Consider the following 144,179-nt stretch of genomic DNA (forward strand, 5'->3'; position numbering starts at 1 on the left):
TGTGGGGCAAGAAATTGGCTTTAATTAAGGTAAAAGCAACCTTAGGGAAGGATCTGCAGTCTGCCACAACATATCCCGGGAGGAAACAGCCCAGATGTTCTGGACAGGGAGAGCTCACTTTGGTCCCCCCAGCTTTATTTTCCAGTTCTGAAGTTCTCTGGCATTTGGACTCTGGAGGTTTTTATGCCATTTTAGGCAAAAAATCAGCATCCACACATCTAAAAATCTACAGACAGATTCTGATTCTCTTCTCTGTGTATCCCACCCCAACGAGCACTTCACCAAATGTAAATAAAAACAGCTTTACCTCTTCTGACTCGTTCCATGCAGCTTTACTTGGGCCTCCATGTAATCCATGGGATTTCTGCAGCATTTAGTTTTAACTCAGTAATTTGTACGGCTGCCTGAGGTGCTTCCAAATGTGCTGGAGCTCAGTGTTGGTCTCTTCCCAGCCGCCTAATTCAAACCATGGAATAAAAGAGTTTGGCTGAGGTGACTTTTGATTCTTCTCTCCTCCTCCTTTTATTTTTTAATCAAAAGAAATCTTTGGAGTCAGGGGATTATTCCAAGCAGCCCTTTGGAAAGGGCACCTGCTGGAAATGCTACAGAGGAGTGTAGGAGAGTATTTTAGACTCAGACTGAGTGACAAAGGTTATGGCACACGCAGGAAAAAATCAAATTGCTTCTGATCCTCCTCTTATTGCAGAATGCCTTTCAGAATGGTGCCACGAGGAAAAGAAGATTTTCCCCCCCTTAATGAGGATTTTGGAGCCTCTGATGAGGGAACAAACCATGGGTTAGGGAGTCCTTTTTTATACAGATATGTCCACAGGCAGGACCTCAAACCATCCCTGATCTCTCCAGGTTTCCTCATTTCCACACAATTTTCCTTTTTTGTTGCCCATTTGTGTGGGTGACAAATGTGCTCAAGGGTGTCCTTTGGGGGATCAGCAAAACCTGGGAGCACCTTCCACATCCAGAGGAAACCTCCAGCCTGCTGCAGACTCCTTTATGGGGAAAAAAATCCAGTGACAAGAGGCAAAATCTTCCCCTCAACACACAGAGAGTGAATTTGGAAGCCTGTGAACAAGGAATGACTTTTCTCCTTGTCGTGTCCATGCAGCCAAGAATCAAAATCTGGGCCTTGTAATTGTTTGGTGCAAGAACTCCCAGCCTGGAGTGTGGGTTTCGTGGTATCTGGCTCAGCTTGTCCACCTCATGTGGATCAAAGCCTACATGGGAGAATTAAGCAAATACAATCAGTGTAATGTGATTCATTCTTGTCCTGCTCAGCAGATGTTGGAACAGATGTCAGGTAAAAAAAAAAAAAATCTGCTGGGGAGTGAATGTGTTATTTTGAATTAGTGCATTTTAGAGAAGGGAGTATCTTTATTATTCCCATTGAAGGTGAAAGAGAGTATTTATGGCTTTGGTTTCTGGGAAATTATCCTCCCTTTGCCTTGGATTGTGGTTCCCTATCAGGAACAGGGCATTGCTGGTGGGCTGGGATCCTTTCCTATCATCCTGCTCAGCCTAAATATCAGAAACAACATTTAAAACACTAAGCAATAATAGGGCTGAAAATTTGGAGTTATTTCTAACCTGCTCTCAATCAAAACATTTAATTTGGCTGGTGTTGTACAGCTGCCTCCATTATATTCTTGGTCTTTTCTCCTGTTTGATTAACACATTACCAAAAACCTTCATTTTTCTGGGATTTCCATGTCAGCACTAAAACCAAAGAGGTTCTGTTACACACCTGATTAACCACAGAATTATAGTAACTAATTAGTGAGGCAAACTCTCTAATTTTAGGCATTTATCTGCAGCTTTGGTGACCACCCAGAGATCCCATCTCCCAGTTTGGAGTCACAATTGGAGCATCCCCGCACTGCTCAGCCAGGAATGCTTCTGCAGAATTTAAAACCTCTGCCTCCTTTGCTAGCCAGAACTCCACAAACCCTAAAAACCCCCTCGTAGCTGATAAGGAGCTGCTTGGAAAAGTGCCTGGCTGTGAGTAACCCATCTCAAATTCCAGATATTCCTAGGAAAATCGCTTGATCTGCCAGAGCAGTAGTGCAGGACAGGTTGGTAGGGATGGGAAGGGAATTTCTTCCATGCTCAGTGAGATTCCTCTTGGATTATTGTGGATTTTAATCAGCTGATGGGAAAACCTCAGGATCCAGGTGGTTTTTCCTCATTAGTTCCATTGGCTGGAGAGCTCCAGCCACCACTCTTTTAAAATGAGGAGAAATCAAAGCAAACAAATGGGAAACTTCGGGGTGACTCTGCTCCTCCACTCAGCATTTTCATATCAGAAAATAACATCAAGCCCTTCATCTTCGAGGGTCATTAATTTCTTCAGGGATCCTGGATGGTTTCCCTCTGAATCTCTGTGGAGATGCTGCTTTTTATAACCAGCCCATGTCACTGGGGAAAGTTTCTGCAGCCAGCACATTCACTGAGCCACCAGTGCTGACATTTCCCCTGTGATGTGGCTTTGTTAGCTCTGTCTGGCCATCCACATAAGGTCATTCCAAGCAATTCCACGTCTGCACTGCAGCAAGCCAGCAAAATCCGGGCTTCAGCCACATTATTTCATTTATTACTCATTGCCCTTCATGATAATTTGAGTCTTTTTTTTCTGATTTTCTCCTTTTCTTTGCTCTGTCCACTGCACACAGAGAAGCTGCCATGTTTTGGAAACCTTTCAAGCGGTGAACATATTTAGATGTGTGCCTGAAACGCGAGCTTGTGTTGTTGCTATAAGGGTATGGATCTTACTTTAGCTACAAGGCTTGGGAATTCAATTAGGGGAAGAATGTGGAGCAGGAGGCAGCAGAAAGCTGCTGGTTCAAACTCTCCCTAATTCTGATTTTCTCTGGGACCCTCATCCCAGCACTTCACCTCCACACATGCCTGATCCTTTTCCATTCCTCATTGCCCCCTTTGCACAGTCTGCTCCCAAATTCAGCACACAGGCTGGATTTGGGATCCAGACCCCAAAGCTCCTACCTGGGCTCATTTCCAGCTGTGTATTTGTGAAAAGGCTTTTCCTGAAGAAGACTTTTCAAAAAGAAGAGATGCCCACACCTTGCTGTATTTTGGAGACAGCTGAAATGATCCCTGAAGCAAATCCCTCCTGTGATCCAGGGGCTGAATTCTGTCCTGTTTTTACACCACGATGCTGCTGCTTGGCCACCACAGGGATTTTATTTTCATTTTTTCCAAAACAGAGGAGACAGAGCAAAGAAACGCTTCAGGCAAAATTCCTGCACACAAAGTGCTCGAGCCCTAAAGGTGTGATGAAAGCATAATCCTGCACATAACCCTCAGTTCTGCTGCCTAAAATAATACTCCAGGATGCTGGCAGGGGAATACTACGCTTCCTGTGAGTGTTTCAGTTCACATTCTCCCAAAAATAACACAGCGACTGTTAACACCTGCACTTTTCTACATTTCCTTGCTAACAACAAGGAGATTAATGGGTTCCATTCAAAAAGACCTTTTTGACCTCATTTATGATGTTGAGAAAGTCAGGAAATTGCCTGCTAATCCAAAACTCGATAATCCCAGGTTTCTTCAGGAAAGATCCCAGCTCGAAGCGTTCAGTGGGAGAAAGGCTGGGACAGGATCCACAGGGAGCCACAGCAGGTGAATCCTCATCCCTGTGTGTTTAGGGGTGAAAGGAGAGGTGGGAATGCAGGAACAGAAGTTACTCAACCTTCCCAGTGCTGCAGATCACAGGGAAAACTTCATTTGGCCAAGATTTGCTCCCATTTTGGAAAAACATGGGAAGAGAGGAGCCTGGGGGGATTGCAGCATCTCCCAGGGTGAATCCTCTTCCCTCTGTGTTAAGGGACGAAGAGAAGAGGTGGGAATGCAGGAACAGAAGTTACCCAACCTTCCCAGTGCTGGAGACCGCAGGGAAATCTTCATTTGGCCAAAACTTCACTCCCATTTTGGGAAAACACAGGAATAGGAGAGCGTGGGGGAACTGCAGCAGCTCCCAGGGGCTCTGAGCAGGACCAGGCCAGGCTGAGCTCGCAGGCAGGACCTGGAGTGACCCTGGAGGGTGTCCTTTTATCTTTTCTTTTTTCTTTTCAGTGTATTTGTGTATTATAAACGTGGGCCAAACCTCCAAGAGTTTGTCAGAGAGATCCAGGCTTGAGAAAACAGCCTTGCCCAGAACTGTTCAAAGTACAAATATATCAGCACCTCTACCTGCTTCTGCTTCAGGAAACAGTCAGGCAGTTGATCAAATGCCATCTTAATGACAAGCTTTGCAAAGAGCCAGGAAAAATCAGAAATAAGGAGCTGTGCAGCTCCTTCCCAACAGGAGGGAAAACAAACATGAAACCAGTGCCTGGATTCAGCACAGAATGGGCAGGGACAAGTGAGGATGCTTCAGAGAAGGAGCAGCCTCAGAGAAGGAAGGTTTGTGCAGGACAGAGCCACTTCTGTCTGATCAATCACAGAATTCCAGTGACTGATGCAAATCTGGTAATTAGTGGGGTGAACTCTCTTTGAGCCACTTATCTGCAGCTTTAGTGACCATGCAGAAATCCCATCTCCCAATTTAATTCCATAGACACATCTGGAGCAGACCTTGAGCATCCCCACTCTGCTCAGCCAAGAATGTTCCTGCAGAGTTTTCCATTTCCCTGAAATCCCATTTAAAATATTTCTTTAGACTTTTCCATTTCCCTGAAATCCTATTTCTCCTTGTGAAGAAACTCAGCCCCTAATTAATTCAATTAAGAGCTGCCTTTCCTGGGGAAAGAACTGGGTGTTTCTGTGGTGTTTGTTTCTGGGTGTTTCTGTGATGTTTCTGGGTGTTTCTGTGATGTTTCTGGGTGTTTCTGTGGTGTTTCTGTGATGTTTCTGGGTGTTTCTGCGGTGTTTCTGGGCGTTTCTGTGGTGCTCTGCTCCTCATCCCCCTTTTCCCCGCTCAATCCCTGCACCTCTGGGGATTGGGAAGAGCAGATTCCCCCTGGAAATCCCTGCTGGGAGGAGGTGCTGGGATGGGGATGGAGCAGAGAGCTCAGGCTTTCTGTAGGAGTGAGGTTCCCAGGATCATGGGCACATCCAGAGGGTGATGCCAGCCCAAAGGTGGCACAGACAGACCCAGCCCCACATTCCCAGTGCTCCCTGCTCTGATCCCTTTGCTTTCATTCCCATCTCCTCCCTCCTGCTCCTTCACCATCCTTTCATGCCCATCCAGACCTCTCTTTCACCCCTTCCCATTAAACCACCCTAATAAACTCAATAGTATTTGATTCCCAGAGGCAGCCTGGGGTGCAAATCCACCAGGAAACAACAAGGTGCCCCCATTGGGGAGATATTTTTTTCCCCAAATTGTACTGATGGAGTTGTTTTGTAGGCCCAAAGCAGGTCAGGGGGAGGGAAACCACTGTGGGCATTTGAGTCCTTTTGGTTCCATAGGAAGTTTTCAGGCAGCTCCAAACAATTGGGGCTGAGAAGGTGCAGCTGACGTTGTGTTTGTGCACGGGGTTGGATTCCATTGTTCAGGAGCCTGGGTTCCCCACGGGGCTGCAGGAAGCTCAGGGCACAGCTGAGGAGACCCTGGCCAAAGTTCCTGCAGGGATTTTCCCAAGGCGTGCTTTGTGTGCTGCTGGAAAAACAGAAAAATCAGAAATATATCAATAAGCATATCAATGCTCATCTTTTGGGGTTGATCAGAGTAAAAATTCAAGGAAATCTGGTCAAAATGCTTAAAAATTTTGGTTTTCTCTTAGTGAAAAGTTAAAGCAATAAACACATCCTCAAGTGCCTTCTGATGCCTTTTTTCCAAGTTCCTCACTCATTCAATTTTTCCAGAGATTATTTTCCCTCTGGAAATGTAAAGAAAATTAAAGAACTAAAGGGAATTTTATTGACAGCTGTTTGATTTGCTTTGTAATTGAGGGAAATGTTGGATCTGCTGATTTCTCACTGTTCTTCATGACCATGCTCCAAAAAATGCCTCAATTCCCTTAAACTACAAATTAAATGCCTCTGTCACTGCAAATAACGCTAAAGATGCTCAGAAATCTTGAAATCTCTCTCAGCCTGAGAGCTCTTAGTGTTCTTCAGGTTCCCTCAATGAGAATATCACAAAAATTCCATGTACAGGTCCCTCAGTTGTGTTGTCACCAGCTCCACTCAGACCCAGGGATTAATAATTGCGACATAATAAATTTCTCAGCTAAAAGGTAAACTGGGTGATGGGAAGAATATAAAAAATATAGAGAAAGAATAAAGAGAAAGTGTAAAATGGTGCAGGAAGTTGTTATCTCTGAGGAGAAAAAGTAAATATTTTCATCCAAGAAGGATGTAAAATTGAGATATCTTCTGAGCTAGTGAGAGAGTGAAATGTCCTGTCCTTCAAGAGCAATGGATAAAATAAAGACAGGAAATTGAACGCTGATCAATGCATTGCTCCAACTTGACTTGAATTTTATGTGGATATAAACCATGGCAGGAGGTGGAAGGGGATGGAATTTAAGGTCCCTTCCCACCCAAACCATTCCATGATTCCATGAAATTTTCACATTGTCATGGTTCCAAACCTGCATTTTCCCTGGCTGACCTTCACTGGTGGCCTGAAGGCTCCTGGGTGTACAGGAGCCATTTCTGAAGGGTTGAAGAACAGCAAAAAAATTCTAAAATTGCTGCTGAAAGCCTTTCTCCAATGGTGAGAAAAATAAGGAGGGAAATTCCCACCCAAATCTGAATCCTGACAAATCACTGGAAAAGCCACTGAATTTTGGGATGGATTGCTGATTTCTCCCAAGATTAAACCAGGATTAGTCTCAAGTAGCAAAAATCTTTCTGAGAGGGGTGAAAGGCTGAGCACTAAAGGGTTTCAAACTCAGGAAGAGCCAGAGTGCAGCAATGGTTCCACCCAACCACAAGTAATTAAATATTTTTTTTTAATTTTTTCCTGAGAAATGAGAAAGTTGATTCAGAGATAATAACCAGGGTAAAGCAACTTTTCCTCTGCTCATCCAACCTTGTCTGCACTGCTTGGGTTCCAAGACAAACCCAGATATTCCGAGGAACAGGAGGGATTTCAAAAAAACCTGCAGAGCCACCAGCAAGCTGCTCCCACACGTGCACAGAGCATTTTGTGCTAATCAGGGAGCAAACTCCTCTGCAAAATATTATTCATGGGACTGAACATCAGCCAACTGCAAAAACATTTTCTTAACTTGTGGGTAAACAGTTTCCAGCTCTGGCCTCTGCCTCCCTGCATTATGGTAATTTCACACTTGAAAATTTCACAAATAAAACGTCCAGAGCCGCTCGCAGGAAAATTGCGGTGAATTAAAATAAGCAGCAATTCAGTTTTGTCTAAGCTGCTCTGGTCTTTGTTTCAATTTCTTTGCCTGATTTGAGCTGAGCTTCTGAATTAGGAACAGGGAATCTGGGATATATTTTTTAAATTTATTTTTTAAGATGCAGTTTTAGGGGGCAGTGTTTTATTCAGAGAGCAGCAGGCAGGGAAGGAGGCACGCTGAGGTCAAGGCAGAAAGGAAAGACCAAGTGGGAACTAAAGAGGGGTGGAGTGTGCCCAAAACCCACCAGATTAATCCTGCCTGCATCCATCCTCTGCCTCATTTGGTGCTGGGCTTTGGGACGCAGGGCCAGGGAGCTCAGAACAGGTTGCAAATGAGATTTTGAATGCCCATGCTCAGTATCAGGGTAATTAGGGAGGTTGGATGACATTTTGATCCAGGGCACGTTCACAGGGTCTTTTTGTGAAGCTCATTTATGGTTATCCAAAGGAATGAGGCCAAAACTCTGCCTGGGACATGCAGGATTTCCCTGAGCCAGGATCCCAGCACAGCTCACGGGCTGATCCAGTTCTGGCTCAGCACTTCCCTCCCCACAAAGCTGAGCTCAGCTCATCCTGCCCGGCCCAGCAGAGCCCAAAGTCCCTCCTGAGCCTCAACCCCAGCATCACCACGTTTTGGGGCTGTTGGAATGTGACCTTTCCTCCCTGGTCCCTCCTGGAGAGAGGGAACATCTCCATGCAGGTCTGTTGCCCACGTCCCAGCTCGTTTTTCACCCCACTTTTGACACTCAGGTGACTCAGACACCTCAAGCCCTGGAACATCGAATTGCAGCTCGTGCCGTCATTTACCTCGTCCACTAAGCCTTTGATTACATTAGGCAAGAAAGAAAATTTCATCTATGCTCTGCAGCTATTCCTCGGGCTGAAAATAAAACTGGAATTGGCCAGAAAGAGATGACATTTTTCTTCAAGACAGCTGAAGGAAGCATGAAAACTTCTGTCCAGGATATCCGGGACTTGGCTGGTTCTTTCTCCTCCCTGAGTTTTCTCACCAAATGATTTTTTGTTTATTTTATTTAAAAAGTCTGTTCCTCTTTGACAGGTGTCCTATAGGCAGAAAATGTGTCTTGGCTGAGGGCAGGGAGGGAATGAGTCCTGGGTTTCTTCTCAGAAGTAATGGAAGTTTCTCTGCTGAAGGTGCACGGCAGAAATATTCCTGTGTTTAACTCAGTGTGATGCATTCAGGCACAGAAATTCAGGGGGGATAAAATTATGGAGAATTGAAAGGCTCCGATAAAAATGGAAGTGAACTTGCGACGGCAGGTGGAATAGGAATTTTGGAATTGTAAATTGAATAGAACAGAGTATTGAACTTTGCAGAGGTTTGGCAATTGCGGAAAGGAGTTTTTTAAAAGTAAAAGTCTAAATAAAAAAAAAAAGCAACAACAACAACAACTAAAAAAACCAAAACAAACAAAAAACAAAAACCCAAAAAAACCAAAACCAAAACCAAACAAAAAACCCCCCCAAAATAAACCACAATAAAAAGGCAAACGGGCAGTTAGCCAGGATCCACTCACCCTTTAAAACACTCAGTTATCAGCAAACACATCAATTTAGTGCAAAGTTCAGTATTCTGCAAGCTTCTCTAGCAGGAACAGTTGGATGAATCTGCCCTAGCACTAAAACTGGTTACCAGGAGCCACCCTGCTCCCTCCCACCTCTGCCAAACCCACCCATGGCCCTGCCCTGTTGGGTCACCAGAGCTGGAAATCCCAATTAATTAGATATTTTTTAGAAAGGCACCATCCAGGAATAAGATTCACTGCAAAACCCTCTGTAGGTTTTAATTCAACACCTGAACCCCAGTAGTGACAGGGGGTGTGAGGATGCAGCTCCTTTTCACACATCCCTAGGCACAACTCACCCAGCTCCCTAATTAATTGATTAATTACCCCCTAATTAATTGAATCAGTGGGAAAACGAGCCCTACAAAACTCTCTCAGCTCAGCCAGGTCAGAGTCTCAGGGCCAGCAGAAGGGAAGGGATGGAAATAATGTGGCAAGAGGAGGGAAAAGGCAGGACTGCAGTGATGGAGATTAATCCACACTGTTGCAACCCCATGGGGTTACCAAATAATTCCTGATTTTGCTGTCTAGTGCTGCAAATCATCCCAAGGTTATGGAGAGACTCAAATCTTCCCTGAAGGATGAGCATCTGCAGGAGTTAACGGAGGAAAAATCCAAGTTTGGGGTTTTATTTTCCACAGATCAAGCTCGAGGAAGAAACAGCAAAGGAATGAATCAGTGAGGGCTGGGAAAGGACCTCAGATTGATAACCTGAGTCAGGGGAGGACAGAGAGTAGCTGAGAACATCATCAACACAAGCATCACCCACAAACCAAAGCACCCAGAGTCAGATTTAGCTTTAACCACGTGTCCTGCTCAGGCAGTTGTTTTATCACCCTAAAGAACACAAACAGCTCCCAGCATTTACACCCTCTATTAAATATCAGCACCTTAAACCAAAATTATGGTAATTTCACACAAAAACTGCCAGCAGAACAGACCCCCATGCTCCCACAGGCAGGGGTCAGTCAGTATGTCCAATAAATTTCAGAGCAGACAATTTGCACTTTGAGTAGAGGTACAAGGATGCTCCATGGTAATTATTTTTTTATCTTTTATTTCACCTTCACAGTCAAACTGCCCATTTGGAAACCTTGTTTTGAAAAGAAAGCAGAGGATGTACCCTTTTAAACAGATTTTGCAAGTAATGGATGGATTTATTGGTTTGGGGAATGGAAAAAAAAAAGGAATTTCCCCTCACACAAAGCTTTTTGTGAGTTCCCAGCACTACAGGATTTATTAGGAAGGCTCCTTGTGACTAATATGTGGATGTGCTTTATTTTTCCTAGAAATTTTCCCCACAGTGTTAAATTTGGAGGACCTGTGCCCAATTTCCATGGAAATCTGCTCCTTGAGACCCATCTGAGCACACGATGGTCACTTTTGGGCCCTGAGAAATCAGAGAGGACACTTTGACATGGTGAGGGGATGCCAACCACGGGTGAAACGAGTGCACCCCAGCTCAGGCAGAGATCTGAAGTGTTTTTAGGATATTTGAAGGGGAGATCTGAAGTTTTTAGGATATTTCAGGGGCATCTTCCATGCTCTCCAACGCGTTGATCCATCCAGGGATGGCTGTTCCCTTCCTCCCCTCCACAAGTGGAGAAGAGAGGAGTCAGAAAGTCGACATGGCAAATCTCCAACCCTCTCCAAATATAATTTATTAAACTCAGCAATTAGTATCAGGGAGCAGTGCCTGCTTCAGCAAAGACACTCCAATACGTGGGGAAGAAGGGAGAGCAGGAGTGATTTAGAAACTCCCATTTCTTGGACAGGGGCACGCTTAAAAAGGCTGCTCTCATAAATCTGTGGTTTTTGGGCCTTTTTGGGCTGTGTGTCTGAGCACTCCCACAGCAGATAGTGGGACGTGTAACATTCCCAAGTCCATGAACCCCAGTCACATGATGGTAATTACTGCAGACCTTGAAACACAAAGACCAATAAATTCAGCATTAAGAGCGCAGCTCCTGTTCGCTTACTCACAGCGCAGAATTTGGCCAGGATTTGCATGGGAAGGTCTTATCCCTTCAAGAATCTTGATTTCTCAACATGTTGTTGATCCTCTGGATACCTCTGGCCACATGTTACACAAAGAATATTCCACTCCAATGTCCTTAAAGGGTCCCGAAATTCCAACCCAGTGGGTGCTGGCTCCCGATTCCTTGGGCCTCTTCAGAAATTCAGCACCAGAAGCTTTTGAGAGGGGGGGGAATTATAATAAAGTATAAGTGAAGTTTTCCTTTCCAAATACAGAGATCCTTTAGAGCACAGAGCTGAGTATCTTGGACTGACAGGATAAATATGGGATCACCATCCCAGGGAAGATGGATCACATGTACCCTGGTTCTGAAATGCGGAAGCAGGCAAAAAATGGGGTGGGAAAAGAAGAATCCATCACAGACAAGCACCCACAACTCAGCATCTTCCCAGAGCAAACTCCTAGAGCTGAACTCTGCTTATTGTACAAAATTTTAGAGGTTATTAGAGGGAAAACCAGCATTATCCATCCCTCAGCTGCTCCATGGGTGTCTGAGCTGGGTCCTGGTGTGGTCTGTGCACGCTGGTGCTGTGACTCAGAGCTGAGCAAGCACAGCCTGCCCCAGTGCTGGACCCTGCTGCCACAGCTGAGCTGCCAGCTCTTTGAAGGAGATAAAAGGTCCCCAGCTCGGCCAGGACAAATTGGCACCTCTCCACCTCCTGGGAGATTTACATATGTATTTTCAAAATGAAGCAGTCATTAAAAGGCTGCTCCGCTGGGATAATTGCAATTATCCCATTCTTTCGGTGGCCCACTGTAAACAGAGAGTTCAGTGTCTTGTCTTGTGCTGGAGCAGGAGTCATCCCAATCCCAGCACTTCCTCTTTGGCAAGAGGCAATTCCATCTGAATCACCACCCGGCTCTTGCTCCATCCTCAGGCTCTGATGGTCTGATAACATTTACTCAGAACTCCAGGCAATTAAAACCAAGATGACACATTAAAACAATCCCAATTTAGAATCCCATCTTTAAATCATTATTTGGAGCTGATTGGGAAACGGAATTTCTGCTCTGCAGGGAAGTCGGACGTTTCAAAATTCCCTTTCATCACAGCCTGGAATGCAACCTGAACTTGGCTTAAATCCCATCTTAGTTGGACTTTCAGCACCTGGGACTTGCAAACTGCTTAATGTCAGCTGTCACTTCATCCCAGGGAAAAGTGCAGATGTTTCCACATGGGGCGACAGAGTGGCCTCCATTAAAATGCACTCAGCACTGTCCCGTTAATTAGCCTCAGGAGAGGCACAATTCCTGCTTTTCCCCCAAAGCCTTCACGTGGGCACAGCTGTGCCCAGATCCCACCCAACACATGAGGGACAAATCCATAGTCATGAGCACAAAATACAAGAACTTTTGCCCAGCAGAGTCAGAGTTCATAAAGAGGGAGTTGTGACCTCTCTGAACTGGACTGGGATGAAATTTCCACTTTTTCATGGGAGAATCCACCCAAGGACAAACAGGGAATGTCACAAGAGGATTTCTCCCATCCTTTTTTTTACATATAAGGGAAAGCAGCAGTCAGTGTGTGTGCAAGGAGCTGTCAGTGCCCATCAGGGAGATGGAGATGGAGATTCCCCCCGACAGAGGAGCTCTGTGGTCTCCCTTCTCACTCCTCACACACTGCAGGCCCTGAATTCCCTTCTGTAGTGATGGATTCATCCAATAAAACCAGATACAAAACTATGGAGAAACCACAGGGAAGGCATCACACAGGAGCATGACCTTTAATCCCTCTTAGTTTTGAGGGCTATTGAATTTACCTGCTGTAAATTCACCTGAAGGTGAATTTAACTTTTCAAAGAATTGGAGCTTTCTTTTTTGGCTGTTGTTGAAGTGTGGGTGCTACAAGGTCTTTTCTCCTTTATTTTAGGGATGGAGGAAGTGGGAGCAGACCCACTTCTTACCAGAAGGGAACAGAGGTTTTTATTGGAAGTAGCTGGGTTTGGTAAGAGTTTTGAACTGGTATTTCTGGCCAAAACCGTGCTCATCCACACTCTCTGCCCAAGTTCTCTGTCATTCTTGGCTACCTGTCTCAAGGGTGAAGGAGAATGGGTGGATGAGGTCCAGACACTGCTCCATCCAAGCAGGAAAATCTTTGCTCCCAGGTTTGTTTGAGTGGTTTTCTTGGTGCTCTCTGTCCATGGATCTGACAAGAGCTGCCCTTCCCTTGCTCCTGGAGCTGATGGGGCTGCAGTGCTGCAGCAGCCCATGATTTTACCACCAGTGTGGAAGATGGAAAGCCTGAAACCCCTCCCTGTGCTGCACAATCCATCTGCTCCAGCACTTGGACATGCCTGAAAATTTTTGTCCAAGCCAGGCCTGAGATGGTGGCAATTAAAGGCACCGTTCTTCACCCCCGAGTTGTAAAGGGCTCTCCTCTCACAACTGCCTGACTGATGGGTCATTACTCAGCTGCCTTCACAGAAAAAAACCACTATTTCCAGTGAGTTCCTTGGAAATCAAACGACTTTCTGGTTTATTGAAGTTGCGTTGGCTTGAGTGGCCTTGTCATCACCGAGTGCCTTTGACTCCTGCAGCAAAACAGCCCCAAGGAAATCCTAAATGAGCAGGTGGGGGAAGAGGGGGCAATGGCCTTTGGAGGATGGAAACACATTTCTGACTCTGAAGAGCTCCTGAGAAAGAAAATCAGAATATGGGCTCTGATTCAGCAAAGCAATTAAGTATGTGCTTTAAGTCGAAGCCTTGCTTAATTCCTTTGACTCCAATGGGATTTAAGCAGAGGCTTTAGACTGAGCTGAATTCAGGTCTAAAAATTCCTCTGACGTTTTTTCCCTCCTTGATTCCAGTGAAGGAAAGTGGTTACGGTGCATGCCTCGAGAAGCAGAGGGGTGATGAACTGTGATGCACATCCAGTCTAATGTAAAGCTTTAAAAATCACTTGGCAGGAGCTGAGTCATAAATTAAGTTGCTCAACTGGTCGCGCTGTGCAACCAAAGCCATTGTCTTCCAAGGGCTCGAGCTTTACAACTTCCCAGCTCTGCTGTGGCCCACCAGGAGAAACTTTACACTTGATAAGTCCTCTAATATGGCAGGGAGAGAATCTCCCTCCCTTCCCTCCTTCCTCTTTAATGAGCATCCCCATTAGCTCGGGAGTACAAAGGGAGTTCACTCTGCGAGCCTTTGTGTTCTTTGCATGTTAGGAGGGCTAAGGAGCAGTTCAAAAAGCAATCTGCCCAGAAACCACAGTTTATGAGTCCCAGAAGTTTCATTTGCTCAGGTCAGACTGAAAGCTTGGCTGAAGACACAGCAGAAATTTTTCTCTGTCAGGCAACAGAAAGCAGTACAAAGAACCCAGCTGTTAGGTCTCATAGCCCAGGCCTCTAATTAAAACAGTGGAAAATTAGATAACTTCACAAATTCATCACTGCCACCACTGGCTGTCAAAAAAAAAAAAGCTCGGGGGTTACCACCCACCTTTTGTTTATGTTGCTAACCAGTGTCTCCATCTTGTGTGTGTGTGTGTGCACAGAACTGAATTTTCCTCCCTTCCCCCTGCTCGCAGCCACTTTTTTGCACCTCATTCAAAAAAACTTCAGCTGAAACTGGAAAAGGGCTGTAAACCAGGTTTGCAAACGTGCCTCCCCACATAGATTTTTAAAGTGTTTTTTTTTCCTATGGGGGATAATGAAAAAGGCTCAATTTTTATTGTTCTTAATAAAAGGAGGAAGGGCAATGGTTCTTCCCAAAAATGCAAGACACAGTCGGTGTGGTGCTTCTGAATATCTGGCATGAGGTCAGCAAATGTCATTGCAGCTCATGATCAACTCTGTATTAAAAAAAACAAACCCAAGCAAACAATGCCTCTATCCCTAAAATAAAGGAGGAAAGACCTTGTAGTACCCGCGCTCCAACAACAGCCAAAAAAGAAATCTCCTATTCTTTGAAAATTTAAATTCACCTTTGGATTACAGTGGGTAAGTTCAATAGCCCTCAAAACTAAGAGGGATTAAAAGTGTCTCTTGCATTAAGCCTGGCTTTTAGAAAAAAAAAAAAATGTTCCTTCAAAGAACAAAGGGGAGAGATTCACACCTGAGCAAGCCACACCAGGTATGAACGAGCTTCTCCTGCAGAGGTCCTGGCACAGGGAACCAGGAGGGGATGGACCATGGAACCACACAGGATGAGAAGCAGCTTAAAGATACAAACATTTCATAAATACAGGAGGGGAAAACTAATTTAGGGTTGGGCCTGGGAATTGTTCTCAACTTAACTTTCATTTGAGACTGTGGGGCAGAGGAGGAACAGGGCAGATGCATCAATCCACTGGGTGACATCCAAATGAGGAGGCCAACTCCATGATTTGGTGTTTCTTTTAATTATAAACCCTGTGGTTTTTAATAAAACCCCTGTTTTGTTTTTGTTTTGTTTTGTTTTTTAATTATAAACACATGAATATTCAATTCTCAACTGAATGCCTGAATTTTCGGGCAGAGCCCCAGCAGCCAAGGCTGACCAGGAGGGGACAGACCATGGAACCACACAGGGCAAGAAGCAGATCAAAGATACAAACATTTCATAAATACAAGAGTGGAAAACTGGTTTAGGATTGGGCCTGGGAATTATTCTCAGCTTAACTTTCATTTGAGACTGTGGGGCAGAGGAGGAACAGGGCAGAGGCATCAATCCACTGGGTGACATCCAAATGAGGAGGCCAACTCCATGATTTGGTGTTTTTTTTAATTATAAACCCTGTGTTTAAAAAAAAAAACAAACTGTTTTTTTTTAATTATAAACACCTGAATATTCAATTCTCAACTGAGTGCCTGAATTTTCGGGCAGAGCCCAAGCAGCCAGGGCTGGTGAGGGCAGCAGGTTCGACGTCTCCTGTCCCACCTGCCAGGGCTGGGGACCTGCAGCTTGTGCTGCTCCACTGCTTTCCTTGCCCTGCTCTCCTGCATCATCTGGGAAACATGGAAAAGGAGCGTTGTTTTGGCAGGAGAAGCAGGATTGCAAGAGCGTGGATAAGAATAGAGCTAATAAAGACACTGTCCAAGATGAAGAGAAAGATGAGACAAAGATCTACGTCAAGACCGCGGCTACATTGACCCATTAATTAATTTCCAGTCACAGAGCAGGAATAACTTCCATTCCAGAGCAGGAATTTGCTCCCCTAGTGAAACAAAACATATTTTCTGGGAGCCATTTGCTGAAAGGCTGCACGGAAAGCGCATGTGGTCACTCCAACCAAACACATTTCCCCTCGTGCCAAGGGGAGCCAACGCATCCAGAGCCCTCCCAGCAGCTCCAAAGTGGCTCCATCAAAGCTTTGTGGGATCAAACACCACAGCTGCTCCTGGGGGGGCCCTGAAGGATGGAGCTGAGGGCGAGCACGTGGCCACACAGCCCTGGCTGGAGTCGCTGCCGGCATCAGGGGCTCCCAGCCAGCCAAACCGCCACGATTTGTGCCTTTCTATAATTGGCACAGTCCTTCCCAAAAGGAAAAAAAAAAGCAGCACTACCAACCCCTTCCCAGCTCTCACCAACAAAAGGTAAAGACGTTGAGGAGGACGGCGTTCTCTTGTCACACGTTACCTTCTAAATCTTGAGTCTTCCTTTGTACTCTGACAGTAATTTCACATATAGACATGGCTGCCAAGCGAGGTTTGTTTGATGTTCTTTCCTGCCTTTGTAATGGAGTTTCCTTTTAAGCAGGAGGAGGCGGAGGGAGAGGGGATGACAAGGGCTTATAAATATGGAAAAGACACTTTTTGGCATAAAATTCACGTCGCATTTAAAATATCTCTGTGTGACTCTTTTTCTTTTTCCCGCCCGTGAAGCCGGCCACCTTTGGGATTGCCCGCTTGGAAAATCTACTGTTAAAAAAAGAAGCACAGAAGGAAAAATCATCATGGCTGGAAAATATTCAAGACTTTGGGAAGCAAAAAAAAATAAAAAATAGCCCAAAAAATATCCTCTGCAGATGCTGGAGTGATGTCAGTGTTCTCTGAAAGGCCACACTGGCGCTAAGGCACCTATGACAGGTAAAGTCAAGGGAGCAAGGAGTGAGTTGATACTCTCTGGAGTGGCCAGGTCTTGGAAAACTTATGCATTCTATAAGGGAAAGGCCATAACACCCATGCTAGGTCTCAGCAAATAAAGTTTGGGATGGTTTCTCCATGTTCTCCATAGATAAGGCAAAGCTGGTGAGGATCCAGCCTGCTGGGATTGTGATTCACCCATCAGAGATGTTAAATTGCACATCACAGTGAGTGATCCCAAAAATCCAAGTGGCATTCCCAAGGTTACACGGGAAGATCATGAGGGAAGGCAGCGGTGGTAATCCAAAAGGCAGGTGCCTGATCCTCAAAGTCACCTCAAAGTGCTGATGTTCCCAGAGGACCAGACCTGGGATCCTTCCACATCCAGGGCATAAAAATGACTGATCTGGAACAACACATGGTGAAAAGGACGGGTTGGAATTGTGTTACTGGGAATTGTGTTATCCCAGGAAAAATCTGAATGGAGGATGAGGAATCCACCAGCCAAATGCAGACAGTTGCTGTCCATGGGTGGCTGGTGAGCCCAAGGCTCAGCTCCACTCGGATCCCACATCTCCATTCCCTGGAATTCGCTTGGAGCTCCTCAGGAAGGACCCACACGTCCCCCTGCCTTTTAGCAAATAATGGATGTGCCTTTCATTTATCCCCAGGACTCTTTCCTTCAGATTGCTCTTGACACTCCACACTTTGCCTGACACATGAAACCCCCCTCCTCTGATAAATTTATGTGCCTTATAAACAAAAGCTACAAAACATCCAACGGCCTCACATCCCTGCCAATATCAGCATATGGAAGAACAAGGAGAAGACAAGGCATATATATATATATATATTTTTTTTTTTTTGTAGGAACACCAGAGTTTGAAGCAGAAAGCTCCATTAGTCCAGCTAATGAGGGATTGTTCCCCGTGGTATATTCCCCTCAGCACTAAATGACTCAAATGATAGCCCTTCCAACACTTCCCAGGGGAAACTATTCCACAGCCTCATAGATCACACTGTCAGGAGCTTTTGGCCAGATGGATTTCAAAGGCTACGAAATGTGCTCGAGTGTTTGGCTTGGAAACCCTTGAAACGGCTTTGGGCTCTCATATTTGTGATACCACAGGCATGACTTCAGCTGTTGGAGCTCAGCACCCAGGTCCTGCACACCTCTGTCCCCTGCACACGTGGGATGGGGCTCAGGGAAAGCTGCTGCAGCAAGGACAGCCCTGAGTGTTTGTTGCTCTCTGGGCAACTGCAGCCTAAATTGTCTTGAAAGACTTGGGCTGTTGTTATTACAGGGGGAAAAAAAAATTGAATCAGGGTGTTTGATGTCGTGGTGCTGCCAAGAAGTGTCCGTGAAGCTACCAGAGAAATTCTGCTGGAGTTCCCCTGTTGAACGGGGGTCCAGGAGCAGCAGATCTTGGTTTTCTGCAGGTGGTTTTCTGTCAGCCTGGCTCCAGAAGGTGGAAATCCCATCTGGCTGTGCAGCAGGTGGGATCTGAGCTCCTTTCCAGAGCCCATCCCCATTTTGGCTCAGTGGCACTGGACACACTTGCCCTGTGGATAAACAGAGCCAAAGAGGGAGAATTTGGCAATTTCCCACTGGAAGGAGAAGAATGGCTCTGCAGAACCCATCCCTAGGAATTTACCTAGAGGAAGCCAATTTACCTGAGGAATTTACCTAGAGTACCTGGAGGAATTTATGTGGGTGAATCAATGCTTCCACACAGCTGAAAAACTGAATTTAAAACAACAACAGGTGGGAGTCTTCCTTCACCTGGAAAGCACCTCCTGCTCTCTTCCAACAGCACAGGTTGGATGTTTCACCCACAGATCCACTCTGGGAGAAGGCATTGCTTGGGAATAATTCAGGATTTATTCAGAGGAGCCTCTTCCAGGCAGGAATCTGGGATTGGATGTTCTCACACAGCTCAGCAGCTCAAGGCTTTCTCCCTTCTCTAAGCTGACCTCAATTTACCTCCTTCAGCCCCAGCTTTCTCCCTCTAGAAGTTGTAAATCTGATATCCCAGCTTTCTTTGAAATGGGGATCTTGGCAAAGCTTTGAGGTGTTTGAGAGGGGGCAGAACAACCCCCTTTGTCATCATCTGCATGAACACAATGCCCGGAGTTGTCTGCCAGGACCCTGATGCTGTGCAAACACAGAAATGGAACCTGCTTCACTCTGAACTGTTTAATCCACCCGGGCTATGACTTCAAATGTTCTGATTTTAGACCTAAAAATAACCCAGAATAGAATGTACTCTTCTCCTGTTACCATCCCTACCACCAAGGGGAGAAATAAGGAGAAGTCCAACCACTTTTGAGGATGAAATGTGATAACAGGTCCAGCGAGGGAAATAAAAGCCATATAAACCCATCTAAATGCATGCAAAATGCACTCACTTTCTTGGCAGGATGAATTTTTATGCAACTCGGGCAGGGAAGTTACATAAGGAATTCCTCCCCACGCTCTTTACTGGGAAGTAAAGATGTCACTGGAATTCCTGTGTGATTAAAGCAGAGGAGAAATGTTTATGGGAGAAACTGGTCTGAAGGAAAAAAAACCTCACTGGTGCTTCTTTCCCAACTCTTTATAGGGTTTGAAATCCCTGTGCTGGTGTGGGTAAAATTTTTGTGGGTAAAATCCTTTGAAATCCCTGTGCTGGTGTGGGCAAATCTTTGTGGGTAAAACCCTTTGAAATCCCTGTGCTGGTGTGGGTAAAGTCTTTGCCAACCATCCAGGTTCATATGGGGGATCCCATTTCCACTGTCAGAGACAATGGGGACGGGATGAGGATTAAGGCCCTGCAGCTCTTTGACACCTTTCAGATCTCTGGAAAGGGAAAATTGGGGATAAGCCATTATTCTGGCAGATGATCCAACAAAAACACTTCTGGGAATCGGGGCCGGTCTTTGATATGGCACACAGGGGGATTTTTGTTGGGCTGTGTAACACTACACCAGGTAGATATGAAAATGAGAGGCTTTGATGGATCACACCTCTCCCAAAACCCATGGAAGGGGCTCTGGGAAGCAAAGCTGACAGGGATTACTGCAGACAGAGCTGCATTCCTGCAACACATTAAGCTGCTTTACGCCATGCCACGACTTGATATGATAACGTAACACAATAGGGCAGGAGAGCACAGGGAGAGGAAGAGAAGGGAAGGAAGGGTTTGTTTGGGGAAGGATTATCTGTTTCCGATGAGGGCACTCCCTCCCAGGGCTGGGTGGGTGCTCAGATGGGGAAGGGTCTGCTAAAGGACAGGTTTTGGGTGTCCTTGGGCTTCTCAACACGAACAACCTGGAATCAAAAAAAATTAAGCTCAAGTGAGGGCTGAAATTTTAATCTTTCCTCACATCCAACCCAAACATTGTCCTGCTTTCTTAAGGGATTAGTAATTATTATGACAAATAACATTGCTTCATCCCCAGTTACCCTGGAGTTTCTTGTGAGCTGCTTCCTCAGACCTCACACTGCTGGAGCAGCCACCACTCGTGAGGAGAGTTTGGAGAGTCATGGGTTGGGCAGTCAAGAAATAAAATACTTCATTTAGGCACTGCCTCTTTTTTCTTAATTCTATTCCTATTCTTATTCCTTTTATTTAACTCATCCATTTCTAGATAATATTATCCAAGCAGCACCACTTGTGATGAGAGTTTGGAGAGTCATGGGTTGGGCAGTCAAGAAACAAAAAACTTCATTTAGACACTGCCTCTTTTTCCTTAATTCTCTTCCTATTCCTCTTATTTAACTCATCCATTTCTAGATTACCCAAGCAGCCACCACTTGTGATGAGGGTTTGGAGAGTCATGGGTTGGTCAAGAAATAAAGTCCTTCATTTAGGCACAGCCTCGTTTTCCTTAATTTTGTTCCTATTTCTCTACTCTTATTTAATTCATTCTATCCATTTCTATCCATTTCTAACAAAACACTTAATTTAGGCACTTTTTCCTTAATTCTATTCCTATTTCTCTACTCTTATTTAACTCGTTATCCATTTCTAAATTAACATTATCCAAGCAGCCACCACTTGTGATGAGAGTTTGGAGAGTCATGGGTTGGTCAAGAAATAAAATACTTAATTTAGGCACTTTTTCCTTAATTCTATTCCTATTCCTCTATTCCTCTATTCCTCTATTCTTCTATTCCTCTATTCCTCTATTCCTCTATTCCTCTATTCCTCTATTCCTCTTCTTACTGTTATTTAACTCATCAATTTCTAGATAATATTATCCAAGCAGCCACCACTTGTGATGAGAGTTTGGAGACTCATGGGTTGGTCAAGAAATAAAAAACTTCATTTAGGCACTGCCTCTTTTTCCTTAATTCTATTCTTATTCCTCTACTCTCATTTAGCTCATTTTATCCATTTCTAGATTAACGTTATCCAAGCTGAAAGTTTGGCAAAGGTGCTTTCAATTCCCTGCAATATCTTGCCTATTGTAGTCAAACCACCTCTCAAATTTCAGTCTATAGAGCAAAATACTCAGTTTCCTATTAAAAAAATAATCCGTTTTCAGTAAAGGCCTTCCCAAAATCCACTTATCTTTCCTTCCAATGCATTTCTGGACCTCTCTCTGTTGCAGAAGGCACAGATTGATGGCTGAACACTATGGGAGGAGGAGGAGTTTCTTTTGAAAGGTATATCCTAAAAAATACCTAATAATCCTTTGGAAAGGCCACATTGGAACAGACTCTGCCCATGGCAAGTGCTCTCACTAAAACCTGAGCACTCATTTAAGTGCTTTGCAGAATCAGGGCTTAAATTCCTGGCTTTATTCAGCTTGATAGCAGTGACAGAATGAAGACAGGAGGATTATTTCATAAAAGGTTATTTTGCCTGTGTTTCAGCAGCTCTCACTGAGAGCTCAGCAACAATCCCAGTCCTGTAAAACCTTTTCAGTGAGGAGAAAGGACCGAACACTTAAAATTGATTTGTAATATTTGGCGACACCCCTGAAGAAGAGATTTTAAATCCATCCTCAAGGATTGTCGTCAAATTCCACTTTGAGCTGCGGTTTGGAGCCCTGAGCTCTGGGGGAGGCTGTGCCTGTCACCTGAGCAGGGCTGTGCTGCTCTGAGCCAGGTTTTCCTTGGAAAAATCCAATCTGGGCATCTCCTGATGCTGAACTTCATGTCAGGATGAGCGTAAATCAGGAGAGCTCTGTGCAGAAACACAAACGAGCTGCAAATCCCTTCCAAGGAGCTGGGGAGAGCTTTGCATGAGCTGACATTCCAGCTCTGCTGGGTTTGAACCATCTTGGATGGGACAACATCAGCTGCGTTCCCAAGAAAGCTCAGGGGAAATTTGTCAGCTGGAAATTCTGCCTTGTTCACACACAAAAATCCCAGAGAGTAAAGAACTAAGGGGAGAAAAGGTGACAAACAGTATAAAAGCAATGTGCATTAATCCAAGATGTTGTTCCCAAAGAGGAATAAGCTGGTGAGTTTTACAGGAAAGTCATGCACAAGCTCCTGGGAAAATCTTTCAGGTGGGTGTGAAAATGTGAGGACACAGAGAAATCTGCTTTGGTGCCTGGCAATGGATCTTAGGGAGGCCATAATCAACCTGCACATCCCACCTTCCATGGGTCAAAGAGCCATGTGTGTTTAAATAAAATTTTCAATTCTGTCTTCAGCTTGGCCCATCATTCTGAGAGCGTGAGGCCAAGCAATGATCTTTGGTTGGATTGAAGGTTTTTCAGTGTTTTCAGGTGTCAGTGCTGTTTTGTTAACACAGTTCCAGCAGGGCTGGAGGCACTGGTACAAAGTTTTCAAGGAAAACAACACCTACACTTGTGCCAGGTCATTTTAGAGCAAAGCCTGAGGTGCAGCCTAACCCCAACAGGATTCTTTGCCCTTGGTATCAATCCAAACCTGGTGTTTATGCCCACTCCTGATGAGAGTGATGGAATCCACAATATCCTCCAATTATTCTGAACTTTCAGCATTCAACTTTCCCCATTTCCATCTCGAGCCCAGTCCTTGCTGTTCCAGGGGGTTTTGTCCATGGATGGGCCGTTGTGACACCAACCAACATCTCCTGGTGTGCCTGCAGCCCCAGCATCGACCTCACCAGGGTGGGGATGGGGCAAGGGGAGAGGGGAAAAAGGGAATCGCTTGGATTCTTGGTCTCAAGCCTGAGTGCACTCACAGAAAGGGATTTGTTCAGCACAAAAACTGAATTCACACCATTTCCCTGCCCCGAGAAGACAGATGACATCAGCCCCTTGGCAGGAGGTGCTTCAGAGAAGATTCTAATCCATGTTCTGACAGCAGAATTCACTGGAGCTGTTGCTCACGCTCTGTCCAAGGTTTGATCATGGCTTGAATGTGGACTTTGTGCTGGCTGACAGCAAAAAAAGCTTTATGGCAGCTGACAAATGAGGTGGCACCCTATGGATTCAAGTGTGATTGTGATGTGCAGCATCAGCCTCAGAGCCTGAGCTGAGCAGGGGATAAGGGCTGACACTGAAATCTACTTGGGCTCAAAACAGCAGCATGTGCTGCACGCTCCCCAGACTGCTGCATCTTCATCTCTGCCTGTGGGGAAAAACAAATGGACATGTTGGACCAAATCCGTGGTCCCTGTTGTTTTTTATGGTTGCCTTACAGGCTACAATTCACAAGTGAGTAGATAAGGCTGATCTAGAGTAGTTATCTGGAAGAAAACCACGGGAATATTTCACGTATTGAGCACTGTGAAGGACTCGGTTTCACAGCTTGAGGTTGGATCTGTTGGGATTTATCATCCTTATCCAGAGCCCAGGGCAGCGGGCAGTGGCAGGATGGGTTTCAAGTCCAGAAGCAGCTGAGGACTCAAAAGGAATTATTTCTTACTGGGAATATATCAGACAAATCTGTTGGTGCTTAATTGAACCTGTCATTAGCAGAGTGCCCATCTAATAATTACAGCAGCCCAAAGATGTGGCCTCGTGTCCCAGCCCTCTGCCATGGCAATGGCCAGGTTTTATCGGGGATGAAAATCAGGGACCATTCCAGATTCCACTGAGGATTGTCTCTAAATCCACCAAAGGAAACAAGGAAAGGGGATGCAGACAATGATTGAGCTCCTGAACCCTGGATTTCCACCTTGGCCACTGACAGGCTCTGGTCCTAAGTCCAAATGAGAAGTCCCCTCCTTGTTGCCCACATGAGAAGCTGAGCCCAGAGCAATTCTGTGGGTGTGGTTGGAAGAGAGAAAGGATTGAGGAGGAAGTAAAATGAGACTTGGCTGCAGGTCACCTGCCTTAAAAGCAGAAAGTGCATCTCTCCTTTTGCCCAAACCTCATCCAGCAGCTGCAAATCCAAGGCACACCTCCCTGTCCGAGCCCCCTGAGCTGCAGCTGCTCTGCATCTCCTCTATTCCAAGCCAGGGATTTTCTGGTGCAGCCAGAATGATCAACCCAAAGGAAAGTGCTGCCATCCTAATTAAACCTTTTTTTCTTGTTCTTCCTTCTGCCCATCTTGGCTCATGTTCAAGAGAACAAGGAGGAAATAACCAAAACCCACAATTAAAAAACACCAGGAGTTGGTTCAGTTCCTCACAGTGTCCAGCACAGAGAGGAGCATGCCAGCAGTTACAGAATCATTAAAAGGTTGGAAAAGACCTCCAAGATCACGGAGTGAAACCTTTCTCAGTGCTCTCTGCAGCTGTGCCTGGAACTTGAATTGCTCTGGAAGTGCACTACATGTGGACATGCTTTAAAAAAAGATGTTGAGATTAGGAAAACATTATTTCACTGCAGGAATAACACATTTCAGCTGCCTCTGCTGCTGCTGCTCAGTGGGAAAAATCCTTTCCAGCAGAAAGAGGATTTTGTGAGGGAATAAAGGGACACTCACTAGAAGAAGCTGGGATTTGGGATCTGGGTGGTTTGAGGAGTAGAGGGGCTGGAGAACATTTTAAACTGGGTTTTACCCAGGCTGTGCTGTCCCTCAAAGGGTTCAGTGAATGCAAGAGGAGCAAGGTGACACCACAACTCCTTCCAAGCGGAATCTGGCTCTGAACATCACCATGGCACCATCAAAGGCAGATCCTGAAACCTCCACCTGGAATTGCTGTGAGACGTGGATGTGTTCAGTGCCAGGTGAATCTGACACACCCTGGAGCATCCTGCTGCTGGGAACAATGGCCAGACTTCCACACAAGCCCTTCTAGTGGTCACAATCCCACAGTAGCCACCAACCTGTCCAGCTAGCCCTCAACCCAGAGCTGAGACATGGAGAGGGGTGATCAGCTTTACACAGTTTTACACAACTGACACCATTTACACAGCACTTGTGCTTCTCTAACAGGACAGGAACTGTACAAAACTTTAATTTGCCTCACCCAGAACCCTCTGCCCATCCTTTGGAGGGGTGGCCAGGCTCAGACACCCACCAGAAGCAGGTTTGTAGGTCACTGGCAGAGCTGCCAGAGCAGAGGAGGCTCTGCCTTTCCCAACGCCCATCCCACTGGATGACACCAGAAAAAAAAAGATTCAAATTAGGGAGTGTTTTTGAAGGCAGCGTTTTTGAGAGTTTGTTTTTCTGGCTCGTTGGCCTTTTCTCCAAAGGGATAGAGTTTCTCCAAGGGAAGTTTCTTTTTGCAAAGTGACTGACCCGCTGGCAGCAGTACAAAGTTTTGGGAGATGAACTCATAGTTCTGAGTACGATCCCTCTGTGCTGTTGAGAGCTGCTAATGAAGAGGAGCAGGGAGCAGCTAGAAGGGAAACCAGAGCCAGCAGCTTGGGAAACAGAAACAGGGAACAACAAGGTCCTGCTCTGCCACGAGCATCCCCAAGGCAGAGGGGTCAAACCCCCAGAGAGGGGGAGCTTGAAGGGTCCTCAGTGGTATTTGAGCCTCAAAATCCCTCCTCCCTCCTTCTCATCTGCTGCCTGACTCTGGGAAGCCTAATCTCCCCGGAGTTACTTTGAAGTTAGGCAGGGATTTAGATTTGTGCCTCTTTTAAGGCAAGGCAGAGCCCTGCGGGAGAGGAGAGCAGTGACGGGAGCACTCTTCATCTCCCTAACACAGAGCAGGCACTGAGGGTGACATCCTCATCCCCTCCTCCTGCTCCTCCTCATCCCCTCCTCCTCACATGGCAAGGGATCAAAGCCCCCTTCCCAGCCCATCCCATCCCATCCCATCCCATCCCATCCCATCCCATCCCATCCCATCCCATCCCATCCCATCGCATCCATCCCATCCCATCCCATCCCATCCCATCCCATCCCATCCCATCCCATCCCATCCCATCCCATTCCATCCATCCCATCCCATCCCATCCCATCCCATCCCATCCCATCCCATCCCATTCCATCCATCCCATCCCATCGCATCCATCCCACCCTATCCCATCCATCCCATCCATCCCACCCCATCCCATCCATCCCATCCCATCCCATCCCATCCCATCCCATCCCATCCCACCCCATCCCATCCATCCCATCCCATCCCACCCCATCCCATCCATCCCATCCATCCCACCCCATCCCATCCATCCCATCCCATCCCATCCCATCCCATCCCATCCCATCCCATCCCATCCCACCCCATCCCATCCATCCCATCCCATCCCACCCCATCCCATCCCATCCCATCCATCCCACCCCATCCCATCCATCCCATCCCATCCCATCCCATCCCATCCCATCCCATCCCATCCCGTCCCTGCCTGCTCTGCCCAGTCCTTCCCCCAGTCCTGGGATTCTCCACACACTGAGATTTTGGAACCCAAATTCTTCCACTGCCTGCAAAGTCCCCCAGAGCTGCCCTGAAGGTGCTTCCCATCTTCCCTTAGCTCACAAGGATGGTGAAGAGGAGCTGGACCAAGCCTTGCAAAGGGAATCCCAGATCCATAAGAATCCAGGGATTTTTAGAAACCTCCTCCCATCACAGAGATTTCCACGCCTGAACCTGGTCCACAGCACCTTCCAGCCCAAGCTCTTCCAGTGTGCAGAGGGGAACACGATCTGTGCTGTTCGAATCCCCTGAAGATGGATTGCTCTCCTTCCTCACTTCCTTTCCAAGGAAGGAGAGCAGAGCCAATGTCAGGCTGTGAGTCACCGGAAGAGTAAAATTGAATCCTTGGGGCCAAAGCTTGAAACGAGCATTGCCAGGGATTTTTCCCTTCTGTTTTTTAAATACCCTTGAAGTTTCTCCCCCCTCCCTTGTCACTGGTCCACAGCATTGCAGAAAAAAATGCCTTCAAAACACCACAAAGGGTTATCACTTGCCAAACTACTGAAAATCTACCTGCTCCCCCCAAATTTCTTATCACTGTTAAAAAATCTTGTTATTCCTGGGGGCTCTTGACTCATTCTCCTCTAACTCCCAGCCTTGCCCAGCACAATGAAGGCTGCTGGAAAGGACACCTGGCCCAGATGTGCCAGATGTCAGGAACGTCACCCAGCCTTTGTCCCCTGGCAAGGAACACAAAATTCCCAACTCCAGGCGCATCCACCACTCTCCAACCAGGAGAGAAGGTGGCTGGGATCATTTATATCCCAGAGGGGCTTTGCTCTGAGCCTGTGGGGGCATCCAGGCAAGGGTTTGATTCAGGGCAGTGTGAGATATGTAGCACCTCTGAGGTTTATAACTTGTTGGAGCTTATCTCCTTTTGCATCGAGAAGTGTCTGGGAAGCAGCCAAGGGCACACAGCACAGGAGATAGCAAGTGGGAAGGGAGAGGAAAAAAGTCAAGGGGAATACAGGCATATTTATAAAAATCAGAACAATAGTTTCCCAGAGCTGTGATAAGAACCATTTTCTATTTTCTACCCACAAAAACACAACACTGATTTTTTTTTTTTTTTCCCACATGCATTCGTCCTCTTTTCTTAAAAACACAAATCCAAACCCCAGCACTTTGCCTGAAGCCAGAGAGCAGCAGCCAAGGTGGAAGGGGTTAATCCTTGTGCCTCCCAGGTGGGGAGAAGCCTGCAGCCTTGGGGAAGGACCCTGGCGGTGCTGCCAGGGTGAGTGTTTGTTAAATCAGCTCAGGGCACAGCGCTGCAGCCTGAGGGGATTGGCAAGAGCATCTCCAAGGGTGGCCTGGAGTCATAAACAAGAAGGGCTTTGCATCCCCGGCCAGCAAGGCTGAGCTTTGCTGGCACAGCTGCCTCGAGCAGGATCCCTCTGGCTCCCTGCCTGGCCCTTGCAAGTGTTATCAATCCCTGCTTCCAGGGACATGAAAGAAATCAAACTTTCCTTCTTTGCTCTTGCACCCCCTCCCTTTAAATAGCAGCTTAAAAGGAAACAAATTTAGAGCAAGGTCAGAGGGATGCAGAGGCTGTTTCTCATGCTCTGAGGAAATCCTAGCTGGTGGATGGTGGAGGAGTTATCTCCCAGCCCTATCTGTGCATGGATTCAGAGCAAGGCTGGGAGGGATTTCCCAGGAAATGGCAATGCTGCCCCCAGCCCCTGTTCCTCGTGGCAAGGCAGGATCCTCTCTGCTCACCATTCCCAGCAGGTCTCAGATCCCACACAGCAGCCCTGTCTAGGATGGGTGCATCCCTGGAATGTCCAGGCTGGATGGGGTTTGGAGCAAGCTGGGATAGTGGAAGGTGTCCCTACTCATGGCAGGGCATTGGAACTGGATTATTTTAATAATTCTTCCAATCTAAACTGTTCTGGGATTCTCTGATGATTCCACGGCTGTCATTCAGCCTCTGTGTCCAGCAGCAGCATCTCCAGACCAAAACCCCCTGAACTGACATAGAACCACTCCTTTGAATTAAAAACCTGCTCACCTGAGCTCACCCCAGGACTGAATCACATTTGATCCCCACTACATTCATATTTGTAGCTCCCTCTGGGATTGAAGCATTACTCAGACACGCTTGAAGATGGAAGCAGCACTTTCAATATCTATTTACCCATGCAGAATTAGATGTAAGCTTCCATAATTAAACACATCCTCGCATGAAGCTAAGGAAAGCCACAGAATGCTCTGTTGTTTTCCAAGGTAGAGCAGAGTATTTCAGTACCTAGCTGAACAAGAGTTTTAACAGTTTTTAGCTAAAACCATTCTCTCTGTCACCCTTGCAATTTCTCATGGGCAGATCTTTGCCAGGTGAGGAGTGACTCACTCAGCTGCACCTGGAAAACAACAGAGTTGGGAGAAGAAATCAATTCCTCATCCATGACAGGGGAAGTTCCCCCCATCCCCAACCCATTTAAATCCCAAGGTAACATCTCCCCTTCTCATTCACCCACTTAGCCCAAGCAAATACAAACAGGGACAAATCAAAGAAGGACTTTAAGTCCATGTTTAAAACAGCTTATGGATTTTGGAGCTCCTTCCAGCTCCATCTCAGCAACGTTGTGCTGCAAGCCAAGGTTTCAGACGTGTGTCATCGGGGATCGCAGCTACAAATGAGATTAAGGAGCGAAATAAAAATCACTTGAGCTGGAGATAACTCACTTGCTGGCAGGCAGCGAGGGCCTGAATTGATCTCCTGGCCCATGCAGGCTTTTCCATCTGCCAATAACACCCAGCAATTCGTCAGTGCTGCAGCATGCAGTGTTTATAGCCCGGGGTTGTAATGAAATCAGCATCTCCCACAGGGAGCTTAACCCCTCCGCAGGCTGACACAAGTGGCCCTGGTGGAGCAGAAAGGAAATATCCAGCCCAGATATGGCTTTGACACACAAAAGTCTCAGTAATCATCAGAACTCTTACAGGGTTGTGGCAAACTCTGCCACATGAACGCTTGGATAAGGGGTTTAGATCTGGTGGGACACCCAAAGCTGCTCTGGGAACATCTACAGGGCACAGCTCCCCCTTTCCCTCCTCTGTGGATGGATTCAGGTGAGCATCAGCGTCGGCATTGCTCCTCCACTCTATCAGCCCTTCAGGGGCCAAGCTCTTGGTCTGTCAGACCTGGAAATCCATTCCAGAGGGGTTTGGGACTGCTGAGAGAACTTCACTTGGGATCTCTGTCCAATTGTCCTGTATGGACTCCATGAGGTAACAAACACAGACCGTGGAATCAGCCTTCCCCCACAGGCAGGAGCCTGGATCTGGATGCATTTTGAGTCTCTGCAAAGCCTTCCAGGGTTTCCAGTCACAGCCCTACCAGTGCAGCCCACTTCCAGATGTTGGAGATCTTCTCCATCTGCACTTCCAGGGGCAGCAGAGCTGTGCCCCCCACTCAGCCAGCAATGACTCTGAGCCTGTCCTTCCATCAGCACCCCAGAAAAACTGCTGTGGGATAAATCACACCCTATAGGCACTGCAAGGCCTTCCATTTGCTTTTCCTTCCCCCAGCAAAATCCTTTAGGCACGAGACATTTTTTCCAGCCCACGCTTTCCTAAAGGACACTGTGAGGTTTTGTATAAACAAAGAAATGAGGCACGACAGTTCGAGACTGAGGAGAAAATATCACAACCATCCCAACAACATCAACAGTTTAGAGAAAACACTTGGAGCTGTCAATACCCTGCTCTGAGTGGTGAAAGGTTTGGGACATATTCCAGTTTCGAGTAAGAGACACTTTGCTGGTTTGCTTGCAAATCTTGGGGTCAGACTGCACTGCTCAGCTGCAATCCAGAAATGGTTCTGACTCCGTGGCAATAAGAACATGGAAAAGTCCAAACCAGGATAAATGCTCGCAGCCATGAAAAATCTGAAATTAAAGAGCTCTCTGCCAAGAGAGGAGCTCGATAGTTTGGCTCCCCAAAGCTCAGGTCTTAAAATATATCTCAGGGATCCATGGCTACACATTCCTCACCCCAGGCTGCCGTGTGCAAAAAAAGTCGGGTTGATCCTGGTAGAGGCGCCTGGAGCTTCCTTCCTTCCAAAACAAATATCCAGTGGGGCCGTGATGCCAAAGAGCTCCTGAATGAAGCTCTACAAGCCCTGCTGAGCCCTTCACTGTGCCATGAACCCACACTCAGGGCCAGGCTCACCTTTTGGGCACTGATTTCCATGTTCTGGGCACGGCTTTCACAGCACTCTGGGAACGGAGCCCATGGGAGGATCTTGACCAAGACAAGAGCCAAGCTCAGCAGACTGAGCCATGTTTAAATCCAGGTGCCAACAGCAGAGATAACAGAAGTGAAGGACTGAAGTAATCAAAGGTGTTACTCATCCATGACTTGGAGTGGAAGCAGAGCCAGGAGCCCAACCCAGGCGGGGAACCAGCAGTGCCTGTGTGGATGGGCACCATCCCAGTGTCCAACCCCAGAGGCAGCAGCTGGCCAGGACAAGGGGAATAAGGGAAATAAGGGCTGGGATAATAAAAACAGAGCCCAGGAATGCAGGGATGATGAGTTTGGGTCACCTGTCTGATGGGGAGAAGGAACCACCAGCAACTGAGGCCTGAGGTCCTCAGGAAAATGGTTGGGCTCAGGTGCTGGACTTGAGTGCCTCTGCAGGGTTTGGGGATGAAGAGCTCCTGGATTATTGGGGTTTCAGCCCACCTGATGCAAGTCAACACCCCAAATGCCCTGCAAACACCCAGGCTGGGCTCAGCACAGCTGTTTTGCAGCTGCATTTCTCTGGTGCAGCGGCAGCAGCAGCCGGCTGGGCCGTGCAGATGGGCCAAGAGAGGCTCCTGCAGCTCCTGAGCTCAGGCTCAGCTCCCATAAAGCTGGGTTTTATGGGCCTCCCCCTGAGCGTGAGCACGGCTGTGTGTGTGTGCAATCCCAGGGATTTACAATCCATCCAGGCATCGCTTGGGGCCAGCATTTTCAAATGCTGTATCCAGAAGCCTAGATCCACTGGGTCTTTGGGCTGTTTTAAAGAGAGTTTATTTTGGATTTGGAAGCACAGCCCCGGTTCTTCAGCACAAATTGACTTCCTGAGCTCTCCTGCTTCCTCCAAACTCTTCTCCTGGCAGCTCTTGTTGCTTTAGGATTTCTGCACAACTCTCCAGCATCTCCTGAGGATCTTCCTCCCCCTCCAACCTTTTCCCCTTTTGATCACTGCAAGGCTGCTAATTCAGCTGGCAACAAAACACTCTCTCAAGAAAAACTAAGACAATGAGCTGCGTCAAATCTCAGAGGCTTGAATGAATTTTAATTTGCAATATTTGCTTTTTTTCCTCCCTTTTCCTTTAGGTTTTGGACTCTCTGACTTTATTTCACAGCTAGATTTCTACGCCGTCCATCTTTCCGGGCGTATTTTATGTTTGGCATTTCTCACTTTTCCCCAAACTCTCAATTACGCCTTCCCCAAGACGGGTTTACACGAAGACAGGGGATTTTCTCAGGAGGTTTGTCCCACACTGCCCTGCTGGAAGGGAAGGCCATGCGGGGAAGCTGCATCCGAAGGAGGCTCAGCAGGACTCTGGGCAGAACTGTCAGCAGCAGAAGTGGCCGCCCGGGGGGAACGGCTCCGTAATGAAACCAAGGTGGCCGAGCTGCTGACAGCTGCAGAGCAAGCCAGAGGAGAGGTGGGTTTGGGAGCAGAGGGGAATATTTCATCCTCTCTGACTTGATGAGTTTGCATTGGCACAGGACAATGAGGAGCAGATGTCAGCCAGAGATGCCAAACTACCCCGTACATTTTTACAGCAGGAATAATGACACTCCTTCAGACCACTAATGTTTGCAGTTTCTCAACAGCATGGAGTGATTTTTAAATTTTTTTTTTAAGAAAAACCCTCCTCGAAGTTCTCCAAGAAGGGGTTTTAGCCAGTGCTGATGGCAGCAGCAATGATTTCACAGGGATAATCAGATAAAAGCCCCTTCCCAGGGCTAATTGGATGCTGCAGTGATTCTGAGCCATCTGCATCCCTCAAAGCACACTTACCTGGGACCATTAAATGTGAATTTCTTCCCCAGAACTTTCTCATGGCCTGAGTAACTTTTTTGCCTTTCCTTTTGCCTGAGGGCTCTGTTAATTCCTAGAAATTGTACAATCATTTAGGTTGGAAAAGACCCATAAGATCATTGAGTTCTGCGTAATAATTCCTCTATTACAACAACTTTGGAAGCTCTTGGAAAACTGAAGAGCTCAGCTGGGCTCAATTTCATCGTGGATGTACTTTTGAATAAACAAAATTTAGGAAGTTTTAGACCCAGAAAATGACCTGTGAACATCCAATAGATTCAAGGTTAAATTGTTGAGCATTGGAAGGGGCTGCTCAGGGAGGTGGTGGAGTCCCCATCCCTGAAGATGCTCAAGGAATGACAGAGCTCTGGTCTGGTTGACAGGGTTGTGGTTGGCCAAAAGTTGATGATCTTGGAGATCTTTTCCAGCCTAAATGATTCTGTGATATTGGAAAGTTTAGGGTTTTAAGGCTTTGTTCTCACAGGTACCTGTGGAGGATTAATATTCTGGTTTGGTTTTATCCTTCTTTTCTTGGCTCTGCACTTCCATGTGATCACGTAAAGCAAAATATTTTTGAAGAATTCCCCTGAATGCTTCAAAAACAAGATCCATCCCAAGAAAACGCCCCAACCACCTCAGGGTTTTTTGTGAAAGCACAGAGAAAAGAGGGAATTGCTCCATGATGTCATCAGCTGAACTGCAACTCAGAAAGTGTTTTAATTTCAGCATTTGCAAGACCTGCATTTTTCCTGGAAAGATCGTACAAATCCAGTGTCTGAACTATAGTTACCTCTTTACAACCTGCCAGATTTTTCCCCATTAATGAGACGCTGTTAAATGTCCCAGTTCACCTTCCACAAATCTATTGTGGCCTGTCCTGGAACTCAGCTCATTTCTGTAAATGCATATATTATTATCTTGACTTCCTCCTGCTTATTGGCAATGCCTGGTAATCTTTCAGTTGTGGTATGCAAAGCCAAACATGAACCAGTATTTTCCATGATGGTTGTAATTTTGGCCTGTAATTTTATCACTCCAATCTAAATCCACTTCAGAAACACCATAAACGAATTGTCACCGAATGAACTGAGACTTCGGAGTGGTTTAGAAGAGTGATTTAATAAAAGCAAAATATAAAACAAATGTAAGACATAATATTTTTGGCAAAAAGGTCAAATATTTCTTTCTCTTTACCTCATTTCAATGCAAGGACCTACTTCTTTTAATACACTCCCAGCAGGTTTGTTTGTCTTGGATTATGCAGTAGCAGATAAAACATTTGTCCAGTGAGAGCTGTTTAAAAAGAACCCAAAACCCAACAAAAGCAAGGTAAACAGATCAAATTTGCGATATCCCTGACCTAATTTTTTATAAAATACCAAATGCTAAGTGCTAAAAATATGCCCATGTTCTTACTGCAGAGTCGAAGCCGTTTTCACAGTTTGCAAAGCCAAACACTCCCCGAGTTGCTGTAAGTTTATTTTAGGCCCTGATCTGGATGACGGCTGCGAGGCTGCCTCACTTCATTCATATTAAGAAACAATATACAGAGGATATAAAGTGATCAACTGTGTTTACACTGAGGGCAAAAAAACCACCCTCTTTGCATGAGTAGTAAACAGGGAATCTGGGGCTGAACACAAAAACTGATGCTGATCATTCCTGAAAGGAACATTCCCGGCACAGGCAGCTCTGGAAGAGGCGAATGATGACAACCTCAGGGTTTTCCAGGAGTAACCCCAAAATAACCCACCAGAAGTCAAACATCCAAGGCTTGCAGGGGCGCTCACAGTGACATGTGAAGATTTCAAGCAACGGCTTTGCAGGGGGAAGGGAGGGGGAAAAAAAAAAGCCCCACGTTTATTCATAAAAAATTTCTGCTTCAAAACTGCAGTGGGAGCCTGTTTATAATAAACCACCAAATGATAGAGAGGCTGCTGTTTGGCACGGGAATGGCCTGGGAGAGGCTTGTTTTACATTTCTCTCCCTCAGCCTTCATGGTATAAGGCAGAACAGGCTGAAATTTATGTTCTCCTGGTACTGCCGGCCCGGCTGTGCTGCTCCAGAGGCACTTCTGGCACAGGCCCTGGCTGTGCTTTATGCTGCATTCCTCTGGATTTATTGCCAGAGGTTGGGGTGAGGGCAGAGGGGCATTTCTGACTTCTTTATGGTGATGGAGGCACTTGAGGGGGCCAGGCAGACACAGATAAGTAGCCCCAGAGGCAGCTACTGACCACCACCCTCTTGTTGTGTCTCCTGCTCTGGGCCAGCTTGGTTTTTAACACCAGACCATCATTGCTGGGTCAGGGTTATGTGCAGGTCTGCAGAAAAATGGGAATTAGTTTCGCTTGGTAGAGTTTTTGTGGCTTAAGTTTTGGTCATTTCTGCCAGTTTAGCAAGCAGAGCTGTGAGTGAGTCCCATCCATCCATCCATCCATCCATCCATCCATCCATCCATCCATCCATCCATCCATCCATCATCTTTTGGTCAGCGGGACATTTTCTGCCAGAGGCTCTGCCAAACTTGCAAAGATCCAAGGCAGGAAACCCAAACTCCACCAGGATCTTCTCTCCCAGTTCCTAAGATGGAGCAAAGCTCTGCTAGGTCACTTTGCTTTCTTTGGATTCAGGATTTCTCTATCACTGCGAGAGAACCAACGCAAAGAAGTTTGGTCCTTCAACGCTGATGGAAAAAACAGGCCACAAAAATAAAAAAAAAAAAATAAAATTCCAAGTTCAACCTCTCCATCTCTGAATTGTGTCATGGAGAGGGATCTCTTGTCCGTTGAGGGAGGTTTCAGTCACAGCAGCTCCTGGGGAATGTGAGCATCCACCTCCGTGAGATATTTTGATACTAAAGCCAAGACTGTGGTACCAAAATATTTAATGGGGGTGGATGCTCAGGTTCCCCTTGGAGCTGTGAGTTTGACACTCACAAAAGCCACACAATCTCCATCAGGACTGGCAGCAATCCCTGGCGGAAATGTTTTCTCAATTTGAGAAATCACTCCATTGCCTTTTGTCTTTGCAAAATACATAGAGAATCTGATTAAAGAGCTTCTCAAGAACTGGACATTTCTATTTACTGTTATTTTACAGATGTCTCCCCTGTCAGGGAAACAGTAGCAGCATAAAATACAGGGCTGGAATTGCAGTTTATGCCTTGACCCCTACAAATTACTCATCAATGAAACAGCCAGAAAAAGCCAGGAATCAGGCAGAAGAATAACAAGGGAGGCAAGGTTTGTTCAGTACAGACCTCACTGCTGTGCATAATTCAGTCTTCAATAATGAAGTTTCAACAGGGTATGGCCCACAAATGCCCACAAATTCTACTATGTGACTAAAAACATTAATAAACATAAATGGATGCATACAGACAAAAAGAAATTCTTTTTGGTGGCAGGTCAGGGTTCAGTTCCTACCAAGATGGACAATTTGTTTACATTTCTCCTTCTTTGGATTGATCTTTCCACCAGCACAACACAGAGATATTCAGGTAATCTCTTTGCTGATTCTTTTCCCCAATTTTCTTTATGAGATAATGGTCAATTAGGACTCAAAACCAACCAGAACTCTTCCACTCATTAGGGCTTGATCCACTCCTGACATTTCTTGATAAATCCTCCCTTATGGTTTACAAAGAGACTCAATCTCTTAGTTTTTTTTATCATTTTTATGCTTTACTCTTCGTATTTACTTTTTGCACACCAGTTGGAAGAGAAACACAGATTGGGCTGTTGAATATTTGGGAATAGCTCCCTGCTAATCCCTTTTCTCTTGGATTCCCATGATTTTAGGATTACAGAATCATGGAATGGTTTGGGTTGGAAGGAACATTAAAGCTCATCCCATTCCACACCCTGCCATGGGCAGGGACACTTTCCAGTATCCCACGTTGCTCCAAGCCCCATCCAACCCAGTCTTGGACACATCTTGGGGTGTCCCTGTATTTGGAATGTCAAAGAAAAGGCTGTTTGGATGGGAATGAAGTGTTTAAAATTATATTCCAATGGGGATTTCCAATTTTTTTCTACAGTTTTAAATTGTTTTATTCCCACTGGTCTCAAGCGGCTTTGGAAGCTTCAGGCTTTGGAAGCTTCTGAGGAAAGGATATGGAAGATAAAGCAGTGGGAAATCTGGACGAAAATGTGAAGAAAGGGACAGCAAAACCCCGAAAATCCTAAATGGAGGTAGGGAACATCAGTGAGAAGAGGAAGAGAATAATAACATGGGTGCCCTCTAGTCAGCACCAAGGTTTCTCATCTCCAGCACCTCTCCCATGTTTAGAGATGGGCAGGACTTGGGCTCTGGCAGCCAGCCACCGTCCTGAGGGAAACGATGCCCAGGCACATCAGGGCATCCCTCACAGGGCCCCTCGTGTGGGACCTCGCTCCTCCCAGCTGGGTCCCCCTCTCCTGCCACGTTTGTTCCAGGAGCTCTGCGATGGCAGCACTACCAAACATGCCCCGGGATCTGATTTCCTTTCATGGCCAGGTGCTTTTAATAACCCGCTGCCAACTGCCAGTGGTACTGCTGAGAGAGAGAGATGCCTGGAATGAAAAAGGGGGAAGAAGGAAAGAGCCAAAAAAAAAAAAAAAAAAAAAAAAACCCTCAATGAAACAGAACAGATAATTTTGCAATTTAATTTTCCATCTCCTCTAATAATGGTACCGGTGTCATGCTGATGGATGGAACTGTTACATGCGGCCTCTCAAGATTAATTCCCCTCCTGTAACTTCAGCCGTGATTTTCCAGAGCAGCCTCTTGGCTCCCTTATTCAGCCTTCCCCCTGGTCCCTTCCCCTCTCCCTTCCCCTTCCAGGCTTCTCCTGCTCAGAAGAACGTTTTGGATCAAAGCCAGCAAGGAGAATTAGGCCGGGTGTCAGGGCTGGATTTCGTGATTGCTGAAGGGACTCGGGTCCCTTTCCTGAAGGAGAACACAACTTTTACATGGAAAACATCAGCAATCAGACCTGAAAATCCTCTGTTCCTTATCTGAAACTGCTGACTACTGCACAAATCCGGGATATCTGCTCCTTCCAGGATCTCAGAGGATCTACATTTTTTCCCCCATCCCGCTTGGGCAGAAATCTCTGAAGCCCATTAAAAGTTTCACCGTAATCTGAGCTCCATATTTTCTCAAGACAGGAGATCTGGAATTTAAAGGCAAGGTTTGATCTTATCTATTCTTTATCTGATTAAGGTGGCTCCACCAAATAAGATTTATCTATAAAGAAAATAATGCAATTAATGTCCCGGCTGCCCAAGTCTTTGTGAAGACCTCTCAGATTTTGCAGAGCTCTCCAATTAAATGTAACTCTGTAAACCTGAGTGGACCAAACCCTTATCTGAGAACATGCAACGCTCCTAAATTAAATTTGTGGAGTTGGTGGAAGAGGTTCAGGGTTTTTTTGTGTGTGAAAGGGACACAGAGACGCTGTTCTGAGTAACTCCCAATCCCTCTCAGCCTGGCAGGAGCACACACACCACTAGCAAGAGCTGTTCCTGCATTTACATCAGCAAGGAATTTTCTCCTCCTGGCACGTTCTGTGGCATCCCACAGCTGAAGAGTCTCCAGGGAAAAGCAAATTTGCTGTCCTGGCACAGGGGAAAAGGATGGACGTGAGGGGCTGGTCCCAAAATTGTGTGAACCACCAGCAATGAGCATGTGCTGAGGACAGCGGTGTCCATGGCTCACTCCAAGTGCCAGCAGGATCTCAGTTGGTCCAGAGATATCCTAGTAGGATGTCCAGATGTTTGATAAATACAAAAAATGCTGGGGGCTCTCTTAGGTCTCCAGCATTTTGGTGACCCTATGAGGTGTCCCATGGCAAGATCTTGGTTTTCTTAAAGAGAGAAAGAAGCAAAAAGGGGCAGAAAAAACGAGATAATTTTAAATATCAAGGAACTTCAGACCAGCTTCCAGTTGCTCAACTTCCAGCTGAACAGTTCCCTCTTCAGGGTCCTCTCCAGCTTTTCTTCACCAGCTTCTTCTCCTTTGAGATCCAGATGTGCAGGGAGCTTGGAAACTCCACAGTAGCTGGGCTGGAAAAGAGTGGAGGGACAATCTGGGAGTGTCATTCCTCTGCAAACTGAGTCATTCATGATCCACCTTGGACACCATCCTCAGCTTTTTGGGAAAAATCAGTCAGGCACAGGGCGAGGTGGGAAGGCTCAGTAGGACTGGGTTGGAAGGGGAGGTTCCACCATGACCAGGTTCATCCGCTGCAACTCTGATTTCTGGCTTTGTTTATCTGTGTAAAAGCAAAATATCATTGTTGCTTGATAGCACCCAAATTATTTCCAAATTTCTTTTCCTCTGACTCAGTTTTCCTTTGGACTCAGTCTGAAAAAAATGTTTGTGCACCAAGTCCTAGGGCTTCACTTTATCAGCTTGGCTTCAGAGTTTCCCAGGCTGTATCGTGGATGCAACAACCTCCAAGATGGAAAAATGTGTTCCCACCCTGAAATCTGTCTTAGCCTCTTGTTCATTCAAGATCCTGATGGGAAGAACTCTTCCCATGAAATAAAAAATTTGAAATAAAGTTGCTTTGAAATTTGTACTGTTAGAAAAAAAGGTAAGCAGAAGAAAGTTCACACACCTGTTAGTTGTTATTTTCAAATGCCATTTATTTGTATTTTTTTCTACATTTTAGAAACCACTGGAAAATGGTCTTCCTCTCTGGATCACCTTTATCAAAGCCTAATTTCTCTACTTAAAACTTCATTTCACAGGATTTATGTTTCTGACCTTTCTGGTTGTTCACCTCCCTGGCCCCATTTTCTTTGTTCAGGGAAGACCATCAACAAAATTCCTTTCTTGTTAGTGAAAGTCTTTTTTTTGATAAACATAGCATGGAATATACATCTTTTTGTTTAAAAATGGTGATGCTACTTAATAACAAATGCTGAGACCTCAACAGATGAGCCTTGCAATCCAGGCTGGAAATAATTTAAAGCAACGTTGCCAGATGTGTAGGGCAGGGGCAAATCCCAAAATCACTTTGTCACAGCCACATGGATCCAGTGAAGTGGTTGGAAATGGTCATATCAGACCTTAGAAAGGGCTCCTCACTCAGTAGGGGCAGATCTTCTGCTGATCTTCATATCACAGGGGGGGAATGGATTGAAACTGAACAAGAGCAGGTTTAGATGGGATTTTGGGGAGAAATATTGAAATATTTCCCAATGAGGGTGGAGAGTTCCTGGCACAGGGTGCCCAGAGAAGTTGTGGCTGCTCCATTCCTTGAAGTGTCCAAGGCCAGGTTGGATGGGGCTTAGAGGAACCTGGCAGGTGTTCCTGCCATGTCAGGGGGCAGAACTGGGCAAGATTTAAGGTCCCTTCCAACCCAAACCTTTCCATGATTCCATGACCCCTTCAGTTTCCATGATTCCATGATCCCTTCAGTTCCACCCTTCAAACCTTTCCATGATTCCATCCCTGATGATGTTCAGATTGCCTGAAGGCTCCATGGTGACTCAGGGTGACTTTGAAGGGACTGGGCACCCTGACATGGCAAATGATGACACCTGGGGGCCCTCAGGTAGATCCAGAAGCTGCAGATGCCACCCTTGGCCACAACCAAGCCTGTCTAGACCTGGATCTGACACGTGACATGAACATCTTCATCTTCCCCTAGCTTTCATGTGGATGAGCAGCCTAAAGGCTGGAATCACTGGAATCACCCCATCCCACCTTGGGAGCGAGCTCATCCCACACCTCCGGGGTGCGACGGGGCCTCACCCCTTCCCTAATCAAAGAGCTTGCCCACCTCCAGCCCAGCAGTTCCGTGCAGCAGAGCTGAAATTCCCATTCCTTGTGTAAACACGGCATATCTCTCAGAGGGTGTCCATAAAAACTGCGGGAAAATGCAAGCTCAGCAGCTGGAACGGGCCGGGTACCTCCGCGCAGGCAGCGAGCGGATCCCAGGTGGTCTCTGTCACGGGAGCTGATTTATGGGAACTCTCTCCCTCTCGGGCTGGTTTTATTTAGTCAGTGGGAGTTTGACAGCCCAGGGGTCACAGACACTCCAGTCACTCGTGGTTTCTCTACTGAAATGGAGAAATGCCTGCAGGGAGGGGAGAGGGGGGACGGGATGGGACGGGGAGAGAAGAGCGGAGCTGAATGCACGCTAGTGTCAACCCCTGGAAAAACAGCAGGTCCATAAATAGTAAAGGCTTTGGGAGACGAGGGGCGATGAATGGTGCCTTAATCACAACTGAAATGTCAGGGGAGGAGGGGGAAGGGGTCTGTATTTATTCTCTCTTGCATGAGATTTCAAACCAGAGAGGCAGCATCCTTGGGGAGCTCACAATGAGGTTTTTCTGTGCATCCAAGGAAGGAGCCTGTCAAGGCTTCTCACAGCTTTTTTTTTTTAACCGTGTTCAACTAAAATTTTGGAAAATGAGTTCATGGCACTGCTCCTTTCTTGCTTCTGCTGTTCTCTTTGGACACTTCAGATAAATCCTTGTCTCAGTTTAATCAGATTGTGGGAAGGTATCTTGAGATATCCTTGGAGATCTCGAGGGGAAGTTCAGCAAGGAGGAGCAGCAGATCCCAAAGGGCTCACACACAGCAAACCCACGGAAGAACACCTCCAAAACCCTTCATACTTGAGCCAGTTCCTCTTCCTCTGAGATCCAAAGCCTGGGACATTGCCACACCCTCTCTCTCCATGCGGGGCACGTGTTCCCTAAACTTTGTCTTCATTAGAAATGTGTCATTTGTGATCTCAGCGGTACCTCCACACGGAGCCAGGATAATGCTATTGGCTTTCCTGGAGCTGGGCTGGATTTACATCAAGGTGGATGAGATCAGTCTACTAGCCTCCCTGGCAAGCTCTCTGGAACGTGGTTGCAATTTACTCTGCTCCCTAAAACACTCAAATTTTGGCCAATGGCTTCCCCTCCCTTGTAGAATGTGTGCATCAAGCTCACCAAATCCCAAATGTTCTCCAAAGTCCCAGGGGCCATGGTTTGATTTCATCCTGGATGTTTAGTGCAAGAAGAAAAATAGTCTGGGTTTTATTTTCTAAGGTTCCCAGCCCAGGAAATGCAGGAAGCTGTTCAGCTCAGGTTTTTCTTGTGTGACAGATCAGCTTTTTAATCCGCCTGCTGATACAATGCTCAAGTATAATTTGACTTTCCTAGGGGAAAATCAACAGCTGGAATAGTTACAGAGGAAAAAAAAAAATAAAGAGCTTTTCCCAAGAAAATCTCCCCTCAAGTTCATAGGAAATTGCAGTGACCTACAAAGCACAGAATAAGAGTTGATTGGGCTGGAAGGGTTTGAGATGGCTGTTGGAGCTAATTTTTCCCCAAGGAAGAAACAGTTTTGCCTTCTTTGTGAAAGAGACCTGCTCCATGGGAAGGGATTTGGATTTTATCCCATGGGCAGTGCTTGAGCAGCCAGGGAAAGGCTCCTCCAGGAGGGGTAGCAGAGCAGGGAGGAATGTTATCTATCTGAATCGGGCACTTCTCTCCCAGGAGTGTCACAAAGGACCAATAAACACTCCAAGATCTCCCGATAAAGTGGATTTCACCCATGTAATCCCATTACAGGGGACCTGCTGGATGGTTTGTGTCAGATGGAGATAGGGAGCAGATGAAGGGAGCTCTCCTGAGACAACCTCAGCATTTTTGGGAGTGGGAGGTCACTGCTGTCTATGGAGAAGTGCAAAAGCAACGTGTTACCATTACCCTGCAGGAATGACTCAATCCATGTGGACAAGGGCTACTCCTTGCTCTTGGCTGAGGGACATCCCTCCTGCTGACGCCAACACAGGAGCCATGGGAGCCCAACCAGATGCCGAGGTGAAAAAACCAGCATAACAAATCCTATTTCCAGTTTGGGATGCTTTACTCACACCCCGCGTGTTCATCCAGAATGTCATGATTTGCCTGGTCTTGGACTGAGAAACAGCGGAAAAATATGGATTATATCATTATAAAACATATAAGTTTCATGACTCACTCTAACTCCTGTGTGATCAGTATTCCTGAAACTGGAGCAAATTATTTAAGCACTCAGTGTGCACTCTAAGCTCCTTACAAGCAGCCCGTTAAAAAACCCTTGTCCCTTCGTGTTTTTTTGCTCAATGAGGTGTTAAATAGGAGATGCTCTTCAAACAAACTAATCCATCCAGGAGAAAATATACAAAAGAGAGTCTCTGGGATGACATTTCCTGATGACATTTCAGAAACGCCGCCTGTCTTCTCCCCCAGCCATCAGCCAGGGAGAAAAGGATGAAGTGGGAAAAGTCTCCGGCTTAGCAAAACAGCTGCCGCAGACTTGAAAGGCGAGGGGCAAGGTAGAGAGGTCTGCCCGAGATCACAGGCACTTGCGGGCAGATAGGATCTGCGGGAAGTGAAGACAAGGTGTGAGAAGTCTGTTCTTTCTTGTATCATCGCAAGGGCCCTTTTTTTGAAGATAAGCTCCTTTTCGGGGGGGACAGGGGGGGAGGTCTTTGCACTTCAAGGGTGGGCGCGTTTCCACCTCCCCTCTGTTTGTTTTCTGATTTTCTTTTCACTCTCACGTCAGGCTCTTGGTGACCCTCTCTCTCAGCAGCATCACCAGCACCTCTTGCCGGGGCCCTGCAGACAGGGGTTAAGAGGCCTCCCGAGGGAAGGGAGTTTTGCAGGGATCTGGAGGAGACAGGCAGGGGCTCAGGTGGATGGGATTTGTGGGAGGGAAGGCGTGCAGGGAAATGCAAAGACACCCAAATGTGCAGGGAAATGCCAAGACACCGAATGTGCTTCAGAGCAGTGACCACCACGGGGATGGACCATGGGAGAGGTACTGGTCGCCTTCAGTATTTCTAAGCGCCACAGAAAGAAGATTTCTTCTATGTCCACACACTAAGAAAATTGTGGCAGGGGAATTTGAAGAAAAAGCAGAGAAAAATACAGAAATGTAGGAGTTTTTTTGGTGAGGAGCACTCCAAAACCAAAATCTCGGTCACCTTCTACCGCCTCTCTTCGCAAATTGGAACTCTTCATTTACAATTTCTACTGATTAAAAATCCTACAGATTTTCCCTGCTTTATGAAACAGCTGAGGGAAATCCATAGGTAAAAGGATGCTGGGTTTGCTGTGAGCCCTGAGGATGGGCAGCCAGCAGGAGCTCAACTACAAAAAAGCAGCATCTTCTGCTAAACATTTTGGTTCAGGGATCTTCTGGAGATTTGGGATGCGTGGCAAGCAATGCTTTCATGCAGGAATGATGTTCAGCCTCCGTACAAAAAAATAGCACAGAAAAATCCAGGTGGGGCTTGTCTACGTTGGGTTGGTAACATAAAACACAACCAAGTTCAGGAAACAAACAAAGAGAACAGAAGGCAGCATTGCCAGGGAGAACAGAAGGGAAATAACATGGGGAAGGCTGGTGATTTCCCACTTAACTCATCCCACATCTCCCAACCCACCCCGAGTCTGCAACACAACCGCTCGCCTTTTCCTCAGCTCTTCCTTCCTCTGCCTCCAATCCCTTAGGACACAAACGAGCCAGCCCAGGGGTTTAGGAGCAGAAACAGGAGATTTCAGGCTCGGGAGCCCCCAGGGCTGAGCAGGGACCTGCTGCAGCCCGTGTCAGGTTGTTGTACAAACATCACCTCCCGCACAGCCCCGGCGTGGTCCCCAAGCCGAGCACTGGAGACAGTTTGCCCAGTAGTTTGACCTTTCACCTCCCCTTTACTAAATAGACCTAATTACTGCGTTTGCCTGTCATTTAAGCAACAAATGACTCCATTGAGGTCATCTGAGGGAAGCTGGAGTTCTTAGCTGTCATCTCGGGAGACCTCGGCTAATTTTATCCTGCTGGGGAAGAAAGCCCTGTGAAATTTTGCTGGAGGGCTCGGTTACAATCAGGGTTTCCTGGGAAGGGTTTGGTGGCACGCTCATGGCTCAGGAAGAGAGAGGTATGGCCCCACCATCTCCTCCTGGTTCCCAGTCCTTGAGGATTTCCAGGATTGTAAGAGAAATCTTAACGGAGGAAGTTTCTGGGACCAGTGAGAGCAAAGCAACCAAAGCAGAGCAAAGCGTAACTCTGATAATTATAATAATAAAAATAATAAAAATTATAATCATAATCATAATGAATACCAGTAATGATATGGTAAAGCCATAATGATAATGATTATACTAATGATATTAATATTGGCAATAATAATAGTAATAACGCAACCGGCGATTTTCTTTTCTTAATCCAGATTTTCCCACTGGAAATATCAATACTCCCAGTGTGCTGACAACCTTTTGTTCGGCCACAAAAGGAGCCAGAAACTGCAGATGAATTTGTTTCAGCGGCCTTTCCTCCGCAGTTTTCCATCCTCACGGTTCTGATGGCTCCCAGTTGGGTGCTTTGTGGGGAGCAGGAAAAATGGTGATGAAAGAGGGAGGTTAAGCCTGAAAAAAACTCAAAGAAACCAAAAATGTCTGCATGGAAGGAGGAGAAAAACCTAAAAAATGGGTTTGTTTCCCCCATGTCTGCACATGCAGTGATTCCAGCTGCTCCAGCTCCAGGATATCTCTGCCAAGGATGTTTTCCTAGCTTGCCCCTTTGGTTGCATCGCCCTTCTGTGTGCAGCTCCTGCTCTGGCCCTTCTCTGTGGCGCTGCATGTCCCCTCCCTGTCCTCACCCCTCAGCCCATCCCCACCCCTGCCTTCCTCTGTCCCTCAGATTTAAGTCCTGGCCTCTGGACCTGCTTTTTTGTTCTTCAATTGCATTTCCTTTGATGGTATCTCCATTGCAGAGTGTTTGTGAGCCCTTCCTTTCTGTTTTGACCTTCAACAGGGATGAACTGGGCATGCTTTGCTTCATGTCCCTGCCACTGATGGCGTGCCATGCCTTTTGATGGCTTTGAGTTTTCCCAAGATTTGACTTTATTTTTTTTTTAAGTATCCATGCCATGTCCCTCATATCTTCCCCTGAAAGTTGTGTCTTCCTCCTTGCTTTCTTGCCCTGCTTTTGCAACATCTGTGAGGTTAGTTCTGACCTCTTTTGGTCCTTTGCACTGCACCTCACTTCACCACGCGATCCCACCTCCATCCCTGCCTCGCAATTCCAATCGGGACCTCCCCGTTTCCCGCCAGGCTCCTCCTCTGGGTGCCAGGGGTCCCCCTTCGAACATCTGCAAAGCATCTCCAGGCTCCTCAGCCCCCTCTGCAAGGCTCTCCAGCACCGTGGTGCCTCCAAGACAAAACAAAGCACGACAGCAGCCGGGGTTGTTGTTGTTCCCGTCGCGCTAATGTCAACTGAGCGCTTCCTCCCGCTGTCGCCGTCTGTCTCCAGCCATGTCCAATGTCTCCTCTGCTCCACCACCCTGGCAGCCTCAGCTGAGGGAAATCCAAGGGCTGCTCAGCCTCTGGCACTCATAGAAATCACCCCTGAGTGAGGGAAACACCTTGCTTGGAGCTGCTTTGAGGGATCGGAGCTGTCCCGCTTCAAAAGGAAGAAAAAATGGGATTTTATCCCAATTTTGTACAGCACAGGAGAGCCCTGGTGGCTGGCTGGGGCAGTGGGGTAGAGCCAGGAAGGGCTGGGGGCTGAGCAGAGCCTGTCCCTCATGCAGGAGGGGCTCCAGGAGGGAACAGCCCCGTGGAGGTTTGAAAGGCGAGAGGATGGTGACGGATGGGGCGCGCTCAGCCAGCGCCGTCTTTCAGCAGGGCTCAGATTAAGTCTGTCAAACTCTGATCTTTTTCTCCTTCTTCTCACTCCCCCTTTTCTCTGCTGACACAACCAAGCAGCGCTCAAGGCATGTTCCATCAGCAAAGAGAGGTGTTTTTTGCAGCGCAGCAAGGCAAAAAACCCCACATAAACAAGGAATTTAAATGGCTCTATTTTTGCTTTCCTGGTTGGTGAATCTTCCAGGGATTTATTTTCCTTCCACTAGCAAAATTTGCTTCATCAGAACCACTGTACAAGGAGTTAAAAAATATTGCAGTGTTATATTGCATTGCCTCAGTTAACTGGAAAAAAATAAAACCAAAATTAAGTTATTTTGTTGTATTTAGCAGCATTTTGTGGAGCACATCACTCCAACCTGATGGGAGGCTGTGATCCCACTAATAAAGTGGCTTTAGGAAGGAGAGAGGAGCCTAAACAAAACCCAGCCCCGCTAAAGCTTTTCATGTGCAAATCACAGAAGCAGGAAAATAGAGACGGGACTTTATCGTTAGCCCATTGCAAAATTTAAATAAACATCATTTCTTATGCTCCAAGGAGATTTTGATGAAAAGGTGAATGTTATTACAGGTGCTTAAAGGCTTTTTGAAGCCTTATATCATGACGTGGGATGAAAATGGACAGAAAGAGACAGCGAACATTGCAATAACATCCTCCTTTAGTTCCTCCACTGACAGATCCATGTTTCACCAGGGCCCAGGCAGTATTTTAATAAAAAAACACAGCCTTCAATTTTAGAGCTGTTCACCTGAAACAGAAGGATTTTCTCATGTTTTAAACCCAATTTTTTCTCCTTAAATGTCATCTCCTCCTCCTCCTCTCCGTCACCCATCAAGAGGAGCCTCCTGAAACTACGTCAAGGGAATGAAGCAACACCAAATTCTCTTCCTTCTTAACGAGATGACAAATTCTGTTTAGATTTTGGCATCTCTGTGCTGACAGAAAGGTTGCTCTTAACTGATGTGTTTTTGTAGAGTGTTTGGGGAGACGCTGGAGGAGGCACCAACACCTCCCAGGACTGGAATGGGGAAAAGGAGAAGCGTAAAAAATATTGCTGTGTATTAAAAAAAAAAAATTAAAAAATGAGTTGCAACATCTCACCAAGTTCTCAGGTTTTAGTTCAAGGAAAATGTGTACAACTACAGCCACACAAATTCCAGGAGCTTGGATTGAAGGAATAAATTCTGTTTATTGTGGAAAGGCACAGGGAGGTTATTTGTGGAGATAGGTCAGTGTGGGACCATCAAGCACAAGCCTAAATTGTGACCTAAAACACCCAACCCAAGGAGCCACTGTGACTTTATTGGTTTGAATTGAGGATGGGTGAAATCAGCTCAAGGCTTTTCAGGAAAAATAAATATCTATGGGAACGAATTGTCAAAAAAAAAAAAAGGAGAAATAAAACAAAATAAAGAGTGTGGTGGAGCCTTTGAGCCAAGCAGTGGGAGTGCTGACCTCCTGCTGTCTGTGTACCCTTCCTGAATAAATATTGCTGTCGTGCACAGATAAAAGATTATTTTTATAACAAAATTAGCTTCTCTCCCATTCTACACTGGTTTTGCTTTCCAGGCAAAACACTGAATTTCAGCTGGATGGTTAAGAGGAAGCATCCCAATGCCCAAAAATTAAAAGCAAAGCCTGATAAAAAATATGGAAAAGATATTATGTGTGTGGATTTTTCCTGGTTTTTGCCTCATTTCCATAGATCTGATTGCTGTAGGTACCTCTGTTTGTCTCTTGCCTCAGCATTGTTCTGACATCCACAGATGGACACACAGCTCCATCCCAAATCTGCTGACCTTGGACTGCACTGGGTGATCATCCCCCATCCCACATGGAGGTCACAGCTGAGAATGGAGATTTTCCTCCCATCTGATGGTGAAAAGGGACCAGCAACACTCAAACATCCTCTTTGGACATGGGTGAGGACAGGACACCGCAGCAGGATACAAGTTCTGGAGATCCCCCAGCCAAGGTGCCCTTTTCCCTGGGTGTTCCTTCAGTGGAGACAAAGCAGCCTGGGAATTCTGTTAAATCTGCCTTCCTCTGGCAGCTCTGGGCATCTCCAGCCACTTGAGGACAAACATTTCCACCCCAAGTTTTCCATTCCACGCACACTGGGACAAAGACAAACCTGTGCCACGCCGCTTCCTTCTAGTTAACACTAAAACACTGGGAACACAGGGATTTTTTTTTTATTTTATGTGTGAAGGAATGAGCATTAAAAGCTGAAACAAAGGGCACTGGGGCTCCAACAGCATCCCTGCAAACCACAGCCCATGTCCAGAGCAAGCTGGTGAACGTGCTGGCTCCGCTTGCTCCAGCTGAAGACCATTTACCCCATTTCCTCACGGCTGTCTCCTCCTGGCTACTCACTAAACAGATCCAGCCACCACCTAACACACCTCTAACTTCCTTCAGATCATGCCTGGCATATTTCGAGCTCATTTTTACGGGATTCGTGTCCTTTTAAACTCCTTTCACCCTCAAAAACCTCCTGCAAGCCAGAGCGGCAACAAACGCCGCCGCTGTTCTCACACACGCGGGGACCCACAGTGGTCACCCAGTGGTTTGCCTTGCGGCAACAAATGTCCTTCCCTCAGCGTTTGAAGCGCTCCCAGGGGAAGACTGAGGTGAGGTTATTTTGTTATCTCAGATGCCCAGGGAGTTTTTTCGGGGATGAGCTCGGCGTGCCTGTGTGTACCCAGAGACACGCGGACATGAAAGGCCCCGTTATGAGTCCCGAACTGAGGCAAACCTCCTCTAGACCTCATTAAGATCGGGGCTGGGTTTGGCTCCGAGGTTCAAACTCCATCTGCTGCCCTCAAAAGATCTTTGTTAGCTGTGTTTTCGTGTCGTGGGGCTGGGGAAAGCTGATACAGGGAGAGGTTTTGGGTCTGGGTTGCTGCCGGTTTCCATTTTAAATTTGGGATAAATCAGGATAAATTTGGGTTTACTGGGGTGTGTTTAGGAGCAACTTTCCCTGATGTTTGGCTGTAGCAACTCACCCTTGTAAAGAGTTTTCTCTCTTTGCTGTGCAATAAGAATTTCAGATGGATTTTGAAGCCTTTTCCCCCTCTGGGATTCAGCGCAGAGAACAAACCCAGCAGGAACAAAACAAACAAAAAAAAAGCAAAAAAGAAAGTAGCACTCAGCAAAAGCCACCAGACTGCAAAATCACAGCGGGTTTGGACCTGTTATTGGCCTCCTCTCCTTCTCATCCCCCTTCCTTATCTCTCCCTGCGGCCTTTCCCTTCCCCTTTAAACCGCAGGGAGCAGCAATCGGGTCATTTATCAGCGTCCTGCGGGCATTTGTGGCTCCCAGTCCTGCCGTGCTGGCTCTGCACCCTGAGCCACCCAGGCTGTCCCTCCCTCCGGGGCTCGGGATGCCCGGGATGCAGCCGGGATGCAGCACTGCTCCCTTCTGGAGAAGGAAATTTTGTATTTCCAGCAGATGAAACGGGTTTTTCCCCCTCTAGGATAAAAGCTGGGGATAAACTGATAAGAGCATGGAGCCTGCAGTGACAGACACTGTGTGAAACACCTTCCCCTCCCCAAAAAAATATCATATTTTGTGTTCAGTGCCTCATATTTTGAGTTCAGTGCCTCATATTTTGTTTTCAGTGCCTCATATTTTATAATAAATTAACAACTCCTCTCACCCCCATTGGTAAAGAAGGGGAAAAGCTCCTGTCTGGTATCTTGTTCGTGGTGGTTTGGAAAGTAAAACTCGGTTTCCTAAGGAAAAGTGAAACCATGGATGGGAGAGTGTTGGGAGGATTGCGGTCGCGGAGATAAGGGAGAAAGCAATGCCAGATGAGCTGGGGGCAGCAGGTTTTTGGGGAAAAGGAGGACTCAAACCAGGTTAAAACAGATGTTCCAATGTCTGGGTTTTGCCAAACATTTCATACTCAAAGTGTCCGCGGGTTTTTAGTTGAACCCTGTCTCAGCAGATGGGAAAAACCTGTTTGAGATCAAATAAAAGCATCAGCCTCTTTACCAGCAGACAAGCCCAAAAATAGATTTTTTTTGTTTTAAGGCTGAAGGACTCCAATTAACTCCTTTTTATGGTTGCAGTTGTCCTGCAGAAAAGGGGATCAAAATTTTGAGGTGTTGCTGCTCTCAGCTGAGGGCAGCAGGAAATGGAGAAGAAAGTAAGAGGCTCCTCTGGTTGGGCTGTAAACTCTGAGTGATAAGGTTCTCTTATCACACAATTCCAGGGAGGTTTAGATAAGGTTGGGGCAGATTTAATGAACTCCAAGCTGAGCTTCCAGACTGTCCAAAAAATCTCTACATCTTTAATTGCTCTGGAGAGAGGGGGGGAAAAAAAAGAAAATTTTTGTTTAATTTTATTAGAATAATTACAACACTTATATAGGGATTGTTATTTATATAACCTCAGGATAAATCAGATAATAAGTGGCTGTAATTATTAATTAATATTGCTGCAGTGTGTGAAGCCCCAGCAAAAGCAGAGCTGCAGCAGAGGGAGATAAGGGGGTGAAATTCCGCCCTGAATCCACCCGGCTCTGTCCCTTATCTCTGCCCACAGCTGTGGGGACAGGGACACATCTGGAGCTGCATCCTTCAGGGTGAGGGATGCTCCTGCAGCTGGGCTGGGGATCCCAGGGACTGCAGCCCCTGGCCAGGCACGGCTTCTCCTGCTTTGTTTTAAAGGAAAGTTTATCCTTGTCACTGAATATGGAGCATGGAGGAAGGATTTGAATTTTAAAATGGGGTTTAGGATGGGGAGGTGGCAGGTTCCTCCCCAGAAGTTAAAGGAGACCTTTAAAAAATGAATTTTTTTTAAATTTACATGACCTAAACTCTCTTTGCACACTCCGAATTCCCCTTGGTGCTGCTAAATATTGAATATTTAATTCAGCATGATCTTCTGTGCATGCTGGACAATATAAAAATCCATGGAAAAATAAAAACCTATGGAAGGACACATCTAAATGCAGGTCCAGGTCAGTTTGTTAATTTATTCGAGCACTGTGGTGGAATAAATAAGAATTCATAAACTCAAACTCAGGCTAATAATGAAAACCTGACTGCACACTGTTTTTAAGGAAAATCCAGGTCTCATTCCTTGCTTGTTCTCTGCCTGAGGATCTGGGAATTTTCTCCTCTGTGCCCTGAATGCTGTTGTCTGTAAAACAATAAAAACTCCCTTTGGCTGCCCCGTCCTTCGTTTACAGCTCCGTGCTGCAGCTCACCCTTTTCCACTCTAAAAGCAGCATTTCTCCCTCAGATCATGTCTCCCTGCAAATCAAAACTGAAATAACCCAGCAGCCCTAAATGTATTTCTAATTTCCTTCAAATAAACCATTTTGCTCTGTCTGGAAAATATATTCCAAGGAGAGGAGTAGGGAGGAAGAACTATCAAGATATTTCTTGATCTCTTAATTTTGTATTCATCTTGAGAATTTATCTTCTTTTATCTTTTTGAAAATAACTTTTTCTTTTCCTTTTATCCATATGATCTTCCTTAATCAAGATGCCATAATTTTAAAATTCCTATTTTTTCTTAGGAATAGCTGCAGCATCAGCACAACACAAACACAGAGCTCTGCACACAGCAGGTATCCAGAGATAAAACTCAAAAATGACATTTCCTACATTAAAAACTCCATAAATAAAGGTCAAAACTGGACTCTGAAAATGGTAAAACACAACCTGGGTGCGAAAGTCACTCTTAAATTCCTTGTAATCCTGGCAGGAAGCAAATGTCCTGTCAGGGGGGGATCGAAAAGACAAATTGTTCCTAGGTTTGCAATCAAGGCTGAGTTAGACAGATGAATCCAAAAGCACTGAGTGGAAATTAATAAAAACCCGAGCAGGACTTTGAAGCAGACACAGGACACCCACAGTTCATTTAGCTTTTCCAATTAATTAAGAAAAGAAAACTTCATCAGGATGCTGTTCCAAACACATGGAAATCGAGGATTCTCTTTCATTTCCCCCGAGCTTGGTCAAGGTCCAGTTATTTAAAGAACAAATATTCAAATTCCTGGGGCAGAGGGATCTGCTGCTGTGACATCATCCCTCAAACTGCAGGGGAAGTGCAGCTTGCCTTGGGCTGGTTTTTAAATAACGAGGAACTCATTCTTTCTTTCTGTTGGATTTTAGCACTCAGATAATAATAATAATAATAGGAATAATAATAATAACAATTATTATTATTATTATTATTATTATTAGCATTAGCATTAACATTATTATTAGCATTAGCATTATTATTAGCATTAGCATTAGCATTATTATTAGTAGCATTATTATTATTAGCATTATTAGTAGTAGCATTATTCGTAGTAGCATTAACATTAGCATTAAGGTTTATTATTTTTAAAGAAGTAGAGGTGCAAAGCCCTGTAATAAGCAGAGATGCCATTAGGAGAAGAAATATCAAATCCCAATCTGGGATGCTGGGAGCAAATAAATTGGAAGAAATGCCAAAGCAACCTTTACCTGGGTGAAGGAAAAGTACATAAAAATGGGAATTTTGGGCAGGGAGGTTGGTTGGGCTCAGCCCTGCAGCAATTACAGCACTCAGGGCGTGGAGGGGAAGGAAGCCCAGCTACCTCCAGGCTGTGTGTTAATAAATATGCAGGAGGTTATTCTCCTGGTGGAATGCATAAATCCTCCGTGTGTGCCTGGAATGTGAGGAGCAGCAGGGCTGAGCCAAGGCGAGTCCTGCCCAGATTCCCCTGCTTTCCAAAGGATTCCTCAGTTATTAGCACAGTTACAATCCCGAGCCTCTCCCGGGATTTCAATCGCGCTCCGAGCCGGGCTCAGGAGGAGCCGAGGCTGGAAATGCTTCCCCCAGCAGGGCAGGGAGCTAAAACTTTATTTTGGGCACCTCTGGAACCCTCTCAACACAGAAGGACTGCACCAAAATAAACACAAATCACTCTTATCACACCCTTATCACCGAGCCAGCCCAGGTACATCGAGGCCGTGCGAGTTATTGTCGCACAGATTGTTGTTGTCACTTCCAACAATCACTTCATAACAATTTTTGTCACAGTTGCTTGAGCTATTTTGCAAAGAAAGCTTTAATTTTAATTTATTTTACTCCCTGCTCAACAAGCACGAGGGTCTTGGAATGATAAAAACAAAATTTTGGAATGGCTTGGGTTGGAAGGGGACAAAAACCAAAATTTTGGAATGGTTTGGATTGGAAGGGATGAAAACCAAAATTTTGGAATTGTTTGGGTTGGAAGGGACAAAAACAAAATTTTGGAATGGTTTGGGTTGGAAGGGACAAAAACCAAAATTTTGGAATGGTTTGGATTGGAAGGGATGAAAACCAAAATTTTGGAATGGTTTGGGTTGGAAGGGGACAAAAACCAAAATTTTGGAATGGTTTGGGTTGGAAGGGACAAAAAACAAAATTTTGGAATGGTTTGGATTGGAAGGGACGAAAACCAAAATTTTGGAATGGTTTGGGTTGGAAGGGACAAAAACCAAAATTTTGGAATGGTTTGGGTTGGAATGGGACAAAAACCAAAAATTTTGGAATGGTTTGGGTTGGAAGGGACAAAAACCAAAATTTTGGAATGGTTTGGATCGGAAGGGACCTTGAAGAGCATCTCCCCTTTTCCACATTTTCCCAAATCTTTCAGCAACACAAGCAGAATATTCTTGATGTGCAGCAGAGCAGGGAAAGAGTTAATTCTGTGTCTGCAGCCCAAAATAAAGAATTCCATCTTCCACCTTCCCAAAAACCGCTCTGGGCCCTGGAGGTGCATCAGATGTGTTTGGAGGACCTGGGTTTGGAGGGGGATCCCACCCCACATTCCGCCCTCAGCTCTTGATTTCCAGCAGAAAGGAAATGAATAAACCCCAGGTTCTCCATTCCCAAATCAACTGCAAACTCAATCTGGTGCTGTAATTGCAAGGAATCCTATCCCAGCCCTCGCTGGGTGTCCAGGCTCAGCTGGGAGACACCGAGCATAATTCCATGTCATGGATACACCAATTTATTAGCAAAGACTCGGGGCTAAAAGCTTTTCCTCTTGGTTTGGTTTGCACGGCAGGGACGAGGGGACGGGAGGGAGGAGGTGACTCCCCTGGCTGTGCCATCTGACATCAATTGTGCCACGGAGTTTCCAGGTTCTGGTGAAAAAGTTTTCACAAAAAAAAGTATGAAAAATTGTTATAAAATGTTTACAAATACCTCCCTAAAACTTCGGGATAATTTGAGAGCATCATCTGAGGCGAGAGGGGGAATTTTTGGAGGTCCAGGCTTTGCAGGGCTCTCACAAATCCCTTCACAAACAGGAACAAACCTCTTTGCAAACTCCTACAATCATTATTCTCTATCCACGAAGAAAAGGCAGCAAAAGTGAAAATATTCCTTCTTTTTGGCCATCCTCATCCACAGGGGGGTGAAAGCAGCCCTCCCTGGAGGAGTCATCCTTATTCCAGAGGCAGTTTGGGGTTTTGCCAGAGGGGAATTCTGCTCAGCAGGCACCATCCCATTCCTCAGAGCATCCTAAATTGAAGCACAGAGCTGGCAGCAGCTGGAGAAAGTACAGAATGGGACAATGAAGTCACCCCATCTTGTCCTGGGGTGCAGCAGGCAAGATCCTTTATGAATCCCAAAGGATTTGGTGCATCCCATCCCACTCCCACCCTTGGGAACCCGCAGGGATTTGGCTCAGGGGAAGAGGGATGGACACAGAGGGTTTGTGCTCCTCTTTTTGGGGTGAGCATCCAACAAGAGCCAGGGATGTGTACGTGTGCTGCTGCAGGTGGCTGGGCTGGAATAGAAAAGAAAGATAAAAAGGAAAAAAAAATATTATATTTTTTTTGTTATATTTTTCCTGTGAAATTCAGGAAACCGTCCCAAATTTCCATTGCAATCCAGCAGGGAGAGGAAGTTGGAGCAGACTGCCTGTCCCCAGCCCCAGCCACACACAGGGGACAGCACTGCCCACCAGAAATCCAGGAAACTGGGAAAAGGAAAAGAGCATTTCTGCAGCATTTCTGGCCCTTTTTCAGCCTCAAGTGCAGGTCTATAATTGTTACCAAACTGGAATAGAAACAAGGGATGCCTCCAGCCACGACCAAAAAAAGCAGCAGAAGATTTAAATTTCCATCTCCCGTTTATTAGAAAGTGCTTTTTGCAGTGGGAGCCCTTTCAGCATTGTTCCAGCACAGGCTCTATTTAGTGTCCAGCAGGAAAAGCAGGTCTGAAGATTTCCTCATGAATTACAAATAGATCCCAGCAGCCCAAACTCCACCAGTTCATCCTTTGCTCCAGAGGTGAAATTTAGCAGTCATTTGGCACTGGGATAATTAGGGATGACATTCCTCACACAATAAAATCCTTTCAAGATTTTATTAAGATTTTATTAAATTTCTATTATTTTTTATTTAATTCTATTTATTTTTTATTTAAGATATTATTATTATTTTTATTTTATTTTATTTTTTAAGATTTTATTATTTTTATTTATTTATAATTATTTTATTTAATATAGCCTTATTTTAATTCATTTTTATTGCCATTTTCATTATTTTTATTTATTTTTTATTTAAAGTTTTTTTATGTTTTTATATCTTTGAGGATTAGGACATTTTTGGAAGGAAGAAGGAAGGAAGGAGAAGGAAAGGGGACCTGGGTGTTATGTGATCAGCAATTGAACCTCTCTTTTTAAGCTGGAAAAGACACAAAAAACCTGGGAAAAGGGGTTGGGGACACCCCAAAGGAGAAGAAATTCATAATGAGAGGAATTGGGGGACATAAAAAGGGATGTGGAAGCTCTCAAGGAACATGGAATTGTGGAAAAAGGGATTGGAAGACAAAAATTATTGGGAAAAGGGGATTGGGGACACCCCAAAGGACACAAAAAACCTGGGAAAAGGGATTGGGGACTTTCAGGATGCCCCAAGAGATATGAAATTACTGGGGAAAGGGATTGGGGGACATAAAAATCCTGGGAAAAAGAGATTGGGAATTCCTCAAGGGACACAAAATTCCTGGGGAAAGGGATTGGAGGACATAAAAATCCTGGGAAAATTAATTTGTAATCCCTAAAGGAACACAAAATTCCTGGGAAAGGGAATTGAAGATCCCCAAAAGAACACAAGGAGGAATTGAAGATCCCCAAAAGGAGGATCTGGATCCTCCCTGGATCCAGATGTTGGGGACCCCAAAAAGCCACAAAATGGGGAGGAGGTGAGAGATTTTTGGATGGAGCTGGAAACGTTCAGGACAACGGGGTGGGTGCTTGTGATGCCCCTAAAAGATAATAGAAAAGATTCCAGGTATTTAATAGAATTAGGGTGACTCAACAAGCTGCTAAACGCAACCTGGAGCAGGGAGGACTCCTCTCATCAACACTTCAGGAACAAGCTTTGAATTTTGGGGGGGTTTTTTTTGGGCAGCTTTATCTCTGAAAAACCCAACATGGGCATCGCCCAGAGGCCAGCCCCGCCCTTGCACCTGATGCCGGGCAGAGGATGTGTGCCCATGTGTGATTCTCATCTGCCGCGCTCCTCCGGGGCAAGGCTGGGAGTGATTTAGTGATTTCTTTTCCCCCGGCGGCCCCCAGGTATCCTCTCCATTGTTCTGCAGGCCGGGAGGGGTCAGAGGCAAGGCAGGGAGCAGAGCTCAGCCCTGCTCACGCAAAGCTCCCGGCCCGGGGCTGCGGTAAACAGAATCTCCTCAAAGGTCACCGAAGGAAGCCGCAGTCATTTTTCAGTTCTTTTTAAACCGGGCTCCCAGTGTAGGGTTTTCCTACACGCTGCTGGTTTGTGAGGAGGCTGCTCAGGAGGCATTTCCTTGCCAAGAAAAGCTTCTCTTTCCTCCTGAATGCCGGGCTAGACCCAGCAGAGTTAAGGGTCAGGGGGGAGACCTGGGCTCTGCAGGGCACCCCAAAGCAGGAGGATTTTCCAGCAGCAGCAGAGAAATCTGGACCAAAAAAAAAAAAAAAAAAAGCCAAAATAATGCTCAAAATACCGCTGAAAAATCTCCACTAATGTAAGAATTACCAGTTCTGGGCTGAGAACTCAGAATAACTTTCTAGGCAGAATAATCGCGCTGATTTCCTCTCTTCTTCCTCTCCTAAATCATCGTGAAAAACCTTAAAATTTCTCCAGACCGTTTTCACTCCCCCTGCCACTGTGACCATATTTCTAACCCCACTTTTCCCCCTCATTTCCAGCTGGGAATTGGGTCTCTCCTTGTCACTCAAAATATCACAGAGAAACCTCCATTAATGCAAGAAGGATCAGCTCTGGGCTGAGAACTCGTAATAACTTTCTGGGTAGAAAAATCACTGATTGCATCTCTTTTTCCTTTTCCCACTGATTGCATCCTTTTTCTTTTGCACATCATGGTGAAAAACCTTAAACTTTCTCAAGACCACTTTTTCCCCCCCAGCCCCTGCAAACACATTTCTAACCCCACTTTTCCCCACTTATTTCCAGCAGGGAATTGGGTCTCTCCTTGTCACTTATCCTCCCCCTTTCTGGGTAGAAAAATCACCGTTTGCATCTCTTTTTCCTCTCCTGAATCATCACGAAAAACCTTAAAATTTCTCCAAACCATTTTCACTCCCCCAGCCACTCTGACTATATTTCTAACCCCACTTTTCCCCCCTCATTTCCAGCTGGGAATTGGGTCTCTCCTTGTCACTCAAAATAGCACAGAGAAACCTCCATTAATGCAAGAAGGATCAGCTCTGGGCTGAAAACTCAGAATAACTTTTTGGGTAGAAAAATCACCGATTTCCTCTCTTTTCTCTTTCCTGAATCATCGTGAAAAACCTTAAAATTTCTCAAGATCACTTTCCCCCCCTTAACCCCTGCAACTACATTTCTAACCCCACTTTCCCCCCTTATTTCCAGCAGGGAATTGGGTCTCTCCTTGTCACTCACCCTCCCCCTTTCTAGGTAGAAAAATCACTGATTTCCTCTCTTTTTCCTCTCCTGAATCATGGTGAAAAACCTTAAAATTTCTCCAGACCTCTTTCCCCCTTAACCCCTGCAACCACATTTCTAAGCTGCCTTTTCCCCTCTTAATTCCAGCAAGGAATTGGGTCTCTCCTTGTCACTCAAAATACCACTGAAAAACCTCCATTAAAGCAAGAAGGATCAGCTCTGGGCTGAGAACTCAGAATAACTTTTTGGGTAGAAAAATTACTGACTGCATCTCTTTTTCCTCTCCCGAATCATGGTGAAAAACCTTAAAATTTCTCCAGACCGCTTTCCCCCCTTGTCCCCTGCAACCACGTTTCTAACCCCACTTTTCCCCCCATTATTTCCAGCAGGGAATTGGATCTCTCCTTGTCAATCAAAATACCACTGAAAAATCTCCATTAATGTAAGAATTATCAGCTCTGGGCTGAGAACTCAGAATAACTTTTTGGATAGAAAAATCACTGATTGCATCTCTTTTTCCTCTCCTAAATCATAATGAAAAACCTTAAAATTTCCCCAGACCGCTTTCGGCAGGGCACCCCAAAGCAGGAGGCTTTTCCAGCAGCAGCAGAGAAATCTGGACAAAAAAAGCACCAAAATAATGCTCAAAATAGCACAGAGAAACCTTCATCAATGTAAGAAGCATCAGCTCTGGGCTGAGAACTCGTAATAACTTTCTGGGTAGAAAAATCACTGATTGCATCTCTTTTTCCTTTTTTCCACTGATTGCATCCTTTTTCTTTTGCACATCATGGTGAAAAACCTTAAAATTTCTCCAGACTGCTTTCCCCCCCCGACCCCTGCAACCTCATTTCTAACCCCACTTTTTTCCCCCCTTATTTCCAGCAGGGAATTGGGTCTCTCCTTGTCACTCACCCTCCCCAAACACCCAGCAAAAACCGAGCCCTTTTGGCAGGATTTGCACGGCTGAGCCCCACCAGCAGCTGCCCAGCCTAAGTGCAAACCCAGTGTGAATTAAGTGCTGTCAAAGCTGGCATGGCAAGTCCACCCCGAGGACTGACCCTCCATGAATGGCCACTGTGTTTATGGGAAGCGGCCTCCAGATTGCTTCTCTGCTGCCCAGAGCCCCAAGGTGTGTCAATAAAAACCTCTGGGTTTCATTAGGCAGCCCCTGGCTGGGTACATAAATAACGAGGCTGTTGTCAGATCTCCCCGTGGTGTGGAAGGGCAGATCTGGAAACCCGAAGGCCACGACCTTGGTGTTTCTCAGCAGGGACCCAAACGCCCTCGGAGCCAGAGGAGTGGGAAAATGAGAGTCTGTGTTATGCTTTAACATGATACTGACAGGCAAATGTGGTTTCTCAGAGTTCACTGCAGCCTGCACTGAGCTGGTTCATAATCCCTGGCCTGGCTGCGGCTCTGGGGATGCTGCAGGAGGGGATGGAGGCACAGGGAGATTCCCTTTGGAGCTCTGCCTGCACCCTGGCTGCTCCTGGAGGGAAGGCAGGGCCGTGTTTGAGTGAGGAGCAGGGGAATGATGAGTTCAGTCTTTTGGGAGGAGGTGGCAGAAGGGCAGAGCTGGGATCCTTGAGTTACTTAAGCGCGTCCAGAGGAGGGCAACGAGACTAATAAGGGGCTTGGAGCACAAGCCATACGAAGAGCGACTGAGGGAGCTGGGGTTGTTCAGCCTGGAGAAAAGGAGACTCAGGGGCGACCTCATCGCTCTCTACAACTTCCTGAAGGGTGGCTGTGGTGAGCTGGGGGTCGGTCTCTTTCTCCGGGCGATAACAGATAGAACAAGAGGACACAGTCTCAAGTTGCGTCAAGCGAGATGTAAGTTAGAATTAAGAAGGAAATATTTCACAGTAAGAGTGGTCAGATACTGGAATCATTTACCCAGTGAGGTGGTGGAGTCATCATCCCTTGAAGAATTCAAAAAAAGACTGGATGTGGCACTTGCTGCCATGATCTAGTTGAACAGTTAGAACATCGACTGGACTTGATGATCTTATAGGTCTCTTCCAGTCTTGAACTTCTGTGATTCTGTGATCCTCACCCCCCAGGTGCCAGCTGAAATGTTCTGCACCACCGGGAACCCAAAACAGAGACCTGGCAGGGATGGCAGCTCCTTCCTCTGACCTCCAGCTCCCTTCCACCTCTGTCCCTTCCAGGAAATCCCTGCTCACTCCTCTGCAGCAATGCTGGAGCAGTGCCTGACCCTGTGCATGTCCAGGAGGGACCCTGGGGCAGGGTGGGGATCAAGAGGTCTCAGAGCTTTTCTGTGCTGGCACTTCCATGGCTCCATGTCTGTCCATCCCACAGGCCCAGCACCAAACACGGAGCAGCTTCTGGGCCTCAGATCCCAGGGAAGGATGAGAACTGGGGTTGAAAACTTGTGGTGTGAAAACAGGGGGGGATGGAGGGAAGGGGTTGGGGGATGATGGCAAAAGCTGCAGGGACTGGAGGAGGAGGAGGCCCAGTGGCTCAGAGGGGTTTGGGGATGCTTCTTCCTTCACCCTGGGGTTCAGGGGTGCTCTGCCTTCATCCTGGGGGTTTGGGAATATTTCTCCCTTCATCCTGGAGTTCAGGGATGCTTTTCCTTTCATTCTGGGCTTCAAGGAATTTCTGCCTTCATCCTGGGGTTTCAGGGATGCTTTTCCCTTCATCCTGGGGGTCAGGGAAGCTTCTTCCTTCATCCTGGGGGTTTGGGAATATTTCTCCCTTCATCCTGGAGTTCAGGGATGCTCTCCCTTCATCCTGGAGTTCAAGGATGCTTTCCCCTTCATCCTGGGCTTCAGGGATGCTCTCCTTTCCTCCTGGGGTTCTCCTTTCCTCCTGGCATCTCCTGAAGGAGGAAGGGTGCTGCGCTGTGCCCGAGCAGGCTGGTTATCTGTAATTTCCAGGTGAATTAGCTACACACACAGCCCAGCCCAGCCCAGGGGAGGGCTCCCGAGCCAAGGTGAAGTTTCAGGAAAGTTTAAGGAGCTTTTCAGCCTCGCACAGAGCATTGCTATCAAAAGAGCTTTTGGCCAAAACTCGGGGGACAGACAGAGGCTGTTAACCCCAGTTTGGTGCCTCATTAGGGAGCCGTGGATGTGCCAGTGCCAGCCCGACAGGGTGGGTTCGGGGCAGACAGGAGAAGGTCAGCAGATGAGACAGGAGAAGCTCAGCAGATGAGACAGGAGAAGGTCAGCAGATGAGACAGGAGAAGCTCAGCAGATGAGACAGGAGAAGCTCAGCAGATGAGACAGGAGAAGCTCAGCAGATGAGACAGGAGAAGCTCAGCAGATGCCTTTCCAAGCTGGGGAAGTAGCGGTGGTGCCTTTCCAGGAGCACACTCTGTCTCCTGCCCAGGAATGCATCCCCTGCAGAGTTAACAGAGTTAACCAGAGTTATCCAGAGTTAACCAGTGTTAATCAGAGTTAACCAGAGTTAAGCAGAGCTAACCAGAGTTACCCAGAGTTAAACAGAGTTATCCAGAGTTAACTAGTGTTAACCAGAGCTAACCAGAGCTAATCAGAGTTAACCAGCATTAACCAGAGTTAATCAGAGTTAACAAAAGTTACTCAGAGTTAATCAGAGTTATCCAGAGTTAAGCAGCGCTAACCAGCATTAACCAGAGTTAACCAGAGCTAGCCAGAGTTAACCAGAGTGAATCAGAGTTATCCAGAGTGAATCAGAGTTATCAAGAGTTAACCAGAGCTAATCAGAGTTGGTCAGAGTTAATCAGAGCTAACCAGCGTTAACCAGAGTTACCCAGAGTTAACCAGAGTTAACCAGTGCTAGCCAGAGCTAACCAGAGTTACCCAGAGCTAACCAGAGTTAACCAGCATTAACCAGAGTTAATCAGAGCTAACGAGAGTTAACCAGAGTTAACCAGAGTTAACCAGAGCTAACCAGAATTAACCAGAGCTCCTTGCGGGGCCGCAGCGGGGCTGGAGCCCCGGGCAGGCGCAGCGGGAGGGGAGGATGAGGATGAGGATGCTCAGGCAGGGCAGGGAGGATGAGGATGCTCAGGCAGGGCAGGGAGGATGAGGATGCTCGGGCAGGGCAGGGAGGATGCTCGGGCAGGGCAGGGCAGGGAGGATGCTCGGGCAGGGCAGGGGAGGATGAGGATGCTCGGGCAGGGCAGGGAGGATGCTCGGGCAAGGCAGGGGAGGATGAGGATGCTCGGGCAGGGCAGGGGAGGGGGCAGGGGAGGGAGGATGAGGATGCTCGGGCAGGGCAGGGGAGGATGAGGATGCTCGGGCAGGGCAGGGAGGATGCTCGGGCAGGGCAGGGGAGGATGAGGATGCTCGGGCAGGGCAGGGAGGATGCTCGGGCAGCCGGAGCTGCGTGCGGAGCGCGGTCGCTGTGTGGTCCGCGGGGCTTTGCGTGTGTGGTCCTGCCGAGCCCCGCTCATCTGTCCAGAGGCTGCTAACTGCCTGCTGAATGACCACGGCTGTTTACTTTAGCTCTGTCTGCACCAACTGAACTCTGATCGCTGCCTTCCTCCAGCTGCGCCGCCTCAGGACCCCGGCGCGAAGGAGCGGGACAGGGATCCGTGTCTGTGTGTGTGTGAGAGAGAGAGAGGCTCCAAAAAAATCTGAAAAAAAGAGAAAAGAATAGGCTGCAAATGGACTCCAGTGTAAATCACGGCGAACAATTTATGGGCCATTTTGTCTCCCATCATTTCTGCTCTGATCCCATCCCCTCTCCCCCCTCCCCTTCCTCACTCAAACAGAGCAGGCTCATAAATTGCCCGTGCTGAGTGCTGGCAGAAAGGTTTTTCATGTTCGTGACAGCTGCAATAAAAATATGCCTGTGTGTGTCTGGTGGCTGCGTCAGGGGAGAGCTGGGTGCCCCCCAAAAGGGTGCCCAGGGTGGGGACAGCGAGGGGACCCCCAGCGTGGGCTGTGATTACAGGGGTGTGGGGGTGTCCTGGCTGCACATCTCTAATGGGATTCCGTGTTTGAGAATGCTGTGATTCCATTTTTGTGCTGTGATCCTATTTTTGTGTCATGATTCCGTTTTTTTTTCCCCCTGCGATTCAATGTTTGCGGGTGCTGTGATTCCATATTTTACTGGGATTCAATGTTTATGGGTCTTCTGATTGCACATTCTTGCTGTAATTCCATATTCGTGCTGTGATCCCATGTTGGACAATGCTGCGATTCCATTTTTGTGCCATGATTCCATTGTTCTTCTGTGATTCCATGTTTGTGGGTGCTGTGATTGCACATCCCTGCTGTGATCCCATTATTGTGCTGGGATTCCATCCGTGTGAATGTTGTAATTCTGTATTTTACTGTGACTCCATGTTTGTGGCTGCTGTGATTCCATTATTGTGCTGGGATTCCATCCGTGTGAATGTTGTAATTCCATATTTTACTGTGACTCCATGTTTGTGGCTGCTCTGATTCCATTATTGTGCTGTGATTCCATGATTGAGAATGCCCTAAGTCCGTATTTTACTGTGATTCCATGTTCGAGAATGCTGTGATTCCATTATTGTGCTGTGACTCCATTTTTGTGCCGTGATTCCATTGTTCTTCTGCGATTCCAAGTTTGTGGGTGCCCTGGTTGCACATCCCTACTGGGATTCCATGTGTGTGAATTCTCTGATTCCATTATTGTGCTGTGATTCCATTTTTGTGCCGGGATACCATTGTTCTTCTACGATTCCATGTTTGTGGGTGCTCTGATTGCACATTCCTGCTGTGATCCCATTATTGTGCTGTGATTCCATGTGTGTGAATGCTGTAATTTGATATTTTACTGGGATTCCATGTTCGAGAATGCTGTGATTCCATTATTGTGCTGTGATTCCATTTTTGTTCCATGATTTCATTTTTTCCCCTGTGGTTCCATGCTTGTAGATTCTGTGATTCCATTATTGTGCTGTGATTCCATGTGTGTGAATGCTGTAATTCCATATTTTGCTGGGATTCCGTGTTTGTGGGTGCTCTGGTTGCACATTCCTGCTGGTATTATATGATTGTGCTGTGATTCCATTATTGGTGCCATGATTCCATTGTTCTTCTGTGATTCCACATTTGTGGGTGCTCTGATTGCACATTCCTGCTGTAATTCCATATTTGTGCTGTGATTCCATGTCCGAGAACCCCGTGATTCCATTACTGTGCTGTGATTCCATTTTTGTGCCATGATTCCATTGTTATTCTGTGATTCCATGTCTGTGGGTGCTCCAATTGCACATTCCTGCTGTAATTCCATATTTGTGCTGTGATTCCATGTTTGAGAATACTGTGATTCCATTATTGTGTAGTGATTCCACTATTGTGCTGTAATTCCATTTTTATGCCGTAATCCCATTTTTGGGGTTGCTCTGACAGCACATCCCTGCTGTAATTCCATTTTTGTGCTGTGGTTCCATCGGTGTGGGTGTGCTGTGAATCCCACACATGATGTAATTCCATGTGTGTGCTGTGACTGTATGTTCATGCTCTAATTCCATGTTTTCCCTGCGATTCCACACGTGTGTGTCATGTTATTGCATATTCCTGCTGTAATTCCATATTTGTGCTGTGATTCCATGTGTATAAATGCTTTAATTCCATATTTTGCGGGGATTCCATATTTTTGCTGTGATTCCATGTGTGTAAATACTGTAATTCCATATTTTGCTGGGATTCCGTGTTTGTGGGTGCTCTGATTGCACACTCCTGCTGTAATTCCATATTTGTGCTGTGATTCCATATTTTACTGGTATTCCATGTTTTTATTGCTATAATTCCATATTTTACTACGATTCCATGTTTGTGGGTGCTCTGATTGCACATTCCTGCTGTAATGATTTCTCGACCCAGGGGAATGCTTGAGATGTTGATTAAAAAAAAGAATCAAATCAGGATAAAAAAGGCAAATCATTCCCTTCTTTAATAAACACACTCCCTAAACAAACATAAATTTGATTTTTGGATCAACCACAGTCATTTTTCTGGTGGGAATTTCTCCAGGCTATTTTTAGCTTCAGTTTTGAGACTGAGTGGATAAGCCCAGGCTATGGAATTTTTCAATGCAATGAAATTCGGATTCAAGCAGTAAATTTTGTAGCTGTAATGGAAATAATCTCATTCCTGTCAGCCAGTTTGGGAGGAAATCCCACTCAGCCACAGGATTCCTAGGAAACAGCTTTCTCCTTTCCATCACTTCTCCATATTTGCCTTTTTGAATGGCGTTATTCCCACAAGAAATTTAATGGAAATAAATGGCGCAGCAAGTTCCAGGGGGTACAAAGTGTTGCCCACAAAAACTCAGGAATTTTCATCCATGGAGGGATTTTTTTCCCTTCTATTTCTGCTTTTTGTTCTGATCCACTTTGGTTTTTCTCTAACAAAAATCCCCTTGTGAGGGTTTCTATCCCTACCAGTTGGAAAGATTTTCTTTGGTAAAAAATTTAGAAAATTGGTGAAAAGGAGTAATACACAGGGATAGAAATCAGAGTTTAGTTACAACCAGAACACTCAAAAATCACATCCTGTAATTATTGAGATTTGTTAGGAAAGACACGGAGACCTGGGTGAAGAAGAGTAATACACAGGGATAGAAATCAGAGTTTAGTTACAACCAGAACACCCAAAAATCACATCCTGTAATTACCGAGATTTGTTAGGAAAAGACACGGAGACCTGAACCTGTTCAGAGAGTTTTCCCAACTAAAACACTCAGTTAGAAGAAAATCCAGACAAAGCCCAAGCAGCGATAGAGGTGTGAAGAAGAGAGGGAATCCCCAGAAAGCCAAGTGAGGATTTCTCAAGTGAGAGCATTCCCTGGGCAGGATCAACAGCCCCGGGTGTGCCTGGCCTTTGTAGCTCTAAGTGCCTCCGTAGGGAACAAAGGAAGAGAGTAAAAATTGAATTATCCACTTAAGGTTGTGTCAGCTTTCCATCATAAATCTTTTTTTTTTTTTTCTTTTTTCCCAGGGGTTTATTACTCATCTGTAAAAATTCCTCCCAGACTTTGCCTTTGCATGCACGATGCTTTCAAGGCTGAAAAAAAAAAAAAAAAAATATATTGAATCTAAGAGGGTGCAAAACGAGCGTTTTATGGAGAAATAATTATTATTTCTTACAGCTGCGGCAGAGGAATGAAATCGGGGACAGGTGGCAGTGATGGCTCTGGGAAGGGGCAACTCCCAGCGGGTGCCCTGGGGCACTGGGGATGCTCTGCCCCGCTTATCCCGGGCTAGGAGAGATCCCCGGCCGTGTAAAGAGCGTCCTTTTCCTTTTCCTTTTCCTTTCCTTTTTCCTTTCCTTTCCTTTCCTTTCCTTTCCTTTCCTTTCCTTTCCTTTCCTTTCCTTTCCTTTCCTTTCCTTTCCTTTCCTTTCCTTTCCTTTCCTTTCCTTTCCTTTCCTTTCCTTTCCTTTCCTTTCCTTTCCTTTCCTTTCCTTTCCTTTCCTTTCCTTTCCTTTCCTTTCCTTTCCTTTCCTTTCCTTTCCTTTCCTTTCCTTTCCTCTTTCACCCATATTTCTATTCTTATTCTTTTTCTCATTCTTATTCTTCATTCTTTTTCTTATTCTTTATTCTTATTCTCATTCTTCTTATTGTTATTGATTCTGGTTCTGATTGTGATTCTTCATTCTGATTCTTATTCTTCATTCTTCTTATTGTGATTCTTCATTCTGATTCTTATTCTTCATTCTTCTTATTCTTTTTCTGATTCTGATTCTGATTCTGATTCTTCACTCTGATCCTGATTCTGATTCTGATTCTGATTCTTCACTCTGATCCTGATTCTGATTCTGATTTTTCATTCTTATTCTTCATTCTTATCCTTATCCTTATCCATATCCTTATTCTTAATCTCATTCTTCTTTCTTATTCTTATTCTTATTCTTATTCTTATTCTTATTCTTATTCTTATTCTTATTCTTATTCTTCTTCTTATTCTTATTCCAATTTTTATTCTTTATTCTTATTCTTATTCTTATTCTTATTCTTATTCTTATTCTTATTCTTATTCTTCACTCTGATTCTGATTCTTCATTCTTATTCTTATTCCAATTTTTATTCTTTATTCTTATTCTTATTCTTATTCTTCACTCTGATTCTGATTCCAATTCTTATTCTTCATTCTTATTCTTATTCCAATTTTTATTCTTTATTCTTATTCCTTTTCTTATTCTTATTCTTATTCTTATTCTTATTCTTATTCTTATTCTTATTCTTATTCTTATTCTTATTCTTATTCTTATTCTTATTCTTATTCTTCACTCTGATTCTGATTCTTCATTGTCATTCTTCATTCTCGTTTCTCACTCCCATACCCTTATTCCAATTTTCCCCCCATTTTTCCCCGTTCCCACCCCTCGCACTCCCCGGCCCGGGTTCAGGGGTGGGATCGCTTGTGCCGGGGGCAGGGGGGGTCCCGGGGAGCCGTCCCGGGCAGGGACCCCCGGGCGGGCGCCAGGCGCTGCCCCGACCCCGGCATTAACCCCGTGCCCCGGGCGGGCGCCGCCGAGCCCCCCGGGAGGGGCCCCTGCAGCGCCGCCGCTTCTCGGGGCTGGCACAGCGCACCGAGCAAAAAAGGACAATTTGTCCCTTTCCTTCCTTTATTTTTCCTCCCTGCGTTTTTCTCCTTTTTTTTTTTTTTTTTTTTTTTTTTTTTTTTTTTTTTTTTTTTTTTCCCTGGTCTGGCTCCAATTTGCGGGAGAGAAGGGGTTCGTCTGAATGGGAGGAGGAGGAGGAGGAGGCAGTTAGGGGATGGAAAAGGGGTTAAATGGGGGAGAAGACAAAGTTTGGGATTAGAAAAGGGGTTAAATGAAGAGAAGAGAGAGTTTGGGGACAGGAAAGTTGTTAAATGGGGGAGAAGAAAGGGTTTGGGGATAGGAAAATGGTTAAATGGGGGGGAAGACAAAGTTTGGGCTTAGAAAAGGGGTTAAATGGGGAACTAGACAAAGTTTGGGGATAGAAAAGTGGTTAAATGAGGAGAAGAGAGAGTTTGCGGATAGGAAAGTGGTTAAATGGGAAGCAGAGAGAGTTTGGGGATAAAAAGGGGGTTAAATGGGGGAGAAGAGAAAGTTTGGGGGTAGAAAGATGGTTAAATGGGGGAGAAGAGGGAGGGGATAGAAAATTGGTTAAATGAAAAGAAGAGAGAGTTTAGGGATAGAAAAGTGGTTAAATGGGGGAGAAAAAGTTTGGGGATAGAAAATGGTTAAATGGGGGAGAAGACAAAGTCTGGGGATATAAAATGGGTTAAATGGGGAAGAAGAGAGAGTTTGGGGATAAGAAAGTGGTTAAATGTGGAAGACAGAGTTTGGGATTAGAAAAGGGGTTAAATGGGGGAAAAGATAAAGTTTGGGGATACAAAAGTGGTTAAATGGGGGAGAAGAGAGAGTTTGGGGATAGAAAAATTTTACAATCTGCAGGATAAAAGGTTAATTCCAACCAGGCTGGGTTTGGTAGCTTGTGGGGTTTGTCACCACGTCTTGTCCTGCAGGAATTGTGTGTGGGGTGGCAGAGGGGTCCCAGGAACCCCCGATGCTTTGCCACACCAGCAACCCTGACAGATGTCACTGCAAAATAAAGAGGTTTTTACCAAAAAAAAAAAAAACCCAAAAACACAGAACGAGAGTCTTGGGGATGTGTCCTTGCTGGGCGCTTGCAGCTCCTTTTCACCTCACAGCGGGATTTCCCTTCCAATCTTCTGCTCCCCAAACCCCCTTTCTGCCAGATCCCATATAGTTAATTTATTTTCAATTGCTTTCAGGCTGGGATTTGCACACAGGGGATTGCATCCCTGAGGGTGAGGAGCTGTGCTGGAGGGAGGAAGATGCCCTGGACCCCGCAGAGAGGAGGATGAGGCTGGGGATGCGCGGCGTTATCCCAGCCCGGGATGCAGGAGTGAGGCGCACGCAGGGAAGCAGGGCGGGCTGGGCGGCGGCGAAAGCTGATCCTCCACTTTCCATCACGTGGAAATTGAAGCGCATGTGCCTATAATGAAATATTTCCTCCCATTTCATGGCAGCTCAGTAATTCCTGATGGCAGGGAGCCTGGGAAAACAGATCCCCCCTGCTCCCACCCACGGCGCCTGACCGCACGGGCAGGACAAACAAGGGCTTCGTTCTGCCGGTGCTTCCCCACCTTCAGCATCCTCCAAACACCCTCCTTCCCCCTTCTCCAGCCAGGAAAATCCACATCTCCAAGGGAATTTCACTGAGGAAATTTCCTCCTCCCCATCCCCAGGGCTGCCACCCCCAGCACTGCTTTCATTTTTTTTGGAATTATGTGGTTTTTCCAGCTCTCCTCAATTTAATTAAACTTTGACCAAAATTCTAAGCAGGGCAAGAGAATAGAAAAGGGGTTTTGTGCCAGAATAAGCAGAGTGATAATATTAATAATAACAAAAAGCAACAACAAGCCCTTAAAGCCCTTTGGGGCTGGGTTGTGGAGTTCGGGCTGCTGGGATGAGGCAGGCAGGAGTCCTCAGGATCCTTTGAAATTATCCTGACACGGAATCAAAGCAGCCAAGGAACAGCAGAAAGCTGCTGGAGCATCAGATTTCAGCTTGGAATGGCATTTTCCTGGAAAAAGAGAACCAAAGAACAGAGAAAGTGGCACAGAAATGGGCAGGGATGAGGGTCAGGTTGAAATCCAGCTTGAATGGGGAGGGAGAGGCTCTTTGGGCTGTCCTGGGATCAGGAATTCCATGGATTGGCTCAGAATTCCAGCAGTAACCACCCTCAAATCCTGGTTGTTTTGTGTCTCTGTTTGTTGAGGTGACGTCTCAGGACTGGACAAAATCTGGGCTCCACGTCCAGCCCAGTGAGCTCCTGCCCTGCCATCCTGCCAGAGGAAATTCCACTCATTTTTAGGGAATGCCAGGACTCATTTTTTCTGTCCTGCCGCAGGTCTTGCCAAGGGATTTACATCTTCTAACACTCTATTCTCCATTTTATAACATAAAAACATGATGTGGGGTTGTTTTTTTTTTTAAAAACATAATGTTTTTATGATAAAAATGGGACATTTTTTGAATTCACAGATTTTTGAACCCTTAAAGAAAAATCATCATTTTCTCCCTCCTGCTCTCATTCTGTTCCCTGTAAATTTAATAAACAGTCAATATATATGTAAATTTAATAAAGAGTCAATAAATATGTTTGTTCAGGCTCAGGTCCCAAGATGCTGTGGACAGGATGGAGTTGGGATGACAGAAATTCCTCAGCCAGATAAATGTCCTGTGTGATCGCTAACAGGAGCCAGCCCCAGATGATTCCCAGGATGTGAGGAGGAATCTTCACTACATCTGCACATGGAATTACCTGCCCACAAAGAAACCATGCTCCTGCTGCTGATCACTCACTTAAAAAGAGATTTAAAAGTCCAGAAAGTAAGGAGATTTAATAGTTAATAAAACTACTATAAAATCAATAAAATTAATTAAAACTAATAATAATTAATATTATTATTATTAATTAAAACTAATTAAAATAATTAAAATAAAAAAGTTATAAAATTGATAAAATAAGGGATTTAATAGTTAATAAAAGTATTATAAAATTAATTAAAATTATTATTAACTTAAAAAACTAATTAAATAATTAAAATTTAAACTGAAAATTTAAAAATAATTAAAATTTAAACCTAAAATTTAAAAATAATTAAAATTTAAACCTAAAATAAAGAAATAGTTAAAATTTAAACTTAAAATTAGAATTTTATTATAAAATTAATAAAATTAGGGGATTTGATAGTTAATAAAACGGACTATTTCATTAATTCTACCCTTTTGGGGTGGAGAGGAAAGGAGTCCTGAGCCTGTGAGTGTCCTGAGGAGGGGAGTGGGTGCCACAGAGGTGGCTCCTGGATCCAGAGGCTCTCTGGTGCTTCCACACGTGGGCTTTGCTGTGATTCCCACATTCTGAGTGTGTCACAGGAGTGGGAGGGAAGTTTTGGATCTCTCCTGCCACCAGGACTTTGCAATGACCATTACTCACGTCTTGGTGCAAAACCTAAACTGGGGGATTTCGGGAGCAGAAAGACCGACGGGAAAAATGACTGTACCCAGCATTTCCCGTGGCTGGGACCGGGGAGGCTCACATTTATTAATCTGGTGCTGATTAGAGCTCAGCTTGATTAAAAGATGCTGGGAAAACAAAGAATTCCCAGATTTGCTGCAGAGCTGAACCAACACGCTGGGAATGCGTCACAATAGGACACAAAATGAACAACACACTCGCTGAGATATCCAAGGCAAAAAAAGGTGCATTTATTTCTGGTTATAGAATATAGTGTATATATTTATATATAATCTATAGATATAGTTCTATATTCTATAGATATATTTATATATATCTATAGAATATAGAATTTCCAAAAGTGACCATGGGTTGCAGGATGAAATTTCCACCTCCCCAACCACACTGGTCAAACCAACAGTGCATCAATTCTGTCCTCCAGAAATGAATGCAGAACAATCATTATTTACATGGAAAGTGTGTAAGAAACTCTATTACGAAAATGAAAGCATCAAAAAGCTTACAAGAGCTTTAGAAGAACAAAGCAACGGGAATGAGCTTGGAGCACAAGCTGGGAGCTCTGTCCAGCTCATGGGATCCAACAGGTTTGTGTTTGGGATGCTCCAGGCTCTAGGGATGCCCTGCTTGGTCCTTCTTGAAGTCAAAAAACTGCAATAAAAGGGATTTAGTGGGAGTGTGCTGGGGAAAGCTCATTTTGGTAATTTTGGTCGGAGAAAATCCTGGTGAGCTCCCTGCCATGAAGAATTTTCCCATTTTCACTGGAGCTTCCAGGCAACACCAGCCATGGAGCCCCTGCCTCCAAGGAAAAGGAGCTGCTTGGCTCTAAGAGCTGCAGGGACTTTTGGAGGGTGGATTTAGGTTGGGTTTTAGGAAAAATTTTTCCCTGGGAGGGTGCAAAGGTGCCCAGAGCATCTGTGGCTGCCCCTGGATCCCTGGCAGCGCCCAAGGCCAGGTTGGACATTGGGGTTTGGAGCCACCTGGGACAGTGGGAGGTGTCCCTGCCATGGCAGGGGTGGCACTGGAGGGGATTTGGGTCCTTTCCCACCCAAACCATTCCTTGATTCTTCATTTGTTCACACTGAGACAGACACATATCAACAGCTGTGTTCGGCTGCATCCCCACCAAGCCACACTCGCACCACATCTCGTGGGGTTTTCCACCTAATTTTGGTTCCTCTTCTTCTAGAAATCATTTACAAGCTCAAAAGGAGGCAAAAAGCAGCTTCCAAAAAATACCTTTGCCTCCATGGATCATCCCCCTTTTCCCTTCAGGCTTCAGGGCAGGGTGATGCCACATCTGTGATATTTCACCTCAGTCCTGTCTCTCCTTCAATACTCTCAAAAGAAAATTCTCTTCAGGAGAAAAACTCACTTATTTTTTCCACTTTATCAGTTTCTTTTTTCCACTTCTTTATCACTTATTTTTCCCAGTTGTTTTCCCACCCACCCCATTTTCAGCCCTTTCCAAGTCTGAAGTATCCCTTTACTTGCTGCTTTACTGGAAGAGCTGTTCACATCTACAAACAAAGCTGATTCTTCCTGACTTTATCTTTCTCCGTTTTATTGTTTCCGGTTGTTGTGCAGCCTGGACGATGCTTCTGCGGGGACTTTCCAAAAGGAGAGAATCCAAAGTGACATCAAATAAAGTCCAGGAATGAAAGTGGGGGGTGGCTGTGAATGCATGACTACCTTTTACTGGAAGAAGTGAAACAGGCAGGAAGAAATTTGGGATGGGTGGGATCAGCCTGGAGGGTGATCAGCTCCTGGTTTTGGGATTAAACTTTGGGATTAAACTTTTTTAAGCCATTTTGATGGCTCAGGGAGAAAAGGAACCATCACAAAAATGCTCAAAACTCTCCTAAAGAGAACTTTCAAGCCTTAAAATTCACCTGTTGATGGGAACGAGGGGGGGGGAAGTTCCTCTGAGCTACAAACCCTTTGGTCTGGCACATTTTCCTTCCAGGATCTGTTATTTTCAGGATTTTAAAGCCCTGTTTGGCTGCACATTGATCCTCCCCAGCACACTCCTGGGGGGAGGAAATGCCTTCAATCCCTTTGGAACCTTGGAAGCGTCCCCCAAATCACAAATCCCTTGGCCAAACCTGACAGGTTCCGTTACCGCTTCCGTGGCAATTTTTGCTTTCCCGTTCCTTCCTCCTCACTCCCCATTTAAGGAAAGTTCATCTGATTTCTGCTGGCTGCACCCACGATTTTCTGAGCTTTTTTAAAACCCTTCCAAACCAAAGAGCTCACATCACTCACTTATCAGATGGGAGGATTTCCACCAGGAACTGAGGGATGAGAAGTGCTGTAATTCCATGAGGACAGGAATAAGTTGGATTGGGATCCTCTGCGGGATTCAAACCATGCAGGACGAGCTCAGGAGTGTCCAAGAAGCAACTCCAAACCCAAAATAATTCCTGTTTTATTTTCTCTCTTGCTCCCAGCTCATCCCACAGCTCCACATGGGAGCCCTGGCTCTGGAATCCTCCCAGTGCCACCAAATCCAACCAGAAAAACCCCTCGAGAAGCAGCAGTTTTGGCACATCACTGCAGCCTGCTTTTCCCTTGCAGATTTGCCTTCCTTTCCTTTGATTTCTCCACAGGAAAATTGCTCAGATCCTCCAGGGGTGAAGAGCAATAAATCTGCCCAAAGCAAGAACAACCAAGCCCTGTAAATAATCCCATTTCTGTAACTGGAAGGGTAGAAAAGACACGTTCAGGGTTATAAGATTCTCTCCAGCAACATTTCAGTGTCACATCTGGAGCATTTTTTGGCATTTCTGCTCCTCCTCTGGCAAATTTGGGATTTTTTTGCTTCATCTACAGCACTTGTGCATCCATAGCAGGGCTTAGAAATCATGGCTGGAAAATCTGGTTGGGTTTTGTTGTCGTGCTTAAAAATTTTTCATATTTATGGCTGAAGTTCAGGGGGCAAACAGGATCTGTGTTAATTCTTCCACATGTCATATATCAGCCTAAATTCTGGTATTATCAATAATCCAATAACACCAAACAGTACAAGTTCTAAAGGTGGGAAGGGGGAAGCAGATTTGGAAGGGGGTTTTGGGTTTTGGGTTATGCAAGGTCACTCCAGAACCTGCCTGGATAGCAAAAAGGATAAAATCAACCTCAATTTATGGTTTGGTGGTGGTTTATTAGGTCCTGACTTGGAGGTTTTTTACCTTCATCCAGTTCCTGAGCAACACAGGAATAAAATATGGATGGCACATGTGGGGATAGGGATATTTTCCTGATGTGGTGAACACAAAATCCCCCACAAAACGTTCACCTGGCCAAGCCAGATCTTCTGCCAGCTGAGATCCTGCTGGTGCAGAGCTTCCTCCAAGCCTGCAGGTAAATCAAGCCTTCAAAAGCACCAAAATCCAGCTGCTCTTCTCTCCTCACATCCCAGGGCTTTCTTTGATAAATCCCATCCTGGGAAAGTGGAAAACAGAGTTGTTTCCTGCTTTTGGAGCATTTTCTCAGTCCTTTTTTTCCCAAAGGCTCCCAGGGCCAGGAGCCAGGTCTTGTCCAGCTCTTCCTGGTGGGAAGGACATTAAAGATGTGAATGGCCAAGGAATGGGCAGGAGGGCAGGACTGGGCCAGGAAAGGGCAGTGATCCTTTTTTCTTGCAGGAAACCACTGGGGGAGGCTGGATTTTCAATCCCCACCTCCCCCGGTGCCAGCCATCCCATCCACACCCTCTGAGCACTGCAGGAAAAGCCATTTGCCAGGCTTTAGGAGCTCTGTAAACACATCCCAAACGTGGCTCTGGGTGACAAATGCCCACGTCAGGCAGCAGCTGCCAAGTGCCAAAGTGGCATCCTGTCCCCAGCCAGGCCCATGCGCGAGGCATCCGCGCTCCCAGAATTGCTGGACTTTTATGGGCATGGAAAAGGGAGGCTTTAAACACTCCAGGTTTCTGTGCATTGGGATGTGCTGGCTCAGATATCCCTCAGAGGTGCTTTGCAGAGGACACAGAGGGGCCGGCACAAAGCAGAAGTTTGGGATGCGCCATCTGTCATCTTCCCGCTAACGGATGTCCTGGTTTGTCCCAAAAATAAACAAATGTGGCTTTTAATTCCAGGTTTGCATCCTTCGGGTAGCTGTGGCACTGACAAAGATGTCCTGGGTTCCTGTGGAAAATTATAGGAAATTTTAACAGGAGAAAGGAAGGGATTCCCAGGAGGAGGCTTCCAACCCTTGGAAAAACCCACATGTGGCACCTTTGAGTGGCACCACCTTCCACCAGCCTCGAATCAGCAAAGCAAAACCCAAACCCCTGCCAAAAAAAGGTGGCAATGGGATAACATTTAATTCCTGTTCTCACCAGAAATAAGAAGGAAAAACTCTATTTTTTTTGAATAAAAGCTGAGCACCACTTTGCATCTGGATTTGGATGGGGTTGTGACAAGCCTCAGAACCCACAGACTCCCAGAAATCTCCTTTTCCTCTCTTCCCTAAGGAATCTCATGGCTGCAGAGCTGTGCCTGCTCTCTCTGAAGGGAACAGCAAAACTTGCATTGACAGGAGCAAACCCGAGCCCGTGGAGTGCAGACTCTCACAGGAGAGCCCATGTGCACTTCTCTGTGCTCTCCCAGCCAAAATCCCTTCAGCACGCACCTGCTTTCTGTTTGTTTTGGTGAAAACATGGAGAGGCTCTGGCTCTGCTGAAAAACAGCTCTGATTTCTCTAAAAAGAAACTTTAAAAAACCCTTAAAAATAAAAAAAAAAAAAAAAAACCAAAAAAAACAAATTCAAGTAAAGCTGATTTCTCTCTCCTCTTTTGGGATTTAGTGGGGTGTCTGTGGAACCCTCTGGTGGAGCCAGCTCCATTCATTGCCAGCATTGTGCTCAGCCCCATGAAGGTCCTGCCTGCTTTGTTTGTTCCTCTGAGTCATCTCACAAACATCCCAGCACAAGGTCCAGAGGCTTACAGGGAGCACCGGGGAGCCAAAATCACCAGATGGAGCAAAGCACATCGTAAGGGGATGACATTTGGCACGAGAAGCAGGGGAGAATCAGGGTTTGGTTTGATCTGCCCCAAATTATCTCACCGCTTCTCCGCAGGAAATTGTTGAGGTTGAACCAAAAATCAGGATCGAGTTTTAGATCATTTTCCCTTTGCACATTCCTTCAGGACCCCACATCTCTCAGTATGCAACCTATTAATTACAAATCCACACACACACTCACATCCCATCTGATTATTTGGGCTTCAGCTGACCCTGCAGAGGGAAGCAGATGAAAGCAATAATCAGTTCATTCAGCTACAAAGAGAAAATTAAAAAAAAAAAGAGGAAAAAAAAGGAATCAAAGCTAGATAAACATATCCTGTTCTCATGGAAAACAACAACAAAAAGGGCTGAACTGGCAGCGGAATTAACAGAGCTCTTCCACACCTCTGTCAAAATGGGATGCTGGAATCCATGGATGGCAGAAGTGGGGACCACGATGTCCCTGCTGTCCCCTGGGACCCGAGGGAGGCAGAGCACCCCAGCCCGGGGCTGGCAAGGCTAATTTGGCTAATTTGGGTAATTACTGGGGTTGACCCAGGCTGTTGATGCTGGAGCCTTGCACAAAGCTCTGCTGGCTTTTCCTGGCAGCAGGGCAGGGCTGCTTCCAAAAGGCCTCTTTGAAGATGGAGACATCACACCCCCAGCATGCCAGGGCTCCCTGCTCAGTCCTGCCCTCATCCTAGATGGGAGGAGAAACAGCAAGAAAGGAAGAGGATGGAATGTTCTGGAAAAATCCTGACTTAATGATGTTTTCTGTTGGATGGAGATGCTTCCCTAAAGACAACTCACAGCACTTACACCAGACCAAGGAGAGTTTCTGGCTGGTTTAGACAACAAAATCAAGTTAGTGTAAAAATTCCAGCCTTTTCCATGCTCCACAGAGCTACGAATCAGATCATACTGTGGTATTTAAAATTATTATTGTGATTTAAGCTGATTATTAAAACAACCAGGGATGTTATAGTGCTAAACCTTTAGTGCTTAAGGGGCAGACCAGACTCATCTGGGGGGCCACAAAAATGTTCATTTCACCTGGAAAAATAAATTATTGTGCCGGATTTAGCTGCCTATCATCCAAAAAAAAAAAAAAATAGAAATAACCACAAGGGGACCACCTGAGAGCTGGGAAAATCCAAAGTTTTGCTAAGGAAGAGGAATTCCCAGCAGCTGCAGAGCTGGGCCAGCACACTTTGGAATTACGTGCAGAAATGGCTGCAGAGAGATGTTATTGAGCTGAAAACTGTTCTCACCATGAATTCCAGGGAATGCAGGAGAGCCTGCGAGGGAAGAGCTGAGGACAGCACATATCCCATTACATCTTTAACCACCAGATTCAATTTTGAGCTCAACACAAAACCCACAAAGGAAAAACGAGACTTTTCGAATCAAGAGAAAAGGGACAAATTTCAAATAAAATGTCTCCACCTCCAGTAAAATCCCAAATTAAGCAACAACAGCCTCGTGCTCTGGGAAGTTATTTTCTCTTCAGTCATCTGCACTTGGCCCCCCCTGAGCTTCTTCAGGGGGTCAGGTTCGTAAAATCCAATGTTTGGAGCAAAATCCACTGGAATTGCACACAGCTCATGGGAGCAGGGCTGGATCACAGCTCCTGCCACAAACTGGGGCTTCCAGCAGCTTTTTTATCCTGCAGCAGCTTTTCCAAGGGCAAGGCTTGACGCTGAGCAGGAGGCAGTGGCAGTGGGAGATGCTTTCTGTCACAGGGCAGCGAAAACGAGGGGCTGTGGGCAGAGCTCCAAGGATGATGTTTTGGATGATGTTTTCGTGCCTTGCAAGAATCCTGACACAAATCAGGGCTGGGGGTTGTGGGGATACCTGGCAGGAGTCTTCCCCTGCCACATTTTATAGTGCAGAAATAAATGTGGTGGATGATGCAGCTGTGCACGGCTGGAGGTGCAGATCTGTGTTTGGGGGTGATATGGAGCCTCACTGTGGAGAAATATTTCCTTGACCGGGCTATTTTCAGCCAAAAAATTTGGAATTTTAAAAATTTTGAATCCAAACATTTTGAAGTTTAAAAAAGAAGGTGCACTTCACCTTCTTCAGGCGGGTCCAGCTGATGAGAAATCCATTTTTGGCCAGGAAACTCCAATCCTGCAGGAATTCCACATGAGGGACCCAACACTGCTTTCAAATCTGGCTTACAGAGAGGGACCACAACCATTTCCATGGACCAGAACATTCCTGGTTATTTCTCATTGCAACTTGAGAAATTTTTAAATTTAAATTTAAATAAAATGTGTGAAAATTTGATATTTGGGGGGACAAGGAGGCAGCAATGTTTTGGAGTCTAAATCCCATCAAATTGACCATTTTTCTTTGAGCCTGCTTGAGGATGAGATGTACAACAGGAAGAAAATGTTTTGGGGTCAAAACCCCATCAAATTGACCATTTCTCTTTGAGCATGCTTGAGGATGAGCTGCACAACAGCAAGAAAACATTTTCAGTCTGGACTGTCAAGGATGGAAGGCTGTTTGTGGTGAGGGAGAAATCTGCCACCCACTGCTGCTGCTTTGGTGTCCAATTTCTGTGGTCCCACTTTGTTCAGTGACTGAAAGACACCAACACAAAAACAAATTCCAAGCTATAAAGTGGGATTTCCAGATAATGCATTATTCCTTAAGGGAAGAAAAATAAAACAACAAAAAAAAGAGAGCATTGGATGGCTCTCTTTCCCTGCTTCATTGACCTTTTCATATTTTCCATCATTTTTGCGGGGTTTTTTTATGATTTGCAGTGATTGCTGGGAAGACCCCAATCCTCTCAGCTGTCCTCACGTTGGTCCACAGAGGATCAGCCCCTCATCCAGTAGCACCACAGGCCTGAAACAAAACAAAACCAAAAGCAAAGATCGCTGCCAGCGATACAAAACCTCAAAGTCGCGTCTCAGGGATTGGTTCAGCCACCAAAAATTTGGATTCTGGCTCACGCGAACCAGCCAAAAGCCTCCTGGATTTGTGAAAGTCAGCTGGAGTTTCTGGAACTCTTGGAAGGAAGAAAGGATGGAGAGATTTGGCCTTTTTTTTTTCTGTAATTTTCCATGGTCCCAGACTGATGGCAGTGGGATGGGGTGGAGGAGATGCAGAGCAGCAGATTTGGGAGATGATCCAAGACCCTGCATGGTGGTGGCAGGAGCTGCAGGAGAAGTCAATGCTCTCCTTTCCTTGTCTTCCCAAGCCTTCACCCCTTCATTTAGGTCAAAAAAGAGGAGGATGTGCCAAGGTGTGCGGCAGTTTGGGGGCTCAGATGTGATTTATGTTTCACAAATATTCCAAAGTCACCGCGCTGCTCTCCGTACCCAGCACTGCCATACCCCATCCAAAACTCACACTGGACTTTCCTGTGAGTCCTCACACCCAAAAAATCTGTGCAAGGAGCACGACCCAAATCTGGTCTCTGATCCAGAGTTTGTATCAGAGACCCAAACCCTGATCTCACCTACATGAGCTGGGAATTACAAGACTTACAAGGTCTCCTTCTTTCCCCTACAGACTCCCCAGTGCATGAGCACTTTGAAGCCCCATTTATTCTCCTTTTCCTCATGGAAAAAAGAGGCCACTGCATGGCCTCATGCTCAGAGTGCTCGGAGCAGGCTGTGTGCTGGCTCAGAGCAGAACTCCTCGGTGGGAATTAGGAGGATTGAGAGAGCACTCCCACATGCTGGGAGCAGCCCTGCCTTCCCCAGGGCTGCATGAGGCTCCTGCCCACTGGATCCATGTGTTCCTGGGGATGACGTATCGTGTTACTAATTCCCCTAATTGCATGTCTGGTCTAAAAACAGGCTGAGTTTTCCTAAGAAGTTACATTCTTAATAACATTACTCCAAGCGCTGCGGTAAAACCGAGTCGATTTTTCAGCCACGCACGTAGGTTGTAAATCAGGGGGAGAGATGCAGATAGTGTTTACCTTAAGCTTGTTTATCTGCCTCTGCCACTCATTTGTTCTGGGCTTTGCCAAGATGCAGCAACACGAGATAGAGAGACTGGAAGGGATTCAAGCTTTCCTTCTCCAGGCTCCTACTGCGTGGAGCCTTTCCAGGAGCGCAATGGCCCGGAATAACGACACGCAAAAGTCTTTTCCCAAAGAAATTCCAGCAGGGAAACGGACAGCTAGATGGAGATTTCCCTTGTTTTCAATACCCCAGACACTGTGCCTTGTTGGGGCAGATTTGCTCTTGAGTGAGAGCACATTTGAAGAGGGAAACCTTGGATGCGGGACAGCCCTTACAGATGCGCCTCTTCCAGGGATGCGCGGCCCTGCCGTGATGTACTTTGATAACTCAGGGATTATTTTGGGTTCCAGCTTTGTTGTCTGGCACGGAACAGCTCCCTGGAGACCCCCAGGAGATGGTGCAGAGTGCAGGAGGTGGGGAACACGAGCTGCCCCCGAGCAGCCGCGTTGGCTCCATCCCCTCCCATGGGGACCAGCAGGACAGCGTGGGGCTGAGTCACCAGAGACACAGACACAGCCCTGGCCATGCACAGCAAGATGTGCCCAGGCACTTGACCCAGGAGTGAAGCAATCTGGAAAGTGGAATTTTTTTGAGGGGAGTGAGCGTTGGTTTTCCAAATGGGATTTTTTAATTTTTTTTTTTTTTGGTTTTTTTTTTTTTTCCAGCCGTGAATATCAATCCTGCAATTTCCACTGGGGCCAGGAAATGACACACATGTGCATTGTTGCCACCTCCAGAAAGGAGAGGGGAGGCTGCCTTTGGCCACGGCCCAGCAGCAGTGAACATGCACTTTTGGGAAGAGCATGAGCTCACCATGGAAAGGCCACTTGCAGAGGGAAGAGAATTGTTCTCCTTTTAACACCAACATCTTCCCTAGAGCACCAGAAAAACATGGAGACACAGAGAAGCTCTCCTTTGGAAACACAGAAAGTTGGAGGAAAATCCTGCCCAGCAGGGGTGGATTTTTGTGGGAGATTTCCATTAAGAGTTGTCCCTTGTTGTCCCCATTTTCTTTTTCCCCACCAGCAGCAGGTTGGGATGGGCAGCAACACCCAAGGTAAATTCTCTGATGGATTCAGGGAGAATTTCTTCTCAGAAAGGGCTGTTAAACATTGGGATGGGCTTCCCAAGGAGGTGGTGGAGCCCCTGGAGATGTTCAGGGAAGGGCTGGATGTGGCACTCAGTGAGCTGGGATGGCTGGGGATGGATCAGAGACTGGATTTGAACATTCCCCATTCCAGGGGCTGCTCCTCCTTCCTCACATCTCCATCCACCTCTGCTGGGCTCCACCAAGAGAACCAGCCTGCCAATTTGTCATAATTGTATTTATCTAGGAATTTTTTCTTTTTTTCTTTTCTTAGCTTAGGGAGCAGCAGGGAAATGAAGGAAAATACTGAACTTTGGGATATTTGGAGGGCATCTGAAGGTGTGATGGCCCTGGAGCAGCCACTGCAGTGCCAGAAATGAGCTTATTGCAACACAGGGGAGGAAAGATGTGTGCATCACTTCCCAGCAGAAAACGCTTTTCCTCTCCTGGGTCTTGGACACTTCAAGCTTGGAAAAAGCAGATTTTTACTATTTTTAAGTGTTGAAATTACGATACTTTGTATCAGAGGTCACTCATAAACCCGACCCTACAATTTTCCATCTCCCTTCATTTACGCCATCCTATTTAAATTACCAAATTATCAAAAAAAATTCTTTCAAGGCAATTTTTGGTCATCCAGATCACGACAGGGCAAAGGACTAATTATGAGCAAGTCTCAATGAGTCTTTTTCCACCCCACACACAGCTGGAGCAGCGACAGGGACGTGTTTGCATCTCGCTGTTGCTTTGCTGTGAATAATGGATTTCCTGTTTGCCAGGACTGATGAGCTGGAGAAAATAATGACAATTAAAAAAAAAAAAAGTACTGGATGACTGGCCAGAAACACAGTGTAATGTGCTTTTTAAAGAGAGTGAGCTTGAGTGGTAAATAAAATTGGAGCCTGGACTGGCTGTTTTTTATGTCAGAGCCAAGTGAGTTCAGCTCTGGAAAACATCCAGGAGACCTTTCCTGCTTGGGAGAGGAATGGCAGGGAGGGTTGGATGAGATTTTCCCTCGCACAGGTAAAGAGGGAGAGGTCGGATGCAGGGAGCACCTCCTGCTTTGTGCTGAGTTTATTGGGGGCCAGATCCAGCAAAAACCTAGAAATTTCTAGGAGGAATTTGGGATTATGTCTGTCTCCAGACATCCAAGAAAAAAGAGGATGACCAAGCTCATGCATTGATCTCTGCAGAGAAATCTGAGCTCTGTTCTTCATGAGCCAAGCCTGAACCTCTCTGACAACTCAGAAGAAAATTGGAGACCTCAGCATCTCCATGTTGCCCCCCAGATTTAAATTTTCTCCCCCAAAGGAGGAGCTCTGGACGCTGCTGGAGCATCATCCCACCCCTCCAGACCCAGCTGCTTTGCTGTGCTCCACACCAACCTCTGAGGTGTTTTCCTGCCCTTCCTCGATTGCTCAGTGCACATTTTTGTGGGATAAATTAATGCATTTTTGGAAGTTGACAGCTCGTTTACAGCCTCAGATGGTCAAAACCAAGGAATTTCTCTTGGCCTTGGGCTGCATTTTGTGGGCAATCCATGAAATTGTTGCCGTGGGAGAGACTTTCCCTCCACCACAGACCTGGTCTTTGCTGAGCTCAGTCAGGCAACCCCAAAAAATTCAGCAGGACACTCATACTGTTAATTAATGCCCTTAATTAATGACACACATCTTTAATGAATTAGGCACCCCTTCCATTCCCAATTCTCCTCTTTCTCTCTCCAAGCCCTGGGATGATTTTCCAGCAATGACCCAGGGCAGGGTGAGGTGGCAGAGGTGACACCAGCAAAGGGGTGGCAAAGTAGGAAAATTCACCTCTCCCACCAAATTTGCCCAAAAATTTACCTGAAAATTTACCTGCCACGCCAAATTTACCTGAAAATTTACCTGTCCCACCCTTCAGCCTTCCCCAGGCACTGCTGGGAGCAGCTGGGTTGTGGCATTTCCTAAAACACAGAGGAAATATTGATACCAGATGGGCATCTGGGAGGGATTTTGTGTGCTGGAGATGTTTCCTAGAAATCCAGAGTGTCTTCCCCATTTCCCTGACTCCTCTTCTAAAATAAGAGGTGCTAAACCCTAGGAGAAATCCTCCTGCTCACAATTTTAGGATTCTAAAATAAGAGATGCTAAACCCTAAGAGAAATCATCCTGCTCACAATTTTAGGGTTTTTTCCCTCCCTGCTCACCTGGCTCCCTCTGTGCTCCTATTCCTTAAATTCAACTGATTTTTCCAGCTCCAGGCTCAATTCCTCCTTCATTTAGGAGGTGTCTTTCCCTTCTTGATAATAATTTTCTCCCTGTTGAACAACAATTTTTGATATCTGAGGTCTTCCTAAACATCCCTGCTCATCCTGAGACCCTCAGCCACCCTATAAATACAGCAGAGAGCTCTCATCTAACTCTACTTTTAATCAGGGTTTCACAATATTTAATAAAAGAGGTGGGGTTTTTTTTTTCCTGTAAGTGGGAGCACTGGGATAGAAAATGCAGGAGATAACTTTGGAGTGGGAAGTCAGATATTTTATCAAACTGAATCTGGTAGACACTGAACAAAACTCCAATGGTTTAAAGGTTCAGAACCCTTTCAAACTCCTTTATTTCTTTTTTCCAAGTCACGGCAGAGAAAAAGAGCCATTTGTTAGAAAAACAGTGTCAGGGAAGGTCCATGTGGCATTTGCCAATGTTACATCATCAAAGCTAAATCTCTGACAGATCTGTAAACAGCAACTTTTCATGGAGATGTCGGCAGAGCCTGGAGCTCGTGCCTTTCAGCACAGTGTTCCTGCCCCTGCAGCCAGGAGAAAATGCATGGAAAAGGATCAAACCCCCTCACAGCTTCCCTGTCCTTTACATGTTTGGGATTTGCATCATAAAGCTGAGGTTTTCCTTTAAAATCAGAATAAAATACTCCAGCCTGGGGCAGGTTGCGCAGTGAGGGGATGAGTGTTCCTCCATCCCAGACCCTGGGTAGCAAGGTGGGATTTGGCTGGGAAAGGTGATCCCCACTTCCAAAATATTGTCCTGGGAATCCTCAGGGTTGAAAAGTCACCTCTGTCCTCAGTGCTCTCAGGGGCAGAGGTTGCAATGAGGGGCTGGGGAGATGTGAAAGTGAATTAAAATCCCCCATTACCTCTCTCAGGATTCTCCAAAACCTCTTCCAACCCTTTATGGACACAGACCCAAAGCAATCCTGCTGGGGAGAGCAGGGCTTGGCTTGTTCTGCTTATCAAAGGATCAGGTGCATTTTAATTTGAATAAACAAGAGCTTAAGATATTACAAAACCCTTCCAGGAAGCTGAGTGCGAGCAGCTTACATTTATTTTCTGTTTTTCTTCCCTACCAGTCTGATTTCTCTGCTCATCTTCTGTGTTTCATTTAAATATGAATTAAAATCAATCCTTCCACTCCAAGCTTTGAGTCCAGACCCAATATCTAAACACATCTCGTGTGAACCTGCACTGCAATTAAAGGGATTTGCTGAAAACACAAATTTCTGTCATCTTTCTGAATTTTTGCCACTGTGGGACACACACTCCACTTGCTCTCAAGAGGAAGAGAGATTTTATTCCTTTTTTTTTTGCTTTCAGAGTAATTTTAAGCTCCCACGGATTTGCAGAGGAACTCAAAGGATGTGTTGGTGCCTCCCAGGGCTGTGCCCACCATCCCCAGGGTGATTTTCCATGGGTTGGAGGGACCATGTGAGATATCCTGCTGGAGCTGCTGCTGAAGTGACAGCCCCTCCACAACAGCAGATTTTCACTTCATCCATATTTATAGCAAAATGGAAACAAAACATGCTTTAAAGTAAACAACAGAATTTCCAGAGTCAGGCTGATTTTCTGGCTTTGGTAAATTCCCAACCAAAGCTTTTCACAGTGGGAGCAACAGGGGGAAAGGTAAAGTAGGGAGATTGAAATTCCAGCCTGAAAAGTGGGAAAGTGGTCACTGATTTTAACAGCGCCAAGTCGTATAATAATTATATTATTTATGAATAATAAATATAAAATATAAATATATAAAAATATTATCTAATATAAATATTATATATAATTATATATCTTCATATTTACATATTTTTATATTTATAGATAAATATGTTTATATATTATATACAATATGAATATAAATATATAAAATATATAGATTATAAATAAATATTTATAAATAATTATATTATTTATAATTATATTATTTCTTTCTAAAGTTTAATAGTAATAATAAATTATTATTATTACTATAAAAACTAAGAAATAAATATAGATATATAGATATAGATATAGATATAGATATAAATATAGATATAAATATAGATATAGATATAGATATAGATATAGATATAGATATAGATATAGATATAGATATAGATATAGATATAGATATAGATGTAAATGTAAATATAAATGTAAATATAAATATAATAATTATTGTTAATTGTGAGCTGAAAAAAGAGAGTAAAGCTGGTGGCTTCCCTTGGTGGCACAAAAAGCCTGGGGATAAAAAAAAAAACCACACCACCATCCATTAAACACTGCAAAAATTGAAACGGAGCTACAGAATGAAACTTGATGTCAGGATGAACCACACACTTACAGAGTTTGCAGAGATGTTTGCATCCTTATTCTATTTGCACAAGCTCAAGAAGGGACAGCTTGCCCCGGTGAGCATTTGCAGAAGGACAGATTTACCCAAACCCGGTTAAATCAACAGCAGGCGAGCGTCATCACGGAGGGCTCTTGGGTTTTTCCCTGGCGTCACAGGAGGAAGGTGAGGGAGCAGATGTGACCACAAAGTGTGTCATCAGCGCTGTTTGGCCAGGGTGGCTGCAGGAATTCAGTGAGGCAGCCCAAGGAAAGAGGGTCCAAAGCGTGGGAAGAGCCAAGAGTCCGTCCTGAGGGAGAAGCTGAGGGAGAAAGGAGGATCAGGAGGGACCTTCTTGGTCTGCACAGATCCATGACAGGAGGGCACAGGGAACAGGGACTGGGACAGGAGCAGAGGGAACAGCTCAGGCTGGGCCAGGGCAGGCTCAGCTCGGACAGCAGCAGGAATTTCCCATGGAAAGGGGGGTCAGGGATGGGAACTGCCATGGGAGGGTTGCGGTGCCCATCCCTGGAGGTGTCCAAGGAGTTGGCACTCAGTGCTCTGGGCTGGTGATGAGGTGGGGATGGGGCACAGGTTGGATTTGATGGTCTTGGAAGGCTTTTCCAACCTCAATGATCCTGGGATTCTAAGAACTAAGGGCAGAACTGAGAAGTTGGCTTGTTGGTCTATGGAAATGTCCCCTCTGGCCACCAGCAGGAGCCCAGCAGGCTGACTGGGACAGGGATGATAAAAGAAACATTTTCCCTGGATAAAATGGAATCTACTTTGCCCAGGTTTGGATAATAATGTGGATAACACTTTGGACTCTCCTTGAGGCTCCAATGGGAGGCTCTCACCAGGCTGCCCAAACATTTATCCTCTGGTCACACAGGAGGGTCCCATTCCATGTCTGTCCCACATCTTGGAGAAGGAGAAACTGCTACAGGCAATTCAAGGCTTTGGACAATGACCCAAGCAGAACTGAGCTCCCTCAGAACTGTATTCGAGTCCAAGGAAGCATCAGGAATTACCAAAATCCCCTCAGAGCTCAGTTGATGTGACAGTGCTGGTGACTCAGGCCACAGAGAGTCCCTGCGTGAGCACGTGTGGGGTGTGACCTGGACACCTGAGCATTGTTTTGGGAGACACCTGGGTGGCTCCTTGACATCTGAAAAATGTGAAGGTCCTCACTGGGAAGGATCCAAAACACCCCTTTGGTTTCAAATCTTTTGTGACCACAACGAGCTCCTTCCTCATTCTGCTCAGGAGGCAGAAACTTTCCTTGCAAACCCCTGTCCCTATAAATGTCAAGGAAACCAAAAGAAAAACAATAGAAATAATAAAAATAAATTAGCAATTATGCAAATATGCCGGGGGGTTGGCCATCTGTGACACCTACAGAGGGTGCTGGGGGTGATGTCGTGACCCAGGGCTGGGATCTCCAGGAATCTTCTCCCCTTGGTGTCACGACACCCCCTTCTTACTCATCCCTCTGACGCCCCAACGCATCATGGATTTTCCAGCATGGCTTCACATGGGCTGTGGGCTGGACACAGGGAGAGCCAGCACATCCATGACCCCAAACATCATCTCCACGTGCTGCCCTGCTGCAGGGCTTGGGGAGCGTGACTCAGGCCCTGAGCCTGCCAGCTTGTGAGGATGAGCAGATCCACCATATCTGGAGGTCAGCAATGAGGAATCAGCCACAGCCTGGCTCCACGTTCTGGGAGCAGCTGCTCTGAGCCATCCATTCCCATCCCAAAGGAAACCCATCTTCACCCCCAGCACCTCCCAAGCTCTGCAGATCTCCCTCCATAGCAGCATCTTTGCTCCATGAATTATCCTGGGCTCCCTCTCTGCCTCCGACTCCGGCCAGCCAAGCTCCAGGGCACGCTAAATTCAGCCCCACATTTATTATCCTAAAAAATGTGGGAAATAGGAAGGGTTGTAATTTCCCAAATTACTTTTCTTCTCACTAACAGAAGCTGGCAGCAAATATATTTCAAATGTAAATATTTAAGTACTTACTTGCAAGCACAATTACCTTTTTTTTGTCTGTGACTTGTTTCATTCAGAAGCTAAAAATACTTCCTCAGGAAACAAACATCTACGCTGGATTTTGGGGAGAAATTTTAAATTCCTGGCTTAATAATTTTACCAAGAGTTAATTATTCCGAGGGTTAATAATTCTAACAGTGTTTTCCCCATTTTTTGGAAATCAGAAAACATGTGGATATGAAATTGCAAAGATGTGGCAGAGTCCAAAAAGGACAATACTTGTTTATAACAGCCAGATTAACGTTGTGAGGTTCATTTAGCCTTCAGCTTTTCCTTGGCTCCTTCTGAGCGTGGAATCATTCCCCCGAATGCCTGAGAAATGAGCAGGCTTCAGCGTTTTTATTTATTTGGATGAGCACAAAGTGAGGGGGAAAAAAGTTCCTGCCTGCTCTCGAGGCGGAGAAATCGCTGTCGCTCCTTTCCCCCGCGCCGGCCGTAAAACGTACAGAAATGTAAAGCAATAAAAATTTTATGAGGGGTTGTTTTTATAATGTTTACCAACCTCCTGCCTCTCTGACGCTTTCCAGAAGATAGGATTTTAATAGGGCTTTTTTCAGTCCATAAGGGAAAATCCCAATTTTAGAGGGTTTTCAGCGCAGTGGTTTTTCAGCATCTGCTCCCCAAATTTCTTCCTCTGTCTCTTTGGCTTCACTGTGATTTTTTGGTCATGGAGATTTAGAATATAACATGGATAACAAATAACATGTAGGTGTAAAATACAACGGAGATGTGAAATATAATGTAGATGTAAAATATTACATAGATGTGAAATATGATGTAGATATAAATTACAAGGTAGATAAAAAATACCGTTTAAGTGTAAAATGTAGATGTGAAATATAATGTAAATAGAAAATACAATGTAGATGTCAAATATAATGTAGATAGAAAATACAATGTGAATGTGAAATACAATTAAGATGTAAAAATAATGTAGATGCAAAGTGTCATGCAGAGGTAAAATACAATGTAGATGTTAAATATCATGTAGGTGTAAAAGATCTTCACATTTCATCAAAAATTAAGAAGGTTTAATTAGGGAAATAAATGCTTGTAAAGCATTTCTAAGAAATCAAATAAATAATTAAAGGTACTAATTTTGCTGCTGATTTGAACAAATCACAAAGCCACACAAGCTTGACTCTGAAAATTTCTTCGGGCAGCGATTTTTTTTTTAAAATCCCATTATTGTGAATGACCTCCCGGATTTCTCCAAAGGTACCAAATCCATCTTGTGCTGTCTCTGCAGGGGCAGAGGATCTCTCCTTTTCATACAAGAGCTGTTTATTAGCCCGAGGTTGATCCCTGATTTATCCATGTGGATTTCCAAAGCTCCGTGGGCTGGGTGCGCGGCGAGCCCTGTGCCTGTCATATGTTCCCTCTGACGTGTTTACAAGAGTTTTGATTTACACCTTCCAGGTGTTTCTCTTGGAAAATATCCCTGCCTTTGGTTTACACATTTTTCCAATATGTTCGTGGTCATCAGCAAACTCCCCCATTTGTTACAGGGGATGTGCCAGGAATAAGGGGGTGTAATTTTTATCTGGAACTCGCTGGAGAAATTTGGATTTTAAAAAGAACCAGGTAATTTATTGACAGAATTAATAAAATTCACAAAATCCATATTTTATATCAAATTAGAGTTTTTTTGCTCAGAGACTGGGTGTCAGTCTCATGCTTGTGGTGTACTTTTCTTGATACAAAACAGACAATATTTAACCTAAAGTGAGGATTAAATATCTTTTACAGTTTTGTTTTTCACCTTTTTTTTGAAGAACCCAATTTATCATCACACAAAAAATTAATACTATTTATGTCACCAGAAAATATTTTATATTTGTATATTTTTTATCTTTATATTTTATATTTATAATATCCAACCATATTTTCAGTGCAAAGCTTTTCATAGAACCAAAGCTAAGCATGTTCTGAGGTTGCCAAAATGCTAAAAATAAAACCAATTTCTTTCAATTTATTTTTAATTCTGTGTAAGTTTAGCATCAATTTTTAACGCTGGATTAGCGCTGCCTTTTCATTCCAGGTCAGAAGCCAGGTTATGTTTCTGGAAGGTTTAGAAAGAAAAACTGTCATTTATTATGGGGTACAAAGTAACTCAGAAAATTGTTGTTTTAATTCAGAAGGAAAAATATTTTCTGGGGCTCAGTTTGCATTTGCAGGAATAGCAAAACCTTCCCCATTAGCACTCAGATCTACACAGGTTTTCCACATCCCAGTAAAATGTTATTAAAATTATAAATGCACAGTCCAGCAATATTCTCAAAACAATAGATTTTAATAAAATATCAGAATGGTCCTTCAGCATTTTTTCCAGACAAATCTGCACTGGAGTTCGCAGGATTTATCTGCAAGAGAAGATAATTAACTGAAAGAATTTAGCTGCTAATTTTATTGTTTTATTAATGAAGCACTTCACTAATTTAAGTTTATCCTCAAGCCCGTTGAACATCATGAGCTTGGTTTGGGTTCTTCAGAAGACACAAAAATCTGGTGCATATTTGAGATGAGAAATGGGAATAACGAGCACAGCAGAAGTTGGAATAACACCCATGTGAGAAATGGGAAAAGCCACATTGTGCCAAACCCCTGCAGAAATCCTGGGCAAGGCAGAGTCCTCCTTTCCCAGAGGCTCAGGAATCACCTGCAGTGCTCAGAGAGGGATTCCTAGAGAACATTAGTGGAATATTATCAGCCTTTCCTATGGAGTTAAATGAAGGAAAGAAAACCGGCAATTATTTGAATTCTGAGCGTGTGGCACTGACAGCAGAAGGGGAATCTGCTGGAAATGCTGATTGTTTTAAGGAAATCTGGAAATGCAGATTTATTCCAAGGCTCTGGGAAGTGAAAAGTTCCATTTTCCATGCCTACCCAACCCCAAACTCCTTGTGCAACCCTTCCCTCAAACGCCCTCCTTGGCGAGCTCATCCCAACCAGCTCGTGAGTCGCCGTGGGGTGAACACTGGGCTGCTCTTCCCAAGGCAGTTTTCCTTGGAATTGGGAAGCAAATCCCAGCAGCGAGGGGTTGCACGACATAAAAATAAGAATATGAAGCAATCCCTCGGTTCTAAAGCCAGAAAAGATTGGATGGTTCTCAATGCATGGTAAATTGGGAGGCAGATTAGCAGCCTTACTTTGGAACCTCCAAACATCTGAAACCCGTTTCCTGTTGAAAAAAAGAAAAAAAAAAAGAAGAAGGAAAAAAAAATCAAATCTAGGTGGATGACCTCAGGCAGGATTCTCTTTTTTTATTAACAAACGCAAATTGTACATCATCGTGGCAAAAAAAATGAAAAAAAAAAAAAAAAGAGAGAGAAGGAAAAAAAAAAAAAGAGGGCCGCTCTTGGTGGTCTCGATCCCTTCTGTATATGAGAGAAAGGGGATGAAAAAAGCAGAAAAAATAAACTTTACCTTCTCACTTTCAGGGTGGGCAATGCCATTCCGGCGGCGGGGTCCTCGGCTCTGGGAAGTGTTAGCGCTGTCACCGCAGCCCCGCTCAGTCCCAGCGCTGTGCGCCCCGCTCCGCGCTCCCAGGGAAAACATTCCCTGAATTCCTGCTGCTCCCTTCTCCCCATCCTCGCCCGCCATCCCAGCGCCGCAGGTTCACGGCGCTACTGTCAAATTGCAGGGGACAGGGCTAATCTAAAGCAGCAGCGACTCAGCAGCGAGGAAAAACATTGACAAATTTGCTGTTTCCAATCCTTTCTACTCTTTCCAGTCTGTTGTGTTTTGGTTTCTATTTTTTTCTTTTTTTTTTTTTTTTTTTGTCCCAAAGCTATAAATACACAGCAGCAGCTGTAACTTGTTGGTGAAATGTGCTTTATAGATCTGTTCTGGCACAATGCTTGTTTTACTGGGTTCAAATTTGATATTGGGAGTTCTGATTTTTATGTCTTTAATGGTCCCGCTGGCTTTGAGCTGCTTGTTGCTGTGCCCTGGTGAGGCTGGAAGCTCTAAAAGCTCATAAAAAAAGGTAACACATGCTCAAAGATCCATTTAGTTATTAAATCATGGACAAAAAAAAAAAAGCTGTTGTCTTTTTAAAGCAGTACATATTTCATGTTTATTCGTTGATTTAATGTAAAGTCTTTGGCAAACCACAGAATCATTAAATTTGCCTTTTTTCCCTGCCTTTGGGACATTGACTTCTTACTGGACATCTGTCATAAGATTTGAGGGTTTTGCATGGAAGAAAATTCTCTTTGACCTCAAAAAGAGGGAGAACAGGTGGGATACGATCTAGTAATCAGCATGGAAAAAAATTCAAGGATTTTTTGGCCAGTCAATCCTATGTCCAACCAATAATTTTGTGAAACTGCAGGTCTGAGAGGTGCACAGGTGTTAGCTCATAATTTAATATAGCATTAAAATCTATAAACCAGGGGAGCCAACTCTTACCCACCCACTGACATCCTCGAGCTGCGAATCAGACACAAAATTTATAGCAAGGCATTTATAATTCCACATTATTATAAATAATTTGCCCTTTATTGCAAATAAATCACCCTTATTCACCCCAAAAGCTGTTCCTAGGACACAGCCTGGAGAGGGACATTCCAGAGTGCCCTGACACCCATTCCCAACAATCCCTGCAGTTATTTTTCAAATGAGCGATGACTCCAACATTAAGAAAATCAATTAATCTTCCGTGGGCTCTTTCAAATGAATCCTCATATTATCTGGCTATGCCCTCAGCCAGGATAGTTTAGAAAATACCAGCTCCTATCTTATCTTGTCACTTCTTACGCTGATGGGGGGGAAAAATAATGGCTGGGAGAGCCACAGGGGAGGATAATTAGTAAAATCAAGTGACTCGCTGTTTGTTTGCCTGGCAAAATGAACTTTTACCCCTCCACAGCCACTCCTCCCCCCCAGTTTTCACCATCTTATCATGCAGCATTTGACATGACAGGTTAATGAGGAAACCCCCAAATTGGGCTTCTGCAGCTAATTGTGCCCGTGGTGGCTCGGGGCTGGGAGGGCTCCATGATCCCCAGGAAATCTGAGCTCTTGGGGGGATGGAAAGGCTGAAAACTTACAGAAACCCTCACATAGAGACACTGAAATTCTGAATTTATTATTGCTTTTAATTCTGGGGAAATAAATCTGCAGATTTTACAAGATCCTGGCCTGAAGAGCAGTTTTGATTTCTTCTCTTTTCATGGATTTCATCATTATTTTTTAAGGTGACTGAAGCATCCCCCCAGTCTCCTCCCCAGTGCACTCCTTTGTAAAATGCAATTTTTAGACAAAAATGCAAAAATTTGGACAACTGAAGGCAAACTCTTGCTATGGATGTGAAAGAGAAGCACATGGTGAATTCTCCCTGATAATTATGCAGTGGTGGCATGAAGAGGCGTCCCTGTGCTTGATATCACCCTCTGCTACCTCCCAGCTTCTTCCAGAACTTGGGATCTCTGCTATTAATTGACATTTCCAGGGAAGTTGTTTTCAGGCCATTAATTTTTTCAGTGATTCGTAGGGATGATGTAAAATTTAGGGCTGTTATTTTGCTGCTGGTTTTTCTGGGTTTTGGGGTTTTTTTGCTGGTTGGGTTCAAAAGTGAAATGTCATTGATGAGTGAGATATGGCCCAACCCTTCTGCTCTCAGCAGGGAATCCCCTCCTCACTGACACAGTATTTTGTCCCCATCATATTTATTCCTTCTCTTCTCCCTCTCTGCCCCCCATGCCAGCACCTCTGCATGCTGAGACCACCACAAAATGGGATCTTCCCACTGAAATTTTATGCCAGCAGGAAAATCAGCTCAACACAGAGAAATGCTGGAGCCCTCAGTGACTCAGGAACATGGAGGTGACTGAGGAAAAATCACTTTCTCCAGCTGCCTTTTCTCCATGGGAAAGCTGATACCATGAAATGGTAATTTTTTTGTAATATCCCATTCAGAAAAGCTGCTGCTTAGAGTTTTCTCCAGCAATCTTCACTTTTGCACTGTGTGAGGTTATTCCACGCTGTCCACCCCAATCCCACGGCCAGCACAGAGGGCCAAACTCTCAGAACAAACCCCTCAGCTCATTTCTGCATCGAATTTCATTCCCAGTCCCTGGATTTATTGACATTATAATGGGCAGCCCACACAAACTGCAGCCACGGGGCCAATTAACGGCACAGACAACTCCAGACATTTGAGAAGTTGCTAAACTCGGTCTTGAAAACGATCTCGTCTTTCTCCCTGTAAAAGGATCTCGCTCTGTCATCGTGCATTAAACTGGAAAGCTTCACGTTGGAGAGCAGCACAAACTCATATCCTGATAAGGCCTCACATCATATTTCAACAGATCCTATCTCCTGTGGCTTCAGCTCTTATCTGCCATGGAATCTGAGGGGGGTTTGCTGAGGGAAAAGTTTCTGCGGATGCTGTAAGAAATTTATTGGTGTGTTTTATTTATGTTTTCTGCCAATAATTGATGTCAGGTTTCCAAGCCAGTGCTGCTGAGTGGACCCTTCCCAAGGAGGGAATGGAATGGGACCTCAGAGCTCACCTCAACCACCAGCTCTGAGATAACATGGATTTAAAGCAATATTAGAGTCCTGTTCCCAAACAAGATCCAAGTTTTGGACTCAACGATCTCGAAGGTCATTTCCAGCCATAACTATTCCATAATTCCATGGCTGTGTTCATAAATCAGTCAACCATTACCATGAAGTCCACCCCAGCAAGCCCCGATATGATTTTTCATAAACACAACAGCAAAATTACCTCAGCCACGCTTTTCCTCCCGAATTCCGAGGTGGAGACTCAAATTGCCCAAAACATTTGGAAAAAGTTGTGTTGATTTCTCTGAATTGTTCTCCCCATCAAAAGCCTTTTGAAGGTCACCACCTTCTTTTCGACATTCATGGAAGCATTGCAGATAATGCCATGGATTCCTTTATTTTAAAAAAAGTTCAAAGGTCCATTAAGGCCTTCCATGCCGTACAAAAGGCTCAATCCAACGGAAGCCATTTTTCTCCCCCAATTGTTTAGAGCGGCAAGAGAACCAAACAATCTGTTATTCACACAGATCTACCCAGGAACGTGTTTCCCGTGCCCAAGACGTCCATGCTGTGCCTTAACAAAAATAACTTTCCACTGGGCTGCTTGGAAACATTAAATTTATCCATAAGCAAGAGTTTTATACGAAAATCTGGGTAATATTTGTAGGTATTTGTGGTAGGTGAGAGCTGAGATCGCGGGGTACAGAAGAAAACGCGTTGTCTGAAATTCAAGTCCATATTTCGTACCTTAAACTCATGGCTTCCATATGATGATGTCAAAAAATACGCTAAAATAACAGAATCAGTGTGGGCTGTTTTTCTGGTGCAATTGTCCAGTTTTAAGCCAAGTCTTTGCTTTCCCACCATGACTTTGGAAAACAACGACTTTCGGCGCTTTTGAAGGGACCTGCCTCGAACGGAGCTCGCTGTTCCCCCATCTCGTCTGTCCAAGCTGCCCTATGTAATACCAATGTTATTTCCTTGATATTATAAATAGGATTTGGGTTGAATATGAATAAACTCATACCCCTTGGTATGCTTTGTAACTCTAATCAGCATTTTCCTGCGAAAAGAAAAGGGCAAAAAAAAAAAAATAAAAAGGAGGAATGTTTATGTGGAAAATAAAGAGGTGCTAATTTTATCTTGTGAAAGTGGATATCTCCTTGCGTCCCTCCAACTTCGAGGAAGATAACCAGAATGTATTATATCATCTAAATCCAGCATCCTAGGAGATCAAACGGAATAATGTACACATCTGCCAGGGCTGATTGAAGTATTGCTGGTGCTCACTTCCGCTTCGCTAAGTATGTGTTTCATTGATAGACGGAATTTGCCACCACCATGAAAGAAACTCCGAGTCCTCTGTTTGTGCCAGTTGATTTCTGTGATATCTCGGAGGCTTTTAAAATAGGGCTCCAAAATAGATGTGCCCTTGTCACCCCTGTGTTTAAGCTCTCTCCAACAGGAAATGGCACGGGTTCAAATTTTTTTTCTGCTGGAAGCCACATGGAGATAGATAAGAATCATGTCTTGTCTATGACTAAGCATTGACATTTAAATGTTTAAATTATAGTCAAAATGATCCATGGTGAACCCACCTGAGACTATTTTTCTTTGTCTCAAGTCCTACTTTCGAGCCTCTTGAAAGGGAAGGTGGAGCTCTCGGGGTTGTGACATGACCATGTTATGGGAAGGAAGTGGAAGTTTGCTTTATTGTTGGTCTTCAAAGAGGGTTTTGCTACCATGCACCACATCATCTCCACCAGTTTATCCCTGGCTTCTCCATCCTCAGGATGGTTGGTTTAAAGCACTAGGTTTAAAAGGCAGGATGGATGAAAAAGGCTTTCGCTTTGCCAAATCCCAGATGTCGGCTTCAACACGCCTGGAAAAAAAATATATATATTTAAAAAAAAAATGAGTGGTATTTCCTTGGAACTGCTGTTTCTTCTAGAGGCAGAGGGCAGCTGGAGGGGTGAGGAGGGCTGGGATGTTTATGAAGTGTGCAGGGAATTTGGAAGGAAGCTCACTGAAGGAGGACAGATGGCTGGGGGAGCTGGCAGCGTGACACTGAGCCTTTCACTTCTGGGTCGCCCGGTTCAAGCGCAGCCTTGGTCAAGGATGGCACGGAGCCATCTCCAGCAAGAGGCTCTTCCATGAGAAACGTGCCTGCTGAGGAGCAGCTCCTCGCTGGATGGAGGAGAGGGACAATGTCTTTTATTCCCGATCCATTGTGGAGAGGCTTGGGAAATGTGAAGGATGTACAGCAGGGACTCGTTTGGTGGCCCGGACTCGGTGACAATTCCAGGCATCACCTCTCCAAGCCAAGAACAGGGATCCCCAAAGATGCAGGTGTTGCTGGGGGTAGGAGGAAGCATCCCCAGAAAGGAGGATGTGTGTCCACCTGCTAGCACCAGCCCCAGATCCCAGAAAGGAAAATCTCCTTTATGTCTGTTTAATTCCTAACAATATTCCCATTTTCCCCAGGGGGACCCATGGAGCAGCGTCTCCTTTTATTCCTGGAAAACAAGGAATCCTTTTGTACACTCAGATCCAACCTCACTGGAACTGTGGCCTCATGGAAACATTCCTGGTGTGTTGGAAGATTACTCCATATTTTAGTCTCACTTTACTGTTATTCTTTAATTTCACTCAAAAATACCCAAGGTTTGGAGGAGATTGGACTTGTAAGTTGCAAAATAATTTTTCTGATCACTCTTGGATTTTAGTGAGTGCAGCAGGAGAAGGGAAGGGAAAAGGAAAAGGAGAAAAGGAAAAGGAAAGGAGGAAAAGGAAAAGGAAAAGGAAAAGGAAAAGGAAAAGGAAAAGGAAAAGGAAAAGGAAAAGGAAAAGGAAAAGGAAAAGGAAAAGGAAAAGGAAAAGGAAAAGGAAAAGGAAAAGGAAAAGGAAAAGGAAAAGGAAAAGGAAAAGGAAAAGGAAAAGGAAAAGGAAAAGGAAAAGGAAAAGGAAAAGGAAAAGGAAAAGGAAAAGGAAAAGGAAAAATTCCTTGACTAGGAATATTCCCAGATCTTATAGCAAAAATCTTTGATTGCAGAACACTTCCTCTTTTTTGCATAAATATTATTCCTATGCATCCATTAGGATCCTACCAGCTCAGCTTCAGAAAAGTTCATTTCACAGTTTGAGTCATTGGGACATTTGATATATTCAGTCTCTTGACTTAAATATTGTTTGGGGAATTCAGCAGCCCAGTGGAATCCCACAATGGCTCTTCACAAATTAAATTTTCACAGGGCAACCACAGCCAAAGGTAAATGGGAGGGAAGAGCTGCTGCTGGGATTCTCCAGCTGGGGGACTGGGGTTTGGCAGTTTAATACAGAAAATTATCAACCCAATCACAAGTTTATAGCTCTGCTGGCAGCTGGGTGGTGTCTGACATGGATTTATCTTCTCACAGACATCTCTGGTGCCTGAGATGTCCAGGAATGTCCATATTCTTAAGCATAACTAGGCAGATAGAGTCAGGAATTAGGCTGCCAGGAATTCACATTTTCCAAGCTGAAGTCACTGACAGAAGTATCTGGTAGGAGAAGGATTGATCATCCAACAGAAGTCAAGCAGAGAGAAAGCTGCCCCTGGAATGGTGGGCAAGAAACTTGGAATATGAATTCCCACAGTTCTGGAGTCCAGCACTTCCATGAGGAGCGTTTGGATTGGTACCAAAACCACTGAAGCTGATAAAAAACCCATGGAAGATTCATCCAGCTTTAGAATGAGCCACAGAACTCAAATGCCTCTCGCTGGGATAACAAGTGATGGACACATGTCAATCTTAATTCCTTGTTTAATACTTAATGTTTAATGTTTATTTTTATTAATGTCATTCCTTTGTTGGGAAGGACATGCAAAGAGAAAGGGGGAAAAAGGGATATTGTGTGGGTTTGCAGGGGAATTTTTCTGTGCAAAGGGATCATCCCACCAGCAGAAGGAGCTCCAGATAAAATCCTGGCTCTGCTGATTTGGTCCTGATGAAGTTTGTGGACCTCAGCAGAGAACAAAGGGAAAAGGTGAAACAGCCACATTCAGGAGCAGAGAAAAGTGGGATGGAGCTCGAGGCAGAAGAAGGACCAAAAAGTGATGTGGGCACAGATGAGGGTGTTGACACATCCTTGTCCTCAGGAACCATGATCTCCTGGACTGTGTTTTCCAAAGTAGATGCTGGTAGGATTTCAGCAGGATGTTGTCATTCCTGGTGGGTCCTGCTGACAGCTGACTGCTGGGATTGGCAGGGAACAAGATCCAAATTTCTGCTTTCCATTGGCTTTGGAGAGGCAAAATGGCACAAAGAAAGCGTTGCTTTTTCCAGGGTGAGGGATTCCCTGAATCATCTCTGCCAGTGTTAACTTTTGATATTAAACAATAGAAGAAAGATTAAAAAGAGAAGAAAAATAAACTTTCTAAAAGCTATAAAGGTCAGGGGAAATGATCCAGTTAGTATAAATTATTGTTGTTGTTGTTATTATTATTATTATTATTATTATTATTATTATTATTATTATTATTAGTCCAGGGAAGTTCTCAGGTTTAAGGAGAGAAAATAAAACCACAGGACACCAAGCCAAGAAGCAAAGTGCCTCCAGCAGGTCTTTACAATTATCCAACATTTCTGCTCAAACAAAACCAAGTAATGGGATATGGGAAATACAAAATATCCTCCAACACAGAACCAGGAATGCCTGCAGTGCTGAATTCCGTAAATAAAACGCACTCCTTGGTTTAAAGCTGATAAAGCTGCTCTTCTGCCACAAGCTGTTCCACAGGCTGCATTTCCCTGCAGAAAGTTATCCACAAGGAATTAGCTCCCTTATCCTTTGTTTACATGTATTGATGATAGTGCAAAGGCACTAAAGAACTTTGATAGGAGATTGTTACTCCTGTCTCACAGAGACTCTGCAAAAATCTTCCCCTGGAAGACAAGAAAAGTCCATAAATTGCACAGCATTTTTTCTGCAAGTTCATGCTAATTTACTCTTGCATCATTCATGAGCCACAAAATGCCCTAGGGTGTCTTTAGAGATATAATTGTTTTTAGAACTAAATAAATTCAAAAGGCAGGAGGGATATTCCTCATTAACTTCCTGATTTATAATGCCAGAATCCTTTACTCCCTTATCAAATCACTGCACAAGAAAAATGAACAACAAGATAAACATGAAAACGAGCAGCAGTGTTTTGCTGATTTAAATACCTCTAATTTTTAAAAACATATGTCTCATGGATATATATGAATATGTTATATATATGCACATATGAAAAGGGAAAATATCTGTCTTTCCTCGTGCAGGAAAAAGAAGCAATTGGAAGAAGCAACTCTTGCTGCTCTTCCCCTCTCTGCAACACTTCTGAGGTTAAAGGAATAAAAATCCATCAATTTGTACAGCCTGACCTTGCAGTGTTGGGTTTTAGCTGAATTCAGATGTTCAGGATTAACCCAGAAAAGTTTACATGACATTGATTTAAGAGCTGCCTCACGGGACCTTCCAGCGAGTTCCATTAATCGGAATCTTTAATTGGGCCTTGGGATGAGGAAAAAAGTTGCTCGGCAGACGTGCAATGTATGATAAACAGATGTCCCCGTGCATCAGACAAACCCAAATGCAGCCAGGGATCACCAGTCAAGGGCAGAGAGCAGTTCCTCAGTCATGGTTTTGCTGAGATGGAGATGGGATGGAGATCTTCAAGATGGAAATGGGAATTCTCGCCTCTCATTGCGTGTTCAGGAATTACCCGGGAGCACCAGTTTGGGAAGAGACTTCCAGTGCTGGTGAAGAATGACCATGTGGATGGTTGGATCCCCCAAAAAAAGGCAGGATCAGAAGAAACATGGAAGGGTTTCAATGGGAGTCACAGCAAGCAGGGAATAACCCTGGTGGTCATGGCAGCAGAGTGGGAAAGGACATGGCTCTGTCCCCAGCGTGGCATTCCTTGATGAATTTTGCACTGAAATTCTCCAGCAAAACACGTTGAGTCCTTGGAGCAGAAGTTTCATTCCAGTTCTGGATTTATCATTTCAGTTTGTTTTTTATTTTTAATATTAGCTTCTCTCACTCAATATCTCATCTCCTCCACAGTCAAATTTAAACTCTCCCATTTTTCACTTTCTTTTTGCCTACCGATTTTCTTTCCCCACTATCTTCTTTTAATGCAACTCCTTTTTCTCACACCATTCACACCACAGCCAGGTCACCTCATTTACCATTGAAAGGCACCAAAAAACATCTCCTCGCTCTTGGGTCCCATGCCTGAATCCTGAATCTCTTGGAAAATCCCACTCAGACTCCTGTGACCCTGGCTGGAGCACATTCAGCCCAAACCCGCGCCTCCAGGGAAGTCAGCTGTCAAATCCCAGCAGATCTCCCAGGCAAAACACAATTTTTCAACTTCTTATCGCCCTGCTGTGCTGGGGCAGCTCTCGGCAGGGACAGGAAAAGGGCAAACAGCCTCTGGAAAGCCAATCCCTGCCAAATTCCCGCTCATTTCCACAGCGCGGCCATGCCAGGATTTCACGCAGGAAAGCCAGCCGCGGTTTTCGGACGTGAGCTTGAAGACCCATTTCCTGAGTTATTAGGATTGAAATTCCACAAAGAATAATGGAATCTGGAATCTGAAAAAGGAATATGAAATCAGGCTGGGGTAAGGGATGTGTGCATGGAAGGATGTCACCCAAGGAGGTAAAATTTCCACACATTTCTGCATAACAAGACAGAAAATCTTAGAGCAGGAGTTGTTATCAACTTAAAAAAGTCATGGCTGCCCCATCTGCCTGGATTGCACCAAATCCAACTGGTTTTATCTTTAAAACTCCATGGAAATCTCTTTTGACTGCCACAAACCTCCCTCAACCTGAGCAGGATCTTTATGGCAAGAGTTTACACGTGGGAGCCAACTTGCAGCTCAGAATTTGGCCCATTTCTTTGGAGGACATGCCAGGAGTAGCCTGTGATGTTGTTTGGTCTCTGGAGGCAGCCCAAATGAGAGCAGAACAAAGCTTTGATGCAAATGAAAACCTACCAGTGAGTGCAGCTAAATAAAGAAAAAAAATGATTCTTTGTTATGGAAACCAGCGGAGGAAATCTTGAATTAGTCAGTGCATCGTGACCTCTCTCTGCCCTCCTGAAAAATGTGCATTTTCTTAAAGACTTTGGACTTCCCACTGCCAAAAGGGAGAAACTGTGCGACCTTTCCAGCCACCTGGTGCAAAGCCCAAGCTTTATTTAGCAAGGGGGAAAAATATTCATTATTGTACAATAAATGTTTTTTAAAAATGGAATAAAAGGACAATTTGTGCAAAGCTGAATAATTTTGAGTGGCCACATCCAATCATGGCACAGACAGGAAAAGCTTGAGTCGATCTTGTGAATGAAGCATGTGGTAATTGTTTCCGTACATCCTCGTTAAGATGAAAAGCTACACAAATAAACAACAACAAAAGCTGCTCTGCGCCAATCAGGGGCTTGTTCCAAAAGAAATTAAAAAAAAAAAAAAAAATCTAAAAAAAAAGGGGAAAAACCTGGCTAGGAATAGCTATTCCCATGCTTCCTACTAGGAGGAGTCATGGATGGATGGGGGTTATGGGAGGTGGCCCTGCAGGTTTTGCCTTTTCCCTGGGTCACGCTTGGGCAGCGCCGCGCTGGCACGAGGCTGGGCTGGGAGTGAGTCAGCGGAAGGTGAGGAAGGACACGGAGAGAACCAGAAGTGAACGGGGAAACACGACAATTAACACCGGGGAAACTGCCCTTGAGGGACCCAACGGAGCCACAGCAGAGAGGAACCTTCTCCAGACGAGTGAATAATGACGCTGCCACCCACCAGGCCTCGCCGCCGCCGACGGGGGCTCACCAGAAAGGTCCCTTTGAAGTTTTGAGAGGGACGGGGCAGAGGTGACCTCCACGCAAGCTCCAGGACCCTGTCCTGCAGCAGCTCCCTGCCACAGCTGTGTCCCTGGGATGGGGACCCCTCTGATTCGGAGCTGGAGACGATCCCCAGCTGACATCCGCAGCGCTGGCCGAGGGCTGCACAAAGAGCTGTGTATTCCCCATAATTGTCCTCCTTATCAGTGTGGGTGAGTGCGCAGTAGTCTAAATCACACAGTCATGACACTCCACATGGCTGAGCAGGAAGAGCCCACTTGGCCCGGGCTAGATTAGTCTAATCCCACCTCCCTTGTTCTGTCATAATACCCCTCCATCCCTTCACTCCCTATAAAAATATCCAGCTGTTGATTAAAATTAGTGAACTGTTGGCTTTGGGAGCCGAGTTGGCAGCTTATTCTCTGTATTTCCTAGATATCTCTGGATGAATTCCCCATTTACTGATCCTGTGAGCTGCCAAGCTCTCCCAGGCGGGCGGGATCAAGCCTTGGCTCTTGGGATAAGTCAGGGCTTCCTCCTGTTCCTCCCCACCAACCTGCTCCCAGCACTGACATCTTCCCTTGGGCTGCCTTGGGAAAGAGGAAAACAAACGCTGGCCTGTCAAAACAAAAAACAAACTCCTGGGTGCTCTCAAGAGTTGCACTCCTTTGAAAAGGGGACTAAAATAAAAGTCTGGCTTAATACCCCCCACCCCTCTGCAGGCTGTGACAGGAGGCTGGAGGAAGCCACCACGCTCTCCCCAGCTCTACATCTTGTCCAGCAATCCCAAACAGGCTGCAGAACACCAGGATTTTGAGGAAAGTGCTGTGAAATGTGAAATATTTCCATGTCTCAGCCCGGATTCATCTTACAGAGCCTTTGCTGTAAAGAAAGAGCCTTTGCAGCAAGAGCTTGTAAATAAAAAAACTGGGGTGGGGGGACAGCAGAGTCCATGCAGAGAGAAAACAGATAAAGTCATGGGGGCAGTTGGAGGAATATTTTGGAGAGGAGGATTCATTTTTTTTTATTGGTTTTCTTCCTGCAGATTCTTTCTGGAGGGCTTGGAGAAGTGCTGGGAATCCTCAGCTGGTGCATGTTGCTGCTGGATTGATTTTCCACCAGCAAAGGATCTGCCTGCAGCTCTGGGGAGTCCTGGGAAGTCGGTGGGAGACTGGTTTTTCCTAGAAGGGCTCAGGACACCACAACTGCAGAGCTGCACCTCAAAGTAGCAGCAACCTTCTATTTACAGCCATGGCTACCCCAAACCCAGGGTGCAGCGGGAAAAAAACCAACCTCAGTGAGTCCATCCCGTCCTGAATGGGATCACCTGGGTCTGACAAAGGGAAAGTACAGAGATGTCACCCCACAGCGTCCCTAAAGCAAGAGATGGCCATTAAAACCACAGTGCTTGTCCCCACTGCTGGGACCTCACCCAGTCCAAACACAGACTGATTGTTCCAGGAAAGTGTTGTTGGAATTTAATGTAACATTTCCAACTTTTCCCATTAAAAAGGACCTTGCAGCTCTGGTTTGTCAGCAGCAGTGCACAAGGAACAGTTTTGAGGAGATCCTTCCCTTCAGAGCTGGAATTCCAGCAGGAATACAAGGAGGATCAAGCTGGATTCCACAGCTCAGGCTGGGGGTCAGAGGTGCTGTCATTCAGCACTGAAATCTTTATTATAATTTTCAAGGGGAAGCACAAAGTCTGCCATGGCCTGTACAGGAATAAAATCAGTCTTCAAGACATTTTGATTATTTATTTTTTAATATCATGCTCACTTTAATATGTTAAAAGCATAGAATTATGGAATTGTTGAGGTTGGAAAAGACTTCTGAGATAGCCCAGAGAGGATTTGTAAGCACACATCAATCTCCTGGGGCACCTTTGAAAAAGACAGGCTAGGAATAATTTGCAAAATATTTTCTTAAAGATGTTTTTCCCCAACGTTCCACTTTCTTCATTCATTTCAGTCTATTTTGTGAGTGAACACAAGGATGTGGGATCTCCTGGGATAGCAAGGATGAAGGCATGAGCTAAGGGGCGTCAAGGGAAAAGACCCAGCAGAGTGGATGGACAGGGCAGGGCACATCCTGGAGAAATCACTCCAGGAGAGCTGGATCCTTTTGGACATGCTTGGGTGAAGAAGCCTAAAGAAGAGGATTTTCCTGGTGCTGAGAGCCAGATTCCCACCACACAGCACTGCAGGAGCTCCCTCCTGGCACAGGGGGGACACAACGTCAGAGCATCCTGGGATTTGTCAGGATTCCAGCACTCTGCTCATTGCCCACTTATCCCTCCAGTCCCTGAAGCAATCTGCCTTTGGTGTGTCATTAACTTATCAGCTCGGCCTCCATTTATCTGCATTCACCAAGATCTGAAGTTGTGATGTTTATTCCCACCGCCCCGTGGGCGGAGGGAGATCCGCTGTGAAGATTTTCCAGCTATTCCCTTTGTGCTCCTTGTGGTCCAAAAGGCTTTGGATGCAGCTGCACGACTGTCATCGGGCCTCTGGGCAGGAGAGGAGGGACAGCTGAGGGCCTGAGCCCCAGCAGGAGCCACATTCAAGCCCTAAAACAATCTGATGGGCACTGGAAGAGTCATCTTTTCCAAAGATTCCCATGGAATTTGATGCCGACAAACTTCCAGCCTCTGGCGTGGAAATTGAACAGGCTTAGGAAATTGAACAGGCTTAGAAAATTGAACGTGTTCCTACCTCAAACCCTTTGGAACCTGCCAAGAGCCATCTCAAATAATTGGTTTGATGCTCTGCAGGATTTTCAGTCTCCCAAAAAGAGAAAGGCACAAGAAAAATGCGGTTTGCAGGATTTAGAGCGGATATCGCGAACGATGGAGGTGGTGGTTTCCCAAGGAAAGAGTGTCAAAGAGTTGTGCTCATCAGGATGGACACCAGTAATAAAAATCCCCAGGGAAAGGAACAGGAAGTGGAGCCTTGGGTAATGCTGATTGCTATGAGATGACTGAGAGGAAAATTAAACATTAAGCCCCATGAAAGTGGTGTTTTCCTTTCTGTTTCCCACCCAGCTCAATGTGCACATCCATCCCTAAACTTTCCTGAATCATGATTTCCACCAAAATTTCTGCTCGCCTCCAGCAAGGGCAGCATGACCCGCAACATTCCTGGCAAAGAAAAGATAAAAAATAAAACCAGCAAGAGGAACACAGCAAGAATTTGCAGAGCAAATACAATTTTCTGCCTGTGAACCCTATGGCCAGTTCAAAATCCATGAACACAACCCATGGAAGAAAGGGAGACCATGGAAGGCATTTGGAGAGCAGAGGACCAGAGCTTTGCAGAGCAATTCCAAGCTCAGGGTGGACTGGAAATTGGAAACGCTGCCACTGAGCAGGAAAGCACAAAGGAGCTGCAGGATTTCACTTGTGCAATGCCCACGGCTTCTCCTCCTGGAGTTTCTTTGTTTCTCCACTTTGGATCCAAATTGCTGAGTATGCCAACCACATTGTCATAAATGACTGTATTTTCCACAAAACCTCCCTTTGCAATCACCACTGACGAGAATATAAGAAATTTTGGAATTTTTTCCCAAAATAAAAATGAATATTCACCCTGAGTTCAACAACCCCGTGCAAGAGCAAGTCTAGAGCAGATTTAGACAGAGGGGGACAATCTAAACAGCTTTTATTTTATTACCCTGATATGTTTAACTTTTTTCCACCCTTTTTCAGAGACTGGAACTGTAGGATTTGCCCTTTGCAGCTGTATGAACTGTATGTTAAGAGTAACAGAGCTGTCTCAAATCCCTTTGTATTCCAGGGACATTTTTCCAAGGCATTTTGTCTTGGTAACAATACCCAGAGCTCCCTAAATTTTGGGAAGGTCATTTGTTTCCTAGCAGAGAGATTCCCTTATCCAGAGCTTACTAGAGCCCAAACAACAATTTATAAACTCTAAGCTCCTTTCTCCTTCAAGATGAAGTGCTTTAGTGTTGAAGCCAAACTAAATCTTTAAATGGTATAAGAGGCATTTGGATTTTTTTTCCCTGCCCAGCTGACAGTAGGTTTACAGTTTATAATCTGGCCTTTGTAAAGGCATTTGTCAGCCTGGATATTTCATTTTAAAACGCGACCACCCATGAGGACGCACAGACAGGAAGCGTTTGTTCACTTGCACCAACAGCCCATTTGAAGGTTGGCTGCAAAATAACAGAATTTAGTCACAAAGGCAAACTTTTTTTTCCTTTTTTTTTTTGGTGCATTATCTCCCTAACATCTCGTTTTAAAAAGCAGCTTTTGTTTATGGGAAGACAGCCCTCCGCTCTAAATTTGGAAATTCGACGTATTCCCCTAATCCCCACGTCCTCCCAGGGATGCTGGCTGTGCATCTTTGGCCTCCCAAAAGGCAGAGCTGCTTTTATCTCCTCTCCCAGGCTCCCCAGTTTAACTGCCCCACCAGAGGAAGGGGAGTCTTAGCACTCCAGGGGCAGAGGGGAAATGTTCAGCCCAAGTTAACAATTTCCACTGCAAGAGCTGCAGCTTCATGCCCATCCTATTTTTTCAGATGTGTTTCCACCTTTAGCACAGATTTGGCCGTGCCAAACGCTGGTTGCTTTTGCAATTGAATAAAAATCTGTCTTATACTTCTAAGATTTCAGTTCTAAGATTAAGGTATCTCTTCATCCCTCCCATCAGGGACTTGACCTTTTCTTTTAAAGAAAATAAGTGAGTGCGTTAGTAATTAACCAACACCAAACCCACCACACTCATCAGTACATTAACCAAAAAATCTCAAAATTAAAAAAATCCTAAATTAACAACCCAAAACTACTACGCCAATCCAAAGGAGAAAGGCAAAAAATAAGATATGAAGATAAAAATGAGTGACCTCCACTTCTTAAATGGCTGATTTTGTGTCTCCATGCCTGGGGCTGAGGGGGAGAAAGCAAGGCCAGAGCAGAGGGGTTCTTCCAGACAGTACCACACAGAATATTGCATTCCTTCCCCCACCATCACAAGTAACACTCACTTTTTATCTCTATTGCTCAAAGGTTTAAAGGGAGGAAATAGTTCCAGCAAGTGATAAAGCTTTCCGCTTATTTTTTTAATTTAACTGGGTTGCAAAATGTAACAATAAATAATAATTACCTCAAACACCCATGGCACTCTGTTCCCCCATCACTTGGGGGACAGACCCCTTTAGTACCTCAGAAGTTTTAAGAGTATTCTCAGATTTGCAGCCCCCCAAAGTATTTGCAATATTTGCAATCCTTTTAATTCCCTACTTCCTACTGGTTCCAGCAGTTTCTTGTCACCCCGGAAAGCTTTTACAACCCTTTTATTTGCTCCTCGGCTGCTGGCACAAACTCTGATTTGTTCAAGGAATCTTCTGCAGCAGAAACCATGATGATAAAAATAAATTTAAAAATTTAAGAAACAAAGCAAACAGGGGACTGGAAATTCTCCAGTGGAATTTAAGAATGGTTTGGCCATCCAGTGCCATGACAGGGACACCTTCCACTATCCCAGGTGGGTCCAAGCCCTGTCCAACCTGGCCTTGGACACTTCCAGGGATCCACAGCTGCTCTGGGCACCTGTGCCAGGGTCTCTCCACCCTCTCAGGGAACAATTCCTACCCTTGAAGCCCCCTCAGCCATATCTGATGAGTTCCACAAGAAAAGCGCAAGATCTGGTGACGTCTCCAGCACCAAAGAGGATTTTGAGAAAGTTTGTAGGGAGAGATACAAACAGAAATCTGGGGAAAACAATGGGACAATATCAAAATGGCAACAGGAGGAAACCTGCGCCACGAGAGGGGAAAAAAACACCCCAGGCAGGCTATTTTAAGCGCTCTCTTCACATCCCAAATGTCAGCGCTGTTTCGCCCCAGCCCTGCAGCTCCGTGGCACCGCGCAAGCCAAGGAAAACCTGCTCTGTGTCCAGCTGTCCTCCTGCTGCAAGCCTGGCTTCGTTCTGCACGCATCTGACAGCCCAGAGCATTTCTGCTGCCTCCAGGGCCATTTCCAGGCTGCCAGCAGCAGTTGCGCCAGGGCAGGGCTGCAGGACGTGCCTGGGGTGCTGCTGCTGTTTGTGGCCATACCTGAGCCCGTCCTCTCTCCAAACTTGGGCTGGGAGGCAGCTGCGGTCACCAGGTTGAGCCTCTCGCCGTTCCTAAGCCTTTCCAGGCATCCTGGAGAGCAAACAACGCTTTCCAAAAGGGATTTCTCACCCTTGCTGATGGCTCAGGCCGTGCTTTTAGCGGTGGGGCTGTGCAATGTAAGCTCAGGGAAGGAAGATTGTGTTTCCCTCTCTCATCAGAACACCTTGTGCTAATTTGCCGGGGCAAAAATCACCCTTTAGTCTCTTCAGAGGAGGTGTTGGGGCCTGCAAAATCTTTAAATGGACTTTAGCACATGTGGTGGTGTTCACAAGGGTCCCAGGACGAGGGAAGAGATGAGAATCTCGACTCCATGTTTTATTGTTTTATGATATATATTATATTAAAAGAAAATTATATACTAAAACTATACTAAAAGAATAGAATAAAGGGTTTCATCAGAAGGCTAGCAAGGAAGGAAAGGAATGGAATGATAATAAAATCTTGTGACTGACCAGAGAGTCCGAGACAGCTGGACTTTGATTGTGCATCAAGTAAAAACAACTGACATTGACCAATCAAAGACGCCCCTGTTGCATTCCACAGCAGCAGATAATTATTGCTTTTCTTTTCCTCTGAGGCTTCTTAGCTTCTCAGGAGAAAAAAACCTAGCAAAAATATTTTTCATAAGATTTGTCCATGACAAGCACATTGGGTTGGATTCAACCCTGCTGCTGGAGGTGCTCTCCTGCTCTGCCCAAACACCAAAGCCAAAGGAAATGTGAAAATAAATATGAAATGTGTCTCTGAAGTGAAATAAACTCTTGATGAAGCACTTGAGCCTGATCAGACCCAGGAAAGGAGTAATCTGTGGAAATGGAGGTGGGACACCTTGGAGAGTGGTCGAAGAATTGAACCAGAGAACCATGGAATGGTTTGGGTTGGAAAGGGCTGTAAAGCTCAGCCAGTCCCACCTCTGCCATGGCAGGGACACCTTCCACTGTCCCAGGGTGCCCAGGAGCTCCAACCAGCCTGGCCTTGGCCCCTGGGAGGGATGTCCAGGGATGTCCAGGGATGGGACACCCTCAACTTCTCTGGGCAAACTCTTCCAGTGCCTCACCACCCTCCCAGGGAAGAATTCCCTCTGTCCTATCCACACCTACAAATACACCCCCCCAAAAAATAATCTGAATTCCCCTCAGATGAAACCTGGAGCTGTGTAAAACTCCAGGGTGCTTCAAATGCAACCCCAAAATGCTCACAAGTGGGGCTGGGGCTGTCCTTGGCCTTCCCTCACCCACATCCCTCCTCCCTCAGTGTCATTCCCTCCTCCAGCATTTCCATCTGCTGAGAGCACCCTGGATCCCCAGGTGAGGGCTGGGTCACACCTCCAGTCCTGGGAGTTTAAAAAGTTTTAATCTCACCTGTTAAAGACAGGCAACAGCCAGCACTGAACCAGGGCTGCTTGGTTTATAGGGAAGAGCATCAGGAAGGCCCCAACACCAGGAATACTCCACTTTTTGTGGAGCAAACTGTTATTTAAACCAGGATTAACCCATGGGAAACATTGAGGTTTCCCTTTTCCCCCAGAATAACACTTTTCTAAAAATAAAAATTACTTTTTTTCTCCAGAACTGCTGCATCCCTGCATGGACCACTGCCAGCCCTTGGATTGATTTCCACATTATCATCTTCTCATCCCACATTACTCTTTCAGCAGCTTTTCCTCATCTCTTCCTGGCACAGAGATTCCATAATCAATAAACCTCATAAACTTTGGAGACAACCCCAAACTTATTTCCCCCTTTTCTGAAGGCATTCAAAGCCAACACCTTTTATCTTCCACCCCCTTTGCTGAATTTGAATGCAAAGCATTATTCTGCGTTCTCATGGCACTGAGGAGAGGAGGAATTGCCTTTCCCAGTGCCTGAAGCTGAGGCTGTGCTGTTAACGGGAGCTCAGCAGTGGGGATCTAGGGACGTGGGGATTTAGGGATGTGACCCCCTGAGCCTGGGAACCTGAGGAATCTCTGCCAGCCCCTTGTTTTACAGCTCCAGATGTAAAACCGCCTGGTTTAGTCTGAGCTGGGACATGTTTTAAGGCATGTCCAGGGATGCGGATTCACACCAGGCAATTCCAGGTCAACTCATCACCCCCATTCTCACAATCACTGTGTTTTGCAGGAGTGTGGGTTTCCCTCAGCCTTGCTGGAGCTGTCTGCACCTCCCTGTGGTTATTAGGGATGAGTTTTCCTAGAAAACCTGGAACAGCCCCACTGACCCAAATCTTCATTAGAGACAATAAAAATGATTTTATAACAATATCTAAACCACTCCACAGCATTTCTAAATTTATTTTGGGTTTGTGTCCCAGCTTCATTTTCCTCAAAAAAGACTATTCCATTATTAGTTTAATCCTTATGAATCTTCTTCCCAACACTTAACCTTTATTTATTATTTGTAAGGGGCATCTATCATCCTGCCTTAGAACTGTAAATATTCTACTGACACCGAGCAACAGCACATCCTTTCTGTTTAAAATCCAAGCTGGGAGGTTTTATATAATTTTTTTTCCTTCCCAAGTTGAAAGGTCCCAAAGATAAACTTGCAAGGATCCCAAGGTTGTGAACCACAGCCTGAGCCCATCCTGCAGCCCAGCCCACCCAAGGGATCCCCTCTAAGCTTGGGTTGTGGCAGTGCCAACGCCCAAAGGATAATCAAAATTAGGAAGAAAAATAATTACCTGGAAAGCAGGTGGTAACTGAGCCTAAATGCAGGGAATGAGGAAAGGAGGGACTCTTGGAATCCATTATTGGGAAAAATTATTTTCCATTGACTCTCATAACTGGACATAAGGCTACAAAGGATTTCATTGGATCCAAAGGATTCATTAAGGATTTCATTACAGGGCTGTGATGTAGGAATTTATAGGGGTTGGGCACAGGGAGAGGAGAACATCACCCAAATTATTAATCCACATAATTTAAAGGAGCAACCTGCTCAAACAAAGGCAATGTGGCAGCTTTGCATGGTGCCTGCAGCTTTTCTGAGGCATCCAATAAATAAAAAGCAAAATGGGGTGGATTTTCTCCAGGCACAGCTCTGCAGAGTGAGAATTACCTGCTGTCTCAGTCCCCAAAAAACAGTCAGAAACACAGATTCCGTGCCAGTATTTCAGCTTTTCAAGATTAATTTGGTTTTATTTGCTTCATTTCCAGCAGAATGAAACCCAGGCTTCTCCTGGCAGGCCCCGGGAGGGACAATTTATTTTTCATTAGTCCCAAATAAGCCCAACGATGAGACAACTTTTCAAAAGGAGAAGTTTGAAAGTGGCTCCTTTCAGAAGAAAGTCAGGACGAGGCACTTTGTGGTTTGTTTGGTTGCTTAATGGTTTCTGTCCCCTCTCTGAAATCCTCCTGGCTGCCCAACGCAAACTCAGGATTGATTTTAGTGCAGCCAAAGGTGCAGCTGAACTATTAAATTACATCAAGCAGGAGGCCACAGAGGTCTCCTTGACACTGGCACTGGCTGTGGTGATGATAAAGTGCTGTTCTCACATGCCTGGGGTCGGATTCAATTTGTAGTGAGGAGGGATAATACGAGGACGTGGCTGTGTTCAGTTTTCCCTTGATCCCTGCCCTGGAGTAAGAATCCCAAAAAAAAAAAACCCTGTTGGCCCAGTGGGTATTTCCTCTCCCAGTGATCCCAGTCCCACACTGGAGCAGCTTTGGGCTGTCACCTCCTCACCTGAGCAATCCTGAGCTGTAAAAACACACCTGGCCAAGCAGCAAGGGGTTAACACCACCCTGACCCAGGCAAGGCTTGGTCAGGAGCAGACCCATGGCAAAACTGAGTCACCATCACCCCAAGGCCACTCTGCCCTGGTGGCCTGGCCAGCATCCAACCCACACCAGGTGCCACCAACACCCCACCATGGGGAGGTGACCCCACACCACCCCCTTAACCACATTTTTTCTTCAGACCCCCAAAAATGAGGGAGTTTTGGGGTGTTTTTCCCAGTTTCCCTCCCATTTTCCACCAGGGAGATCCGTGCTAGTGGCACAGGCATGGAAAGAAGGGGTGAGAGGATGTTTCCCCAGTGATCTCACCAGCCCTGAGTAAATTCTCTGACCAAAAGAGAAGGGCCGAGGGAACAATTTGTGCTGCATCCTTTAAATGCCAGATCTCCATTTGCGAGCGGCGTTACAGGAACAATCAGGGCACTTAATAGCCAGCTGTGAGGCCGTCAGGTATAAATATTTACAGAGGTCTCTTGCAACATGGACATTCCTCCAGATGCAAGAGGATCCCAGGCGTTCCGTGGCATTTTCGCCTTCTGCAGAAAGAGTTCTCTTCTAGGCCATAAAACGACAGGAATAGCATTTTATGGAAAACCCACGCCTCACCCACCCCTCAGGAGCTGCTCCCTCTCTTCTCCTCTCTTGGAATGGGCAGTTTTCTCTGGTTTTGACTCAAATAAAAGCAAAGGTTGCTCAAGGCATGGAAGAGCAGCGTCCTGTGGAAGGGCAGTGAGTGCTGAGATGTACAAAGGCATGAAATTAAGAGGGATGGGGGGGAATTAAGCAAAAGAAAATCCTTATTTTGTGGCAAAGCCCCCCAAAAAAAGAGTCTGAAACCTTCTTACTGAAGAGATCCAATACTGCACAAATCACAGTGTCGGCAGAAGGGGTAGAGGACCTGATGAATAATTTTTGGGGACACCCAGTCCAAACACAATGGAGACTTTCAGCAAGTGAAAACCAGACCTCCACCCATCCTGTGCATTCTGTGCCATCATTAAAACCATTTCTTGATTTCTGTGCTCCTTCATCACCTTTTTCCTTATTCTCAGTGCAAATTCTCATTCAATACCAGATTGTGGCTGAAAGCCTGGGAATTACCATGGAAGAGTCCAGGTCCTATCAGATATTCCTTCTTTGTGTATGAAATATAACCAAGGAAAAAGTGACTTCAAGGAGGAGTTAATTTCTTGATGGGGAAATGAGGTTTTAGGAGACCAGAATTTTGGAATCATGGTGTCCAAACATCAACCTGATGAGATTGACCATGGCCTGGCTCTGCAGCATTCCCAGCTGTGTTATTTTTCACCCCAGACACCAATTTTCACCTGATTTGTAGGACTTTGTGATGATAATAAAGTGCTCTTGTGTTTATCAGCCTTGGCCAGAACGAGCTGGGTTCAGAAGGAAAAGTTGTCCATCCCATTTCCCTGGAAGTCAGAAGATGTGGAGGGGGTGTGAGGCAGCACCATCAGCAGAATTCCTAGGACCTAACACAGATTAAATCCCAATTAAAACTGCAGTTTTCTCATTTTTTAGGGTCACTCTGCTCTCCTTCTCCACACAAAACAACATTCCTCCAGCAGTAGCTGTGGATGCTCCAGTTGGGATTGGCAAATCCAGTTGGGATTGGCAAACCCAGCTGCCCATCCCTCCTTTTACACCTCCAGAAACGCCCCCAGCACTTTGGTGAGAAATGATTGCAATCCAATCCAAAGTCTGGGGAAAAATGGCAAGTTTTCCATGCAAATGCTATCGGTGGGTTTCTAAAAAAATCCCAAAAGGTGCCGATTTTGCGCTGGAAAGGGAACAGAAGCCAGCTCACAATATTCCTGCCTGCCTCCCTTTACTGATTCCAGACGCCAGGCCAGGCAGGATCTGGCTATTTTCACTATCGTGCTATCACTCCACAATATGTCAGCAAATTCTTGTCCAAACATGATTTTTTTTTTCCTCCAAGCCACGTTTTATCACTTCTTTTCCATAATCATGACTGATAGTGAATCTAATCTGAATTGGGCTCAGAGGAGGCACGAGAACAATGAGGTGCCGTCAGCACAGGAAAGCACATCCCCTTCTTTTCCCCCTGAAGCCAGATCCCCTCAGTGCTGAGACAAGGCTGGAGAGCGGAACATGCACCTCCTTAGGCACCTGAAATTGGAAATAAATCAGGGAATGTCAAAATATGGGAATGTCAACAGTGGTGCAGGGGATCAGCAGCTCCTGGGAGCTGCTGGCCTGTCTCAGCTGACAGCTCCAAACCCAGGACCTTGCTCTGGGCACATCCTTATGTCCCAGAGATCATGGAATGGTGGAATGGTTTGGGTTGGAAGGGATCTTAAAGCTCATCTCGTTCCACACCTTTGCAACCTGGCCCTGGGCACTTCCAGGGATGGGGCAGACACAGCTTCTCTGTGCTGGGGCCTCACCACCCTCACAGGGAAGAATTTCTTCCTAATATCCAATTTAATCCTACCCTCCAAACTGAAAACTTCATCCCTCCCTTCCCCTTCATTAAATATTTCTTTCTCTTTTTTTTTTTTAATGTCCTTAATTTATGTCTTATTTCCTGGTTTATTAAAAATCAGTATTTTCACTCTGAAGCAATTGCTCCCACATTTAATCTTCATTTACTTTCTTAGCTCAAATAGGTTGTAAATAAACCAAACAGCACATTTGCTTGATTTCAGAGGGACCTGGCAAAAGGCAAAGCTTTACAAGCTCACATTTTGCCCCAAAAATTAAAATTAAAGAAAATTGAAGCTTATGTAAGACATGTTCATCAAATACAATATCCCTGCTCTGTTGAACTGAGGGTAGGCTGATCACTGCAACAGATTTAAACCTGGAATTTTATGTTTCCCATACTCAATTACAAATTCAATTCCTATTTTTGAGTCCAGCTCTTGACAGCCAAGAACCAGAACCTTTTCTCCCTAAAACAGCCCCTACCTGTAATGATAGTTCCCCTAATTAAGAGAGGTGAGAGCTCCTCTAATTAAGAGAGGTGACACCTCCCCAGGCCTGAAAGCCAAACAAGCCCTTGGAAATCTGCTTTTTGCTGCACCCAAAGTGTTGACAGGGATGGGGATAAACCCAGGGACTGCAGAGGGCAGTTTCTTTCTCCAGGCAGGAATATTTTTGGACAATTTTGCAGGGTAAATAGGAGGAAAGCTGTGGTTTAGCAAACACAAATCTCTCCAAGCTGCCAAGCAAAATTAACCCCTCTCTTAATTTTTTTAGGTTTTTTTTTCTGAGCTGAACAAGGCTCTTGGGAAGGGGAATGGGGTTTGTGCTGTCACACTCAAGAGGTAACTGAGCCTTTCAAGTGCTGATCTGACTTAATCTTTCAAAAATGTGTCCAAATTGCCTGAGCAAGGAAAAACCCATCCATCCCTGCCCTCTCCCCAAACGGAGAGATCCTTCAGAGCAACTCCTGCATTCCAGAGGTAATAACCTCCAATACCTTAAGTCAAAAAGCCAAGCCAAACTCCCCAGATAATGCATTTGGGATTAAGGTTAAACAGGCTCCCGTCACTAATAATGCATCTGCTCCCCATGGGGAGATTTGGTGGGACTTGAGGGATGGAGCTGCTCCTGCAGGGCTCCCCAGACAAAGCCAGGGGAGCACCAGGAGCACCCCAAGCCCACCCCAGTGCCCCTTTCTTGACTCCCACCCCGGCTTTGCAGGAGGGCACAAAAAGGGGGGGAAAAAAGGGGGGGGGAAAAGCTGGATCCAATCCATTTGGAGCTGGCTGGATGTGTCTGGGATGGAGACAGATGCTGTTTAGACAGGCTGGGTCGGTGGGTGGCCGTGCGAGGAGACCATGGCTGTACAGTTTATAGAAGGCTCCCAGCATAAATGAACTGTTGAAGACCATTGGAAGCCTCAGTGAAATCACAACACGCAGGAACACGGGGGAGGGAGGCCGATAAAAAAAGGCTCTTTTTGGAAAAGCACGGAGAGAAAGGGATGTTTGGGGAAAATCACAATGAGGGGGGCTCTGACGCCGCCATTCATGAGCCCCCAAAGAAAGTAAACACGCCCAGGAGGGGCTGAAAAAAATAATAATTAAAAAAAAAAGCAGATCTAAATAGTTTTTCCTGCATCAGGGCTAAGGAACAGACGTGCCTTTGCCCTGCTCCTGTCTAGTCTTGCTAGGTGGAAAGCTAATATTTGAGGTCATGCTCCAGTGGGGGATATTTGGATATTAAAAAAAAAAAAAAAAGCTGTCCAGGCTGCTTTACCCATTGCCAGTCTGCACAGGATAACAAAAAAAAAGGGAAAAAAAAGAAACTGATTTGGAGTTTCCTGGGTTTATTTAGAGATAAGCCCGAGGTGACCTTTCACTCCCACACACACACACTCGCCCAGAAATGGAACTGTCTGATCCTTGAGGTCTGTGCTCAGGAAAATCCAGAGTTTAATGTGGCAAATTGCACCAGAATCCTGAAATCTGGACATTGACTCTGGGATTGCAAGGAAATTTGCTGGGAATGAATTCCAGCCCGTGTTCCCCACTTGGTGAGCAACAATCTGAATAAGCTCCTTGCTAAACCCCAAGACCACAAATCCAGTTTGTTCCTACTTTTCCCTTCTCTGCTTCAAGGTAAGAGCCAAAGACTGGAAAAATATCCAGGATATCCCAGCTCCTTTCACTCCCCTGCTCTCAGAGAAAAGGAGCATCCCAAAACCTCAAAATTAGAAAAGATCAGATCATTTTATAAAGCAAAGCAAATCATCTCTGTGAGTATTTTTTTCCCTCCTTATCCCAGGCTGGAGTTGGACCTTAAACTGCTTCAAAATCCCATGGGAAAGGTTCCATGGTGGCCTTGGAACCTCCAGGTTAGGGGCTGGACTCAATAATGTTGGAGGGATTTTCCAATCTCAACAATTCCATGATTCCATGAAGGAGGGAAGGACAAAAGGAAGAAAACACACGGAAATCAATCCCAGTGCTGGGATCAGAGGTGGGCTGGGAGCAGAGGATTTCTGGAGCTTGATGCCATTGGTGAGATAGAAACTCCAAATATTAATTAGTTTGATGTACAATATGATAAATATAAGATGAAAACATCATAAATTTTGGGGGATTTCTCTGTCTCTAGGACTTTTCCTTCAGCGTGATAGGGAACGTTCAAAGATGAACACTCCCAGCATGGAGAGGGTGATTTGGAGGAGGCACAAAGAGCTCTAAATCCTGAAAAAGCTTTGGCAGAAACCCAGATCTCACCTCACCAAAATGGGTTTAAATGGTGCAGGTTGGGAAGGAGCAACGAGCCCTAAGGAACACCAGGGCTGTGGGAATTTCAGCATTGGAGGAATCCATGGATGCAGTTGGATGATCCCAGGCAGTTCTTGGGGATGCCTCCTAGGCAAAAAAAAGCAGCACAAAAAAAGAGAAAAAAAAAATCAATCAAAAAACTTATTTTTGATGAGAACTGCAGCTAAACCATTTCCATCCTGGAAATAAAGCATTTCCATGTCAGAAAAAAAGGAATTAAAATGCATCTAAAAATAATTTACTGTCCTGAAGCAAGCCATGACAAATTTATCTGTGGAGTTTGGAGGATTCCTCTCCATTTATTGGCATTGCAAGCGTTACGATGAAAAATAGAGGCATCAAAAATAAACTCTGCTACTTCATGTTTAAACTCCTGTGACTCCCTGTACTCTGGATTTTCTGGACCTCCACAAGAATTCATTCACTGAAAAAATAAAACTGTCCAACTATTAAAAAATGTGCAGCCTCATCCTAATTAGTGGCTGATAAAGCAATGGAAGCCATATTTCTCCCAGTTTTGACCAAACAAAACTAAGATTAGAATATCTAACAATAGAAATTCCTTTTAATAGCACGAAAAAATGAGAGATCAGAGTGTGTTTCACCTATCAAAGGTCAGTTTATTTAATTACAAATGCCAAGGAGTATCAGAAACTAAAATATTAAATGATATTAATGCTGAAGAGGCATCTCCATGCCCATACATTACGCACGGAAGCAAGAGTTCAAAGCCAATCTTAATTAATTATTTGAAATATCTCCAGCTCCCACCTTTCCCCCTCTCCATAAAACAAAAAACCAGCCCAGGTTCATCATCCTGGGACCAATCCCACTCCCCTTTTTCCGCGGGATCAAACTCCGATTTCCACTGCCCCGTTTAAATTGCTTCCACGGCACAACCGAGCCCTATCAGCGGCGATTTTTCCTCCTGTCTCGCCCCTGCTGCTGCCTTGATAAGGGGAGCGCTCCCCTGGCCGCGACTCCACGCTTAATTAGCTCCAGATGCAGCCTAATTAGTCAGTCTGCAGGGCCAGCATTGTTCCCTTGTCACCCGAGCCCGAGTGGAAGAGCTGAGGTTGAACATGAGAACCAGATGCCGGCGGCAGCGACGTGCCCATCCCGGGATCCCCCAGTCTGGGGTTGGGGGACAACTGTCGGAGCTCAGCGCATCCCTCTGGGTGTCCAGAGCTGCCCAGCCCCTGTCGGAGCTCAGTGCATCCCTCTGGGTGTCCAGAGTTGCTGAGGACCGCGCCAAGAGGCTCAGAGACCCTGGCACGCAGCACAGAACACCTGGAGATTTGATTTTGACCCCTGGAGCAAGTTGCCAGCTTTGTATGAGGACCTGAAAGTCACACAGGTTTGAATGGTGAAATAACAAAATGATCACAGGGTGAAAATGTAGATTTTAGGATTTTTGGTATAGGGGTTATGGGGATGAGATGGAGGAACTTGGGTGTGTCCAGCCTTTCTTCTTCTTCTTCTTCTTCTTCTTCTTCTTCTTCTTCTTCTTCTTCTTCTTCTTCTTCTTCTTCTTCTTCTCCTTCTTCTTCTTCTTCTTCTTCTTCTTCTTCTTCTTCTTCTTCTTGTCCTTCTTCTTCTCCTTCTTCTCCATTTTCTGCAGTGATGTTGGCACTTTGGGTTGGTGTAGAGTAGAAGTGCACTGTCTAACATAGGTGATAGGTATTGGGAATTAAGTGTAAATATTTTATATGTAGTTTGTAGTATAAAAGGACAACACAGAATGCCTGTGGCTGCCCTGCTGAGAAGATCTCCAGTGGGCAGAAAGAAAATTTTATAGATAAGAATTAATAAACAACCTCAAGACCGAAAAGTGAAGAGTCCAGATCGTTCTTCAGTTGTGCGGGCTGAAGCAGAGACACCCTGCACATCTCGGGGCAGCAATTAACAAACAGCTACCCGAGAGACAACAAATGTTGTGTTTCAAATGTTGTGTTTCAATTGTTGTATTTAAAATGTTGTGTTTGAAGGCCACGGGCACGGCAGGAGCCTCCCGTGGTTCAAGGGAGGGAAAGGGTCACAGATGAAAAGAGCCCATTCCCGCTAATTCTCCGTTGGCGCATCCTCGTGCTGGGATTTTGGGACAAATTGCTTTGATATCCAGCACAGATTTTCTCAGGCTTTTGGTGTCTCTCTATCCTCACCAGATTTAGCCTTTAATTCCTTTGGTGTCTCCCTATACTCACCAGATTTAACCTCTAATTCGTCTGTAATCCCACGGAGATACCTCTAATTTCAGCACAGAGGTTTCCTTGGCCTTTTTCACCGATTTCAGAAGTTGGTTTGATGGAGAGGCACTCCACGTCTGGAATTAGGGAAATCAGTAGGAAAATCATCTGGACAAAGGAAGGACAGGCTCTGGGATTGCAAGGAAATTTTCTGGGAATGAATTCCAAACTGTTCTTCACTTAGGGAACAACAATCCGCATAAATTGCTTGCTAAACCCCAAGACCACAAATCCAGTTTGTTCCTACATTTCCCTTCTCTGCTTCAAGGTAAGAGCCAAAGATTGGAAAAATATCCAGGATCTCTCCTTTCTCCTTTCACTCCCTTGCTCTTGAAGAAAGGAACATCCCAAAACCTCAAAATTAGAAAAAAATCAGATCATTTTACACACTGGGCTCGGAACCACCAAGTTGAGGGTTGGACTCAATAATGTTGAAGGGATTTTCCAACCTCAACAGTTCCATGAGTCCATGAAGGAGTGGAGGACAAAAGGAAGAAAACACATGGAAATCAATCCCAGTGCTGGGATATCCAGGATTTCCCAGCTCCTCTCTCCTTTCACTCCCCTGCTCTTGAAGAAAAGGAAAATCCCAAAACCCAGTTTCAAAGGTTGCGTTGCTGGAGAGGCATTTCCATGTCTGGAATTAGGGAAATCCCCATGCCAGCACCAGGCCAGCTCTGTCTGCTATTCCTTTAAATCCAGCAAGGATGGGATTTTATTTTTTTTTTCCTATTTTAAGGAATTTTTTTCCCATTTTTTCCCATTTGTTCCCATTTCCCCCCATTTTCCCCCATTTTTTCCCATTTTCCCCATTTTTTCCCCACTTTTAATCTCATTTTCAAGCAACACACCTGAGATTTCCACGATGTTGCTTGCAGTTATCCTTCCTGGGCAATTTTTGTTCCCAAATCCCCTTGGACACAGGGATGACATCAGGGAATCCTCCACCCCCAGAGCCCCTGATGAGCCAGGAGGGACCCATGGATGTGGCTTTGCCACCCCCTGTGCCCGCCTGTCCCTCCTGCCCTGCCTTGGTGCAGGAAACCCAACCCCAAGGCACGGTTTTAAGTGTGATTACAGATTTTTCAGGCTTTCCCTGCGCCTAATTACGGTGGGGCTGTGAGGTAAGCAGGGATAGGTTTCAGGGTTTGAATGGTTTAGTGTGGAACAGCGATCCTGTGAGTTGAAGGGAAATTGGCAGCTGCATCTGAGCACCAAGGGGCCAAAAACAAAGCACAGTGAGGTCTTTAGTCCTTTAGTCCAGCTTCCTCTCAGCAAGTGTTGTGTGATTCAGCTGGACTCACCTAAAATAAAAGGAAATCACAGAAAACGACAATGGCAATTTTTTGCTGTGTTTGGTTCCTGTCTTGTCAAACCAAACTATCACTGAAATCCATCCAAAAGCACCAAACACCAAATCCTCTCTGTGACTCCACCAGACACCAAATCCTCTCTGTGGCTCCAGTTCTGGATGATTTTTCTGATGCAACCAGGCTGTTTAGGAGGTTCTTGGTGTGAGGACTCTTATTTGGCATCTTTTAGACCCTTTTGGGCTGAAATCACTGCATAATTTACCATCTCCTTGAGTTCAGAGTGACCATCTCAGGCTCAAAGCCACCCACACACAGAACAAGCCTGGAAGTTTGGACCTGAATCCATAAAAAAATCCAGATTTTCTATTTTTTACCAATTTCCAAATTTCTTCCCATCAGATCCTGCACTGAAATCACCAGAAGGCACACAGAGAGAGAGGGAGCAAAATCACTTTCTTAAAGTCTGGAAAAAATAATCCATCCATGGCACATCAGGTTGAGGAAGAGACATCTGGCTTTGATTAGGTTTTATAAGGTTGATAGCAAATAAGGGTATTAGAGTTAATTTACTTATTTAGAGAGAAACGACTCAATCACAGAAGCCGCGATTGTGCCTGCATGTTTGGAGAGCTCCAAAAATCCCCTCCAACCTCCTCTGGGAGCGGGGCTGTGCCAATGGGAAAGAGGAGTTCCTTTTTTCCACAGAGATATTCCCAAAGGGATGCAAAGATTAGAGGGAAAGCAGCAGGAATAAAGTTCTGCCCAGACTTCCTGGCTGCTTTGGAGAACATGCCAGGGTGGGATTTGGGGATGGAGGTGTAGCTGGAGGGTGAGGAAAAGCCCTGGAAGAGCTGGAATTTATGGGAATGGAGATGCAAGGAGGATGAGATGCTGCAGGTGAGACAGAGGGAAAACGGTGGGTTTGAAGGGATTGTAAATGCAGAGGTTTTAAATGAAGGGATTTTAAATGAAGGGATTGTAAATGCAGAGGTTTTGCTTGGAAGGAACATCTTGGGGGGGGGGGGTGTAGATCAAAGCCAAAATGTCATTTTCAAGATGTCACATCCACGTGGTTCTCTGGACATCCCAGGGATCTCTGCTCCTCATCCTTTTTGTTTCCAAACCCCATCCTGTGGCCGCTGCCCTTCGTGAATCCGTGAATCAAACCTGGGTTTGCATTTCTCTGTATCACATCCATCCTAAAAACCCGAGGTGTGGCTCTCCCAACAGACTGGTTTGGGCTGTCCAGGGAGGGGAGATGGGAGTTCCTGTGGAAATCTGCTTCCCCCGGGGTCACTCCATCCCTGCTGGCACCTGATAGCCCCGAGGAGTCTCTCAAGGGCCCTTTCAGCAACCCCTGTCCCAGACACATCCACCCTCTGTCATCAGCTCTCTCTGCTCTTGCTTTACATCCAGCAGGGATGGGAATTTTCTCCCATTTTCTCCCATAAAAATACTAATTTTTTTTTTTTTTTTTTTAAGGAAGCAATAAGCATCTTTAATCTCATTTTCTGGCAGCACACCTGAGATTTCCACAACCTTTCTTGTGCTTATCCTTTCTAGGGATTTTTTTCTCTCTCCTTTTCTAGGGATTTTTTTCTCTCTCCTTTTAGTTTTCTGTTTAACTTTTGCTGGAAAAGAAATTGCTGCTGCCACCAGCTGGAGTTTTTGGGCAATAGCCTTGAAACGTTTCCCTGCATCCCACGGACGCGATTCCAGCTGCTTGGACTTTTTATTCCTGCTCATTTGCAGTTAACTGGAAACAAATTTAAGTCCAGCTTGCTTCTTGCAGGCGCAGAACAAAATTATGTGACAGCTGATGAATTTTTCTTGAGCTGGATTCCTTCAGTGCCAGGAATTCAGACAGAAGTTAAATAAAATCCATTCTCAGCTGTAATTTCATCATTAAAACAGTCGTGAACAAGTGGAATTTTGGAGGCAAAAGTGGTCTGAGGAGTGTGGTCCTATCCATATTTTTTTTTAAATAAATAAACCTGGAGAAATAATTGAAATTAAAGTCAGGATTATCCCCTGGTAGGTGGTGCTTCCTTTGAGGGTCATGGTTTAGGATGGACTTGGCAGTTCTGGGATTTTGGCAACCCCAGAGCTTTTTGCCAACCTAAATGAATCTTTGGCTCTTTAGCTCTTCCTTCTCCGTCCTCCATGATTAATGTATTGATTGAAAAGGAAAAGCTGTGAATTTGGGAAGGATCAGCAAAACACTGGGGATGGCAGGGGCTGAAATTGATTTTCATGGAGCTGAGCAAAATTTTTCAGCGCATTTCAAGCCTCGCTTCCAGCTGCAGCCAGCGAGAGCCATAAAAATCCTCATCCATAAAAACAAAATCCACTTTCCCCTAACCCAGTGCCCCTCACTTGGATTTCCTGCTCTGCATTTACACCACCAACACCAAGGAGCAGAGCTGGAGGAGCCAAGGCAGCCCTGAAAGCCCCAGCCCAGCCCAGCAGAGGTGATTTATGCACAGAGCTGAGCCCCCATTTGGATGCTCTGGGCTGCTTTGCCACTGGCAGATAATTTTTGATTTAATCCATGCCACACAGGGCAGTGGCTGGGCTGACCCTTGGCTTTTAACCCCGAGACCTTGGCTGTTCTGGCTGCAGGAACTACTGTCTGTCCTCTGATAACCCTGCCAGAGCTCAGCTGCGGCTGCTATCTCACACGGGGGTTATTGATAAGGATGTGGAATCAGCCAGAAATGACCACCCGGGCAACGTTTTGCATTTAAACCCCATGTAGGAAAGATTTTCTCTGCTTTTTGGGCCGTGGTTGTATCCAGAATTTTTGGGGACACCCCCATTTCCCAGCCTCCAAAGCTCTGCCCCTGTTCCTATTCCATCATAGCAGAATATTCCCATGTCTCAAATCCCTTTCCCCAGCCACAAAGTGCACATATCTTATTTTTTATATTTAATATTTATATGCCAGTTCAGGCTGGATTCCACCATTTTAAGATTTTAAAAACAGCCTCAATTTTAAGTATATTTCTCTTTCTACCAGCTCAAAGTGAGTTTGGCTTTTCCAAAACCATCACTGTCTCCTGGCTGCCACTCCAGCTTCTCCCATGAGCCAAAGCACCTTGAATGATGCCTTTTTAAAGTTGTTCATTCATTCTTTTAATTTAGGTAATTAATTTAATTAATTCATTTATTTAATATCTCTGTATCTAAATCCCATGGAATATTTTCATCTGTCACCCAGGTGAGATTCAGCTCCATCCCCTCTCCGTGTTTGCCCAGCTTAACAGGAGATGGGAGAGAAGCACTTGGAAGAATAATGAAACAAAAAAAAAGGGGGGGGGGGGAAAGGAAAAAAAAGATGAAATGATGGCCAAGAAGAGGAGGAATGTCTTGAGAAAGAGAAAAGCTGCTGGGAAAAAAATCAAGTTATGGTCAGAAAGACCAGGAACCCCTTGAGAAAGAGGAGCGCTGCCTGGAAAAGGAGGCAGCGTTGGACCTGCATTCCAGGGAGTGCGTGTGGAGAAGAATTCGGGTCTCACCTTCCCCTCTGCTGGGTGGGATTTATCGCCCTGCTCCAGGAAAGCCCCGGGATGATGGATTCGGTGCTCTGCTGGGAAAACAGCCCCGCTCGGGAGCGCCGGCAGCGCGGGGGGGGGTGGATGCGAGCGCTGATAACGGGCCGGGCTTTATCTCCTGCAGAATTTCGGGCTAATCTGGGCTTTTAGAAAGAAATGTGTTTGGGAGAGGCCAGGCCGGGCCGCAGGTGGCTCTGGGGAGGGGGGTGATGCTGGAGGGATGCTCAGCATTTTTTGGGGTGGTCAGAGGCCAGGGTGGTCCTGGCAGGGCTCCCGGAGGCTTTCCATGGGGATCCATGGATCTGCCATCCCCAGAGGGCAGATAAGAGGTGCTCAGGGCTTCCCACTCCGAGCAGGGATGCACAGCTGGCAGATTGTCAGGAGGGAGATAAGGTGCTGCCCTCCCTTTAAAAGGGAGCACAAGCAAAGCTTTCCAAAAATTGGGTTTGCCCAAGCCCACAAAATCCATCACTCTCCCAGAGCTATGACAGTTTAAAGTCTGCTTCTTCCCCGTCCCTCTCCACCCTCCTTATTCCAACATCTGAAGGAGGAACGGAGAGGAATGAGAGTGATAAAAAATTGCTATAAAATGTTTAATATCTATAAATCAAGTCTGCAGCTCCAGCACTGCCTTTTGCCTTTCCCTCGCAAAGCCTGAATGGTTGCACAAGAAAATATCTTCCAGTCTCAGCCATCTTGGCTGCAATCAATAATATCAGGAATTTATTTTGGGATTGAAGGGACATTTCTGGGCTTGAAGCAGGCAGGTGAGAGGCTTTAATTAAAAAATTAAATGAGGTTCAGTTCAGTCATAAAAGCTGACATATTTCTTTATTCCCCTCTGTCACCGCAGGTATAAATCAAACCCTTGGTATAAATAGGTTGGATAACTGGATCCTTGGCAGTGGAATAATAAAGGAATTTCCTCACAGACATCAGGGCCTGAGCTGTGAGCTTTTCCAGTATCCAAGAAGAGGCAGCCAGGCAGGTTCCATCTTCATGGATCACCCAGCTACAGTGGGAAATGCTGCATTGAGCCCTACAAACATCCCAGGTTTCATCAGGGGCTGGGGAGGAGATGGAAGATGCAGGGACAGAGGGATCCATGTGTAGGGATTGTCCTTGGCAGTGTGCTCCATGCCCATGATGATGGAACGTGCTCATTCCCTTTGGGCACAGGCTCCTCCTGCTCCCTCTGTGACATTGCACAACATCCCAAGTTAAGATTTTGCCCTTCAGCACAAAAGGAGTTTTATACAAGAAACAAAATTATCCAGGATGGAGCAAATCCCTTGTTTCAGTGCTGTTTCTCCAGCCTCAACTGGATGGGAGTCACCAACTCTGGCAGCAACAATCTGTCTTTCTTCCAGCTCATCATCCTTACATCTTCATCTCTCCAGGATGTTTTCTCCAAGGTCATACTCCAGCAGCTCTCTGGGTCATTCCCACTTAGCAACTCTGCAGGAAAGGAAATATTCAGAAATCAATCTGCTTGTTTCTTGTCTTGTGTGCAAAGATTTCTCAGGGCAGGAGGCAAACAGGTTGCCTAAAATTAAATTTATTTTCCTCTGTATTTTTATCTGTGACTCCAACTTTTAAAATATAAAATTTGTGGCTCACTCTGATAGTAAAAATTAGGGAAGAGAGGAGGTTAAAACCACCTTTCACCTTTGCATTCCCAAATAGGCGACTTTGAGGCTTTATTTGTGGCTCTTTGCTCCACCTCTTCCATCCACACCCAGAGAAATGGGAACTGGAGTCAGGATTTGGGGTTCCAGATGGAGCAGTGAGATACACAAGTGCCTCGAGGAGCAGGAACTCTGACGCAGCCGCAGGGCCCAGCACTTGCCAAGTATTTATATTTACATATTTAAAAATAAAAAATAAAAAAAAACTGTCACTGGTAAAGGTAAGCACAGAAGAAAAACTCGAGGGAAACATTTGGCAAAGCATGGTGGCCCAAGGAAAATCCAAACAATAGCCTGGGAGGAACAAGGGCAGGGGCGGAAGGGTAAGGCTGCGGATCCGTGTGCGGCGGGAAGGCTCAGATTTAACTGGAGCTGGGACCTCCTGGGGACAAACCCACAACCCCACTTGTGTGTGCAGGCTCCTGAAGCTCTGTGTGGAAGCTCCCAGTCCCATTTCATGGTGGTGATGTGGTTTTGTCTGGCCCAAAGTCTCCCTCTGCAGACCGATCCCCATCCCTGCCGCCATCGCCGCGTTCCGCTCTCCGCCTGCGGTTGGGATTTGTCGTTGTCTCTTTGGATCTCTGACAACGTGAGGTTTGCATGTCCATTTGCCTGTGCAAAGCCTTTCCTTGGGACTCATCCATCATCTTCCAAGTTAAAACAGAGCTGCTTGTCCAGAGGAAGTCATTTGTCTCTCACGAAAAGAGTCGCCCTCCCACCCCCGCCAAGCACTCCGTGGCAGTGCAAGGGAATCCATTAACTTCCCTGGAAAATGCATCATCTGACGTGGGGACTAAACTTTAGACTAACAAACCCCTGGAGAGGACATGAAGGAGCCATCTCTGTCACCCTGCTCAGTGCTCAGGTCAAAGCCTGACCTCTCTTTCCATTAAATCTTTGACTTTAAGGGAAAACACCACAAATTGGCAGCGAGTCCGGGTTTGGTGGCCGGAGTCGGCGCCCTCATTTCCAACCTCCCAAGGAGGCTCCTGGCTCTCTTTGAAACCCACCTCTGGAGCCTCTCCCCTCCTGCTCCTCTCAGGGGAAAGCGGGAAGGAAATGCTCCTTGGAGGGGAATGGCTGACAGATCCCAGAAATAAAGCCTGGGAGCAGGAGGGAGCCCGTGGTAGGAAGCAGCCACTCAGCCACCTCGCGGGAGCCGCGCCGAGGGCAGGGCGCCAAAGGAAACACCCCAAACTCACGTTCAAGTTTGTTTTCCATGTGCTTAACCCCATCTTTTAATATTAACCAGTTTTCCACAGGGCCTATCCCAGATTTGGAGGCCCAGAGATAAATTTTCCCATCCCAGCAGCCAAGCAGGACCCAGGATATTTTTTGTTCAGATAACCCCAAACATCTCCAACTGGGTCACAACCTTCCTTGGTCACAAACAAAGGAGGTATCAACTGCCACACTTTCAAGCGGGAATTCCATGTGCATCCAGGAGAAATTATTTTTCAGGGAATTTCATCCGCAATTCAGCAGAACTTTGAAAATTTTGTCCTGGAAATTTTCATTCACATCAATTTCGTCTTTCATATCTGTGGAAGAGAAGAGCATTTACTCCACAAAGTCTCACAGTGAATGATGATTTCATAAGATTTATAATATTTATATTATTTTTATATTATTTGTATTATTAAGTTTTAGAGTTTCTCTAAAGCTTAACAGCCAAAGTTAAAATTATTAATAATCCACAAAGCCAAAAAACCAACAAAACCAGTGTTCTGCTCATCAAACTGCTTCCTTTTCTGAAAAATTACTTTTCATTCTTTAAAGCTGTTTTAACAAACGCCAAAAGGAATTATTCATTTAGGTTTAAAGAAAAGAGGGGAAAGACACATTTTTTTCTCCTTCATCTGATTGGGAAGTGAATGGCCTTTCTTTATATGAATGAAATGAAGTGAAATGAAATGAAATGAAATGAAATAATAAAATAAAATATAATATAATAAAATATAATATAATATAATATAATATAATATAATATAATATAATATAATATAATATAATATAATATAATATAATATAATATAATATAATATAATATAATATAATATAATATAATATAATATAATATAATATAATATAATATAATATAATATAATATAATATAATATAACATAACATAACATAACATAATATAATATAATAAGAAAATAATAGAAAATAGATGGGAAACCCTGGTGAAAAATGAAATATCTTGGAAAGTTCATTCCTGGACTTTCTGAGACAGAACAGTGGAATCAAATACAACTGGGGAACGTCGCTGCTTTGAGGCAGAGCTTGTAAGATTCAGATTTAAAGACAACAACTTTATTTTTCTATGGCCTTGAGGGGATTAGGAGAGGAGAGGAGTCCTGCTCACCACTGGGGATATAAATCCTGGAGGGTCACTCCGTAGCCATCCGTCAAGCCAGAGGAAGGGAGGAGGCAGAGTCATTTTCAGCAGTAAATTTGGGAAGAACAAGCACTAATGGCCTAAAATTAAGAAAGAAAAACATCAGGCTAAATAGTAGGAAATGCTTTATAATGGTGAGGTCAGGCAGACAATGGGGAAACCTGTCAGGGGAGGTCAGGGGCTCTCCAATAACGGAGATGCTCAGGGATGGCCCCAGGAGCCACGGAAAGGGGGCTCAGCTGGAATCTCCTCCCTGGAGCCCCTCGCGTGGGGCCACCCCCGTGGGAACGTGTGTGATCCCGAGGTGGTGGGGATCTGGGGAGCAATGCCAGGTTTCTTGCAGGCTCTCCTGCTGTCAGGTTTCTCGCAGCCTTCCCTGCTGCCTCCCACCCAGGAGCAAGGTGCAGGGTGGGCTGGGGGGCTGCAGCCGGCGCTGCTCGGAGCAGCCAGATCTGCCCCAGCTGTTCCCTGCTCCAAAGGAAAACACACAGGCTGTCTGAAGAGGTGGGATCATCCACTGCAGGCAAGGAAGAAAGGAGCCTTTCAGCAGAACCCTCCTGCTGGGAAAGTGGGGGAGAGGCAGGCGGGGCATGGGCCGGGGTCCGCGCGGATTCCAGCGCCAGGCGCTCTCCTAAGGCTGTCAGGTTGATTTCCTGCTCTTCCCGCACGGACACCTGCGCTCCGTTCCCCACACGTCGTTAGGGTTTTCCAACCTCTGGTGTCCATCATCGCCCGCAGGCAATCAGAGCGGGGCTGTGATGAATGATCCGCAGGCAGTTTATTATACACGCTAAATCCTCTTCGCTCCGCGCTCCAAGGGTGGGCCCGGTACGTTTTATTCCTCTTCGGCTTGGATTTGGGTCTTGGATGTGTTGGATGCCTCCTGGTAAATGTTGGATGCCTCCTGGAAAATGTGGGATAGGTAAATGTGGGATCAATGCCGTGCATTGATCCAAGGACAATTATTTCCCATCGTTTCTCTGTTGAGAAGTCAGTAAAGAAGGAATTTTCTGTATTCCTGGAAATCCTGACCACGTCAGAAATGTCACCCAGTCAAAGCAGGGAATGTCACTGTGGCAGCACAAATCTCCCAGTGGAACGAGGAGGTGTGACAGCAGCTGGAGGATGGAGATGCTGAGATCAGATTCAGGAAATGCCAGAACAACTCGCTCCCATTGGAATGGACCATGCAAAGACCACCATAATTGGGTTTTTTTCAAACAGAGATAATTTGTAAGTCTAAAAAATGAAAAGCTTGGTGTGGGGCTGGCCTGAGAGCAGCACAGGGACATCCATCTGTGTCCCCACAGCTGCCCTCTGCTCCGAGAGTCCTTCCTGCTTTGACGTGCTGTCCCAAACACCTCCCGAAGGCGACTGCGGCAGGCAAGGGAGTGTTTCTAATGGAGAAGGTGGAATTAAGTGCTGGTAACACAGAGCAGAGGGCACAGCTCCCAGAAAAGGACTCTCCTTTCTCCAACTGCCCCCTGCAGCCCCACCAGAGCAGGTTTGCACCAGCCCACTGGAGCAAATTCCACAAACTTCTCCCTCTTTGTCAGGAGGCAAAGTGGGAAAGACTTTTTTGCTGCCACTCAGGCATTTGGAGATGCTGTTTCTGATTTTCCCTCTCCAGTATCACGCTCTTGGTTCCAGGATGCTCCAGAGCAAAGGTGCCTGGGGAAGTCATGGTTTTATGGAAGAGGATGATGGACAAACCCGGAGTGGCTGGGGTTCAGTGGCTGCAGTGCCTGCAGCTCGTGTGTAAACATGGAAATGGTTTGGCAAATAACAGGAGGGGAAAAAACAAGCAGGGAGCGCTCTGAACTGAAAGGAGGAACTTCAGAGGAATGGCACCGACTGCTGGACTAAAGGGCAGCTTTTGCCTCTCCAAAAGCTTTGTTTCTGTCCAGCTCCTGGGGGAGGAGAGTTGGCCTGCAGCTCCAGCAGTAACTTTGAGTAACTTCTCAGGAAACAGCTTATTTAGATAGTGCTGCCTATTTTCAGAGGAGGGGAGAGAAGGACATATGGCCTGTTACTAATGAGTGGCTTTTCCACGACTAATGATGTTTCCAGGGATGGATACTCCAAGGTCTCCCCAGTATCTCCACTAACAGGATGGATTTTGGCACCAGGAAAGCCGAGCTTTTCCACACACACACACACACACACACACACACACTCTGATAGGAGAGAGTTAAACCTCTTCTCTGCCTCTAATGGAAAATGAAGCAGGCATGACGCATCTGCTTAGGAGCCTTTTTCCTTATCTCCAGGATCAAAAAGAATTCCAGGGCTCCAAGAGCAGAAACTGAGAGCAGTTCATTCCCTGCCAGCGCGTGCAGACTGGAGGAGTTCAGGCTGGACACGAGTTAAGGGTTGGAGTCTCACTGCAATAAAGAGATTGTTTCCACTGCCTGCAGGAGGAACAGCTTTGGATCTTGATTCCTCTGCTCCGGCTTGCAGTAAATAAAAGCTTCAATCAGAGTCCATTAAAGCTGTTTCAATTTCCAGGCTCTGGTCTTTCTAAAATTAACTCTTAGATGATTCAATATACACGAATGCCCCTTGGCTGAGGAGGAGAAGGATTCAGATCATCAGATGTTCATCACGACCTTCTGGGTCATCTGCTAGGAATATATCTGTGGATTTGCCACCCAGCCTGGAAAAGTCATCAGCAAAAAATTCCCATAAAGATTCTACATTTAAAGCATTTTGTCAAATCACGGCATCCAGATCCTGTTTTGCACAAGAACTGGTGCTCAGCCTTGTGTTCAGTCTCCTTTCAAGCCTCAATCCACAAAGCCAAGCTGTTGGGAGCTCGTTCCACCTCAGCAGAGTTTTAGGTGTGAGCTGGAAACCACAAACCCCAATCCCTGGAGGACCCGGGGGCTCTGGGCAAGGCTTCTCCCCCTTTAACAAAGCACAGCCCCTCTGAAAGAAAGCAAACAAACCTTAATCACTGCTACCTTGAGGCAGCCAGCCCCGCATCCCAAGGCAGAGCAGGTCCCCAACCCCAAAGTGTTGGCTCTGGGAATTTTTACCTTGGTGGGGTTTTGCTGTGTCTGGGGTTGTGCAAGTTTTTCCAACGTCATTTCTGATCAAGGTAGCTCCCAGTAACAACTTTCAGCAGATTCCAGGTCAAGGTTAAGAGGGAAGGGGAAATTGCACAGGGGAGGTGCTCCTGCTGCTCTTTGAGGTGGCAGGGCCTGGGAGAGAGGGGATTGGGCAGAAATTAAAGGAGTTCTTGTAATTCAGGGGAGCTGCAGCAAGGAAAGGGGAAAGCAAGGTTTGTGACACCGTTAACAAATGACGGCAGTGTGCAGATGCCTGGAAACGAAGCCAATGTCAGCTTTGAACCCATCCATGGCAAATTGATTTCAAATCATCAGGCCTGTGCTCCAGCAAAGGCTGTTTATTCCAGCAGAAACAGCCTGTGCATTTGGAAATCACTTTAACCAAGTCTGGAAAACATCCTGCTAAGCAGGACCTGTCACAGATTTTGTGCTGGGCAGGTTGGGAGCAATCCTGATGTTAATTAATAGTAACTTGCCCAGAGAAACTGTGTTTGCCCCATCCCTGGAAGCTCCAAGGCCAGGTTGGATGAGCCTTGGAGCACCCTGGGACGGTGGGAGGTGTCCCAGCCCATGGAACTCGATGAGCTTTGAGGTCCCTTCCAACCCAAACCATCCCACGATTCTGTGATTCCCATTCAAACCGCATTCATGGTCTGCAGCATCATCCTCTCCAAGCTCGGGAGACCCACGTGGGAAAGCTGAGCTTGCAGCCCTCAGCTGCTCTGAATTCCACATCTGCACATGAAAATGAACCCCCAATTCCTTTTGCTGCCTGGAACAGCTCAGATTTTTCAGGGGGATAAAAGCCCTAAATGAAAACTCCTCCCCAAAACCTCTCAGGTACACAGAGGGTTTGCAGCACACGGAGCAAACACAGCCAGAACCTCATGGAAACCCCATCCCAGATCAACCAAACCCTCCCTCATGCAGCCAAGGAAGACATTAAACCTCCAGGCTGCTGGGGAATTGCCAGAAGCCGGGAATGCCAGCACCACCTCTAAAGAATAATTGGCAACGACAGCAAAATTTGATGTTTTCCTTGCAAACCGTCCCTGTCAGCCTGATGGGATTTAGGGATCACTGAAGCACAGAGGACAAGCTCCCTCTGCTGAGGCCATGGATGCTGGGATGTGGAGGGCAGGATTCTCCACAACAAAAGAAAAACAACTTTTCCATCTCCAAACCCTGACCCAGGTGTCTCTCACATGGCAGGGCTGGACTGGGACAGAAAATCTGGAATAATCTGGATGTACTGACAGGTAAAATGCTGTCCCCACTTGGTTTTGGGGAAGAACCCAAACATTTTCCATTTCCATCTTCCCTTGGATTACAGTTTTATAGTTTGCAGCCAGGTATGGGTTTGTAACTGCAGTAAATGCAGTCTCAGCTGCTGGAAAACTTGAAATCCAAACCACTCTGGTGGAAAAAATTCCCTTGCTTGGAAAAAGTCCATGAGAAGCCTCAGTCCTCACCTGCATGGCCTGTGAACCTCACAGGACCCTCCTGTGCTCCTGAAAGACCCCAAAATCCTTCCTGCTTCAAAGAACCTCCACTGATGGGAAACTCAGGTTCTGTCAGAGCAACAGCACAAAAACATTTGAATCCAGAGAGGTGAAGGGAAGAAAAGGGAATTTTAGGAGCAGAAAGGCCAGGCAGGAGGGAGGATTTAGTTAGGAGAGAAGCTTGGCACAGCTGCCACCTGGGGTTGGGCACCCATCTCTTTACCTGGCCCCAACTTTCCACAAGCTCCAGGATTCCATAAACAATGAGGAGATGCCATCATCTACCCAAGCAGCATCTTACAGAGCAGTGGGAGAAGCTTTAAACAGCCCCTCAGAGGTGGTTGGGAGATAAATCTCCAGCCATGGCCTTGGTTTCTTGCCTCCCCAGTTGCCTGGACCAAATTTGGGATAAATTTGGGATGTTCAGGCCTTACATAGCCAAGGCACATGGCTGCTTCTCCCGCCTCATCTCCCCCGGTGCCCCCTGCTTTTCTCTCCCACAGCCCTGAGAATGCCTTTCCTTGTTTTGCAGGGCCTCCTCATTGTTCCTGGCAGGATGGGCAGAGCGCGGGGCGCACAATGCGGTGCCCTCTGCTCAGGATGTACGTTGGTCATCCCAAGGCAGGAAAATGCTTACAGAGGGGCTTCCTCAGCCAGCTGCCTCCCTCCCCCTTCCCACCAGCTCCTCAGCATCATCCTGGTGCTCTGATTGCCCCTCTGCAGGTCACCAAAACCTTCATCGCCCATGGAAGATCCCATGAATATTCAAAGCCCACCACAGGTAAATGCGTCTTTCTCCCAAAACTTGCATCCCACCCACCCAGGGCTGAAAGAGTAATCCAGAGGGTTGTGGAAGAGTAATCCAGAGGGTTGTGACCATTGTGTCCACCCCATCTGATGACAGCAGCCTCCATCCTCACCAACGTCATGTGAGCAGTAAATGAGTCCTGGAGTCCTTTCATCCCCTGCCAGCCTTTGTCCTTGGCACACATGAAACCCCTGGGCATCCTGAGCGTGGGGCCAGCGCTGGTCTCCATCTGGAACAAAGACTTCTCAGGGTGTGCAGCTCTGCTAATGACATTAATGAGTCTATAATTAGTTCTCAGCCCCTCGTGGCTCAGGACGGCGTGTCCACGTCAGCCCCACGTCGTGGACATCCTCCCTGGGGGCTTGTACAACACCAGGAATTCTCCCTGACATCACTGCTCCTCGTAAATCCCAGATCTGAGGCGGCTTTTTTCATCCCTCAGGCCTGAGTTCACTTCCTGAAACTGCTCGTGGTAAATCAGGAATTTTGGGGGGTTTGGGTGGCAATCCCACTCACCAGGTTTCGTGGTAAATTAAGAATTGGGGGGTTTGGATGGCAATCCCACTCACCAGGTTTAGTGGTAAATCAGGAATTGGGGGTTTGGGTGCCAATCCCACTCACCAGGGTTCTACACACCCTGAAAAGTTCAGGGTGAAATACAGACTGGATTTTCTCAGGGCAATAAGGTTTGCTTCAGAGCTAAAATATCCATCAATAATTATCTCTCAGTGCAAGCCATGCCAGGGCAAAAGCATCTACAAGGACAGGAATCAAAGAATCACTCAGAATCAAAGAATCTCAGGATTATTTAGGTTGGAAACCCAAATCATAAGATTTTTATCACAAGATTTCATAAGATCATAAAATGGTAAAGATCACAAAGATCATAAGATAAGGTTCCAACCCAAACCATTCCATGATTCTGTGCATTCCATGATCCCTGTTTGGGGTTGGCTTTTTGGAGCAATGTGATCTTTAAGGTCCATTCCAACCCAAACCATAAGATTTTCATCACAAGGCTTCATAAGATGATAAGATTTCGTAAGATCATAAGATCATAAAATCATAAAGATTGTAAAGATCATAAGATTATAAGATCATATTCCAAACCATTCCGTGATTCTGCACAGGGACTGGGCAGTTCCCACCGGCTTTACACCACCAAATAACTTCCCCCTGTGTCTTTCCAGAGGCTCAGCATCCAAGACCTTCCTCCAATTCATCAGACCAGATGACCCACAGGGCTGATGGCTCAGCAAAACCCCTGAGTCTGCCCCCGCCAGTGGGAAAGAACCAGTTAAAAATACCAGAGTGGTTTGAATCCCTTTTCCTCTGAGGCCTGAATGAGCCTGAGGGAGGAAAGTGCTCCTCAGGGCCCTGACATCTGAATGTGCTGCTGAGGAAGAGGTGTGTAGCACACGCACAATAATTCACCGGGCCTTGAAGGCTCCAAGTGGCCTTTGAATGACAATTTGCTCACAGAGGCCATAAATACACAACATGGCTCATTGGGCTCTGGCTAACATGGGAAACAACCCAAGAAAGGGATTTTGGAGTTGTGGCTTTGCATTTTTTTCATGTGTGTTCTGTCCAAGCTGGGAGCCTGAGGAACAGCAGGGTTTGGGGAGGGGTGATCACTTGACACAGCAGTGAAAAACAAGATTTTGAGCGCTATTAACAGCTCAGTTTGCTGTCTGTGGTTACTTTCATTTATTGATTAATTGGGTGCAACTGCCTGGTGGAGTTCCCAGATTTTGGGGAGTAAAGATGTTGGAGAAAAAAATCAGGGATAGAGATTAATTATCTCAAAGCAGAGGTTGATTATCTCAAAGCCTAAAGGAACCTGGAGGATTCAGGACACTGCAGAGCCCAGCAGACACAATCATGGGAAGATGCACCCATGGAGGTCACTGGCCAGCAGTTTCTGAGATGTTCCCCAGGTTTCCAAAATAAATTTCTTTGCAAGCAGAAAATATCTGCTCAGAGGGAATATTTCCCCAAAACAGTTGATGGAAACCTCTTAGCCAGGTCCAAAATCCAGGGCAGATTTTATCCCCACTGACAAGAGATTAAACATCCTTTGTGGTGTCCCAGAAAAGGGCTGGAGCTCCTGGATCTCAGCTAAGCAGAGGAAGACAAGAGCTTTACAGGGATCTCATCCAAAGCCTTTTTCCCAAAGCAAAACAAGAATATTTTCTGGAAGCATCGAAGGCTTTTGCAAAGAGAAATAAAAGTTTCCAGCTTGGGTTTGGTTGGAGCCAAACCTGTGTCCTCATCCAGTGGGTGAGGGACAAGGGTTAGGAGGGAAAAGTGCTTGGCTCTGGAGGAGAAAAGCCTCAGGCAAAGAGGAAATCAAATGAGAATAATTTTTAAAAATCCAAAAGGAAGTTTTAGTCTCCTCTTCATGATTCATGCCTGCAGTGTTGTTTGCCAGAAATTATTTAGAAATAGTCTTCTGGCCAATGCTGCTCTTCCTCACCTCTGGAATTCCCAATGCTCCTCTGAGCACCCGTGATCCTGAGCACCCCCAGCACCCACCTTGCTCCAGAACCAAAATAACCCAGGAAAAATCCCTCTCTGGCAGCCCCATAAGGAGAAAAACAGGGCACCCTTGTTTCCAGTATCTATTCAGCGCCTTAAAACAGCAGGAAATTTGGGCCATTTGCTTTATCCATTGTATCTTCTGTTATTCATCAATTTTGGAAAACAGCCTCTAAAATTGTTTCCGGCTCTCCTTTCCCATGTAAATCACTCCAAGGTTTTGTGTTTTTGTCTTAAAAAAAAAAAAAGAAAAGAAAAGAAAAGAAAAAATAGCCAAACATTCTGTTGTCCGCAGCAATTTTTTTTTTTCACTTCACTCCAGTTTAGCAACTCGGTGGAGCTCCCCTTTGCCTAAAAGCCTGGAAACAGAGGAAGCAGTTCCTGCCTGCGGCTGCACGCAAGCAGCAAATGAGCAAATGCCACAGCTGAATGCTGTTTTCCCTGTTTTCCTGTCCCCTGTGTCCCCTCTGTCCCCTCTGCCTGTCCCTGCAGCCCCCAGCCCCAGGAATAACCCAATAACCCCCCTCCTGCTCTCCAGGTGCTGACTCTGCTCCAACCCCAGGGATGGAAAAGGTTCTCTGCAGCCAGGCTGTGATGCTGCACTTTGGGAGTTCAAGGTATTGAAATGTTTGGGAGAAAATCGGGATTTTTGGAGGTTTTTTTTCTTCCTAGGTGTTTCCAGGTTTGGGAGGAGATGTGGAAAGGCAAATAGAAATGGGATGTGACCAGGTTATGGTCACATGAAACACAAGACACACATGAAACCCTGGCTTGGATATTCCCTGAGGGAAGGGCAGGAATGGACCAGGTTTAACTGGGAATCCCTTTGGTTTTCCACCAGGGTCCTGCCCTGCTGATCCCACATGGATCAACACATGGATGTGTCAGGAGATACTTCACTTGCTGTTTCTCTCCAAGACCCAGCTTCAAGGCTCATGTAAAATGATTTCATATATAAATATAAATATAAATATAAATATAAATATAAATATAAATATAAATATAAATATAAATATAAATATAAATATAAATATAAATATAAATATAAATATAGATATAAATATAGATATAGATATAGATATAAATATAAATATAAATATAAATATAAATATAAATATAAATATAAATATAAATATAAATATAAATATAAATATAAATGTAAATGTAAATGTAAATGTAAATGTAAATGTAAATGTAAATGTAATATAGATGTGAATATAAATATGAAATATAAGTGTAAATGTGTGTGTATGTGTATATTTATATGTGTGTGTGTATGTATATATATATATATATATATATACACATATATATGAGGTTTAGGCTCCATTTAAATTAGATTTTGGGAAGGAATCCCTCCCTGTGAGGGTGAGAGGCCCTGGCAGAGATTCCCAGAGCAGCTGTGGCTGCCCCTGGATCCCTGGCAGTGCCCAAGGCCGGGCTGGATGGGGCTTGGAGGACCCTGGGACAGTGGAAGTTCCCTGCCCATGGAAGTGGAAGACTTCAATGCATCCCTGAGGAGCCTGGACCTCCTCTAACCCTTCCCAGAATGATCAGGAGGAAGCTGGAATGATCTCAGGATGTGCAGAGTCAGACCAGCCAATTTCCAGCAGGTTCACACACAGAGGAGGGGGAAAAAAATAATAAAAAAAATATCAAAGCAAAAAAGAAATATCCATGCTGCAGCTCTTGCTTCTGGAAATCCCCTGTTTGACCCAGAGTGAGTCAGAGGAATTGCTGACCTTGGAATTATGATGGGAATGCTGTGTGACACAAAGGGAGAGCAGAGCAGCCTGGCTGCAGCCTGGAGCCCTGGGATGAGCCAGGGATGAGCTCACAGCCTCAACCCTGCTGCAAATGCAGAGGTGGTGTGGGAAGGGAGCTGTGCTGCATTCCAGCAGGAAGGTAAATCCCGGGAAAATAAATCCAGCTCCTCAGTGGCTGCACCGGCATGGAAACAGCCCATCAAACCCAGCATCACTGCAATGGGCAAGAAACGGGTCGTCTGGATAGCTCAGCAGAGTGTTCCCGTTTTAATTCCCATTTTTGAGGAAGCTCATCCAATGCCTCGTGCCTCAAAGAAAATCCAGTTAAATGTATTTTGTCCAGGAAAAGTTTCTCAAGAAAATATCCTGGCAAAGCCAAGCTCATTTTTGGACCGAGCTGACCCACCCAAAGAGGCGTGGAAATGTGTAATTAACTAATTGATATCAGAGTTGTTGCCACTCTGGGAGGATAAGTAGGGAAGGAAGGTGGATTTTAGTCACTGTCAGGAGAGAAAGTCAGATCCTGGAAGCTCATCCCACACTGGGAATCCAGTTATGGGAATGTGGGCTGGCCAGGCACACCTCTCTCCAGGTTTGGAATATTTGCCAGGCACTGAGCTGTGGATGGCGGGTTACCCTTCCTTCCCCTCAGACTGAAAAATCCCCTCTCTTCCTGGAACAAGAGAAAATTGGAAGGAAATTGCAATGATTTTTTTCCCCCTTAATTAATTTCTTTTGTTGCCAAGGGGAAAATCCAAATGCTACATCCAAGTCAGACCCTGGGAAGTTTTATTATGGATTTTTATGGTATATTATGGATTATTATGGATTTTTATGGAAGTTTTATTATGGTTTTATGGGGGGGATCTTTGAATTTATCACTGTCCCTTCTGATGCCCAGCAGTGCCCAAAGCACGAAGATGGAACATGAATTTTACTGGAAAATCCCACTGATTACAGCCATGCTGGAAAAAGACAGGGATGAGAGGGCAGGGATTGTTCAGCTTGGGGAAGAGACGGCACTGAGGAGAGCTTGGAGCCCCTTCCAGTGCTTAAAGGGGCTTCAAAATTTCTGGAGAGGGACTTTAGAAAAATAGCTGGAGAGACGGGACAAGGAAGGGAAGGGCTTCCTACTGACACACAGGGCAGGGCTGGGTGAGATATTGAGAAGGAATTTGGATATTAGGAACTAGATCAGCTTGAAGATCTCTTCCAAACCACTCCATGATTCTGTGACTAAGGGAACGAAGCCAGACCCAGCTGAGGAGCCGATTTTTGAGATTTTTGACATTTCCCGCAGCAGGGTTTTTATTCACCTCCCGATTTCCCGGGAAAAGCAGAGGTGGGCTGCATACTTTGGACTGATAAGGGCAAAAAGGAGTCCCTACAGCCCGAGCCTGACCTCAGCAGTGGTGTCTCACTTCCACCTTCTCCTAGAGGATCTGGGCCTGTTGCAATTGCCCTCTCCGTGTTTTCTGCGCCTCCTCCGCTCCCACCCCGGCCTCCTTCCGAGCAGGAGCAGCAGATAAGTGCTTAATGAGCAAGCAGAGCACATAGTTTCCCTGCAAGAAGCATCTCCCTGGGTTCCTGCCAAACTCTGAGCCTCTCCCCCGTGCAGACCGCCCTGGCAGGCAGGAATTACCAGGGGATTGCAGAAACTTCCCACCCGGCAGGGAACCCGCAGATTTCCACTCCTAAACGAACATTTGGGGGATTTTTCAGGGGGGGAAAAAAGCCTGGCAGTCCCACTTTGTAGCTTTGGGACACAGAAAGAAGGAATCCCTGGAGTTTAGGGAGCTGGGTTTGTTAATTTTGTTAATAGTTGGAGCAGAGGAAGGCTTGGCCTCCGTTCCTTAGGTCACAGTGACAGCAGAGGAAATCTGGCAGGGCCGCGCTGAGGGATGGAGATTGCTCTCCAGGGTGACTCCAAAAGGCAATAAAAAGAGAAGACAATAAGGAGAGAGATAATAAAAACCCTCCAGCTTTTGATTTTCTCCCGGCAATGCCAGGCTTTTCAGGAAGGCCTAATGTTTGCCTACAGATTTACTGTCCCCCAGGCACAGGGGGCAAAGGGACAGAGGTGACGTGACTTGGCAGCTCCAGGCAGGGATTTGCATCCAGCTGAGCAAAAACTGGTGGCTGGATAGAAATGGGGTCAGAATTATCTTTTCCCCTGAAAAAGGAGCAGGGCCTTAAATCAGAATTATTCCTGCTGGAGGCAGATTTTGCTCCCTGTAACAAACATCAGCTTCTTCTGACAGGAATAGGAAGGGCCCTGGACAAACAATGTCACAACCCCAGGGCATGCAGTCACCAGGAATCCTTGGGATGACAAAATCTGAGGATGGCTATTCCAGGGGCCAAGAGCAGCTCCAGTTGTTCTCCTTGGCCTCCCCCTCAGCAGAATCTCATTCCTTGATGCAGCCACCATCCAGAGCTCAGCTCAGTCCCACAAGCTGAGCACACAAAGGGGGTAAAAAACCTAAATCCAAAATCATCACAGAGCCTTGAGGACCATCTCTCCTTGGAGGAGGGCTTGGCTGGTCCCATGAGGATGTCCTTAGGGATGAACCAGGATGGTGAGATCTGATTCTCCTCCATCCATGAACACCCACCCAGACTGGGCACGGGTGAGGGAGGATGAGCAGGTGCAGCCAAACCTGGACAACGAATTCCTCTCACCTTCCCCAGCCCTGACTCTCCAAACCTGGGTGCTGGACATTCCCAAGGGATTCTCCTGGAGGAGAACCCAGAATCCTGTGGCCCAAACCCTTTGCTGATGATGCTCCAAGGACAGCAATGGGAAGGGATGGGGTGGGATGGGATGGGATGGGATGGGATGGGATGGGATGGGATGGGATGGGATGGGATGGGATGGGATGGGATGGGGTGGGATGGGATGGATGGGATGGGATGGGATGGGATGGGGTGGGATGGGGTGGGGTGGGGTGGGATGGGGTGGGGTGGGGTGGGATGGGATGGGATGGGGTGGGATGGGGATTGTGATGTGGAAAAACCAAAAAACATCTTCTGAGAGGAGATTGGGAGGTTTGTTTTCACACTTCACTTTCTCTTCTTTCTTCCCCTTGGTACAGGAATGCCTAAGTAGATGAATTGGAAAACTTTGGGATGTTTTCTTTCACGGCAATTGAAATATTATGCTGATATTAAAGAATTATGGAATTCCATTAAAAATATGAAAGGAGAAGGCTCAACTCATTCTTTTTTAAATTCTCCTTTTGATATAATTTGGTGAAATGAAGGCCTTCTCCTTCCTGAGAAGGATTAGATTGCAGCAAAGCCACTTCCTATGGAAAGCTGCTCTGCCTGGCTAACTCTCCTGGCTAAATTCCACTTTTTTTTTTTTTTTTAGTTAGCCAGGCAGAGCAGCTTTCCATCAGATTCCATTAGATTCCATTCGATTCCATTAGATTCCATCAGATTCCATTAGTCCCAGGGATCATGGAATTACAACTCATGTAATTCCAATGGAATTATGGAGTAATGAAATCCCAATCCACTAGATTCCATTAGTCCCAGGGATCATGGGATTACATTCCATGTTATTCCAATGGAATTATGGAGTAATGGAATCCCAACCCACTGGATTCCATTGGTCCCAGGGATCATTGGAATTACATGGACAATGGCCAATGTCACGGCTGGTGGTGAAAACACACCACATGGAGCACCCAAGGTGTTCATTACTGACTGTTCTAGGGGAAACCCCTCCATGAGCTGAAAAAAATCAAACATTTATCCTCATTAAGGTGAGGATAATATATAAATATTATATATATTTATATATAAATATATAAAGAAAAACATTATTGATTTTATTCCCTTTCATTGGTTTTTTGGTGGTTTTAGTTGTTTTTTTTTTTTTTTTTTTTGCCAGTGCTCTCCACCCACTGACTCTACCTCAAAAGCCAAAATCTTTCTCCACCTTGACCATGTTTTGGATGTCCCCAGTGGGGCGACTCCATGTCATTCACACACTTTATAAACACTGCCAGAAATGCCTGGATATCGGAAAAATCCTAAAAAAAAAACCCCAAGCAAAACTAAAAAATCCCATGCCTTTTAGCCATGGATGTGTGGAAAAACACATTAATCTTGCAGAACACGGCCAGCAGACAGGAGCCAAAAGGTTGCCACCGGGGTGTGGTGAAGGGGAGACATTTCCATGCTATTGCTCAGCAGGTCACAGCAACAGGATGCTGATAACATCCTGCAAACTTCCTCCCTCAGCTGGCCTGGAAAAAAAAAAAAAAGAAAAATCCCGAAAATGAAGGCCCTGAGACACATCATGAGCAGCCAACCATTCACAAATTCACCTTCTGGGAATGGAGGGTTCCAGGGCAGGCTGGGGATGCGGAGATTTTCGCTGGTTGTAAAGGGGACAAGTAGGAAGGGAGGGAAACAGGGGGAAAAGGAGGAAAAAAGGAGAGAAAGGGGGGAAAAAATGGGGGGAAAGGGGGGAAAAGGGGAGAAAAAAGGGAGAAAAAAGGGGGGAAAAGGGGGGAAAAAAGGGAAAACTAGGCAGAGCCCCATGGCCAGCAGGACTTTGGGGTGATGGCTCAGGGATCACAGTGCTGGCACAGCCGTTCCTTTTATTGTTCCAGATGGATTTGACACGGAAAGAGGTTTTTTTAAGAGCTGGGTTTCCACTTTTTCCTCGTCCCTAAGAGCTCAGAGATGTTCAGAGTTATCCTCTCAGCCACACAGAGATAAATCCAGAGGAAGGCGAAGCAACAGGAGAGGATTTGTCCCTCATAAGGCAGGAGATTCCATCACATCCAACACCTTTAAAATCCACAAAATTAATTCAATTCAAGCTTTGATGAGAGATGAGCAGGATTTCTGCAGTGCACTCGGGCTGATGGCAGGGGGCAGCAAGAATAAAATTGTCTGCCCAGAGCACTGAGGGATTTCTTTTCCCCTTTTGCAAAGGAAAACACAAAGAAAGGCTCAGAAAGAGAAGCGAAACCTGCCTGCAAAGGAAAATGGCTGAGAATAAAAATCTAAAAAAAAAAAAGATTTAAAAATCTAAAAATATCTCGGTTCGAGCAAAATAATTTCCTCCAAGAAGGTCACTAATTCCAACTCACTCCAGTCATGACACTTGGTTCTCAGGGAGGGTGGGACAGGGAGATCTGTGAGGTGCCAGGGGCATTCCCAGAGCTCAGAGAAGGGGATTTTGCCTCTGAATGAGACTCAGTTCCCCCAGACCCATTTCCAACTATTTCTTCTCTGTTTTTAACTCTCACCCCCAAAGAAAGGGGGAGGCTCTTCAGGAGGTTGAGGGACAGCGCTGGTGAGGGGATTTCTGCTGCTCTGAGCAGTGTCACCAGTGCTGGGCCAGGTTCAAGCACAAACCTGAGCTGTGGGGACACCAAACCTGCCACAAACACAGGGAAAATGCAGTCCCACCCCTTAACATCCTCAATTAATCTGAAGTGGATGAAAATTGTGGAATTACAGAAGGGTTTGGATTGGAGGGGACCTTCAAACTCATCCTGTGCCCCAGACTGGATGAGTTTGAACTCGATGAGTTTCCAACCTTCCCCCAGACCCCGCACAAGCCATTTCCAACCATTTCTTCTCTGTTTTTTACTCTCCTCCTCAAAGAAATGGGGAGGCTCTTCAGGAGGATGAGGGACAGCGCTGGTGAGGGGATTTCTGCTGCTCTGAGCAGTGTCACCAGTGCTGGGCCAGGTTCAACCACAAA

This window comes from Ammospiza nelsoni, chromosome 13 (genome assembly GCF_027579445.1).
Source record: "Ammospiza nelsoni isolate bAmmNel1 chromosome 13, bAmmNel1.pri, whole genome shotgun sequence".
Taxonomy (NCBI): domain Eukaryota; kingdom Metazoa; phylum Chordata; class Aves; order Passeriformes; family Passerellidae; genus Ammospiza; species Ammospiza nelsoni.